The sequence below is a fragment of the Perognathus longimembris genome, chromosome 20 (assembly GCF_023159225.1).
Source record: "Perognathus longimembris pacificus isolate PPM17 chromosome 20, ASM2315922v1, whole genome shotgun sequence".
NCBI classification, from domain to species: Eukaryota; Metazoa; Chordata; class Mammalia; order Rodentia; family Heteromyidae; genus Perognathus; species Perognathus longimembris.
The window spans coordinates 42251675-42373570 of record NC_063180.1 but is presented as its reverse complement, the minus strand read 5'-3'; the positions used below and the strand labels follow the sequence as shown (position 1 = coordinate 42373570).

Here is a 121896-nt window from a genome sequence, read left to right as displayed (position 1 = left end):
AGGAGGCTGAGATATGAAGATCAAGGTTCAAATCCAGCCCAGGCAGGAAAGTCTGTGACTCCTTATTTGCAATTAACCATCAGAAAGCCAAAAGGGGAGCTGTGGCACAAGTGGTAAAGCACCAGCCTCAAGCAAAAGAAAAGCAACAAACAAAAAGCACCCAGGTCCTGTGTTCAAGCCCCAGGACCAGAACAAAAATAAATGAATGAATACAGATATTAAGCATTTCCATTTTTGAGTCTTTAACCCTCTGACAGCAGTAGTTTTTTCAGTTTCACTTGTAGTTTAGCTTTGGTTGCACTTGCACATTATATAAACAAGTCATAAACAGTAACTCAGCCTTGTCTGACTTCTTTCACTCTACTTCATGCTTCTGAAGTTTGTCTGTGTCATTCTGGGCACTTGTGGGCACCTGTTGCTTGCCAAGTAGTATTCCATTGTGTAGATAAGCCAGTTTATTTATCCATTAACTTATTAATGGATCTTTTGGGTTCTCTCCAGCTTTAGCACCATGTTGAACAAGTCTAAGAACACAAACTGTTTTGTGTGAAATTCTAGGTATGGAATTACTGATCCACAGGGCAATAATCTTTCCAAAAAGTGGTTGCACAACTTAACTTCTGTTCCAGTGTGGAACAGCTCTTCCACCCCCTCACAACACTAGCAAGTTACTTTTTTTTTTTTTTGCACATGAATATCATTTTAGCAAGTCTCCTTAAAAAATAACAATTGAAGTACAAGCAGAGGTTTAAAGAAAGCTCTAAGTGCTCACCCCAGGCCATTTTGGAACAAGCTGTCACCCTGGGACCCCCCCCCCCTGCTCCCTAGGTCTTTATGACCCCCGGTTTCGTACAATGCTGAGATCAGGGCAGCAGAGGGGAGCACTGAGCTGGCTGGTGTGGGCTTCCGCTGGACCATCCTGGCTGTCCACGGGGGGGGGGGGGGGCAGCATCCCGTTTCTGCACACTGTTCGTGTATGAAGCGTTTTCTGCGTGTGTTGGTCATGACAAACTCCTGCTGTCTTTATCCAAGAATCCTGACCAGCACAAGCAGCACAAATTCCAGTCACATCTACTTTCTATTAAAGACAACTGTTTTTCTGAGTGCAAAAACGACCTAACTGAAAACCTATAAAAATGCTGAACAGCGTAACACCCCACAAACAACACTAAAACCTATTCACTCCTACTGAATCACGGTCCAACCCTTCACTTTTAATCATGTCTCACTAACTTGGCTCAAGCTGGCCTCCAATTTCAGATCCTCTGCCTCCATTTTCCAGGGCTGGGATTACAGGGGTGTGTCACCACACCTGGAAAAAGCAATGGTCAGCCCTGTGTTCCCCGCCTCCCTGGCTTTCCACTGGGCCACGGGTATATGTTTTCTTTCTTTGGCTTTTATAAGGTGTCGGGGATACTGTTAGGTCCTCTCCCTGAGGGCTACATGCAGATGCCCCCACCTCATTAAGTCTCCACCCAGTTACCTGGGTAACCTGCAGACCTGGAGGCAGTTACCTCCCCTTTCCCTGAGGTCACCTCCTAATCCACCTGGCCACACCCCTTGCCCCTGCCCTAGATATAAGGCAGGGCTGCGTGGGGGTCGCTGTCTCTCTCTCCCTTCTCTCCAGCCATGGATCATCTTGGCCACAGGCCAGCAGTTCAGTAATAAACGTTCTCTCCTGCCTGAAGACCGCGTGGCGTTCTCCTTTACCAGCTACCTACTTTAAAAACCTAACAGATACCACTGGAAACATTTCCACACAACCTTCAACACTGTGTCCTGAGTTTGTCTGCTCTTACACTGCGTCTCTCCATGAATCCAGCCTACTGCCCGCATGGAATAAATATGTGTACAGTGATGTCATCCTCAAATACAAGGCAGTGTATAAAATGGTGCTCTGCCAGAAAGAGAGAGATGCCAGCGCCTACCATGGCTACTCATTTGCTCACATGCAAACTAACTCATATGTTTTACATTCAACTTATTGGGACCCAGAACTTTCAGAGAAGGTTAGGTGCACATACATTCTCCTGGGACAAACAACTAGAAATACAAACAAAGTTAACTGCCTCAGAAGACATTAAGTTGAAACCCAAATCAAGGATATATATATACATATTAAATTAATATATTCATAAATATTAAATACATATACATATATTTAAATAGATCATTAACTTCAAATACAAGTGATTATTGCCACCATAAATCAGAGACCGGGAGGACAACTTTATTGTGTATGCTAAAGATTAGGATAGTGTTTGTAAACAGTAAATACATCAAAATTCAAAGCAAGTAGGATTTGTATTTTTTCTTAATGTTCTCATTATATTTTTAAAATATTTTCTTGGTGCTGGTTCTGGGACTTGAACTCAGGGCTTGGGCACTGTTCCTGCGCTTTTTCACTCAAGGTTAGTGCTCTACCATTTGAAGCACAGCTCTACTTCTAGCTTTTTTGGTGATTAATTGAAGCTGGAGCTTCCAGCTTAGACCGACTTTGAACTGAGATCCTCAGATCTCAGCCTCCTGAATAGCTAGGATTCCCGGCTAGCGCCACCAGAACCCAGCTCCACCCTGTTTAAAGTCACATACAAGGATTGTTTCTATCTCACGGTGCTTTTTCTCCAGCATGGGTCCACAGACTGGTAACTTACCAGTCCTTAAAAAAAAAACATTTTTAAAACATCCCTTTATTTAGCAACAGAAAACTCAGAATTTTTAAGACCTCCTTTGTTATTCAAATCCAAATGCAGTAGTCTCCACATTTGTTTCGGTGGATTTCAAGAGAAGGAGCTACATTTGTAGAAAGCTATTTATATAGGAAGACAAAAGGGAGCGTAATTAAGCTGGAGTCTTTCCAAATCTTTGTCTCAGGGTAGGTGGAGGGCCTCGGCCAGGTCACAGCTTCAGGCTAGGGAACTAAAAGTTGCCGGGAGAACTCAAGAGCATCTGGATGAGCAAGGGCACATGAGCTAGGCTGGCAGCAGAGACATGGGTATTGGTAAAGCCGTGCTCCACGGACAGAGACTAAGGACACCCACTGCTCACATCTTGGAGGACAAAGCAGACTGCACAATTGTCGGAAGGATTCTTGATGGAAGACGGGGTGGAAGGCATCTTTGGTTGAGTCCTCTTTCTCTGTGAGGGTTCAAATCTTTGCAGCCCATCTCATTTATTCCCACTCGGGACCAAAACCAGTTGCAGAGCTAGGAGACTCTCCATCCTTGGTGATGGGATTCCTGTTGCGGAGCCCCTGGGCAGCGAGGGACTCCGCCTGTTCCCCTCGGATGGCCATCGGGCCGCAAGCACCACCCTTCCAGGGCTCCTTTCCTCATTCTTTCCTGAAATACGGGCCATGCAGAGCACTGGCTCACCACCGAAACGTGCAGTCGTATGTCATTTAAGAACAGTGCCCTTTTGGCATGTGTCATCTTCTAGGACAAACGGCTCAGCTATCCTGTTTCTTTCTCATCAAATAACCAAAATCAGATTTAAAACTGTCTTAGTAATAAACTCCAAGTAGGAGGGAATTTTTTTGATTGGGAAAAAAATTGGACAGTGCAAAAGAAAATGCTTTGGGCATTTCCTGTAAAGACTGAAGGCATCAGACATCGTTCAGTTTACCAACTCAAAAGCTGGGTTCTAAAACCAATAGGTGGCTGATGCTCTGGACTCTGAGAAGGCCGTGATCTCCCCCCAACAGTAACTTTACTTTGTTTCTAATACTCTGGGGTTCTTTCCTCTCCAGACTGTGGAGATCTTTCACCTCTGACAATGTTTGTACCTGCCCTACCAGGGCTGAGGGGAGGCGCCGCTGGACTGCACAGCTGGACGGGGCGGCCGCGCTGGATGGAAGGGGTTACGCTGGTGGAAAGGCACCGCCCCACGTCACGTGGCTAAGCAACATGCCTGCCACCCGGGCAGAAACTTTGGGAAGTTGCAAATGAGCATTTACCACCCGAGAACGTCAGGACTTGAGTTACAAGCGTTTTAACACTCCGTATTGACAAGGAACCCCGGAGGAAAGGATGCTTTTAAAACCACCTTCAATCCCAAGTCTAGAAATAACTGGATTCACTGGCAAAGGGGGGTAACTTGGGGTCCCTCGTGGTTTAAAAAAAGAACCCAATGCAACTAGGGTGGGGGAGAGGGGGGGTGGGGGGAAAGAGGGAGAAATTCCAGATACCCAAACAGCCTTCATCAGAATTGACAAAGAACTGATGGCCGGGGAAGATGTCCGCTAAATGAACAAATTACTTTACACAATTTAGACCCCGATTAAAGAAAACATTGTTGTTGTTTTAGATTTTTATTTCCCACGTCCCAGCAGCTACTGAGATGTCCTATTGGGTAGCCAAACTCCATTTATTGTTTTATTTGAAAGAATTTCTGGAGTAAAATGTGTGTGTCCAGGGCCTGAGTCGGGTAGGTCCTGGTGCTGCTGGCCTCTCCCGCCGGGCAAGCATCCCTTTCCCGTGAGTGTGTGAGTGTGTGTGTGTGTGCGTGCATTTGCGTTCTCTGTTCCGTAGCTTCTTAATCTTCTCCTAAACTTTCCTACCTAGCAGGATGAGACCGGTGTCAGGGTTGTGTAACCATAACCAGACTTTAGGTTCGCAGTAGGCACCACAGGTTTACCTTCCCTGTAACACAAAGTACCCCCCAGAAGAAAGGGGTGGGGGGGGCCCCGGGGTCTGGGGCTGTGTCTAGACGTGCAGAATCCACGCTGACACGGGGGTGGGCTGAGAGACAAGGGAGGCGCCACGGGGGGGCCTAAGGTTGACCGCGGCGGGGGAACCCGGGAGGGGCAGACAAGCCCCTTCCCCCCCCCCCCAATAAAACCCTGCGGGGAGCTGGGATCCGGAGCGCGGAGCCGGGGCCGCCGCGCGAGCGCGCGCGCGCGGGGCGGTGGATGGGAGCCGAGCCGAGCCCGCGCTGCGGTCCGGGACACAAAGGTGAGGCTCGGGGGGCCCCGATCTCCCCGCACCACCCTCCTCTCCCACCGCCTAACGGGCTGCGAGTGCCCGGTGCCGGGGTTGTCGGCCAAGCGCCCACCCCGCGGAGGCGGCGTCCGGGCCCCGCGACCCGGCCGAAGGGGGTGGGTGGGGAAGGAGGCGCACGGCCGCCCCGCGCCCCCAGTCTCCGGTCCCCGTGACCCCCAGGCCCTCCCCCCTCCCGCCCTCAGGCTCCTCATCCCCCGCGGACCCCGGGACCCCCAGGCCCTCCATCGCCGCGGTGGCTGCGTCCTCCCTCCAGGCTCGCCCCCCTCCCGTCCCCCTCCCCAGGCCCTCCATCGCCCACGGACCCCCGCGACACCCCCGGCTCCCATCCTCCGAGAGCCCCCCACCCTTACCCCCGGCCTCCCGCAGCCCGCCGGCGCGGACCCCGACCCGACCCCGCGGCCGCGCCCCTCCCCGCGCCCCACGCACCTGCGGCCCCGCCCCCGGCCAGACGCCGAGAAGGCGGCGACGGCGGCGGCGGGCTGGCGAGGTGCGGTCACCTTCCCTTCCCCCGCCATCCCGCCCACCCACCCCCTTCGCCCGGCCGCGGAGCAGCCGCCGCCGCGCTCCGCGGCCGCCCCGAAACCGAGAGGGTCCGTCTCCGGCGCCGCAACCAAATGGCCGAGCCTCCCCGTCCGGCGGCGCAGCCCGCCCATTGGGCCCTTCCCCCCCACGCCGCCGCCGCCGCCATTGGCTGGCGCCCGGAGACCCTCCGCGGCGATTGGCCGGCGCGGCCGCCACTCGCGCTCGGAGCCGCAGCTCCCGCCTCCCCGGGCGATCAGGTTCGTGTGCGCCGCGGTGCTGGGGGCTCGAGGACCGAGCGGAGCTGGTTGAGCCTTCAAAGTCCTAAAACGCGCGGCCGCGGGTTCGGGGTTTATTGATTGAATTCCGCTGGCGCGGGAGCCTCTGCAGAAAGAGAGAGAGAGAGAGAGAGAGAGTGAGAAATAGAGCGAGCGAGCGAGCGAGCGCGGAAGATGGAAGTGGACAAGCGGATTCATTTAGAGCTGCGGAACAGGACGCCCTCGGATGTGAGCATTTGCCAAAAATACCCCCGGCGGCCCATTCTCCGTACTTTGTGTGCGTGTGCGTCGCGGGCGGCACTTTCTTATTTCGGAGGGGGCGCCCGGGAGGTGTGGGGCTCGGGGGGGTCGGGCTGCAAATGAATTGCCAAGCAGCGGGGAGGTGGGGGGGGGGTGGCTGATCGCCGCGCCGCCGAGCGTGTTCGGCCGCCGCCGCCGCTGTCCTTGGTGTGCGGCTACCTGTGCGTGCGCTCCCGCGTGTGCGGGTGCGGGTGCGGTGCCGGTGCGGGGGGGGGCGGGCGGGCGTCCCCCCCCCACCCCGGGGGGCTCGCGGCGCACGCGTCCGGGCCCGGAGAGAATGGGGCGACCTCTCCCTCCCCCACCCCCCGGAGCTCGCGGCTCCCACGGCCCCGGGGAGGGAGGGGGGGAGGGAGGGGAGGGAGAGGATTACCGTGGTGGGGGGGGGGGACGGACAGAAAGGGGGTTTGCCTCCCTGGTTTCACAACAAAAGGGGGGGGGACTGCGTTCTAGAAACGCGCCCCCCGCCCCCTCCCCCGCCCGCCCGCCCGCGCACACAATAAGTTTTGGGCTCCGCGAGTCCGGCTTAGTTTCCGATCGATGCGGGCCGCGGCCCCCGGGGGGGAGGGGGGGCGGGCGCGTGGGGAGGGGGCGCCGCGCAGCCCGGCCCCGGGCCTCGGGTCTGAAGTGCGTCTCGGTTGCCGTGCGGAGAGGCGGCGAGGGACGGGGGAGCCATATTTGTAACTTTGTAGTGTTCGTGAACGCGCCCTTTCTCTCCCTCCTCCTCCTCCTCCTCCTCCTCCCTCCCCGCCACCCTCGTCCTCCCTCACTTTCCACCCCACCGGGGGCCACGCGCTGCCGTCTTGCCCTTCCCCGCCAGGGGAGGATAACGTGAGGAGGGAGGGGGGGGGGTCTCGAACATGCGAAGGCCCCGGTGCTCCCCGCGCCTCCCCACACCTCCGGCGACCGCCACCCCTTCAAGTTGCCCGAAAGGCCCGGCGCCCGCCCCGCGCGCCCTCCCCGGACGCCGGCCCCGGTGGACACCCCACCCCCCGGGGTGGGGGGGAGGCGCGCGCCCGGCCCCGCGGCCCCTCGGCGCCCGGTGGAGAACGCGGGGCTCGGGGAAACTTTGTCAGGACGCCGCGGACTGAGGGCCCGGAGCCGGGGCGCGGCGGGGCTCCGGGCCCGGGGCCTCCCGTCCCGGGCGGGCGCGGAGGACGCGCAGCCCCCCCCCCCCGGGGTGAGAGTTCGGCCCCGTCGCCGCCGTGGATCGGGCAGCGGCGGCGGGGGGCTCGGCCCGGAGGAGCCCGAGGCGGGGGAGCCCCGCGCGGGGAGCGGAGCGGCGACCCGGACGCCCTTGTTGATCTCTCGGTCGCCCCTCGCTTCCAGACACGAGTTGTGTTCCCGGCGAGTTGGCGCCGGGCCCGGGGCTCCGCGAGGGTCGCGGGGGGGGGGGGGCTCGGGCGGCCCCGGGGCGCGGACCGGTCGCCCTGCAGCCCGTTAGAGCCCAGGCCCCGCGCAGCCCGGCCTCGCGTCCCGGGTCCCCCGGCTCCTCCCCGAACCCCAGCGAAGACTCGGGAGATGGCGGGGGGGGGGGTCCGGCCTGCCGCGCCCCACCCCGCCCGCAGCCCGTCGACCCCCGCCGGGGCCTCCCCGCCGGCCCTTCCCGGGAAGCCGGGCTGGGGCTCTGGGGGAGGTGGGGCCGCGGCCCGCCCGGTGACTTTCGGGGGGGGGGACCCCGCGCGGAGGGGGCGCCGGTGCCGGTAGAAGCGGACCCGGGCGGGCCTCTTAAACTTCCCGGGCGTGGTGGGAGGGGGGGGGCGGCGCGCCGGGAGCGGCTTCTACCGCCGAGCCCGCGGTCCCCGCGACGGCCCGGCCGGCGGCGGGGCGCGGCGGGCGGGCGGGGGAGGGGAGGCCCGCGGAGAGGGACAAAAGGGGCGGGGGAGGAGGGACCGGAGCGCGCCCCGCCCGCCCGCCCGTCCGCCGCGCCCCGCGGGGTGGGGGGACCCCCCCCCCCGCGCACCCACCTTCGGCACCTCCCGACTCGGGTCCCGGCCGGCGGGTCCCCGCCGACGCCGCGCTCGGACGAGCAGCCATGTTTCCCGGGCTCGGCGGCCGCCCGCCCCTCCCCCACGGCGCGGGCCCGGGGCTGCTCGCGGGGCCCGGGGGGGCGCGCGGGATCGAGGGCGGGGACCGAGCCCAGCGCCCGCCGTTCTCATTTATTCTTCCGTCTCAGCGGCGAGGCCTCGGGGTGCGGGGGGGGGGGGGTGGGGAGAGGGGCCGAGCCCCGGGGCCGCCCGGGCGCTGCTGGGCGGGGGCCGTGCGCGCTGCTGGCACGGCTGCCGGGCTGCCATTTTGTCACCGCGGCCGCCGGCGCTGGGGGTGAGGGGGGGGGAGCGGCGTCTGCGCCATGGCCCCGACGGCCCGTGTGTGGTTCGGGGGGCGCCCGGCGGCCCGGACCGCGGGGAGGCGTCTCCCCCCCCCCCCCCCGGCTCTCCCCCCGCCCCCTCGGGGAGGGGTCCCCCTGCCCGGCTCGGGACGCGGCCCCGGGGCCGATCCCGGCGGCGGCGGAAGTGGCGGGGCGCGGGGACGCGGAGCGCGAGGCCTCCCTGGGTCCTTCCCGGCCGGCGGGCGGGCGGGCGGGCGGGGCTGGAGCCGGGACCTGAGGCCCCGGGCCGGGCCGAGGACGGCGGCGTCTGCCCGGGCCGGGCCGAGCGGCGGGCTTGCACCGGGGAGACGCCCTCCGGGGCCGGGCGCTCCCCGAAGGTAGGTCGGGCCTGCCGCCCCGCGGGTGGGTGTCGTGGCACCCGCGGCGGGCTTGGGGAGCCCCCGCCAACGGCGCCCCACTCCGCCGCCTTAGCGCGCCCCGAGCACCGCCGGCCCCGAGGGGTCCCCGCGCCCGGCCCCCCCCCCCCCCCGATCCTCAGGCCGGGCCTGGGTGCGGCGCTGGTCCGGGCCCGGGCAGCCCGGCCCGGGGGGGGGGGGGGCGGGGGGGGGGAGACCCGCGCGCACTCTGACCTTTGCTTCGCGCCCGGGGTTGGTTGCACCAGGTGGATGGACTCCGTGCCTGGTTGGGTTCAAACGGCCTGAGGACGCCCAGGACCCGGCCCTAAGTTTGGGGGTTGCCCTTGCTGTGTAGTTGGGGTTCTGGGGGCTCCGTGGGGGTGGGGAGGGGAGCGGCGGGAGGCCCCCCCTCCCCCCGGGCCTGGGTGTGAGGCCCCGCCGCCCGCTGGTATCCAGGCACTGCCTGCCCTGGCCGTCGGTGGCAGGTTACCTTAACTTACCTCACAGCTTTTTTTTTTTACTGTTTCCTGTAAAGTGGGGACAGTAATCCTGTTTAATCAGTCAGGGACAAAACTGGTTTGATCCGGCCCGGGTGGGTGCTCAGGATACCATCTCAGGACGGTATGGGGTGCGGGGCGGGGGGGCGGGGGGTGGGGATGGCTGGCCTTCCTGGCTTGGAATAACAAGGTGTCTGGCCCAGGCCGAGTGGGTTGCATCACTTACCGTTTTTTTGCCACACAACAGCACTTGTGACATCACAGGAAATTGAGACAGGGAAGGAGGCTGAGGGCATGGACCAGGAAGTGGCAGAAACCCCTGTGCAAACTCAGGTCTTAGCCCTTGGCCTCCCTCATGCACCTGCTTCTGTAAGCATGGCTGAACTTTCCCCCCTCCCCCTCGGGGTGATGTCATCTTCACCTCTTGAAGAGAAAGAGTTGCCTGTTAGTCACAGCATCCAAGGAAAGCCTGGATGGCCTCCTGGCGGGGCGGAACCCCTGGCACTGTGGATTGGCGTTTTAGGGGATAAACCATACCCCAGGCTCGGCAGGCAGAAATGAACCTGGCCCTTTGGGGCTGGGGGGGGGGGGAGGTGCCACATTTTAGGTAACCGGGACAAACAGGAACCATTCCTGGCCCAGGGTTTATGGGAAGTTGGTTTTTTGTTGTTTGTTTTTTTCCCTCTGTCTGCAGCCAGAACACTGGCATGTCTCTAGTACCGGGGACATAGTATATTAATAACACCTCCTGGGTCATCACCCTTAGTCCCCAACACCTCCAGGGGAGGCCAGGCAGTGCGTGCCGCAGCTTGAATCGGCCAGGGCCTGGCGAGACTGACCTCTGGTTCACAGTGGAGCTGGACTCTCCTGATGAAAACTGGAGATGTAGACAGTATAGACTGGCTGCCAGGGCTGGGCGGTCCGTTAGGGCCCTGAGACCTGGGGACCAGATTCTTGGGAGTCCACTGGTAGCCATAGGGTTAACACAGGGTCAGTCACCAAAGCACCATCAAGGAGGTGCCTTAATGTTAAATCCCAGTTAAGCAAACAGTTACCTAACCCCCCAACTTATCTCATTTGCAGATGCATTATAAAAAACACATTGTACTTATTATGTTTTGGAGTTCATCAATAAAAGGACTGTGGAAATTTGTTTTCACTTGTGTTTTTAAACAACCTGTGTGTAGTTTCAGTTTTGTGTATTGGTAAAGTTTTCTGCCTGGCCCTTTGCAGAAGAAAGTTTACTGAGCTTCGTTACGTTAAGGAGAAAAGGGGCCCTGGGATCTGTTGTTTCCTCTCCATAAGTAGGTGGCCACCCATACTCTGGTGTGCTGCAGATCTTCCCAGAGTGTTTTCTCTGTTCCCTTCCTCTAGTTCGAGACTAGCAGGGGTGGGCCTCAGCTCAAGAATATCTGTAGAAAGAAGTCCTTTTCGGAGGTGGAAGTTTAAGCTGCAAAGTTCAAGCTTAAAACCAGTTTAAATTTCAGTAGTTGTAAAGGGGGTTTCGTTTCAACATGTCAGTCAGTGTAAGAGCCCAGTTCCTCTCGACCAGTGTCACCTCTCCCGCTGAGACCTGAAGGCAGGGCACAGGAGGCCCACTTGCAAACGGCGGGCTCGGGGCACTGGAAGCTTTGGCTTTGCCTGCAGATTCTCCACTGACAACCACAAGTGGCTTTGGGCGGTTTGAGCCCTTGTTTTCCCTCCAGCCTCTTGTCTCTGAGCTACAGAAGAGAAGGAATGGGAGGAGGAAGAATGACCAGACTGAGGGAAGAATTAAGTTCTAGGGGACAAAGTCTAGGCCTGGCACACTCGGGCCTTCTCTTGGCCTGGGTCATCTGAACAGCCTCTTGAGGGTGCTTACTCTGGATTTGAAGTGAAATGGGAAGAAACCTTAGGGATTTAAGGGCTCCGGGTCCCAGATTCCACTGTCCCATGGAAGCAGAAAGCTGGGGGTATGAGAACTGTGTCAGTTTGGGAAGCAGCTGGGAGTGTTGGGAATGGGGCCTGATTGAATGAATTGGGACTCTCCCTTTGGCCTGACTTCAGTCCTGGTGTCCAGAAGTGGCCTTCCAGAGACGTTTGCCACAGCTCCCTGCGCCGCACCTCAGCCTGTCCCAGCTGGAGCTAGTCCTATAGTCCGGGGAGACCTAGGACTCACTCAGCACCCACAAACAGGTAGAGAAAACGGAGGCCTGACTCTGAATCTAATTGTATGTTGAAATGGAATTATATAATAGCAAATGCCAAACACCCAGCAATGATGTTTTCATTAAAGAACAGGAGTCTGGCAGGGATGGAGATTTATGAATCATTTGGTAAGACTGGTAGAGGAGCCAGGTGAATCAGGCACCCGTGACTGGACACCTCCTTCCCACCCCAACATGGACCTAGTGTCCTTGTCCAGAACCAGCTCCGCTGATTGCGCTTGTGAGTTGCCAGGCCCTCAGTCAGGTGGGTTGTACTGTGTGCCTGAGCCCTGCCCGCCCCCCCCCACCCCCGCTCAAGTTTATCCAAGCTCCATGCTGCTTTCTACCTCTCTTCACCATCCTTTTACCAGAACTTGCTGCAGGCAGCAGATCTAAAAACCCACTGGACTATTACTCTGACAGGATCAAAGTCCCTGTTTGTGTTTCCCAGGCATATTTAAGTGTTGAGATTCCAGTTTGGTGAGGAAATTATCAGAGCGCTATTAAAGGCACTATTCTTAGCCATTGCTATTAACTCAAGTTGGGCGAGTTGTTTTGGCCTCCGTCTTCTTATCTGCAGAGAGGATGTTGATTAGCTCTGTCCCTCGGACTCTCTGATCTTAATGAACAAGTACATTCCACGGTCATGCAGGTTCCTCTGTATGCAATTCAGGGGGAAAAAAAAAACCTGACCGCCTGTTCCTTTACGAGGTATAAAGAAGGTATAGGACACCTTTGGATGCATTCAAATGACACGTTGGACCCATGCATTGGTTCCCATTCTCAGTAATGATAGAGAGATACTGAACGATGGGAATTCAGGTTCTGCCGGGTTCAGGTGCTCGGCAGTAGGGCTTGGGAGCCCATGTGCCTTTCACAGCCTTGGGGGGGCGGGGGGGGAGTGATGGCCGGCTCTGGGCCTGGTCTCCAGCTGCTCTGCTTACTCTCAGCTCCCTCCACCCCGGACCCCCGCCTCGGTGTGCTCCCACGCCAGACGATTGCCAAAGCGGGGTGCCGTAGGTTGAACGCGCCGTAAGTGAGCGCGCAGCCGTCGTTGCTGTTGTGGTCTGTTTGGGGGAGAATATGGAAAAAAGGAAAAGATTGCATTATCAACAGACGTTACTTTTTGTTGTTTTTTTTTTTCAACGTAGCGTTTGTTTCCGTGGAAAATGAAGCTGGAAACTTGGGAGCCGCTCGGCCCCCCTGTGCTGTTTGTAGACCTGGGAACAGCTGTGGCAGCTGGCTTGACCAGCCCTGCCCTCCAGGTAGTGGACGGTGCCCTGCCTGGCCCTCCCTGCCCCGTGCCCTCCCTCCCCTCCCAAGGGCTGTCACACACGATCAGAGCCTGGTGTCCTGAGGAGTTCTTCCACCAAACCTCTTTGCTCTTTCTAGCTGAGCAGTCCCCTCGAGGTCCCCGGTCCCCCTGTCCATTGTCCTGTCTTCCCCGTGGGTGCTGACCCCTCCCGTGAGGGATTCCTCTCCCATCTGGAAGCTGGTGGGATTCCGGGCACGCAGGAGGCCGAGGCGGGAGATTCGCCGTCAGCCTGGGTTACGTAGTGAGACCCTGCCTCAAAACAAAATAGGAAACTCCCTTTGACCTCCACCTCCTGACTAGTCTCCACTCCTCCCTCCCTGCGTGCCTGACTTCCTCAGTGGCTCTGAGAAGGCCCAGGCCTCCCTTCTCAACTCAGCCGGATCAGCCCCGAATGAATCATGGGGTGGATTCTCCCTCCTGGATCTCTTAGGCCTATACCTGAGCCGCTCAGCTGCCGCTGGCCTTTTAAAATCCAGGTTCCCTTCCTAAGAAGCACCTTGTAGGTACTAAGTGCTAGGTGCTGTCTGGGAGGGGATGTTCGCCTCCCGGCTGGCCTGCCCCTGGGCGTCCCCAGAGCACCCTGCACCCAAGTCCGGAGGGAATGCAGGACCTCTTCTCCTGCCACGGTAGACCCGTCCGTTCCCAACGTTCACCTGCTGCCTTCCAGCCAGGCCCCAGGAAGCCACGCCTCCGTTTGCGGCCAGGTGTGACTGTGCGGCCACCGGTGAATCCGATCATTGCTCTCAAGATAAAAGTCCTTGTTCCCAGAAAGGTCCTGCGCGCCTCGCCTGCTTCCTCCCGTCTCCTGTGCGTATGCGTGCTATCTGTGTCTACACCATTGTGCCCGGCCATCAGTTCAAAGATGGACGGTCCACCTTTGAACTGATGGCCTTTGACAAACACACCACATAGGAACGTATGCGTTATACAAATGGAAATGGAAAAGATAAGTTTAAAAAGGTTCAAGGTAGTAGTGATGTCTTCTTCCGACACCCAGTGGGTTGCCCTGGGCCTTTCACCGGGGAGACCATGGTGTCTCTGGATAATTGGTTTGCTTTTCATTGGATTGAGAATCCATGCTGTAAGGGAGAGTCCCCCTACCACCCCAAACCCCATCTCCAGGGGAGGGCCCCGGCACAGGTGTGTCCGGTCCAGGCCTCCGTTGGCAAACCTGCCTATCTGTCCTGGGTGACCCCTGCAGGTGTGTGTGTGCAGACCCACAAAGCGCCGTTGGTTCATCAGCCGTTTCCTGGCTGTGGCCGGGTACCGGTGTCGGGATGTGGCGGGTAGTTAAGCCAGTGTATTTACGGGGCGAACTGAGCTGTGGCGCTGGGCCCTCCGGGGTGCCTGGCGGGGGGGGGGGGGGGAGGGGGAGTAAGGGAAGGGGAAGAGTGAAGACGGCAGGTGTGAGCTGCATGGGCTCTGCAGTGGAGTTGGGGCCACAGGGGGAGCTGTGGGGTTGGGGAAGCAGGTTTCAACCCCAGCTACGGGAGCCAACAGGAGAGCATGGAAGAACTGCCCAGGCTCCGCCGGGCCCAGGGCTGGTTGGTCTTGTGTCACAGCTGGCAGGAAGCAGTGTTCTGAGTCAAAGAAGAGGAAAGTGGAGGGCAAACCGCAGGAAACGGCAAAGAAGGCTCAAGAGTTCAACCCACTGGGGTTCAGGATTCGCTCCTCAGCCAGTACACGCACGCGCGCACACACACACGCCTGGGTGCAGGATCTACTCACAGCCTGTACACACACACACACACACACACACACACACACCGGGGTGGGAGATCCACTTTTTGTTTTTGTTGCCAGTCCTGGGGCTTGGACTCAGGGCCTGAGCACTGTCCCTGGCTTCTTTTTGCTCAAGGCTAGCACTCTGCCACTTGAGCCACAGCACCACTTCGGGCTTTTTTTCTATATATGTGGTGCTGAGGAATCGAACCCAGGGCTTCATATATATGAGGCGAGCACCTTACCACTAGGCCATATTCCCAGCGGGAGATCCACTTTTCAGCCTGTACACACACACACTTTTCCCTCCGACCCCCGCTCTGCTCCCCATGCCTGCCATTTTCTCTGTACCCCGTGTATCCCGAAGCTCTTGCCCGGAGAGAGGGTTAAGGCTGCGGGGGATCTTTTGGAACAAGGTGGGGGCCCAGGCCCGAGCCCTCCGTGTAGTGGGCGGGGCCTGGGGCAGCGGGACTTGAGGGCACAGAGTGGCAGCAGTGCGTCTCGGTCAGGACGGGAAATGAGGTCCGTGCCGGGCACGTTTGCAGACCGTCTCTGTAGCCCGGACTCTCACTAACCTGCTTGGAAGGGGGCCCAGCGCCTGCGGGCTGTGCCGGGAGCCCGGGAGGTGTGGGGGTGTACAGGGAGCTGGCCTCTGCTCTCGGGGAGCCTCCTGGGGGGTGAAAGTGGGAGACTCCGCCAAGGACAGAGCACTGCGGGGTTTGTTTCTGGTTTTTGAGGGGGGGAAGGATCTCAGACAAGCTGGGCCCCACCCCCCACCCCCCTTGGGGTGGAGCTCTGCTGGCCCTCAGTTCGTCTTTGGCCGCTCAGCTCGGGGCCGGTGGCTGTTGGGCCATTGCTCCTGTCTCCCGTTCCTTTGCTCACAGCTCCTGAGGGGCCACAGAGCCCTGTGGGACTCCCAATTAGGGCCACAGGAAGGGTGATGGTGACAGGCAGTTACTAGGCACCGTGCACGACTACTGTGGGAGGGGCTGTCCATCCCTGCACCGGGCTGGGACTGGCATCTCAACCCCCGGGAGCTCCTTCCACTTCCGCGGGTCTCCCCTGACCGTGGCGGCTGGATGGACCACGCTGTGTCCTGGGAAAGGTTAGGCATTTGGGGGCTGATGCCTACCAACTGTCTCTGGAGGCCCAGTGGAGCCTCTGCAGAGCCGGCCTCACCGCCACGCATGGTTCTGCTCTTATGAACCCCGTGGAGATGGCAGATCTTGAAGACACACCTGTGTGTGTCTGGGTGCGTGCCCCGGGCCTCCCCTAGATTCCGGAGCTCTCAGCCTGTTGGAGGAGGATAGCAGGGCCCTCTTCTTAAAAGCCGCAGGGCGGCAAGAGAGCTTGCCTTGTATACATGAGGCCCTGGGTTCGATTCCCCAGCACCACATCTACAGAAAATGGCCAGACGTGGCGCTGTGGCTCAAGTGGCAGAGTGCTAGCCTTGAGCAAAAGGAAGCCAGGGACAGTGCTCAGGCCCTGAGTCCAAGGCCCAGGACTGGCCAAAAAAAAAAAACAAAGCCGCAGGGCCCTTGCTTATTCGGGGCACTCAAGAACTGTCCTTAGCGCCGGTGGCTGTTGTGGTCACTCAAAGTGGCCACAAGTTCACATGTAGAATCGACAGTGCGCTTCTGAGTTTGACCAGGAGCCAAAGAGTCCAGCAAAGTATGGACGCAGGTCTGGGAGGTGCCCGCCACAGCAGGAAGCTACTTGTGCCCAGCAAATGCCCTGTTAGGGCTGGGAATGTGGCCCAGTGGCAAGAGCGCTCGCCTCGTATACATGAGGCCCTGGGTTCGGTTCCTCAGCACCACGTATGTAGAAAACGGCCAGAAGTGTCACTGTGACTCAAGTGGCAAAGTGCCAGCCTTGAGCAAACAGAAGCCAGGGACAGTGCTCAGGCTTTGAGTTCAAGGCCCAGGACTAGCAAGAGAAAGAAAATGCCGTTAGCCAGGCAAGCCATAGCCCGGAGGCCTTGATGGCGGGCAGCGCTTGGCCAGCTGTGTCTGCATTAAAAACAGGCTTGGGGGGTTCCGTTTCTGCAGATGGGAAACAGTCCAGAGGAGCTGCCTGGCTTGCCCAGAGGCCCCCAGATGAAGCCCGGGCTCTCTGAAAGGCCCGCGGGAGCTCAGATGCTCAGATGAGGCCGCTAGTAGGAGAGATGATGAATGAAGGGCCGAGGCCTGACCCCGGCCAGTGCCGCAGTTACTGTGGAAGCACGGCCGTGGATGCAGACCTCTGCCTGGTCGTCGCAGAGCGGCACTTCAGGGCCTCCCCTTCACTGAATTCTATCTGTGGACGATGTGGATGCATTTCCTGGGCCCACAGCTCCCACTTCAGGTGCTGCTTCTGGGGTACTGCTGCCAGCAGACCTGTGGCCTGGGGTGGGCTGGGAGACACCCCAGGGCTTCTGATGACAGTGTCCAGGGTAGGGCTTAGAAGCGTCCTGGGTTACTTCAGTGGGAGAGAAGTCGAGGTGACAGATGACAGCCGTTGACCCACTGTCAGGACAGGAGCCGTGATTAGGCACTCGTGGCTGACATACCGCTTCGTGCCGTTCCTCTCTCGCTGAGGACAACACCCAGGGCCGGGGGGCGCTGTCTGAACTGAGGCCTGCTGGTTGATCTTCCAAATGGAACGTGCTAGATTTCCATCTTTTTATTAAGAGAAAAAGGTAAACTTAGAATTGTTTCACTTTCAACTCTTCTGTACCTGCATGCCAGACACAATATACCTTTGTATTTCATTTGTACAGAAAACCAGGTGTGGTGGTGCACACACACACACACACACACACACACACACACACACACAGACGACACTTGGAAGGCTGTCTCACGAGGATCATGAAGTCAGAGCCACCCAGACTGCATATTGAGACATTATCTCAAAAATAAATAGCCAGGTGTGGTGGCCCACATCTGTAATCCTAACCACTCAGGAGAGTAGGGAATTGGGGAGGATTGAAGTTCAAAGCCAGCCCCAGCCCCCTCCCCCCCAAAAAAAGTACTACTCTATCTCAACAACAACAAAAAAAAGTACTACTCTATCTCAACAAACAAGCAGGGCATGCCTATAATCCCAGCTAAGAAGATCACAGCCCAAGGTCAGCTGGGGCAAAACACTCAAGACTCTTATCTGGAAAAATAACTAAAGCAAAAAGAACCAGGGCATTGGCTTGCTTGCATGGTAGAGCACTTGGCTAGCACAGACTCCAGCAGTACTGCGAAGTGATCTACAGGAGCAGCCACTGAAGGCCCTGGGCTATTCCCACTAACGCTGGAGGGCTAGGCTCAGGAAGGGGACACCCGCCCAAGGAAGCCAGGCACTTCCAGAGCTGTGCAAGCAACCTTCCAGCCGGCCTGTGACCTCAGCTCCGATCTTAGCTTCCTCCCAGATCCTGTGGGGTCCCTGGGAAACAGCTAGCCTAAGTCACAACCTGCAACATTGTTTCCTGGGACAAGGAGACAGATTGTACCCTTTATTTTTTTTTCTCTAATTTTGACACATCTTAGAAAAACCCATCTCATTGTGGAATGGAACACATGGAGTAAACAAAACCCATGAAGGGTGAGGAGGTTCATACTGGATGAACTACCTTCCGTGTGCTGGCTGGGGGCCATGTTTGGTTTTTGTTTGTTTTGAGAGAGGGTCTCACCTACCGTCTATCTCCAGCTGGCCTTGAACTCCTGACCCTCCTGCGGCACCCTGGCACCCTGCCTATTGTCTAGGACTATAGGTGTGGCCACCACACTCGGAATGCCAGGGCCTTAGGAAATGCCCAAGTTCCTCGTGGGGTTTCCCCTGAACCTCTGACATACTTAATCCCTGAGCTTTTTCTGCAAGCGAGAAACAACGTGCCTAGAGGTCCCTAATGGGTTGTCCAGTAGACCATGGCAAAATTAGGGGCTTTGTGCGCCCCTTCTCCCCCCGCCCCCCAGGAAAGGACCAGTCACCTCCCTACCTCATTCCCCTCGGGATAACCTCACAGCACCCACGTTGAGTTTTGTGGGGGACCCATGAGAGCACCCTGGGCACCCATTTTAGTACTCGTGGTGGGGGGTTGGGTGCCAGTAGCACACGCTAGCTTGTCTGTGCTGCAGGGTTATTTATTCTGGTAGATGGAAGTCCCCAGATGGATAGATAGCCACAGGGACTGAGTTAAGGCCACAGTAAGAAACAAGAAGGGGTCGTCTGCACCCTGGGACACGAACAAGGCGAGGGTGCTCCTTTTGAGTAAAAAGGAAGAGAAGGTGGCGAATCTGGTCACGATAAGGGGGGCAGAAACTGGACCGACAGGATGGATTGGGGGTGGGGGCTGACTGTCTCTGAACCACACTTTCTGGCTTTGAGGGGGCCGAGGTGGGGAAATCTCAGAGTCCTGAGTTCAAGTGCCAAGGTTGTCTTCCCCACCCCCAAAAAAAAAAACCAAAAAACAAATGATAATGTTTTTTATTCTTATTTTTTGCCAGTCTTGGGGCTTGAACTCAGCCCCGGTGCTGTCCCTGAGCCTCTCTGTGCTCAAGGCTAGCGCTCTACCATGGGAGCCACAGCGCCGCTTCTGGCCTTTTCTGGGTAGTTTATTGGAGATAAAGAGTCTCACGGACTTTCCTGCTCAGGCCGGCTTTGAACTGTGATCGTCAGATCTCAGCCTCCTGAGTAGCTAGGATGACAGGCGCGAGCCACCGACACCCAGCTTTCAAACCGTAGCATTTTAAGAGATGAGAGAAGCCAGAGCTCATCTTTATACAAGGCTGCATCATCCGGCATTATTAATTCATTCCATAATCACCACACTGTGGAGGCCCAAAGCTCTGGCGGACGGACGCAGGCAGCCTTGGGTTTGCCAGCCAGCTCCATGTGAGGCATGGCTACCAGAGAGATCCTCTTCACCCTGCCAGTGGAGAGGCCCCCAGAGCAGCACAGTGTAACCCAACGTCTGCTCAGCGCCAGGCTGCCCTTGCCGACGCTGGGGAGAGGCGGCTCTGTCTCTCCGCTTCCTGCGATTGTTCCCACGGTGCCCCGCCCTGCTGGCCGCCTTCTAGGGTGTCCTTCCTGCTTGGCTTTGGGATTTCAGGACTGGGCCTTGCTGGCGCAGTCCTTGGGGGCTCTGCCTGACCCCAGAACCGCCGCCTGCCTACTTGTTGCCTTCATTACGGCCTGGTGGGGCCTCCTTCAGAGGGCTGCCCGGGATTCAGCTTGCTTCCCTGCCCCCAGCCACCCAGGCCTCTTCCAGGGGCCTGGAAGTTGTTCGGCTTTAGTTTTCAGTATTTCGAGATTGGAGCAGGTGTAGACCTGTGAGCGGTTAACCTGTATTCTATTTTAAAAGCTAATTAAGTATAGGCAAAGTTGTATCATTGCCAGCTCCGGCTGTGAGGATGGACTCTGGATATTAAGCCGAACCTGCAGAGCCTGTCTTTTCTTCTCCTTTTCTCCACACCCCCCCCCCTTTTTTGACTCCCGCCTCTTTCTCTGTGTGTACCCCTGTCTCCACATCGCTTCCTGACTCCCCGTCAGTCCGTTGCTGCTATGTGTCCCTCTCTCCATTAGCAGAAACCCGCGAACTCTTCTACTTCTAGCATGTCTTGCCTTCTTCGCCAATAGCTGTACCAAAAACACTTTTCCTGACGGATGCAAGAGAAAGAACCTGAGATTGAATTGCATCCTACACCTCCGCCTGGGCGGGGTTGTGGGGGTCCTCTGTCCAGACCTGCGTTTTCCATGGTGGGTGGGCACCCAGCTTGGGTGGGCGTTGGTGCTCCTCTCGTCTGCAGGTTCGAGGCCGGGGTGGGGAAGGCGGAGTGTGAACTCGCCTCGGACTCGGTAGGCAGGCTCCGTACCACTGGAGCCTCCAGGACCGGCCAGGGCTGAGAGGAGTCGGGCTGGGGGCTGGGCTGGAGCCGCCCGGGGTTGAGTTGCCGGCTCGTGGGTCTCCCACGGGGCCACGTGCCGGGCTCTTCTGGTGGGATTTCTCAGCAGACTTGCCCCGAATCCACACGCGGCCCAGCCCCACTGAGCTTAAACTCCTGTCTGACATCAGCAGTCAGAATCCACTGCCTCAGTGGGCCGGGCGGGGGGGGGGTTTGGTGAGAGACCCAGGATCTTCTCCAGCACCAATGCTTACCTGCCCCTGCCCCTGCCCCTCCCCCACGTGGTCACTTGAGCAAAGCACTGGCTGAGACCTCAGGCCCAAGGCTGGGGGGAGCGGGGGGGGGAGAAGGGAGAGAGGGGGACCAGGCTGGTCACACAGCTGGCTTTGGAGGGTCTGGGGGGACAGGAGCAAGTTCCTGGGAGAGGGGAGAGGTAGAATTCCATGTCTGTGGGGGGGAGTGGGGAGGACGGGGAGCGGTTTCTGCAGGGTGGAGGTCGTAAGTCCTGCTGTGGATTCGCACTTCATCTTTGGCCATTGAAGGTTTGGGGAGCAGGCAGGAGTCCTGGAACGTGACGGGCTGTGGTCCGGATTCCTCACCTCACTCTGCTCTGTGGGCCTCCAGCCGTGTGTCGCGGTCGGTGTGGGGCTGGCTCTTTCGCAAGGTCACCCGGACAGCTGTGGGGTTCATTGTGGACCTCGTGGGCTGCAGAGCTTGGGGGCTGCTTGGTGCCCGGGGAGGCGGCAGATGTGCATGGGACACTGATGGACTCCCAGACCCCGGCCCGTGTCCCCGGGAAATCCACAGGGACTCCCAGACCCCGGACCGTGTCCCCGGGGTATCCACAGGGATTCCCAGACCCCGGCCTGTGTCCCAGGTTGTCCACAGGAACTCCCAGACCTCTGGCTTGTGGTCCTGGGGTGTTCACAGGGACTCACTGATCCATTCCAGGTCACTTCCCTTGTCCTAGATGGCCCCGCTGGCGTCCATCAGGGGGGCTCCTAGGTCTCCCCACTGTCTTCAGGGGTAGTGACTGAGCACAGACACGGAGTGGACCTTGGGGGGGTCCCGGGACGGGCAGGGTCCCAGAAGGAGGCAGCGTGAGATCCGTGCTGTGTGGGGAGGGAGCGGGCTGCCAGGCCCGTGGGAGGGCCCTCCCTTCCTCTCCCCCCCCCCCACGGTGCTGCGTGTGCCCCTTCCTGTACCCCCTCTCTTCCCACCAGCCGGTGCTCCCGTACTCTGGTTCCACATTTGCCTCTAGGACTGTCCAGCACCACGGGAAATTGGGCCCTGCCAGATTTTAACATGACGCGACTTCTGTCAGCTCCCGACCCCTCAAAACCAGACCCAAGACCTCCCCAGACCCCATGGCTCTCGGACCCACTCTGCCGTTCTTCAAATACTTCTCTGAGGATGGGGGCTGGGGTACGGGGTGTGGGCAGGGCAGCCGGGGAAGGCTGCCCGCGGGAGGGGGAAACTGAGGGTGGGTGGAGATAAGAAGGAGGCTGAAGGGGGCTCTGCCCGTCTCACAACTACACTTCCCATCCAGCAAGCCCCACTTCCCCTAACTGCCCATCCCCATGGACCCCGCTCCTCCCCTTGCCCTAGGGAAGAGGGGGAGTCTCTGTTGTGTTTCCGCAGCCAGCCTATGAGCCCGCGAGGCGGATAGCTTAATCAACCGCTGCGCCCTCCCTCTGCCCGCCCTCCCGGCTCTGAAAATAATCAGGATGGCGTCACCGCGGCAATGCCACGCGCTCCTCCAGCCCGTGTGCCTATTGTAGCCGCACACAAGGAATCAGATACACCATGCCTGCTTGCACAGACTGTTGGAGTTTCCCTTCCGAGTCAGGTGGGCCCTTGCCCCTAGTAGCTACAGTTGTGGATCCTGAACAGTTCGGGGGAGCCCCGAGGGAGGCTGAGGAATGGCCCTGTTCTCCGAGACCTGGAAGCCCCGTGGCTGGCCAGGCTGTGGGTTTCTCCACTGGAGACTGCGTTTCTGGCCCGGGGATGGCCACGTGTGGTGTGGCCAAAAGACTAGAGGGAAGAAAAAAAAAAAAAGGTAGCATGGGGGGAGGGGCTCCTGGCTCTCAGCCCAACTCTGGAGGTTGCTCCTTCCTCTGGAAAGAAGAAAAAGAGAGGGTTGAACTAGATCAGCGTTTTGCAACCCATGGCTCACATTGGGGGAAATTAAAAAAAAAAACCAGTAATAAGAAAGGAGTGGTATGGGGTGAGTTTTGTCTCGGATGTGAGTGATCACACTGAACGGTGCTGCAAACATCATTATGTGCTCATTAGAATGAGCGTGGATTGTGGCTTTGGTGGTCCCTAACGGCCTTGGGCTTTCAGAATGTCCTCACTTTTCTCCCAGAGCCTGGGCTCTTCCCCCTTGAAACCTGGCTGGGTTTGCTACACGGACGGATAATCACAACTGCAGATTACATGGCAAACACAGCAGTATCGCAAGCATATTATCTAAACACCCTGCCTAAAACCTGGGTGTCTCAAACAATTTGGCCTCCCAGTTAGAAATGGGATCTGCAACAGGGGATGGCCCATTTAAAAGCTGACCTATTTAAAACCCATGAGCACCAAAAAAACACAGGGTCAGTTGGATTCAAGTCTTTGCTTCTGTGTGAAAACGGGAAGCTGAAAACTAAATTGGTCGGGCACTGACAAGGTTGAGGCCCAAGCTCTAGAAATATTTATTGAATTCTTGCTCAGTGAAGGAAAAGAAGAATCGGGGTGGGGAGAGGTTGATGTCGAAAACCAGCCAAACAGTGGTGTAAAAGGCAGACAGTATGTGTGAAGCACGCCCGCCCTTGCAGGCGGTGTGGGGACTGGGGTCTGGCTGCGGATTAAACGACTTAGAGCTCCGGGTGACATTTCAGCCTAGGGAGCGGGCACTGCTGGCTTTAGGGAAGCCTGGAAGCCCCCGGAAATAGTGGGAGCCAGCGGGTACACGGCATGATGGCAGAGCCGGGATAATGAAGAGGACCGCTCCGGCCCCAGCTTCAGTCAGGGTGGTTTTAGGCCCAGGCTGTCCCTTCCGGTCAGGGCCAGCCATGAACCACGCACGCGTGCTGCTCTCAGCCTTCGATTCTCCACGCATCCTGGAGGCAGGTTCGTCGCCACACCAGTTCCTTTTGGATCCCTTCTGTCAGCCCTCACTGTCTGTCTTATCTGGCAGGCACCCTCTCCTGGGTCCTGCTGCCGGGCTTCCTGGGGGGGGGGGGGGGACAAGGACCCTGACCTCAGCTCCCGGTGGCCTGGGCTCCTGACCTCAGGAAGAGGCCCGCTTGGCGAGGATGGGAGCCCCGGGTCCCATCGGGAGGATCTGCCTCACCGGACACCTGTGTCAGCCTTGAGTCCACACCCAGTGTTGCTGCCCTTGACTAGAGGCGGGCTCCACGCGTCCCCCTGCCTCGAGCTAGGGCTTAACCTGAGCTAGCATTCTTGGGGCCCGGTGTGGTGCGTGGACGTTTGCTCAGCATTTGCTCCGGAGCCCCCCCCCTTCTCCCGCTAGGCTGATTATAGGGGACAGTGCCTGACCTCTAAGAGTGTCACGTAGCTTAGTATGAGATTAAAGGATTCCCTCAGCAGCTGCCCTCCTAGCCCGGGATGCTCAGAGCTGAGGCTGAAAGGCTTGGGGGAAGGGGAAAGGGGGGGGGGGGTGAACCCGATTTGCAGAGGGAAGGAAGGACGGTGAGCCTGGTAGGTCATGTGTAGAATCTCGACTGCTTAGAAATGTTCCAAAGCCCAGCGTCCTTTCTCATGGCTTCACTGTTGTCACCACCTCCATTCCCCAGAGGCAAAAGCCTGGGGTCCCAGTCACCCCGGGGCCCCTGACCTCCAGGGCGGAGGCTCCTCCTGATGTCTCCTCCCTGGGGCCGCCGAGACCTGGTTTCCAAGCCAGAGCAGGGCTTGCATGTAACTCGAGGTGACAGGCACCGGGCCACAGAGCGGGAAATGGAGGGGAGAGGTTAGACCAGAGGAGCTGGCGAAGACGAGGCTGCTTCACGGTGTTGGAAGAACCCGGCGAGTTGTTCCCCAGAGTGACGGGTGGAGGAGCCCAGCTCAAGAAATAGGGTGCCGGGCTAGGCTGGCTTGCGGGGTGCCTCCTTGCCTCCCGCGGGGCTCTGGGCGGGCCGAGCACTGTGACCCCGCGGTACAGTGACCTCTGCTGGATCTTTCGAAGCGGCCAGTGGAGTTGGGGGGCGGGGGGGGGGGGGGACGGACGGGGCGGGGAGCCTGAACCCAAAGTACAAATTTTCGGTTTAATTTTAACCTTGCCCTTCGCTCACACCCAGGCTTGGCAGGGGGAAACGGGCCTTCATTTTTGTTGTTGTTGTTTGTTTCCTTTTTTTGAGCAGGGTTCGTCTGGGAACGGGCTGTCCTGCCCGGGACACAGCGCGGAGGAAGTGGGGGGGCTGGAATGGTGCGCCCCCCGGCCTGACTGGGGGGGGGTGGGGAGAACAGGGTGACGTCACTGGGGGGTGTGGGCGAGGCGGTTATGGTCGGCGCCTCCTGTTTATTCCATGTCAGGCGGCTCTCCTTCGTGACACCGCTTGATGGGCGCTTTCTCACAGTCTCAGGACCTGTGTGCCCTGGCACCCTAAACCCCTAAGTGGTGCTGGCCACCCTCCCTCCCTGCCGTGAAGGGGGTGCAGAAGGAGTTGAGGGGGGGTGGGTTCTGGAGACCCCACCTGTCCCTTCAGAAATGCGGGCTTCCCACAAGTGGAGCCGTCTCTGCCAGCTGAGGAAGAGCTAAGTCGGGGTTCTGGGTCCCTGGGGGTCCCCTCAGGGCCCTCCGTGCCTCTGTGGTCTTGAAAGTGTGACTAGGCTAGGGACATGGGAGACCAGGGCCCCCACTCTGGAGGGCCCCCCTCCCCTTGAGGCCTGGCCAAGAGGGGCCCCAGTGGACCCCCGAGGGGCCCCAGCATCTGCGGCTTGGCTGAGGGGGGGTGGGGCTAGCCTGAGCAACTTTTCATTGATTAAGTGGCCCTGGAACGTGAACGGACGGACACACGGATTCGCATTCAGGCCCACGTGGAGCCAAGGAATAGAAACCCACACGGGGGAGGGGGGCAACGTCCTGAAATGTGGCCAGGGCGACCCCGGCCTTGTCTGCCTGCCGATGGCATCGATGTGGGCATGGGATGGAGGAGGCCCTGGTCCACGGCTCTGGTGGCTCTGGTGGCCGGCAGGGCTGAGTCACAGCGCATGCGGGACAACTCCCTGGGAGCCACAAGCAGCCCGCGGCCCCTGGGGAGGGAGAGGAAGGCGGGGCCTCGGGGGGGGGGTCTGTCTGGAGCCTTGAGGAGGGGGGTACCCCAGACCCAGAGGTTCCCAGCCTCAGGCAGAGGCTGCAGGGCCTGCCGGGCTGACCTCTGTGCAGGCGTAGCTGCTCTGTGGGTGCCTGGTGTGCCCCGCCCCTCCGCCCCCCCCCCCCAAAGGCTGGGGTGGGCGTTGTTGAGGAGGTGTCTCCTCACTTTCCCAGGAGCCTCCCGAGGCCTGTCCCCCGCAATCCCCTCAACGCCCCTCTCTGTTCCCAGGTGAAAGAGCTTGTCCTGGACAACTGCCGGGCGTCCGAAGGCAAAATCGAGGGCCTCACAGACGAGTTCAAAGAGCTGGAGTTCTTGAGTACCATCAACATCGGCCTCTCCTCCGTCGCAAACTTACCAAAGTTAAACAAACTTAAGAAGGTAAAGCGGGGCGGCAGCGAAATGTGCCTGGCTGCCCGGAGCTGCGGGGGGGGGGGGGGGGGGCGGGCGGGGGGCAGGGGGAGGCGGGAGGAGGCTTCTCTGTTGCGAGTATGATTAGGGACAGTTCTGGGGGGCCCCCCTCGCTGGCTGCCTGGGAGAGCCGGCAGCTCCATGCAAAAGCCCCCGTTGTGAGATCCTTCCTGCCTTTTGTCTCTCCCTGCTCGTCTAGCTTGAACTGAGCGATAACAGAATCACGGGGGGCCTGGAAGTATTGGCAGAAAAGTGTCCGAACCTTACGCATCTAAATTTAAGTGGCAACAAAATTAAAGACCTCAGCACGATAGAGCCACTGGTGAGTACCCGGGTGCCGCCCCCGCCCCCACCAGAAAGGGGGGGGCGAGGAATCAGCCCCCCCTTGTGTCTTCATTCCTTTGACTGCCGTGTGTTGTCTCTGCTGAGTCCGTAGAGAAACTGAGTCCCAGAGAAGAACGTGGCCAGGGCCGCGCGCGATAGACGGGCCTTCTTGGGGGGGATGGTGGGAGGAGCGGTTCCTAGTTTCTGCTCAGCGTCGGAAACCGGGCTTCTTCTGGCTGATGGCGTTGGGGTGTCGCCCTGTGATGGGGGGGGGATGGGTGCAGTCTCAAGATTAAGTAGATCCTGGACGTGGGGTACAGGTGCTGATACAACCCAGGTTTGGCAGCGCCCAGCATGGCCAGGCCTTCTTCGCCCGCGCACGTGGGAAGAGCAGCCCTGGCCCGCCGTGCGTGGCCGGCCCCACAGACACGGGGGCAGGGCGCCCAGCGGCCCGGCTGCCGTCGGGCACGCGCGCACTGCCCTGGTCTCCCCGCTGGAAAGAGAGCTGGGGGGTCACAGTCGGCGCACGAGCTCCCGTGTCACCGCGATGCGGACGGCTGCTTTCCTAGTCTGACGAAAGAGCAGCTCTGTGGAATAGGGAACCACGGAGCCCCAGGCCAGGTGTTGAGGGACGGGGCAGGAGGGGAGCCCCCACCCCCCCCGGGGGGGCTGTTTCTCTGCCCTGGGCACTGGGGGAGAGGCCGCGCGGGTTTGGTGTCCGCGCGGCTCTCACTCGCTTTCTTCTCCCTCCCTGTGCAGAAGAAGTTAGAGAACCTCAAGAGCTTAGACCTTTTCAACTGCGAGGTGACCAACCTGAACGACTACCGAGAAAGCGTGTTCGAGCTCCTCCCGCAGCTCACGTACCTGGACGGCTACGACCGGGACGACAAGGAGGCCCCCGACTCCGACGCCGAGGGCTACGTGGAAGGCCTGGACGACGACGACGAGGATGAGGATGGTGGGTGGCTGGGGGGGCCGCGCCCAGGCCCCCCCCCCCTTCACTCTCCTGGGTCGTCTGGCCTGAGAGAAAGGCAGTAACCCCCGAGAACCCCGAGACTCCCCAGGAGGAGGTGGGGGACCTTCGTTCCGTGCTCGAGAGGGTGGGGATCCCCCCCACCCGGTGGCCACAGCCTGCAGTACAGGGCCAGGGCGGGGTCCCCGAAAAGTGGAGGCTGCAGGCAGGGTCAAGCTGGCAAGGAGAAGAGTGGGGGAGCCCCCTTCCTCCGTCCTCCCCGCCGCCCCTCTCGCCCTGGGTCCCTTTGGGGTGGGAGGGCTGTGGGTCCCACCCCGAAGATGCCCCCACCACCACCACCACCACCAGCGCCGGCTCACCGGCCTCGTTCTCTCGTTCTGCCCCGCCCCCCCCCCCCAGAGGAGGAGTACGAGGAAGACGCCCAGGTGGTGGAAGACGACGAGGACGAGGACGAGGAGGAGGAAGGGGAGGAGGAGGACGTGAGCGGAGAGGAGGAGGTGAGCCCGCCCGAGGCGCGGGGTGGGGGGGAAGGGGGGGGCCCTGACCCGGCCGGCCCTCTGACACCCGCCGCCTCCCTCGCCCCCCAGGAGGATGAAGAAGGCTACAACGACGGCGAGGTGGACGAGGAGGAGGACGAGGAGGAGCTCGGGGGGTAGGGCGGCTGCTGTGCCCCCCTCCGGTGGTGGGGGTGGTGGGGGTGGTGGCCCCGGGCGCTGGCTGGGGGGGGGGGGGGGTTTGACTGTCTAAGCGCCTGTTCTTCACGCTTCCAGAAGAAGAGAAGGGCCAGAAGCGGAAACGAGAGCCGGAGGACGAGGGCGAGGAGGACGACTAGAGCGGAAGATAACCTATTTTGAAGAAGAGAAGAAGAAAAAAAAAAATCCCTCTTGTGATTTGACTGTTTTTACCCGCGTCCCCTCCCCCCCTCCAGGTCCTGCCCCCCGAAACTTATTTTTTTCTGATTGTAACGTTGCCGTGGGAACGAGAGGGGAATCGCGCGCTGGGGGCTGGGGAGGCCCGGGAGGGGGTGGAATAAAATACTATTTTTACTGCCGCTCTTCTTTTTTCCTTCCCTCCTTTTTCTTTGTGTGTGGTTTGGCCCCTGCCCACGCCGTAGCTGGGGGTACGCCCCGTGAGGTGTCTGTCCCCAGTCGGGGAGAGGGCGGCGTGGAGCAGGCCCCTGGGGTTCCCTTGGAACGGCCCTGGAGCTGGCTAGCAGGCCAGGGCTGATCCCCCCCACCCCCGCCCCCCAGACCCGTCCCCCTTGGCCCCGGTCGGGGCCGAGCGCTGGCCATGGCCTCCACCGCGCCTGATTTGGGTCCTGTGATGTCTGCGTTTCTCCCGCCCTGCTAGAGGCCCCGACGCCCTGGTTTGTAAATAGCAACCTATCAAGGCAGTTCTGGCCCTGGGTCCAGGACCCTTCCCACCTCTACACCCTTTGTCCCCCTCAAAGATGGTGGTGCCCCCCCATCCCCCACCCACTCCACGGAGGGATCCGAAACCCGCAACCTCAGAGCTACACGTCAGATGAGTGTGGCGGTCATGATTACGGGAAGAAACCAACTCTCAAGCTTCGGCCTCTTTGAAAAACAACAACTGTCCTAAATTGTATAGAATACTAGAATGCTTGTTTGACGAAAGCGACGGGAGGCTTCTTCCTCGTCTGTCTGTGCTTCGAAGGTTCTTACAAACCTAAGCGCTGGATGAGGCTGAATGTCGGCTGGGGGCTTTTGTTTTGTTTTTGTTTTCAGTTTGGGGATCTGGGGGGTGGTTTCTTTTGTTTTTGTTTTTTTTCATATACCGAGCACGGAAAAAAACTAACGCAAAATTGTATTTTCTTACCTAGTGGAAATCGGAACTGATCAAATCCCTAGTGAATGTACAGGTGGCTGCCCTGCCCTTCTTCCGGTTTGCTTCAGAAGTGTTACTTCCTAACCCGCCCCATCTGTATAAAGAGCGCCACACACCCATTCTCCCCCCCCCCCCCCCGCCGCCCCCCACCCCTCTGGAGAGCCAAACTTTGCGTTTTATGTCTGTTTGTCATTGATAAATTTCAATAAATCTTTTTATACAAATTTCGGGGGATGGCTTCTTTTGAGTCCCACGGGCTTGACCTCAACGAGACACAGGACCTTTCAATATATTAATTGAAAAACAAAAGCAGAACCAGGCACGGTGGTTCACCCCTGTAATCCTGGCACCCGGGAGGCCAACGGAAGCAGGAGGAGCACCGTGCAGACCCGGCCTGGATTAACCGTGAGTTCCAGACCATCCTGTGCTACATAGCAAGATGAGGGTCTCCAAACAACACCAAAAAGGAAAAGTACCAAAAAGTCAGGCCAGCCCACTCTTAGAACCTTGTTCGGAATACCTTCCTTTGTCTCATTTTTATAATGCAGGACGCACGCACGCTTGCCGGTGTGCATGAAGCATTTCGCAGATCCTGAGGTTTACACATGGTTTCCGGGTACTTCCAGGTGGTGGAACAGCAGTCAGATAACTTCTGATGTACTGAGTTAAAATCACAGTTGTTGTTTTTTTTTCTTTTTTGATGGAGTTCCTAGTACAAACACTTAGAAGTCACTGGGTCCAAAGTTTCCATAGTGCTTCTAAGGCTCGTGCTCCTCTAGGTTTGGTTATATTACTTTACCTGGTTACACATACGCATATTCGCCACCTTATGTCCTTGAACCCCACAAAGTCTGTGAGTCAGAGTGGGGTTCCAGCAATTCAGAATGCTCCCAACGGAGCGTGGGAATTGCCCGCCTGGCAGTGCCCTGGCACCTGCCCGGAGGTGCCACGGATAGGATGGAGAGGCAGTGTGATCTGGCCCGCCCTGGGGAGCCGGTACCCTGCTCTGGCCCCACCACGCCCTGGGTGGAGACGGAAGATGAAGTGACTCACCGGTAGGGAAATACTCACTGTGAGGTAAACGCATGAGCAGGTTCGTGTCAGCCGTGGGGGGACACCCTGATGGCCGAGCGTGCCTGTCAACCCCACGGCATGATCAAGCGCTGCTCCCCTTTTTTGCGGATGAGGAAGAACAGTCTGGGTAACGTGTAAGGAAGAGGTCAGTCCGTGCGGACGTTTCCACTTCATCACACTTAACATGAATGGCCCGGAGGACGGGAGCGGGGCGGGGCGGGGCTGCTCCGTGTCCTCAGATCTCAGCCTCCTGAGTAGCTGGGACCACAGCTGAGCCACCAGCGCCTGGCTCCGAGGACCCCGGGAGACCGGGCCCCCCGCCCCGGCCATTGATGGCAGAATCCAGCGGGTGCTGACTCCGCCCTGCCTTCCTGCTCTGCCGTGAAGAAGCGGGCTCCGTCCCCCGCGCCGGGGCCGGGGCTTTACTGGTCTACAGGATGCATGGAGGTCTTGCCTCCATTTTCAACGGCTGTGCAGCCCAAGCCGACTGTACCAAGACTCGTCTCGCCCGAATTCTGATTTCACACCTTTCCCCGGGATCCCGCGCTCCCTCCCCGCACGCCCGGCTCTCCCACGCGTGTGCAGTGCGCCAGCTTCCCACCGGCGACAGCACCAGGCTCTCCAGAGTCCCCGGGAACAGATGTCTTGCAAGGAAAAAATGTGCTGAACCTCAGGAACAAGGAGAAGGAGTCTGCTCCGCCAGGAGAGACCCCGGATTGTCTCCGAGGGCCAGCAGCACCCCTCCTAATGCGTCCAATGTCGGACCACGCGCCGGTCCTGAGCCAGAGCAAAGACACGTCGGGAGACCGGAGCACGCGTGCTGAGAGGGCCGATCGGGCCCAGGACGGAGCGTCCTGGAGAAAGCCGGGGGCACGGACGTCCCGCCTGAAGGCAGGAGACGCTGACAGCTGCAGGCAGATGTTCCAAGGAAAGCACCACTGGGGAGGGATGGCGTTCGCTCCTCTACAGTTAGGCCAGTTTACCTCCATCATCCATTCTGCAGGTCTGAGCGTCCATGTCAGATTTTGGAGCCTCGGGGCATTTGTCCCCATAACACCGTCCTATGGCTTTTCTAAAGTCACCCCGTCTCTGGATACGGCTCAGGTTCCCACTTGAGTGCTTCGTTTAATAAGCACGCTTGGCTTTTGCTTCTCAGGGGGGTTGAGGGACGCTCAGTGCGCCACACAACGCTTTCAACACGCAGGGCTCGAACCTCTGCAGCAACTGGGCGCGCCATGCAGGCGTGGGAACGGAGATGGGGCTTAACGTGGCGGAGTCAGTTCTGGCCCAGCTGTTGCAAGGTCCCGAGTTCAAGCCCTGGGACCACCACCACCACCAACAACAACAACAAAGTCTTAAAATGTTTGTTTTGAGGGCTGGGATTGTGGCTTAGCGGTAGAGTGCTTGCCCAGCATGCATGAAGCCCTGGGTTCGATTCCTCAGTACCACCGACACAGAAAAAGCTGGAAGTGGCGCTGTGGCTCAAGTGGCAGAGTGCTAGCCTTGAGCAAAAAAGAAGCCAGGGACAGTGCTCCAGGCCCTGAGTTCAAGGCCCAGGACTGGCAAATTTAAAAAAAAAAAGTGTTTTGAAAGCTTTCTTGATTTAAAAAGTATATCGCCAGTCTTTGTGGATGGCACTTGGTCCAAACCACATGTGACGAGTCTGCACGGGAGGCTGGCTGGCCAGAGACGCTCGGTCCTTGGAGACCGGGTGGCCTGGCGCCTCATAGCTCAGAGCAGTCAAGAGGAGAGGAAAAGGCGGCAGGCAGGCAGAGAGGCAGATCTGCTGGTGGGAAACAGGGACAAGGGGGTGCACGGCGGGGCACCCAGCAGAGTGAGGGACAGTGGAATCATGTCATTTGCAGGAAAGCCGAAGGCGAACAAGAGAAGCCAAGTTCAAAAGGCCAAATACTAAGTCAGGTACAGGCAGCTCCCACCTGTCACCCCAGCTACCCAGGAGGCCGAGATGTGACGAGCACAGTTCAAAGCCAGCCCAGGCAGGAAAAATCTGTGAGATTCTAATCTCCAATCAAGCACCAAAACGCTGGAAATAAAGTCAAATACTACATGTACTTGCTCACTCGTGGAATCTGAGTTTTAAAGAAATATAATTTTCCCGCCCCCTTATCTCTCGCATGCTTTACTATGGGTGTGCTTTTGAACACCACCTGCCCCTGATTTCATTCTCTGCTCTGTGGTCAGCTGAAAAAAATCTCTGAAATCAGAAGCCAAAACAAGACTTGCTTCTTTTTTCTTTTTTCTGGTCCTGGGGCTTGAACTCAGGGCCTGGGTGCTGTCCCTGAGCCTTTTTGTGCTCAAGGCTAGCACTCTATGAGTTGAGCCACAGCGCCACTTCTGGCTTTTTCTGAGTAGTTTATTGGAGAGAAGAGTCTCACGGACTTTTCTGCTCCAGCTGGCTTCAAACCATGATCCTCAGATCCCAGCCTCCTGAGTAGCTAGCATGACAGGTGTGAGCCACCATTGTCTAGCCCCAAACTCCTCCTCCTCCTCCTCCTCCTCCTCCTCCTCCTCCTCCTCCTCCTCCTCCTCCCCCCCCCTCCTCCTCCTCCTCCTCCTCCTCCTCCTCCTCCTCTCCTCCTCCAGCACTGTCCCTGGCTTCTTTTTGCTCAAGGCTACCACTGTACCTCTTGAGCCACAGCGCCACTTCTGGCATTTTCTGTGTATGTGGTGCTGAGGAATCGAACCCAGGGCTTCATGCATGCTAGGGAAGCTCTCTAACGCGGAGGCACATTCCCAGTCCTCAAACCTTTATTCTTTAACTTGCTGCACTCAGGTATTTGTCCAAGCAAGGAAAAGTCTGCCCAACAGGGGTGGTTTTTAGGAAGTTGCCACAATCTTAACTATAAGTTCTTTCGTTCTGTTTTGCCTTCACATTGTTATTTCATCGCGAAATCTCTCAGACAAGATGTGCAGAAAGCTTGAAAACACATTTAGATTCTATAATTACCATTTTGCTATCCTTACTTTATCACATGTGCATTAATCCATCTAATGTTCTATGCATTTTTAAGTAAATTCCAGAAATCAGTGTACTTTGTCTCTAAACACTTCCGCATACATATCATTAGCCATGGTTCAATATTTAATCATGATTCTGCAGATTTTCCAATCAAACAGTGAAATGCACAAACCTTTGAGTGTTTGATGAATTTCTGGTAATCCATATCCCAGTGAAGATATAAAATAATTCTACCACTTCCTAACACCACCTGGCTGAGTTTTCTTTGCTGAGCATTGTGTGTTGAGAAGCCTGTTTCAGTTCTTGCGTTTATCATTAATTTGTTTATGTTTACCGACGAGTAGTACTATTCCACTACACTTGTATTCACTTTTTTTTTTTTTTTTTTTTGCTGGTCCTGGGGCTTGGATTCAGGCCCTGAGCGCTGTCCCTGGCTTCCTTTTTGCTCAAGGCTAGCACTCTACCACTTGAGCCACAGCGCCACTCCTGGCTTTTTCTGCTTATGTGGTGCTGAGGAATCGAACCCAGGGCTTCGTGCATGCTAGGCGAGCTCTCTACCGCTAAGCCACCTTCTCAGCCCTACTTGTATTCGCTTTTGCCTCCTGGATTTTGCAGCTCTGTGGTTGTGGGGGGGCATAGAGGGTTCTGTGTTTTCTTCCTGTTGGAGAGGTCTGTTGCCATTATGCAGTGTCCTCATGATCTGTGATCAGAACCTTTGCCTTAAAGTCTGATGTTGCGTAAACATGCGGGAGAGTGCCCGCGGTATGCGCAAGGGGGCGGCCTTCCATCCACCGCTCTGGAAATAAGTAAAAAAAAAAACAAACAAGGCCACCCCTGCTTTATTCTGATTGGGATTTATCTGAGAGCAATATTTTCTAGAGAGCTTACTTAAAATGCGAGCTTGCCGAGAATTCGTTTAAAAGAGTGAACTATAGCTTACGAAAAAGCAAACTCTCAGTTTTACTAAAAACGCAAAGACCAGGTGACACAAACGAATGCATCCATTTCAATTCTCCTGTGCCTTCTAAGGGGGGAATCAGCACTAGAAATACATGGGTCCCAGTGAATTTAGTGTGGGTAGCCCTTTTTTCTTTTTTTTTTTTAATATTCTGCCAGTCGGTGAGCATGGTCTTCGCGTCATCTTCTGGGGTCTCCTTTAAATTTTTTTTGTTTTTAAGTTTTAGAGGCCTTGGTTAACTTTATTCTTAGGTATTTGGTGTGTTTTTTTCTCCTGGGGCTATTGCGAATGGAATTGCTTTGACTTCCTCCTCCCACTGTGTGTTGTTGGTGTGTAGTAAAGTCATGTTGGTTTTGTTTTGTGTTTGTTTTTTTTTTTTTTGCCAGTCCTGGGCCTTGAACTCAGGGCCCGAGCACTGTCCCTGGCTTCTTTTTGCTCAAGGCTAGCACTCTGCCACTTGAGCCACAGCGCCCCCTCTGGCCATTTTCTATATATGGGATGCCGGGGAATCGAACCCAGGGCTTCATGTATACGAGGCGAGCACGCTTGCCACTAGGCCACATCCCCAGCCCCAGTCACGGGGTTTTGTATGTTGATTTTGCATCGTCTGCATTGCCGAAGCCATTTCTCAGGTCGAGGAGATTTGGTGTAGGATTCTGCCATGGCAAAGAGAGACCCCCTGGGTGACACCCACCAGCTGTCCCCCTCCCTTCTCCCCAGTTCCTCTGTCTCCCACAGGGCGGCGAAGTCCCACTGAGACGGGTGGCTTCCTCCGGGGCAAGCGGGTGCTTGGCTTAAAGAGAGGCCCTGGCACCGCATCCCAGGCTGGGCTTCAGACGGCCAGGCACCTTCATGTCTGATGTCACTGCCTTCTGACGTCACTTCCGGAGTCCCCGGTGGAACCGACAGCTCTGGGTTTGACTTGGGACGTGGTCACGTGGATGGGGTCCCCCTTCATGGCTCCTTCACAGTCACTCAGACTTCGAGTAGCACTCAGAGTCCTCACCTCGATGGGGGTGGAGGGCTTTCCACCCCTTCTGGCCTGTTCTTCCCTCATTTGTCTGTACCTGCCCTCTCCCTCTGACTCTCCCTCCCCTCCACTCCCCCCCCCACACACACACCTGCCTGTCTCTTTGATTCCATACTGTATTAAAGAAAATCATTATAAAAAAATTTAGAATAGAGAAGCCTGCCAGCAGAACCTCTTTGCAATTCACACTCATAATCATCCACAATCCCACTCAGATAACACCGTTCTTAAGTTTCGTGTATTTTTCCCCCCTTTTCGGGTTTTAAGTGTGTGTCATAGATAACTGTAAAGATCAGAGAGCCATAACCCAGGTTGATATTTAGAAACTTTTTGATGTCTAGTAACGATTCTCTTTGTTTTGTTTTTGGTTTTTTTGCCAGTCCTGGGCCTTGTACTCAGGGCCTGAGCACTGTCCCTGGCTTCTTTTTGCTCAAGGCTAGCACTCTGCCACTTGAGCCACAGCGCCACTTCTGGCCGTTTTCTATATATGTGGTGCTGGGGAATCAAACCCAAGGCTTCATGTATACGAGGCAAGCACTCTTGCCACTAGGCCATATTCCCAGCCCCTAGTAAGGATTCTCCTGACTTCCCTTCCTTGCCCCTGCTTCCCTGCTCACAAGTCTACATGTTGTGAGGTTTCCTTCGGCATTGTAAGAAACGAAGCTCTGAGGGCTGGGAATGTAGCTCGGTGACAGGTGGAGTGCTTGCCTAGAAGCTGTGAGGCCCTGGGTTTGATCCTCAGCCCCCCTGCCCGCCCCCCAAAGTTGTTCTTACGCATACGTATGCTACCTAGCATACTGTTTAATAGTCTTTGGCTTTGAACTGGACAGGAGCTCATACTATACACATGTAAATAGCGTGGGCTCGTTTCCCCTCTCCCTCAACCCCGGTTTCGGTGCTTCTTTCAAGGAGTTACAGGTAGCTGTTTCTCACTTCGCTTCCCTGATGTGTGTGATGTACCATCCCATCCCATTCTTTGTCTCCATCTTCATTTTATTTATTTTCCTCATAGCAATCACTGCCCCCCGGGTCTTCTCTTGAGCCCGCGTCCTGATGCAAGCACGCACGCGTGTGGACGATCAGACTGGAGGGATGGCTGGGTGTAGCACGGATCTCTGGAAGGCCCGTGGAGAAGAGAAGAGCTGGGCTGCACGGTGGGGCCCACAGCCTGCCCTGGTTTTGATTCTCTTTCTAACGCAGGTTTCCTAGGTGATTCTGATTCACACCCAAGCACAAGAAGAACCACTGTGTGGTTTGCCAGTGTTGACTTGAGCTCAGAGTGATTCACCACCACTTGGTAAGCGATGGGACAGTTCCCACCCCACCCACCACGGACGTGGACAAGAGCGGCCATGCCACTGCATTCCTCGCCTCGTCTCTCCAACATATGTTACCGTAGTTGTCACCGGCTCCATGTGGCTATTCTTTGTGCCTCCATTTCCTCACGGCTCGCACGAGGAAACCGGGTTTCCTAGTTTGCAGGGCCATTTGAAGACTGGGTGCTGCAATCATAGATGATTATCATAAAGGTCTTCCACAGCTGCAACAGGTCCAGAACTGCCCCGGGGCCGCCGGGAAAGAAGCAAAAGGCGGATTGGTAAACCCTCGCCTCTCAGGCTGTCCCAAAGTTGTCGGGTGGTCCGTCACTTTTACATCTATCCGAGAATCGTCCCCAAGGTTGAACGCGCCCCTTCTCACCTCACACCCATTCACCTACCCCAAGGAACAAGAGCACAAACATTCGCCAGTTCTCACCGGAGAACTCGCGCAGGGTGGCCTTGAACTTGAGATCCTCCTGCTCTGTCTGGGATTACAGGCTTGCATCCCTGTTCTTCAAGAGCCCCTCCACGGTCCGTGCCTCCCTGGCCCCCTTTCTTTTTCTTCCTTTGTCTCAAACTCCAGCTGGCTTTGTTTCTTCCTCCGGCCTCAGTGGCCAGGACCTCCCTCACCTCCAGGCCCCCATGGGACTTATCAAGGTCTTTTTCTAAACAAAGGCGCTTCCTTCCCTGAAGGGGACTCCTCCGCCACCTGGTAAAATGCTGAGAGGCGGTGGGCGTGTGTGTGTGTGTGTGTGTGTGTGTGTGTGTGTGTGTGTGTGTGTGTGTGTGTGTAAATGTCCCTTGCTGGTCAAGAGAGTAGTGTGGAGGGTGAACTTGGTGTCCCCCATAGAGAAGGTTGGAAAAAACAAAACAAGGTTGTTAGTTTGGCTTTCCTGGGCTGAGGCTGAAATGTGGTCATCTCCTGGGGCTGTCAGTCAGGGGGGAGGGCGGTCTCCCTCCCTTGGCGTCCCCTCCCCCTCCTCCACCCTGCCCCCACCTCATTCTCCATCTGGGTGTCCCTTCATTCTTCCCTTTCTTCTCTCCTTCCTCTTCCTCCAGCTTACCTTCTCTTTCCCCCCCTCTCTGTTTCCCTCCTTCCCCCCCCTCCCTCCTCCTACATCTTCTTCCTCTCTCTCTCTTCTTTCTGTCCCTCTCTGTGTCTGTCTGTCTGTCTCTGTCTCTCTCTCTCTCTGGAGGATGTTGGATGTTTCAGATGCATTGCTCAGGCTGATGGAAACTTTAAAAACATCTCCAAGGTTTCTGTGCCTTCTGAGCCCGAGCACAAGGCCCGGTGCTCACTTGCTGCCCTCCCAAAGTCCCTGTGACCCCCATGGTGCCAACCATTGTCCCCTGGGACCTTGGACGTGCTGGGACCTTGCTTCCTCTCTGGGAGGAAGCTCGGGGTCTATCTGTGCCCTCTGCCCTGTAGACGGTTGATGTCTGCTGAGGACGACGCCTGCACCCCACCTACCATCTGCACCCCGTCCCCCAGGCCGGGAAGGGAGGACCCCGGTGGCTTTGCTGGCTCCTAACGCAGTGCTCTTGAACAGCAGCTGGGAAGTGGAAATTAGCCAAAGTTTCCTGTCATCTTGAAAATTCTCCCCTTCGCCCGTGGGCCGTTTGGGTGGTCCAGGGATGCACACGGCGGGGGGGGGGGGGAGGGCAGAGAGGCTGGGAGGGTGGGTTGGGGCACTTTGTGGTTCAGCGCTTAGCGCGGGCAAGGCACCCCCCCCCCGCCCCCAGCTCAGTTCCCAGCATGCACTGCTCCCGCCTCACCGCAATGCACAGCGAGACACTTTGTCTCAAGAAAATAAAATAAAATAAGGCCTGGCATGGGAGAGGGGGTCGTGCCTGTCGTCCTCGTGACTCAGAAAGTCAGCAGGGGGATTGCGGTTCAAGGCCAGCTGGGGCGAGAAGTCCTTAAGACTCCATCTCAAGCAGGAGCTGGGTGCGGTGGCTCCTGCCTGTCATCTGTGCTACCCGGCGTGAATGCAGGAATGAGGTCTCAGCCCACACAGGCCTGTGCGACCTGATTTGAAAAACAGCCAGAGGAAAAGGGTATGGGGCATGAGTAAAGATAGAGCACCTGAAGGTTTGGGAACCCCCCCCCCCCCAAATAAATGAAAACCTGCCTTCTCTTATGGAAAACAATCACGGCTGCAGAGAAACAGGTAGATGTGGGCAAACAATCGAATGAGTGAGCTCTCCCTCCACCCCGGCATCGCCCGGGGCTGGTCCCGAATCCCAGCCCTTCCAGACAGTTCTCTCTGTTCTGCAGACGCAGTTGAGCTACAAGTCAGACTGCAGCCTGAGCTGAACTGAGTTTCAGCATCCGGAACAACACCGGGTTGTTGGATGAATCCCTCTGGCCTGGTGAAGCAGCCGGAGAGTTGGGGGCGGGGGGGTGGGGAGGGCATGGAGGGGGAGGGAATGAACATCCCCACTTCAAGCCCTTTCTGGGCTCACAGTGTGGCCAGCTTCCCAGGGCACAGGTTCAAGCCTTTCCAAGCCAGTTCCCTGGGCCCCGGCCACACCCCTGCGTGGGGAGCAAACGTCTTGAGGACTGCTCTGTTTCTCTCATCAGACTTCCAGGAGACGCAGGGGCTGCTGGCTGGAGAGACCCAGGCTACCTCGCCCTTCTTTCTGGCATTTTCTTCTGCCACTTGCTCAGCCCCAAGCAACTGCAAAGCTCTGCAGGCAGGGAGGACCTCTCCCCATGAGAGTCCCTGTGGAAACCGCACTGGAAGCTAGCTCAGAGCAGCACAGCCTGGGAGGGAAGGAGAGGGGAGCGCCCCCCACTGGCCGCTGTCCAAAACAGCGACCCGTAGGGCAAGTGGGAGGCTTCGCGGCCGGCCCTCCTCCCTCTCCCCCGCGCTCCGCCCTCCTGTGCACCTGGGGCCTTTCAGAGCCGGCCTGGGCCTGGGCCTGCTCGACCACGAGGCCCTGGCGAATGTGGGCCGTCTCCTTGTTTCTGCAGCGAGGTGAGGGGCGGCAGAAGGGGACTCAGCTCAGGACGGATAGGTTGAATAGGAAGGCCATCATCTGCCACCTGCTGGCTAGACTCAAGTTTCTGGCAAATTCTTTCTGGTCTCTGACTCTTGCTGTGATCGCTATGACCTTCAAACGCAAGGTCTTCCTCCTCAGTGTCCCCAACCCCTGCCTTCCACCTCCACCCAGCGTGTTAACCCTACCCACGCCAGCACCCCGGCCCAGGGCGTGGTATAGGCGTATGATCAAAGGCAGTGCGTAGCAAAGGGGAGACCGTGGCGGGACCCCCACCCCCACCCCCAGGCAGTGTGAGTAGCCAGGAGTCTCGGGGTGGAGCCCCGAGACCCAAGCACCCTCCAGCCCTCCCCGCCTCTCTCTGTGTGCGAGGCTGGCCCATTTGTGCTTGCTACCAAATTGAAATTCCAAGGGAAGACAGGACAGCCTGCATGCTGTCCTCAAACTGGGAAGGAGAGAGGGCGAAGGGCTCTGCCAACATCCCACACGGGAGCCTCTTGCCTTCCCTGTCCCGCAGGCCCAGAGGCTCCGGGGGCCTCAGCTGTAGCAGACCTCAGCCCTTCCGAAGCTGGAAGACGGGGTGGGGGCGGGAGGGTGTTTTTTTCAGTCGGGGATGAAGTCATTTCCCGCAGCGAGGGAGCAGCCGCGTTCCGCACGCGCGGTCCACCGGCAGTCTGGGATGCTTGCCCAGTGCCAGGAGAGTCTAAAAATGTCTGAGCCCATCTTGGGGTCTCAGGAGGCTGGCTGCAAGAGAACCTGGGAGCCAGAAAACTCAAAACAGCTGTCCACGGCACCCCAAACCCCGGGCCAAGAGTGAGGCCCACCCGTGGCAGAGCTCCGTGTCCTGCTGAGGCTGCCCAAGGTCAGCCAGGGCGCAGGGATCCCGGCTTGGTCTGGGGCTGGCACAGGACCGACACGGGGGCGGGGTCCTCTCCATGGGAGAGGAGGGTCTGGAGGTGAGCTTCAGATATCCTTACCTGGGAAAAGAGGGGAGCCCCTGGCGGGAAGCCGGGCGAGCAGGGAGTCGCGAGGCTCCCATCCCCTCTCTAGGTAACGAACGCTTTGCAGTGGGCTGGGCCAGAATTCGCACAGAGTAGATCATAGCCCAGGAAGCATGGAGGGATGGACCACCAACCCAAGGGGGAAAGAAAGGATGAGTTATTTAGCAGATGCACCTGGGCGAAGGCGACAGGATGACCCCTGACCCGAGACGATTCCCCATCAGAAGTGGCAGTGAGATTTCTGGGCTGAGTTCAGACCTGAGCGTTGGGGAGGGGGGTGGGGGGGGCGGGCGCTGGACAGATCATCTCCTGTATCCACTCTCCCATTTCCCGGGGCTCAAGCACTGGGCGCCGTAGCCAGGCACCAGCTCCAGGCGAGTGAGAGGACCCAGCCCAGGTCATTGTCTGTACCCCAGGCCTTGTTGGAAGCCCTCCGCCACCGTTCCCGACTTGTGGTGCAAGACCGGAGGTGGTCGTGGGCATCGCCACCAGGATGGGAACCTCCTCACCACACGGATGAGAACACGTCTCTCAAAGAGGAAAAGGGGCCCCTGTGACTTTGCACAGACGATTCGGGCCGGCCCTGCCCAGTGTCCGGTCCCCCGCCCCCCACCTTTCCTCCGAGTCTCACGTCCCGCGCTGTCTACGATGAAGCTGTTGCTGTCCACTCTCTCCTGTCTTGACAGCCCTGAGGGCTCTGTCCACTGTCCCAAGAGTCCCGAGGGCTGCCCGCTGCCCCTGGTCCCCATAGTCCCTCGAAAGAACGGGCTTTGCCCAGCTTGGGCCTAGCTGGGGATAGGACTGGAGCCTGCTCTGGGCTTGGACCCAGACCTCTTCCCCCGGTCACTGACTCACGCAGGTCACCACAGAGCTTGACCCCCCCACCCCCACCTCGAGACAGGACAGAGCCCCCATGAAACACACTATATAGGTCACACACATGGACCCCGCCTTGAAACCAGATGCCCCAGCCCAGGGCTGAATACCTGCAGGTAGGCTCCTCCACTCTGCCATCTCCAGGGACACTTCTGCGGGTCACAAGGGGTGGGGGGGCCCTGGAATCTGGTGTATTTTTTTGGGGGGGGCGAGGAGCAGATCACTGCTGAGTTATCTGTCAAGTCCCAGGATGACCTGGGCGATCTGTGGAACAATTTGTGGGCAGGGAGCTGGCTACTCAGACGCCACCGTGCCTGAGGGTGCGACCCCGCCCACCCCCCCACCCCCCCACCCCCCCACCCCGCCCCACTGCCCGGGGAGGGCAAGATGACATAGCTAGGCCCGCGTGCGATCCGTTGAAAACATTTTAATTCTATCCTTGAGAGGCAGCATAAATAACCACAGAAGACCACGCAGGTCAATGGGGGAAGAAAAAAAAAAAAGCTACGTAGGTGTGTGTGAGCGCGTGTGAATGCGTGTGTACGTGTGTGTGAGAGAAGATGAATGTTGACGCTACCAAGCCAAGGAGACCCTGATCCTGCAGCCTGGAGAGCGGGGGGGTCTTCGAGAACGCCGAGGCTAGGCTGCCCCCGCCCCCCAGTCTTTGCAGGGTGGATGGGCAGGGCGACACGGCACAGGCAGGCGTGGGGTGTCCTGGGCTCCCCAGCCAGTGGGAGAGGAGAGAGGAGACCCCTTTCCTCACCCCTGCATCACCCGCCCTGCATGGTGTCTTTGGGCTCTGGTAGTGGGAAATGGAGAGGAGGAAGAGGAGGAGGAGGAAAGGAAACGTGGCCCCCTTGGGCTCCGATCCCGTGGGGACGCACGGAAGAGCCTGGGGGGGGGGGCCTGGAGGCGAGGAACCGTGTGAACCTTAAAGTGCTACGCGGATGCAGGGGCTGTGGTCGTTCTGGGCGCGGTAAGGCTGAACGTGGCTGAGACCCCCAGGCTGCCGGCCTCCACCCTTCTCAGCCTGGGCTTCCGGAAGAGGAGGCCTGGTTCCCGCCGGAGTCCCCGGGGGGAGGGCACGGGGGGGGGTGCAGGGGCGCTGAGCGGGAGGAGGGGCCCGGGCTGGGCAGTGTGGCACGCGGGCAGACTGCGGAGGGAGCTTCCAGTTCGTATCCCGGGGATGCCCACGCGGGCATTGGCTTGGATGCAGTGGGGAGAGTCTTGGAGCTTAGATCCCCCCTCCCCAAGTCCTGGGCCTCCGGGTGAGCCCCCCACCACCACCCCTGGGTCTCCTCGGTGACCTCAGTCCTGTCGGCTGCCAAACAGGACACAGAGCCCCCCCTCCCCCCCCGCCATGCCTGGCTCACAAAGCACTTGGGAAGAGGGTGGGCAAGAGCTTTGGAGAGCGACGGGGGGGGGGGGGGGGGAGGCAGGGGTCACGTGGGTCCCAGGACCCCCCTGGGCGGGAGGAGGCCGGGCAGTCCAGGCCCAGCGGGGCAGATGCGTGAGGTCTTAGTCCAGCAGGTGCCCTGTCCATGGAGTGTCCCCCGGGAGTCTGGCTGTTGGGTGGCAGGAGGGGGGGGCTGCCAGCGGGGACGGGGTTGGCATGAGGTCAGGGGTCCGTTGTTGAGGTGGCAGGTGGGCGCTCAGGGTGGCCCCTAGCTCCAGTCTGGGCTCGGTCCCTGGGGTCACCGGAGAAGAGGCAGTTAGAGATGGCTTCCACAAGGCCCAGGGAGGGCTAGCCGTTCCTGTGGCACATCCGGGGAGGGGGGTGGGCTAGCCGGTCCTGGGGTGTGGCCGGTAAGGGCGGGGGGCGGGGGGCTAGCAGTTCTTGGGACTGTTGCGCAGGTTGTTCAGTTCTAGCTGGAGCTGCCGAAGGCGGATGTCTTTCTGGGCCAGCTCCTCTTTCAGCCGCCGGATCTCGTCCTGCTGCCGGAAGAACATTCTGAGCAGCTGGGGGGACAAGAAGCGGCCAGGAGGCCGGGAACGCAGGTGAGGAGGGGCTGGCGGCTGGGTCTCCTGCAGCAGCGGGGGAGGGGGGCCCTAGCCTGCCCACTCCCCTCCAGGCTCATCCAACGGGAATCCAGCTGGCGCAGGCCCACGGCGGGGGGGGGGGGGGTCCCCCCGCCCAGCTTTCCACACAGCCCGGGCTCACCCCGCTAAGCACCCAGAGCCAACGCTCCCCTTTACCATCCAGGGAGAGAAAGCAGATGCTGGAGGTTTATTCTGACCCAAACACAACACACGCGTGTCTGAAACACTACAGGAAACCCTCGGGACAATTAATACACACTACAATGAATGAGCCAAGGAGCGAATGAATGATAGAAAAGGAAAGCAAGCTCTGGAGGAGGGGCATCGGCGGGCGGAGGCGGGGCTAACAGCTCCGGGCTGGCTTCTCTTCCGGGGTGGGGGATCGTGGCAGCCCAATGTTTTTTTTTTTTTTTGGCCAGTCCTGGGGCTTGGACTCAGGGCCTGAGCACTGTCCCTGGCTTCGTTTTGCTCAAGGCTAGCCCTCTGCCACTTGAGCCACAGTGCCATTTCTGGCCATTTTCTGTATATGTGGTGCTGGGGAATCGAACCCAGGGCCTCATGTATACGAGGCGAGCACTCTTGCCACTAGGCCATATCCCCAGCCCCAGCCCAATGGTCTTCTGGGAGACCTCATGCTCTGTGTTCTGCATGCTACAGGCAGGTCCACGGCTAACACCGACCCTGCCTCTCCAGACCCAGCCTGGGAACCGAGTCTGGGCCCTGCTGTGCACCTGGGCAGACAGTTATTTCTCGAGGAGCAACAAACTTTTTGTGTGTGTGTGCCAGTCCTGGGGCTTGAACCCAGGGCCTTAGCACTGTCCCTGAGCTTCATTTGTTCAAGGTTAGCACTCTTACCACTTGAGCCACAGCGCCACCTGCAGCTTTTTGTTTATGTGGCACTGAGGACTCGAACCCAAGGCTTCGTGCATGCTAGGCAAGCACTGCACCATTAAGCCACATCCCCAGCCCCCGCCCCCCCACAAACATTTTTATAACCAGAAAGTGTTACATATGTTACGTCAGGTCCCCATTCACTTGAGAAACGACATCATTCTCTGTTCATCAGAGACAGGCTCTCGATCTGCCCAGGCTGGCTTCAAATGTGTGACCCTCCTGCCTCCGCCTCTTAACTGCTGGGATGATGGGAATGCGTGACCACGCCTGGAACCCTGTGACCCTGCTCGCTTCACCTCCACTTCCCGCCGCTCGGGGATTATTTGGACGCAAACTCCGTGCTCGGCCCTGGTGGTCACCTCTCATGCCCTGGGTACTTCCCGTCCCCCTCCCCAAGGAGGGGAGGGAAAGGCCAGGGACCCCACTCAGCCTCCCTGGCATCGGGGGGGCCGGGGTTCCCCAGAGCCAGGGGGGAGGGGGACATTTACACCCCAAGGCACCACCACACAGCAGTGTGTGGATAAGGGGAGATGATACCCCAGCACTGGGCGTTATTTCCGGGCCTCCCAGCCGAGGGCAGCAACAGCAAGCCGGGTGTGGCGCTCATCCCCGAAAGAAAAGCACCCAACGGAGACGTGAGGGAGGGCCGGGCAGGGGGTCCTCACCTCGTTCTCGGTCCTGGGCGGCACGTTCTCCAGTAGGTCTATTCCGTTGACCACGACGCTCTTCTTGTCTCTGATGGGGGCTTTGAACACCGCTTTGGAGGTCTTCTTGTAGCCTTCCTTCAAAGACATCAACACAGGGTCTGCAGAGGGAGGCAGGGGAGGCTGGGCTGAACAGTGGGGTGTCCGCCGCATCCCAAGTGCCCTGGCGGCGGGGGGGGGGGCAGGCAGGCTCCACGGTGCCAGGGGAACCCAGCGGCGCTGGCCGGGCCACCACCAGAACCATACCTCGGTTCATGCCCCCCAGCCACTCATCCGGGGTCAGGGCTGGCTCGGTGCCCGGCGTCATGGGGTAAATGTCTTCCTGGTAGGAATCCGACTGCAGGGGAGGGGAAGGAAGAGGGGAAGGGCCTTGCTCGGGCCACACCGCCGGCTCCCCGGTTCCCAGCGTGGCCGCCCCCACCTTCACGAGCCTCGGGCGTGAATCCACGGTGGTCTCCTCTCCGCCCCAGGCCTCGTCCCCAGCCCCCCGCCTCGCCTGGGCCCTGCCAGGCTGTGGCGGGGAGGATTTGAGGCGGGGACCCCCCGCCGGCTCTACTCACCCTCCTGGGTACGATCATGGAGATGGGCTCGATCAGGCCCTTGAGGGTCACCAGCTTGTAGAAACGGAACACCTCGCAGGCCGACACGTCCAGTCCGTGTTTGGGCATGACCCCTGCGGAAAGGTGGGTGAGCCTGTGGCGTCCCTGCCTCAGCTTCTCAATGCCTGTGCCCACTTCCGGGCGACCCCAGGCGGGGCGGCCTGTGGTCTGCATCCTTGAGGTCTCTGCCTCTGACTGGCACTTCTCAAAGCCCTCACCCCCCACCCCATGGCTTCCCCACCACTGGGCGCAGGTCAGGGACGCTTGGTGGAGCACGCCTGTAATCCCAGCCGGTTGGGCCTCACTGTTTAAGGCCAGCCTGAACGTACACGTTCAAGAGACTCCATGCCAACCAACGGCTTGTCGTGTGCCTGTTGTCATGCGTGAGCAGCACAAGGCTTACACGTCACACACCCCAGGGCCGACCCCACTTCAAAAAGAACCAGCAGGAGAAAGGGCCGTGTCAGCCAGATCGGGGCTAGGCCTCGCTTTCTGCTGCCGGGCAGGGAGACGCAGGCTATGGCCGTACAGGATGGCAGCGGCCATGGTGGAATGACTGCGGTGGGCATCAAGGTGGGCACGAGGAGCCGGGGCGATCACGTGGCCCCCTAGGGAGGGCCGGTCCCCAGGCACGCACCCGCCCAGCCCCCTGCCCCCTGCGGAACGGCCACACGGCCCCCGGTTCCTCACCGAGGCCTTTCTGGGGGGCCGGGGAGCGGAACTCCATGAGGTAACTCAGGTAGGGCTTCTCCGTGCTGAGCTCGTAGTACCGGATGTTCCCATCGCCCTGGGAACAGGAGGCGGAAGGTAAGGAGGGTGGGGCGGATGGGGGGGGGCAGGCGGAGGGGGAGGGCGGGCAGCGGGGAGGCCGCAGAGCCGTCTCGGTGCCTCTGAGATGGTCCAGGAAGGCCAGGGACCACTGAGCTCCCTCGTGGTTCCAGCACGGGGGGCTTTCTAGTGGGATGGGGAGTCAGAGCATGGGTGCGTGCGTGTGCCCGGACACACGCAGGCGTGTGTACACACACGCAGGTGCACGGCCGAATGGCGCATCATGCCTGCGTCATCAAGTGCAGGCACACGCGCACACATGAACGTGTGTGTGAGCACGGTCTCTCATTATTATTATTTTTTTGGCCAGTCCTGGGCCTTGAACTCCGGGCCTGAGCGCTGTCCCTGGCTGCTTTCTGCTCAAGGCTAGCACTCTGCCACTTGAGCCACAGCGCCACCTCTGGCCATTTTCTATATATGTGGTGCTGGGGAATCGAACCCAGGGCTTCATGTATACAAGGCGAGCACTCTGCCACTATTCCCAGCCCCAACATCTCCTCGCGGGCGTCTCAAATTCCATCCGTGGCCGCTGTACTCGAGGCTCAGCTCTGGCTTCCCACGTCAGCCCCGCCCCACCACGCCCGCCATTCAATCAACTCCGTCACTCACACCCCAGTAAGAACCCAACCGACGACATCAGACTTGAAAGCAGGAGCCGACGGGGGGGGGGGGGGGGGGGGCGGCGGAAGGGAAGGGCAACACCCAGGGCCCTGGGTTGGTTCATGGCTGGCTTTTCCCAGGGGTGGGACAGAAGCCAGGGGGGAGGGGGGAGGATCTCCTCTGGTTTCCCCAGGCCCTCCCCCACCTTCTACTACCTTCCCAGCAAGGTAGAGCATGTGGGTGTCAGCATCATAGAAGGGGAACAGGAGGCCGGAGAGCCCGTCAATCTCCTCCTCGATCAGCGGCATGGAGAGGTCCTCCTGTGGAGTGAGGGGGGGCGGGGGGGCCGGGCCAGCGTTCAGAGGCGCGTCACCTGGCGAACCCCAGTGAGGCCCAGCTACGAGCTCCGATCACAGAGGTCGGGGGGAGGGGGGACTGCCCGCTCTCCCCCCCCCCGCCCTCCCCCCCGCCAGAGCTCAGATCTGGGCTGCCTGCCGAGGCTGACCTGGTCCCAGAGGGCGATCTGTCTGGTGTTCCACCTGGAGACCCCCGTGGTGAGCAGCCGCTTCATGTTCCCCAGGAAGACCACCCTGTTCACCCTGTGGTTCTTGCAGTTCGCCTCCTGGGGGTTGGGGGGGGGAGACAGGGGGTGTGGGTGAGCTGGGCCCCAGCCCCTGAGCACTGTCCTGGGCTGGACTGACGTCTGCATCCGGATCCCAGGGCAAAGATCCGGGCAGAGGTGACACAGGCAAAGATCCCACCGCGGAGAGATGGCCCTGGGTCACACCGGGGGGGGGGGGGTGGTCCCCAAAGGCCGCCACCAGCGTCCTCGTTACAGGAGGTCCTCATCTGTGAGCTGCAACACCACTTCTCCACTCTACCGTCCCTTCGAAAGCGCTGGGGGGAGCGGGGTTCAACTCTAGGTCCCCCCGAGACTGCGGGCTTTGAAACTCAGCCTCTCCACGGCTGGGGGACCCCGGCGGGCCGATGGCGACAGCCGCGCTGCAAGGCCCGAGGCAGCGTCCGTCGGCGCTGACGTGGGCAGCTAGGATCCTCCGGCGTCTTCCGAGGTGATCGCACCCGGCTCAGGCACGCGTCTGGCTCGCGTAGCAGACGGCCCCCCAACGCCGGGCACGTCTCCTCTTCTACCTAGCCCCGTGACTGGCAAATGCGGGTGCTGGTGGAATAGTGACTGGGAGGAGGTGGGGCCAACGTCCGTTACGAGACGCGAACGTTGAGGGCTGTGGAGGGAGGGCAAAGGTGGCCGGCGGCACTCCACAGGAGCCGCAGCCATCGTGGGGACTGTTGTCACAGAGACCTCATGGGGACAGTGGTCATGGGGACCCTCGGCATGGGACAGTCATCCCAGGGGTCATCGAGGGGACCCTCGGCATGGGGGGGGCCCTTCCTGCTTTCCTGGCCTCCCTGCATTGTAAAGCAGTGCCTTCTGAACAGAAGAACCTCTCAGAGACAGAAGCCAGCGCTCCACGACGGCGTGGGAACTAACGGGAGCCTCGTGCTGCGTGCGCTCTGAACGGTTCCCATGTCCCCCCCCGAGGGAGAGTCTGCGGGGTCTACACGCCGAGGATCCGCAGCAAAGAAGAGCAAAACTGTGACGTGTGCAAGAACACAGAGGGAACTGGGGGTGACCCATCACCTTAATAAGCCAGGTTCAGAAAGACAAAGAGCATGTTTTCCTCTCACTTGCAAGAAGCTAGGCCTAAAGTGTGTGTGTGTGTGTGTGTGTGTGTGTGTGTGTGCGTGCATACACATACACACAACTGTGGGGCTGTCTGGCAGAGAAGGGTGGAAGAGGGAATACGGATGAGAGGGATGGAGAATGTTTAGGGGCAAATGATGCTGAAGTCCATTGTGTCTGTGTATAAAGATGGAAGACGGAACCCCAGTTTATAAAAGAAAACTGTTATAAAAAAAAGAAAACAGGGGAGAGGGCAAACAAAAGAGCAATGGGAGGGAGGCTGGGAATAGGGCCTAGTGGTATACATGAAGCCCTGGGTTCGATTCCCCAGCACCACGTATATAGAAAATGGCCAGAAGTGGCGCTGTGGCTCAAGTGGCAGAGTGCTAGCCTTGAGCAAAAGGAAGCCAGGGACAGTGCTCAGGCCCTGAGTCCCAGCCCAATGACTGGCAAAACAAACAACAAAAAAGAGCAACAGGGGAGTCAATCAGTTCAAAGTACAATGTATGCACGCATTAGACACTATGGTGAAACGCCCTTGTACCATCAATGTACACTAATTAAAACCCTAAAACTCTTAAGAAGCGCAAATAAGTGCTCATGGGTTATTCCCAGCTTGGCACGTCATTCTTCCTCACAGCCAAGGGCCGGGAGATCCGGGCTCAAACTGAGCTCATTCCACACCCAGCCCCCCACCTGAAGCCGTCTGGTGGGGATGGCACCCCAACTCACTTCCCCAAGCCCGTTCCACACCAGGGGCCGGGCAGCGTCCAGTCCCCTCCGGGGCCGCCATGACCCCCCTCCCTCCGCCCCCCACGCTCTAGGGAGGGCTCTCCACCTGCAGGACGCGGCCGGAGCGGGGCTCGATCACGCGCAGCTTCTTGTCCTTGCAGGTGGTGGCGAGCAGGCTGCCGTCCGTGTTGAAGGACATGCACAGGACCACGTCCGTGTGGCAGTCGATCATCTTCACCGGCTCGCCCACGTCCAGGTTCCAGATGAGAACCTGTGGAGGAAAGCGTGTGTCTGTGTGTGTGTGTGTGTGTGTGTGTGCGTGCGTGCACGCGTGCGTGCGTGTGTGTGTGGCAGCGGCCGCCACTGTCTGACGATGCTACTGGGCCCTCTGGAGGAAGGCCCAGACGTCCTATTTCTCAAGCCCTTAGCAAAGGCCCTTTCCCAGGTCCTAGGCCCAGCCTGGCGTCCGCTTCTGCCACCAGCAAGGAGGAGCCGTGGCCCCTGGCTGGGGGCCCAGGGGGTGGCCCCTCTCTTGAGGGGCGTGCACGGGGACCGAGAGGGCTCCGTGTTCTTCTGATCACGTGAGCAGCGGAGGCTACGGGCAGGGAGTGGACATTCTCCCAAGCCCGTCCACCAGCGGAGAAGGCAGGAACGACGTCACCAGCGACCAGGGATCCCAGGAAGAAGAGTGGGGTGCATGGGGGTGCTTGCTTGGATGTGTGCAAGAGATGGAGACCACGGCAGTCTGTGCTTCTGGGCCCCACCCCCCACCCCGACCCCCGCGCCGTGCCCGGCGTCCCAGGGGTAACGCACCTTGTAGTCGTAGCCGGCGCTGAACAGGATGTTGTTGGTGGTGGGGTGCCACTCCACCAGCCCCACGCGCCGGCTGTGCCCGTGCAGCTCCAGCCGCGCCACGGTCATGTTGCGCTTCAAGCCGCCCTCGGGGATCTCCCAGATCCGCACCTGCCGGGGGAGGCGGATACACAGCTACCCAGACTGACACTCCACCTCCTAAGGCCGTCTGGGTGGCGCCCACAGGAGGGGCTGTGGAGGGCCCGGATGTGGGTGATGAAGGAGGGGGGCTGCCGCTCCCCCTTGCTTCTCTGAACGATGCCACGCCACGCGAACTAAGAGGCTGACTTCCAGGACGCCGGTCCTCCCGTGTGCGGGCCACGCTCGGGACCACCGTGAAGATGTCGCAAGGGGATTTCAGCCACCTCCCCTTGCCCCTCCACGCCCTGCTAGGCACTCTGTAGCGTCCCCAAGGCCGCGTGGCCCTGTCCCTCAGTCCGTCTCTCAGGGATGGACTCCGGAGGGGGCGGGGCCCGTGCGGAAGGGGCGGGGCCTGGAGGGAGCTGCTGTTTTCCTCTTGGGATGCAGCACACAGGGCAGCAGAGCAGGATGACGAAACGCCAGAAGGAGCGGGGAACAGACGACGAGGCCCAGAGTGGGCACCCAGCCATCTCTGCAGCCAAGGACCCCGTGAGGGCATTCGCCGAGGGCAGGGAGTCTGGAACTCGAGCCAGGGGATCTGCAGGCCCCACTGCGCCATCTGGGGGAGTGGGGGGGACACGTGTCCGGCCAGCGTCCTGGCAGCATAGAGTGAGAATGGTGGCGCAGTTTACAAACAAAAGACCTGCGGAATTAGAAGCCTGGTGTTGTCACCACTAATGGCATTTATTAGAGTCCCAACGGGGCGTCGGGGGCAAAGCACACGTGACGACCACTTAGAACGAAGGCCACCCTCAGGCAAAGCGGAATTCTACCCTTGTTAGTGATAAGGAAACAGGAAAACAGCTTTGTGATATCATTTACAATCTGCTAGAACAGCCAACCCAGGGGGGAGAGAAAGCCAGTGTTGGCAAGACTGCTTCTTCTTCCTTTTTTTTTTTTTTTGGCAATACCGGGATTTGAACTTAGGTCCTTAGGACTGCTGGGCAGGCAGGCATTTACTTCTTGAGCCATACCTTCAGGTAATAATTCCACTCTTAAACTCCATACAAGAAGCTGGGGGCATGGGCTAGGGATATGGCCTAGTGGCAAGAGTGCTTGCCTTGTATACGTGAGGCCCTGGGTTTGATTCCCCAGCACCACATATACAGAAAATGGCCAGAACTGGCGCTGTGGCTCAAGTGGTAGAGTGCTAGCCTTGAGCAAGAAGAAGCCAGGGACAGTGCTCAGGCCCTGAGTCCAAGCTCCAGGACTGGCCAAAAAAACAAACAAACAAAAACAAACAAACATACAAACAAAAGAAGCTGGGGGCAGGTGGCTCATTCCTATAAACCTGGCTACTCAGGAGGCTGACATTTGAGAATTACAGTGCAAAGCCAGTCCAGGCAGAAAAGTCTGTAAGACTCCATCTCCAATTAACCCGCAGAAAAAAAAGCCTGGACTGGAGGCATGATCCAAGCGGCAGAGCACCAACTGTAAGCAAGAAACTGAGCAAAGCTTGAGCCCCTGGGCTCAAACTCTGGTACTGGCACAAAATCAAAGATGTTCCATACCAGAACGTCTCGAGGCATGAAGATGTTTATTGCAGCATAAACAGAAAATGTAAGAATTCAACAAGTAACCAATGTTAGGGGAGCAATGCATATAGAAATAATAACTTTTAGGGGAACAAGACCACATGTACTGTCAATATGTCACGGTAGCCATTTGACTGGAACCCCAAAGGCTAGAATGACGATGGAGAACAGGATAGAAAAGGCAAAGGCAGAGCCAGGCCTAGGGAGTCCGGCTGAGAATCGGGGTGTCTGAAGAGAAACCTTCTCATGAGCATCCTGACCAAAGAAGACCAGAGAAATGAGTACTTCCCTTACTTGTGTCCCTGAGAGACCCCCCAAAGCCCATGTACCCACCAGCTGGGAGTTTGGGGTGTGAAACGCGGGTTCTAGTCTGCCAAGGATTTGTCTGTATCTATGTAAATGTATCTAAGTATCTATGTATCTATCATCTATCTCTATTTCTGCCCTATCTATCTATCTATCTATCTATCTATCTATCTATCTATCTATTATAATTTATCATCTCTAACTAGCTACCTACCTACCTACGATCTGTCTGTCTGTCTACCTACCTACCTACTGATCTATCTGTGTTGGTCATGGGCTTTGAACTCAGGGCCTGGGCACTGTCTCCGAGCTTATTTGTTCAAGCTCTACCACTTGAGCCACAGCTCCACTTGGGACTAAACATTTTGTCTAACCAACTGGAGATAAGAGTCTCACAAACTTTTCTGCCCAAACTGGCTTTGAACCTCAATCCTCAGATCTCAGCCTCCTGAGTAGCTAGGATGACGCGCGTGAGCCGTTGGTACCTGGCTACTTTATCTCGCTAAATGGCTGGAGAGCCATCTTGTTGTTGTCCAACTATCCCAAGATGAGCTTGACCCAGGTTCTGCCCATTTCTCTTTCAGGATTCCAGCTCATTCTGCGAAAATCCTCGCACAAGTGTGTGCTCTCGCAGGACAGAGGCTATGGGTGGCTCATTTTTAGATGTGGAAAGGCGAGGAGCAGAGCTCGGTGGTGGGTTGTTTACCTGGAACCTTAGCACTAAGAATACACACGTGCACACACACGCGCGTACCCCCCCCATCAGTCTTATCCCCCCCCCCCATTCCATATGTGATCAATGCCATTTCTCCAGCTAGGAGTTGAAGGCAGGATAGCACAGGGCAGCTGCGAGCAGAACTGGTACCCTACCGGGGTCTTCGGGGAGGAATCGCTCCATCTCTCTGGGGGGGAAGACAGCACAGCTTGGCAAAAGATGCTGGGCTTGGCCAACCTCCCTCCTTTCTCCTGGGTGTGTGAGCTGCCTCTGGCGGCGGAGGGGGGGGGGTGGTGTGCCTGCCCCCCTCGAGCCGCTGCTTTCCCTCCCCCACCTCCCCAAGACTTGGAGCACGAGGCTTGGAAAGAGATGCTGCCGGCTGCCCTCCCTGGCTGCGGCAGAAGCTATAAAAAGCGCAGCCCAGCAACAATAGGTGACATCACTGGGTGGGAAGGGCTGGACTCGGCCACCGGCCCAGGGAGAGTCACGGGGGGGGGGGGGGGGGGGGGGGGAGTGGGGAAAGGGGCTCCAGCTAGCCAGGCCGGGCGGGCGGGACTGGGGTCTGAACTGATCCCCTGGGGATAACATCGCCCAGGGTGGGGCCCCGGGGAGGTAGACACCTCAGTGTCTTCTGCAGTTCCCAAGGACTAGTGGGTTCCGTGGGGACTGGGGTTTCTCCTCTGGACCCCTTTGCTCTATGTCCCCCACCCCCCCAGCCTGGGTTTGGGGCGCGGTGCCTGGCGCATCTGCTTCTGGACATTGTGTGTTTACCGTCGGGGAAGCTGGACTGGGTTCCGGGAGGGAGGGAGTTCTTCAGGCCTGCGTCTCCAGGTCCTCAGCTGGGAGCCCAGAGGCCAGCAGAGGCTCCGCCCACTGCCTCCCAGGCCCGTCAGGGCAAGTCCTGAGAGAGGGATCTGGGCAGGCGGCACGGCTCTGGGCCTCAGTTTCCACGCCCCCGCCCCCCCCCCCTTGTGTCTGTATAACCAGGGCTGTTGGGGAGTTGCCTAAGTCACTCTCTCTCTGTGTGACTTCACCTCCCTTTCCAGAACAGCTGGGCTCCAGCCTTGGGGACTGCTGGCTTCAATGCCAAGGCCCTGGGACTCCTGGCTGGCGGGGGGGGGGGGGGGGGGGGAGGGGGTGGAGGGAGGGCTCGGAGGGGGTAAGACACCTGAGGCTCCGGTGGGGCTTTGGGCCAAGCTTCTGGAGCAGCTGGCCTGGCAGGTGTGGGGGGAGCTTAGCGCCTCTCTGAGCCAGCCTTAATCTCCTCTCAGGATCAAGCAGCTCCAGCCAGAAACACCCCACCTCCAGCCCTAAGCCTGTCCTTCCTCTTCCTTCCCACCCCCCAGCCACACCCTCCCCGGGGGGGCGGGGGGGCTGCCCCCTCCTCCCCGAGGAGGCGGATCCCCCGGTCCCTCTCCAGCTAGCTCTCCTTCCCTCTCCGCTGCAGGGATGGTGGCCACCACCGCACCATCCTCAGGGCTCCCCTGGACCTCAGCTTCTGCCCAGATGGCCAGCAAAGCCCAGGCTCCACTTCCAAGTCCAGCGCCCCCCACCCCTGCACCCCAGACTCCCTTCCCAGCCTCCGCCCTGCTCATTCTCTCGCCGATTTCCCCGGGGGGCACCCCTCCTGCAAGCACCCCCACCCCGACAGGCCCGGCCAGGGCAGGGTCTCTTTCTGGGATCCCTTTCACTCTCTTCCTGTGTAAGCCAACATCCTGCCTGTCCCGCGTCCAGCTCTCCCAAACTTCCTTTCCTCTCCCTGCTTGCGGGCCCCGGCGAGTCTGGTCTCTTATGCACATCTGCACGGTATTTCCTATTGCTTTGGTGCCTTTTCCAGGCACGGAGCAGGGCTGGGATGAGAGGCATTTTTGAGGTGCCAGGCATAGAGCTGAGGACAGGTCTCATTATGAGTGTTTCAGAGAGGGCAAAACCAAGGGCCAGAGAGGTTAGGTCACACGCCTTCGGCCCTCCAGCGGGTCAGCGAGGAAGCTGAGATGCCGTCTCTGCCAGATTCCGCGGCTGAGCTCCTTCCAGACCCCAGCAGCCGGGAGGGCAGCAAACACAGTGCATGCAACACAAGGGACGGGTGTGAGCACAGAGCACCTTCAACAGCTTGCTCATTCCCCCGGGGTCCCAGAGCTCAGGGCTCCCCTCAGGGAGAAGAAGGGTCCATCCAGAACCAGGTAAGTCCACGATGAGTTGCGACTTGAGAAGGAGACAGGGGAAGCAAGCCCAAGGGCCGTACCCTCACTTCTCCAAGAGGGACCTGCTCTTTCAAGGAGCCAGAGGCCTTGCTGACACTCTGCTGGGTGGGCGGAGCTTGGGGGCAGAGGGAGGAGGAGCAGAGATCCCAAGTCCACAGGAAACACATGCTCTTCTGGGGTTCAGCTGTGAGCCAGACCTGCCTCGAAGAAACCTTGGTGCAGGTTCCTGGTCACCAGTGGCCTAGAGGCCTAAAGACACGCATTTAGGCCGGCCCAAATAAGAGCAGGAGTCCTTCATTTCAAGGGTGTCTGCAAGTGACAGCACCCCACAGGTCCCTGAGCAGAATGGAGATAAGGGTGCTGCACCCCGGGGCTCCCTGACCCTGGGGGGAGGGGGGAAGGTGGGTAGTGCCTCCCCTCCCTTCTCTCCAGAAGCCCACCCCACTCGTCCGCCTCCTTCCATCATTTTTGCCTAGTGCCTGTTCTCCAACCACGATTCTCCTACCTGAACAGTTGGGATTACAGACATGAGCCACCATGTCTGGCTTACTTTTTGGGATAGAGTCATGATAAATTTTTTCCCAGGTTGGCCTTGAACCGCAATCCCCCCTACTTCCTCTTCCAGAGTACCTGGGCTAGCAGGCATTTGCCACCACACCCTGCCCTGATGGAGACTCTACTGTCTCTCTCTCTCTCAATAATTGATTCACTTGTTCTTTCATGTTGACCTTTCCACCATCCACCAATCCAACTAGTAACATAGCTAGTTATCTTTCCTTCTATTCCTCATCCAGCCATTCAACTCCTTCATTCATCAGTATAGTCATCCTTCTATCCACCAGCCATCTATCCATTAATTTATCCTCTAACCATCCATCCATCCATTCACTCATCCATCACCTATCCATCTGCCCACTACTCATCCATCCATCCATTAATCTACTCTCTACCCATTTATTCATCCATCCGCCCATCCACCTACACCTTCATCCATTCATTCATCCATCTACCCACATCCACCTATCCATCCACTCACTACTCATCCATCCATCCATCCATTAATCTACCCTCTATCCATTTATCCATCCATCCATCCATCCATCCATCCACACCTTCATCCATTCATTCATCCATCTACCCACCACTCATCCATCTACCCATCCATCCACCCATCCATCCACCCATCTTCCCACTACTCATCCATCCATCCATTCATTAATCTACTCTCTACCCATTTATTCATCCAGCCATACATGCACCCATCCATCCACACCTTCACCCATCTACCCACCACTCATCCATCCATCCATCCATCCATCCATCCACCCATCCATCCATCCATCCATCCATCCATCCATCCATCCATCCATCCACCAACACTTGGCCCTGTGCTAGATGCCAAACACGCCATGGTCTCTGCCTTCAGAAGCTCACTGTCCAGCCTAGAAAGACTACAGAACTGAACTCTGGGTTCCTTCAAGTGCCAGAATCCCGAGCATGTGGCCTGACGTAGGCTATGCCTGTGAGCACAGGTATACCCTGTAGCTTGGCTGGAAGTTTGACTAGAAATCTGATGACTGCAGCCTGGCTGACCTGGGACCCCTCCCTGAATACCCGTGACAGCCAGTAGTGCCCAAGGAAGGAACAGACACAAAGCAGCTTTGAGACAATGCCCTGGGGGGGGGGGGGGGCATTTACCAGGCCAGCCTGCCAAGCCCAGAGGCTGCCCTCGGCCCTGCATCATGGAGCACAGCCAGGACCGAACCACACACCTGAGGGGCTCTGGGTTCAATTCTCACCTACACTGATTGTCATCCTTCTAAACCCATGCAAGCCAAAAACACAGGGTCTGCCCAGTGCCGCGTGGGCCGGCTTCTCTTCCATCCCCCCCATGGGCTAGCTGGGAGGGCGAGGAGAGGAGGGGGGCACGGGTCCCCACTCACCGACGTGTCCTCGGAGCAGGAGGCGATGATGTTGTCAATGAAGGGGTTCCACTTGACATCCAGCACATTCCCCTGGTGGCCACAGACCTTGGGGTAGTTGGGCTCGATCCTGCCTGTCTGAGGAGACAAAGGAGAGGGGGCAGGGTTGATTAGCGGCCCTGCCAGGATAAACTTTTCCCTGGGATTATCAGCTGGGGGAGGGTCTCCCGTAGCCTCACTTTCTGTGTCGTGAAAAACCAATCCCAGCGTGCCCTGGGCGCGGCTGGACCCCGTCGGCTGGAGCCCCAGTGGGCCTTGAGCGTTGCCAGCCTCATAATCATGCTGAGGTCTTAGCGAAATACCAAAAGAAGCCAGTCCCAAGCCCAGCCACACACACACACATACACACCGCCCCATGACCCGTGTGCCCCCAGTGCACCGGCAGTTTCCTGCGGCCCAGCCCTCTCCATCCCTAGGGCCTCAGCTGCGGGAATCACGCTTCCAACCCCATGGCCTTGGACCACTGTTTCCTCAATGCTTAATGGTTAACAATGGGGTCTCCAGGGGAAGGACTTCGATTGGTGCATTAGCCGGTTTTTGAGGTGTCACTAGACGGTACAGATTTCAGGTTAAAGAAGGGACTCCACCCACCCCCAGACCAAGGAGCCCAGGGTCTGCCCACTACAAGCGACCAAGTGTCTTCACTTCCGAGAGTAACAGACAAAATCCAGCCTTGGGAACAGAGCAGCACCGTGGTTCAGCGTGACGGACGCTTCATAGTTAGGGTTGCTGTTCCTCCTCCAACTGGTTTGATTCTAAGTTAATGCAATCGCAGTGTTAATCAAGGCTGTGTTTGGTAATCAGTTTTCTGGATTCCTAAATACGCTCACCAACAAAACACATCAATTGTAGTGCTGGTAGGTGTGTGTGTGTGTGTGTGTGTGTGTGTGTGTGTCTCCTAGGGCTTAAACTCAGGGGCTAGGCCCTGTCCTGAAGCCTTTTCCTCTTTCCAAGGCTAGCATGCGAATTCTTGAGCCACAGCTCCACTTCTGGCTTTCCAGGTGTTAATTATAGATAAGAGTCTCACTGACATTCCTGCCCAGATTGGCTTTGAACTGCGGTCCTCAGATCTCAGTTTTCTGAAGAGCTAGGACTACAGGCGTGAACCAGGGGTGCCTGGCTGGCTATAATTATGCTAGCTGTAAAAATGAAAAGAACAAGCCGGGGGAAAAACACCCAAGTCAGATGTTCTCAAAGCAGCTTAGTAAAATATGCAGGGTCCAAGCGGAGGGAAAAGATCCGTGAAGGTGAAGGACATTGCATCATTGCAAGCAGGGTGGAGGCAAGGGGCCTAAGGGTGCAGCTCACCTGCAGGCTGCCCTGGGCGCGGTGCGGGGGGGGGGCTCTGAGCCCCGTCCAGGGTGTCTCTGAACCCCGCAGAACCTCTGGGAGGCAAAGCCTGTTGCAGAACCACCCGCACTGCGGCTTCTGCTTCCCAGGCTTCTCCCCTCGCTGCGGAACTGATTTTGTGCACGGAAGCAGAACCTCCTCTCACCTGGAGAGAAACAGCTTCGCACGGCAGAAAACACACGCCGAGCCGGAGGCAGAGTCCCCCGCGCGCTGGGCTGGGTGACCTTGAGCGGGGCCCCGGCCCCTCTGGGCTTCCCGGACCCCCTCAGAGCTGAGCCGACGCCCCTCGTGACCCACCCTGTGGGGCGCACATGGCACCCTGGAATGAAGTGCTTTCCCGGGCAGCACTCCCGGGACCCCCAGATCCCCTGAGGTATGGGTAGACAGGAGGGCCAGCCTGGCAGTCGCCAGGAAACGATGGAGACCGGAGCTGCTAGAGCTCACGACGCCCCACCGCTGTGCCAGGCAGTTGGGAGGTGGGTGGCACGATGCCACAATCTCAGCCTCCTCATGGATGACAGACGGGGCTGGGCAGCTTGGCCTCGGACCTGCCACCTGGAGACACCTCTGCCTTCTCTGCTGGCTTCTTCGGGAGGGGCGTGAGACCACAGGCAAACCCGGGGAGACCGAGTCTCGCATCCCGGGTAGGAGCTCCCGCGCCACCTCCCCTAACTTCCTGGAATCCTCTCCCTCGCCCCCTGCTCTCCCTTCTAGGCCAAGCCGTAAAGAGAAAGGGTGGGGGGGTGTCGGTGCGCTAACATACCCCCAGAACCTTCGCGGCCGGCCCCTCGCGAGTCCTGAGCTGCGCAGGTGGAAACCAAGGCCCCCCGGGGAAGTCTTGGGGTTTAGTGTGATGTCGCCAGGTGGAAAGCCACCGTCTCCACCCATCTGGCAGGGCTGGCAACCTTCCCGCGGCCCAATCTGCTCCCGCCGATGCCAGTCTCCCCCCCGCCCCGCCGCCAAGGGGGGCCTGCCCCACCTCACAGCGCTGCTCTGGGTGTCACACACACACCAGCTCCTGCCCAGCACCCCCCTCGCCCCCCCACTCCTGCACAACGCGGCTGCGGAGGACAAACGCGGCTGTCATGTGCGGCAGCCCGGGGCCAAGCGCTGTGAGTGCCGTTCTCCTCCGTGGCCACGGTCACGTGGTGGGGCGTGCAGTCCCCCCTCCTGCACACGTACACACGAAGCACCCCCCCCTCCCCCAGGTCAGTGAACCCAGCCATCTGGGGGAGTGGGGGGGACACTGCAGGAATGTGCTCGGGGAAGGGAGAGGGAAGGAGGGGCGGCCCGGCCTCCCGGGCGTCCCCAAGACCTGACCTCTGCCCCGGGAGGGCAGGAAGCCCGGCCCGGCCTCCTCGAGCACAGCTGAGCCAGGGGCCAGGCTCTGTCCCCACCCCCCACCCCCGGCCCCACCACGGAGGGGACAGGGACCTGGGTGAAGGAAAGGAGGGGCAAAATGGCAGCCAGGGGAGGCGGCAGGCACCCAGGGAACAGGACTGGGCGGGAAGAGGGCAGGCTCCCAGCCCCAAGCCACCCGCCATTTCCTTCCCGCCCCAAGACGTTCAAGTTGGCTCCCCAATGAGCTCTCCCCTCCAAGAACATCCCAGAGCATTCCTCCACCATCTGCCAGCTCCTCCTCTCCCCCCAGCTCCTCCTCCTCCACCTGCCAGCCCCTCCTCCACCCTCCAGCTCCTCCTCCTCCTCCCATGCCTCTTCACCCACCAGCTCCCCTTCTACCTTCCACCCTCCAGGTCCTCCTCCTCCCCCTCCCTCCCCCCAGCTCCTCCTCCACCAGCCAGCTTTCCCAGAATAGCTGCCTCCTGCCAGGGAGGAAATGCCTGCTCTGAGAAGCCACGGCAGGCCAGGCAGGGCTCAGCACCCCCTTACCATAAGGACTCAGCACCCCCTTACCATAGCGTCTCTCTCTTTGAGCCTCCCGGGCCCGCTGAGCCTCACGCCCGCACCCCCCTGAGCTTTGTGCTGGCGCCCTAAGCCCTGGCATCCTGGCAGTTGGCTAACTGGGGGCCGGCAGGGCCCCTCTAAGTGCAGCCATCTGCAGTGAAGGGGCTTTGTGCAGGAGAGGCAAAGAAGTGGGGGGACCCGCAGATGTCCCCCGGGGGAGGGTGTGGTCAGAGGGCTCCAAGCCTGGGGTCCCAGTCCTGTTTTAAACAGGCTCTGTTCATTTTTGTTTTTGTTGCCAGTCCTGAGGCTTGGACTCAGGGCCTGAGCACTGTCCCTGGCTTCTTTTTGCTCGAGGCTAGCACTCTACCTCTTGAGCCACAGCGCCACTTCCGGCTTTTTTGTATATATGGGGTGCTGAGGAATCGAACCCAGGGCTTCAAGTATACGAGGCGAGCACTCTACCACTAGGCCACATTCCCAGCCCAGGCTCTGTTAAAAACAGCGCTGTTAGGCCACGTCCAGGCCCACTGAATCGGAGTCTTGGGTGGCTCACAAGTGCCCCCGGCCAGCACAAGACAGCTGCCAGGGTCGGGGCCCCGCTTGCGAGTGTCAGGGGCCCGCGTTCCTGCCCTGCCTTGGTGACGCAGTGGCTGGCCCTGTGGCCATGAAAGCAGGCCTCTGCCACACCGTCGTGGACGGTGGTGACAGTGGAGGGAAGTGACCCTACAAAGCTGAAGGCCAAGAGGAGAAGCGGGAAGAGGAGGCAAAAAGGAGAGGCAAGGGGGAAGCCGCCCAGCTCCGAGTCAAGGCCCCTTGGTGGGTTCACGTAGCTCCCCACTGCTCCCCAGCCCCCCACTGACAAATGAAGCTGCCCTAGCCCTGGAAGCAAGACCCACTCTCAGCGCACACGCGCGCACGCGCACAAATACACACGCGCGCGCGCACGCACACGCGCACACAGCTGATTGGACCCGAAAAAGCATCTAACTCACGCTGAGCCAATCAGATTCCCAGATCTGTCCCTCCTCCACGTTCCTACACATAGGCACAGCTGATTGGACAGGGGCGTACAGGGAACTGAAACGGAGCCAATGGGATCCCTCATCACCCTATTTAAAGTTCTGACCCTCCCGTACCCTATGCGCTTCCCTGAGTTCTCTTCTCAGCATTAACTCACCTTCTAGTACGGCTGGAGGTGGCTGGATTTATTATTAGGATGTGGCCAGGGAAGGTTAGAATTTTGGCCTGGGGTCTCTTGTTTGGCGCTTTGTAAAAATGTAGGGAAGCTCAGTCTGGGGTTCTCCGTAGCAGGACGTGTAGCAGCTAACATTTATAGAGCATCTGCTAGGTGTTAGAATGTTGTATGTCGGCTCCTCACGTTTCTCTCTCTCTCTCTCTCTCTCTCTCTCTCTCTCTCTCTGCGTTTGAATTCAGACTAGCATTTGCTTGGCTTTCTTCCTCAGAGGTGCTCTACACTTAAGCCATACCTCCGCCCTGCTTTTTTGCTGGTTATTCTGAAGATGGAACCTCAAAGGCCGTTTCTGGCACAGCTGGCTTTGAACCCCAATCCTCTGGAACTCAGCCTCCTGAGTAGCTAGGATGGCAGGCGTGAGCCACCAGCACCCAGTTTCTTGTCCGTGCTATAGATGATGACTTGCCCACATTCAGGAGCAACAGGGAGAACTCAGAGCTGAAGTCACACAGGGTTGGGTGGGCCCTGGTTTATGGCTTATGACATACTTATTAGGTTAGATTGTCTGTGCCTCATATTCCCTCGGGTATTATTTGTTTATACTATTATTATTATTTCCATTTTAGACCTGAGACAGGCTCAGAAGAACAGTGGACTTGATCCACATCACACAGCGAATAAAAGGCAGAGCTAAGACGAGAACCCAGCTCCTTACAGATCCCAGAGATGGCAGACCAGTCTCTGTCCTGTCCTTGGAAGAGTCCTCTCCCTCGCAGGGCCTGGGGGGAAGGGCAGATCCAAGGCGGCTGACCTGGGGAGACAGGAAGTGAGCAGCGAGCGGCTCTTCCCTGCGCCCTGGCATGACTGTGACATCTCCACCAAGGGGACTGACAGCGAAGGAGAGGCGGCTGTGGCCCGGGGCACCCGGAGCTCGCTGGCAGGGGCACAGACACCGGTTCACGCTAGACTGGAGGCCCATCCACCCTGCCACCTCCCTCAGATTACCTTCTGCTCTATTTCCCAATTCGAGCGTGGCTCACAGAGCTCGGGACAGCGTTGTCCTTGCAGCCTGTGGGGGCGACGGCCCCAGAGGCACAGCCCCCCCCCCCACACCCCCACACCCCGGGCTGCTCTTAACATGCCAAGGGCAGACAGGAGAGCACTTGGAAAACGGGCTGGGCTGTTGTCAGTTATTCCCAGGAAGCTCCAGGGACTTTCACAAGGGCAGGTCTCGGCCTCAGCCAGGCGCCAGGGGCTGGCGTCTGCCATCCTCGCAACTCGGGAGGCTGAGATAGAAGTGTGTCAACCCGGCTCTGCGCCCCAGCATCCGGAGGCAGGCTGCACTGCCCATCTTCATCAGCAGAGGGCGGCAACGTGCCGGTCAGGGACAGCTGATTCTACAAGGAGGGAATTTCACAGCCAAACTTCCCAGGGCTGAGGGGCCAGGGGCTGGGGCTCAGGGGGGCCTGAGCACTCTGAGTTAACTGAGGTTCACAGCTGTGCCCAACTCACTCAGGGTTGTTTTGGATCTGTTTTTTTGTTTTGTTTTGTTTTTTTCCAGTTCTTAGAACACAGAGCCTCCAGGCTGATACCGGAGCCAAGCCTCCCGTCGTCCTTTTACTTTTCCCTTTGTTTTGAAGTCAGGGTCTCTTGCTAATCTCGTCCAGCGGCGTTGGACTACGATCCTCCTACCTCCACCTCCGGCCTGGCAGAGATATCAGGCCTGCGCTCCCTGGCCTGACGGGTGATTCTTTATATGGAGACGAAACCTCGCCTTCTGCAGCTTGGGTGACTAGCCCCATACACGGAGACCCCAGCCACCTTCCCCCCCTTAATGTTCTCTCTGCCTGTCCTCTGTTTCTGGGGTCCCGTGTGTTACCCCCCCGGCTCTTAGGAGTGGCTGGCCCTTCGGTGATGGGAGGTGGCTTTCCTTCTCACTGTTCCTGGGAGAATGGGAAGAAGGACCATGGCAAATTCGGTGGCTGACACTCCCAGCGACCCCCTCCTTTACAGCCACTGTGGAAGGCACATCTGTGGGGGGGGGGGGACCCTGCACCCCACCTCTGGCGGCATTTCTGGGATTCCCGGATCTCTTTCCTTAGAGGGTCACGTGACCACCCCGCGGTCACCCCGCCCTCCTTCCCCGCAGAGGCTTCAGGCCCCGGGTGGGGGGGGATGCGAGTGGACAGTCCAGTGTCCAGCAGCAGGCTTTTCCTGGCTCGCTGGCCCCCGGCCCCCAGGTGGCCCGCCTGGTCTGGGCCTCTTCCACGCACCACCCCACCCCCTGCCCTGCCCCGTGGGCCCCAGCCTGTGAAGGCAGGAAGGAGGCACAGATGGTAGGCGGGCAGCCAGCCCCCAGCCAGGCTCACCCAGCTGCCGTCTTGGAAAGTGCCCTGCACAGCGGCTCCCTGCTGCCTTGAAGACTGAGAGCCAGCCAGCCTGGTCCCAGCTGTTCCCCTCAGCCCCTGCCGGGCCGAGGAGCCTGCAGACAGACTGGGGGTGGGGGGCGCACAGACCCCAGAATGTCAGCACCTGGCAAGACCAGGCCGAGGGCTCCTTTCATAGATGGAGAAAGTGAGGCCCGGAAGAACAGAGGCACCTGCCCGAAGTCACCGTGGGGCTTACAATCTGGGGATGCCTCAGGCCAGCCGCACACACAGCCCGTCCTGCGGCTCTACGTGGCTGGCTAGTACCCACGGTTCTGCCCTGGACCTTGGATGTGGGGTCTTGACCCTGAGGCGGAGCCTCAGACCTCCACATGAAGGAGGAAATCTGCAACAATGTCACCAGTCCTAAGTGAAATCTCATGGAGGGGGCAGCACCTTCCTCAATACATCCTGGATGCTTCCAGATCTCTTCTGCACCCTCCAAGTACTGTGCATGCTCAGGAAATGGATTACTCCTGAGGGCTCCACTTGATCACGCTGCCCAATGCACCAACGCAAAGGCCCTTACCTTAGTACAACCCCAGTCCACTTCCTGATGGTTGAATTTCAACACCATCAGGGTCTTCTGGCCCGTCTATTTGATTTCTGTACTTAAGAACTTTTTGAAGGGGCCGGGCACATTGGGTCTCCCCTATAATCCTAGCTACGAGGGAGGGAGGCCCCAAGTAGGAGGGCTGTGGCCCAGACCAGCCTTGGACAAAAACGTAAGATGCTACCTAAAAATAACTAAAACGAAAAGGGGCAAAGGGTCTGGCTCAGGTGGTACAGTGCCTGTCTAACAAACAGGAGGCCCTGAGTTCGAATCCCAGTACTACGAGAAAGAGGAAGTACTACCAAAAGGGGGAAGATGGGTCCATGGGGCTTTCTAGACTGCCGAACAAGTCTAGGCCTGCTCCCACCGAAAAGTTAAGAGCTTGTTTTCTTTGAACAACGGTTTCTGGTGTGAAAGCCAAAGTCTGACCTCATAAAACGGAGAGAATTGTCACGATGGGAAGGAGCGGAGCATGCTGGGGCGGGGGGTAGGGAGGCTGGGCGGGGGGGGGGGGGGTGGTAGGTGAGGAGTCCGGAGGCCGGGCGGGGGGCCTGCTCGCTTCCTGTACCTCACTAACCGGCCTCAGTGCCCCCATCTGCAAATCTCCGCGTTCCGAGCGCTGCTTTCCCTCTCCGCCTGTACCTGACGGCCCACTTAGAAACTCGGGCACTGGTTGCTTAGCAACTAAAACCAGGGCTGAGCGTGGAGCACAGAGAGGCCTGGGATGCCACAGAGCAGCTCTTGTTTCCCGAGGCCGTGGAAGCTCTGAACAACCCCCCCCCCTTCCACCCCGGCAAGCGACCTTTAAGCGCCTTGGGGTGGGGCAGAGGCAGGGACAAGAGGAGGCCATCAGGAAATGGCAGCAGCCCTGGAGGACTGGACCAAGCCTGGGGTTTCTCAGGCCGGGCACACACAGGAAGCCATTGTTCTGGAAGCTGCTGGAAAAGGACCAGGGTAGGGGTCTTGGCCAAGGCCTCAGGCCCTATTGGGGCCGGAGAGATGCTCTGTTTCAGGACCGGCGCTCGAGTCCCCGTCTCGACGCCCCCACGTCACGCCTGTGCCTCGCAACCCTGGGGTCGTGGCCCAGGGAGGGCTGTGGATTCCTATTGCGCAGGCCCAGTGGAGGGGTCCAGGCCTGGGGGGGGGGGGCGGTGGGCCCCACCCTGCACTGGATTTCCAAGAGTGATGCAGGGACCTCTTCACTCCCGGCCGTGCCGCGGCACTTCCAGAGGGGCCAGCAAGGGCTCTGGCACCGGGAGGGATGGCCTCCTCCCAAGGCCGGGCGCTGGAGACGCAGCCGCGCCTCCCTGGTAACTAGGTTCCCAGCAAAGACTTCCCGGGAGCCACGTCGTCCCGGAACGTGGCTGGCTAGGTGAGGCCGGTTCCACAAGCCTGGGCCTCCGCCTGTGCCAGCGAGCCCCTCGGGCTCCCAGAGCCCCTCTCCGCAGCCTGGCTTCTCCCCACCTCCCCACCCCCCACCCCACATGCCTTCCGTCTAGGCTGGGGAGGCAGGTGCAGGACGGTGATAACACGGATGGCAGTGGAGAAGGCAAACACGAGTCTCCCCCGGGCTGGGTGCAGACGCTCGGCCCAGCCCAGCCCAGCCGGGGGTGGGGGGGGCACTGGGGTGCCCGGCGGAGCAGGAAGGGGTCGGCCGGCCATGAGGATTTGGCATGGCAGTGGCTCCTGGCTATTGAACACCTCCTGGGTGCCAGGCTACGGCTCAGTGCTTTAACAACAGCACCTGAGAGAACTCGGAGAGAAAGAAAGAAAGCACCCGGATGGTTTTTATAAGTGGGGAAACGGAGGCACCGGCTGGTTTCTGTCTGGGGGGAGGGCTCCAGACTTCAGAAGGAAAGAGGGGAGTAGGCAAAAGCGGGACTGGGAAAGGGCTGCGCGTCCAGGCTGGAGCCCCCGGGCGGCGTCGGGAGACAGTCCAGAGTTAGAGAGCTAAGCGTCCAGGCCGGCTTTTTCTCTGGAAGGGGAAGGGTGGAGTTGGGACGGCACCGCAGAGGGCCGGGGTGACTGTCCAGGTTCCCCTAGCACCCACCAGCCAACACTGGATCTCGACCCCCGGGATGCCCAAACCACGGGAAGCTGGACCCCAGGTGCTTGAAGTGAAACAAGGGAGCGACGCTGGGTTTCTGCTGAACCGTCTGCCTTTGCTTTTCTCAAAAAAAAAAAAAAAAAAAGAATATATATATATATATATAAGCAGCCATTCTTCCAAAAAAGGGAAAACCACAGAGCAAAGCTGTCAATCTCCTGCCTCCGACAAACTGAATAAAGTAGTCATGACTTTTTCTCCCCTCCCTCCCAGTCACTTACAGTACTGCCTGTCACAGGCTTTGAGATGCAAATTGCACCAAGCGGAAGGCAGTGCAGAACAAAGAGCAATTGAAGAAAGATCTGAAAAATGGATTTAGGAAAGACTCTGAATTCCCTCGGAGAGGGGAGATTTGGGGCTCTTTTTTTATGGGGGGTTGGGAGAGGGCAGAGAGGAGGCGTTCAAGATGGCTAGGGAGTGCTCCGGACCTGAATGGGGGTGAAGGTTCCGGACCCAAGGAAGTCCAGTTTGGTGACAGACCTTGGCATCTGGCTGGACCTTCGTTTTGATATCAGCCTCCACCATCCCGGGAGGTAGAGGCCACCAGCTTCCGGATGTGACTCCGCCACAGTGAGAAAAGCCGGCAGGACAGGCGATAATGACCCACTGGCTTGGGTGGGTGTGGCCAGCACACCCAAGGGTCAGGGAAGCCCGGCCCTCCCCACCCCTCTGGGAGGTGGGCAGGTGTACACGGTGGTGCGGCAGGGAGAGGGACCTGAATTCAAATTCTCCTCTGCTACTCATGTGCTGTGCAACCTCCAAGGAGCGGGGACTTCTCTGAGCCTCTGATTTCTTCATCTGTACTTCCTCCCCGATCTTGTCAGCCTGGCTCTGGGAGCCTCAAGCTGCAGGAATGGGGTAGAACACCCAGGGAGACCTGTGGGTAACAAGGCCTCTGGGCATGGTGCCTGGCCCTTCAGCTGCGCTAGGCAATCAGGGTGCTGATTGCACCCCATCTGCAACTTAATGTCCTCTCCAGAGAGGCAGAGCCAGGAGCTGAATGCTAACTAGGAAAAGCCAGGCTCCGGCCTGTACAGCGGCAGCCTGAACAAGAGCTGAAGACAAGCCTCCCCTCTGTGGGGGCCTGCGGGCAGCCAGACTGGAGCGCTGGCACGGAGAGCTCGAGGGGCCAGCTCCGGTACTGACCGGTGCGCCCACCTTAGGTCCAGCTTCTGCTTGCCTCTGTAGCCTCAGTTTCTCCCAGTAGAAGACGGGGATAGTGCTCCCTGCCTGATCGGAGGATGGGTGGGAGGCTGGACCAGGGGTGAGTGACCCCATCCCTCTGGGCAGGGCTGTGCCCTGGGAAGTTTTAAATCATAAAAGCTGTAGTCCTAGCAAGCTGGCTTTGAAGGAATCGGGAGGGAGGGGGGCAAAGAGGGGCTCCTGAAAAACTGTGGGGCTCCTGGAGTGTGGGATCTCGGGCAGAGGTGCTGGGGTCCTGCAAGCTCTCCCTTCCTCTGCCAGAGCCCCTCAGAGAAGCCAGAAAGGAAGAGAGGGGGCCCGTGACGGCGTGGGGAAGACTTCTGTGGTTGTCTTGTTTGTGCCAGTCCTGGGGCTCGAACTCAGGGCCTGAGCGCTGTCCCTGAGCTTCTTTTTGCTCAAGGCTAGCGCTCTGCCACTTGAGCCGCAGCACCACTTCTGGCCGTTTCCTATATATGGGGTGATGGGGAATCGAACCCAGGGCTTCATGGGTGCTCGGCCAAGAGCTCTACCGCCACATTCCCAGCATTTTTTTTTTCTTAAAGAATACCAAAAGAGACATTTTCTGTGGCCTGCCGGTTGCCGAGGGTGGAGTGTGAGGCCCGAGCGAATGATCACGTGTTCACTGCTCCTCACCCACGTGCAGAGCCCCATCGGGGACCGTGGCGAGTGCCTGGAGTCTCTGCAGTGCGTTCACGCCCGCACAGAGCTCTCTGAGGGAGAGTTCTGTCCGGCGGAGGGAAACTCAAGATAAACTAACCTCTCCTTCCCGCCACGGGGCCGCTCCTCCCCCTCCCGGTAAACGGGAAGCCGGAGCCCGCGGTGACATCAGCGGTGACATCAGCGGTGTCCTAGCCCTGCCCTTCACCCACCCCTCCGCGGGGCACAGGGGCACGCTGAGCTCCCCACACCAGGCTCCCCACACCTGGAGGAAGTCAGGTGGCGTTCCCCCCCCTCGCCCCCTCCCCCACTGGCCCTCCCCCTCCGCTGGTCCTCACGCACCCCCCACCCCCCACACCCCACGCCAGGCCCTGTCCTCAGGGTCAGCTACTGCTGCTCTGGTGGGTGCCGCCCCCCCCCGCCCCCCAGCGCCCCCAGGCCCCGAGGCCTCGGCCTGAAGATCCACAGCCTCCAAATCCCCGGGGCCCGAGGTGCGGAGCGCCCAGGCCACCTACCTGCTCCAGGGGGATGACCAGGAAGGAGCCGCCCCCCGCGCTCTCCGTGACGATGGCCAGGAAGCGGGCGTTGACGGCGCAGAAGTGGTTGTCGTGCACGTTCTTGGTGATGGGGACCCCGTCGAAGCAGTGCTCCCGGTTGGCCACCTTCCCGTAGACGTTCCGGAACTTGGAGCTGCGGTACTGCGGACGCCAGGACATCTGCGAGGGGCCGGGGGAGACATGGGGTCAGGCCGGCCACGGGTGGACACACGGGACACACGCAGGACACGTGGAGGACACGCAGGCACACAGAGAGGACAGCTGTGGGGGCAGCCCATCCCCCATCGCCACCCTCTCTTCAGACTCCTGCCACCGGGGCCGTGTCACATCAAGGCGGTGCCAGGTGACTTTCCCAGCACACCCCGGGGGGGGTGGGGGGCACGAAGCACCTGTAATGCAACCGCTCAGTGGGGTGGAGGACTTCAGTCTCCGATGTCACTTACAACAAACCTATCCAGGTTCCGGGGTCCCCGCCCAGGCCCACTGAGCCCTGAGTCCTGTGGACAGGACCCCACCATCAGCGAGGTGGTCCGGTAGCCCTGCACCCTCTCAGTGGGCACACTGAAGCCCCAGCCCCGTTCTGGAGCCTGAAGTTTGCCCTCCTGGTGTTTCCTTGTCCGGCATGGACAACAGCAGCCAGCAAGCCCCGCTCCCTGGCTGGGGCTGGGGTGGGGGGCAGGGGGGAGGGTGGGGGGGGTTGAGTCTAGCCTTGCTGCAGGTGGTACCCCAGGAGGAAAGCCTTAAGCGGCGCAGTCCTGCAGAGCGAGCCCGGAGCTCCGTAAGTGCTAAGGGACCCCAGACGCCCTCGATTATGATCTTCCCACTGCCAAGAGCAGGGTCCCCCCGTCCCCCCGGAACCATCTTAGGATAGACAGGGAGCAAATCTCCTCATGGAGTTTCCAGTGTGGAAAGGCAGATGGAAACAGCACCACAGGACCAAGAAACGAGCTGGGAGAATTCGAACCCCAGACTTGACGTTCGGTTGAAATACAGCCGGGGAGCTGGGCCACACAGAAGGAGGAAGGTCAGCCTCTTCCAGGAGACCCCACCTTCCGCAAATGCCTTCCCTTCCCTCCCTCCCCTGCTCCCTCCTCCCGTCCTCCAACCAGAGGGGCCGAGGGGGCGTGCCGCGATGGATGGGACGGCCTGGCTAGAGCATGGACAGAGGGGTCGGGTCCGAACCTCTCCCTGGCGCTGCCACAGAAGCCAGGACTCTACCGCCGTCCCCTCTCCCCCTGCGGGGAGAGGGCTGACCTCGGATAACCCAGGAGTTCTCTCCGGGAGAGGAGGAGGAGGAGGAGGAGAGCGCCGTGCTGGGCGCTGCTGGTTCCAAGGGCAGGAAGGGGCAGCCAGAGGCTCTGGCTCCTCTGCCGGGGGTGGGCAGAGCCCTTGGCATCTCCCTGGCTGGGGCCCTGGGCACGTGGGTCTCCCTCTGAGAGAGGAGGCCCGGAAGGAAGCAGCCACTGTTTTACAGCCGAGGGCCCTTGTGGCCTCTTGAGAAACGGAAGCTGGCCTTTTCCCTCCTCTGGGATCATCACTACGTCCGCCCCCGCCCCCCGCCCCCCCCATGGAATTGAACTGCGCCCTGTCCTCGGCTCTCAGAAATGGCTCACGCTATCCAGCCGGTGATGGCGAAACCTGCTTCTCTAGCTGGATCACAAAGGCGCACGGGCACTGCTGCGTTCCCATCTTGGGCTCAGGTGCGGGGAGCTCGTTTGTGGCCGTGGCCGCACACAGGGACTAGGAAGTCACCTCAGCTGCCTGGCAGGTGCGGGCACACGACCCAGGGGCAGGTGAAGCCGTCAGAGGGAGCCCAGCATGCCCCATTGCTTGGCGATGAGCTCTGGGCCCCGGGGCCGTGGGACGGTCACCGGCCTTCTCTAGGCTCAGGGACCGCTGACGGTGAAAGGTGGCTGTGCACCCCAGGTCTAGAACCCACAAGAGGGGAGGTCGGGAGGAGTAGGTGGCCCCGGGCCTGTGCACCAGAGGTGACAATGAATAAGCAGACGTGGCCACGGTGGAAACCCGGCTTCACCCCTGCGCCCGGGGGTGGGGCGCGGGGGAGGGGGTTCGCTCCCCTGTGTCTCCGTGTCCCCGCTCTGTGTCGCTGCTCCGGATCCAGCTCCTCTGGACCCTTGCTCCTGCAGCGCCGACCATCTTTTCTGTTTCCTGAAACCCCACCCCACTCCTGGGTCTGGTTCAAGGACCACTTGAACCGCGGGGCTCCTCTAAACCATAACAACTGGTCGGCCCTTGCTCTTTCCCCCCAGCTCCGGAACGGATATGCAGTACAGTAAGGGCGACTTTGAGACTTTCACAGGGGAGGACCACCTACCTCCTGGACCTGGCGGGTTATGAAGTCAGAGCTGGAGGCTGCCACACGCATTTAAAAAACAACAATAATAGCAAGAAGAAGAAAGGAGGAGGAGGAGGCCTAAAATATTGGAAGGCTTGGCATGACTTCTGACTTTTTTTTTCCTCGACAATCCTGGGGCTTGAACTCAGGGCCTGAGCACTGTCCCTGTCTTCTCTTTGCTCAAGGCTAGCACTCTACCACTTGAGCCACAGCACCACTTCCAGCTTTTTCTGTGTATGTGGTGCTGAGGAATCGAACCCAGGGCTTCATGCATGCCAGGCAAGCACTCTACCACTAAGCCACATTCGCAGCTGTGACTTGGTTTTATATACATTATACATATTGTGTGTGCACACAAGTGTACACTTGCTGGATTTAATGAATGATATTCCCTCCCTCCTTTTTCCCCCCCCATCTCTTCATTCCTCTGTTCCTCTCCCTCCCTCTTTTCTGTCCTTGTTCTCCACAACCCCCCACCCCTTCCCTTCTGCTACATCTCCGTCTGACCACCCCTGCGCCATTTTTCTAGGCCTCCTGGGTAACCAGGGCTGTTACTCTGCTTTTCATACACTGGGGGGGGGGGGGGGAGGGGGTTGAACTGCCACCAGGAAAGCTAAAGACCTAACGAGATTTTACAAGTGAGTTCCCCTTCCTTTTCCCTTTACAATCCTTTATTCTTCCTCAGCGACGTCTTCCAAGTAGAAATAAGAGCACCCCTTTCCGTGCCCTCGTCTCCTAACACCTCACACCTCCGGTACCCTGCACGGAGAGGGTGAGGACCAGATTCCTCAAGTGCTTCTTGGGCTGACCTGGCTCTGACACACATGCCGTGCACCAGAACCAAATGTAGTTAGGGATCCAGTGCACAGCTCCCCTCCTGCCTCCTCCTCCTCCTCCCCCCCACCCACCATGAGCCTGAACGCTTGGCAGACAAGAGCGGGGCCCTGGCTCCGGGCATACCAAGGCCTCGAATGCGAGACACGTAGCAGGTGATCGCTCCCAGGGCGTGCTGAGTACCACGGGCAGACACGAAGCACCCGGGGCCCGTCCGCCCGTGAAGCGGGGCCTGGGGAACACACGCGTGCCGTGGGCCCTTTGGGGTCTGCATCCAGGCAGCCAACAACCCAGCCCAGTGGGAATTCAGCAGGCCAGGCCTCGCGAGACCCCGGGGCGGGGGGGGGGGGCGCGCCGTGACCTTGAAGGGGGGGGCCCTTGTACCTTCTGTGGGAGGAGGCACAGTAGGATGTGGACATCTATAAATAAGACTGAGAAAGAAGGCTAGAACTTTCCAGAGAAGGAAGTAGGGCAGCTGGGGAGGACAGCGTCTTTGAGCCATCTGTATCCTGCCGGAGATTTCTGTTTTGATTTTTTTTCAGTGCTGGGGATTCAACCCCTGGCGCCCCCCGCCCTCCCCCCACGGGGCTGCAACCCTTATATTTAGTGTTCGTTTGAGGCAGAGGTGGCACTGTGAGGCTCCGGCTACGCCTCCTGCCTTGGGCTGGAGTGCAGGAATTACAGGTGTGTGCCACGGCACCTGGCACCCCTCAGATAGTGTGTGTGTGTCACCGGTCGGTCCACACTCAGGCCAACAGGCGGCCCTGGCCTTCTCTCTGTTCCAGTCCATTCCGTTGCTCTGATGAAGCACCACGGAGTTGGTGGGGGGCAGGCTTGGTACCTGGTGAGGGCCTGCTCGCTGGGCCTAGGTAGAACCTTCCAGAGACATCCTGACACCGAGGACGGGGCGCGGGCCCCCCACGGAGGCAGTGCCTTAGAAGGGCACCGACGCCACTCACAAAGGCTTCCCCCCCTCTGACACCATCACCTGGAGGGAGCTGTGTACCAGACGGCCCTGAACTTGAACCAAGCCATCCCCCCCCTCCACAGACAGGAGGGCCACGGCAGTGCCCACGACCCCCTCCCCCACGCCTCTCAGAGACACCCCCCCGCCCCCCCGCCCCGCCACCGCCTCCCCGTGCCTGGTAAACCGGCCTTTGTGGAGAGCCAGCCGCAGCTCCCCCCCCCCCCCTCCGGCTCGCACACACTGCGGCTTTGTCCCCGCAACGGCTGTGTGACACACTCGGGGCACAAGCCCGGGCCAGCCGCGGGCTCACACACGGGCGCAGGCCCATCGCGAAGAGGCTGTGAGGGGCACAGTCAGGACACAAAGTGCCCCAGTGACGGCGGCGAGCCCTCCCCCTCCCCCTCCCCCACCCCACCCCCAGGGCAGGGAAGGAGAAGAGGCCAGTTTCCAGAGCCCCCTCCACCCCCCCCACCCCCGGCGTCCCCAAGTCCTCCAGTCTCTCCCCAGCTCCAGTCCTTGGCACTTGCCCTTCTTGGCCAGTCGAGGGTCATTCGGATCTCCCCCACCCCCCCCCCGCCCCCCGCCCCCCGGGCTCGGCCCTCATTCCTTCTTTGGCAGGCAGGTGTCTTGGGTGTTGAAAGGTTTAACTCCGTCGCGAGCGTTAGACGTCGAGAAACGGAAGCCGCGTTCCGAGAGTGGGGAGGCCAAGATGGCGCCAGCTAGACCCACCCAGCCTCCCCGTTTCATGGGCGGTGGTTTCTGAGCCCCCGGGGCCCTCAGCCTCCTTGTGTACCCGCACCCACGCATCCGTGGAGAGAACAGAGCGGGGGCAAAGCGGAAGGGACACGGGACACCATCCTTTCTCTTGCAAGATGTTTAAGGAGCACAAAGCCCCACAGACGGGGAATCAAAGGGCCGTCTAGGGGGAGAGGGGAGGCCGGGCTGGAGGGCCAGGGTTGCTCTACGTTGATGAGCCTCGATTGGGTTTTTTTTAAAAAGAAAAACAACCTCTTTACTAAGCTTCTGCCGTCACCCAGCTGTTGGGAGGCCTTGATGTGCTGACTCGGGAGATTCAGGGTTTTGCTGAGACTGCTCGTTTCCCTCTCGATTCCGCCCCGTTCCCTCTCAGTGCGCTAAGAGTGGTTTAGGGTCACGTGACAACATTCTGACCAATCAGAGGTCAGTAGTAGTAAGCGGTGAGTGGCAGCCCCTCGCCCAATGATGAAAAGGGAGGGAGCCCTCCTCCTCTTCTCTTTCCCTTCCCCCAGGTGGGCAGGTGGTCATGCTGGGGGCGGTGTACCCCCCTCCCCTCCGGGGGCGGGGGGGGGGGGGAGGGAACATCTCACAACAGGAGAGAAGGAGCCAGGCCTGCAACCCTTTAGAAAAGGCGAGGCGCTTCAAGGGTTCATGCGCCCACAACTCGACTGCAACGGGAGCAGCGATGCAGGGCCTTCCGTTTCGTTTCTGCCACTCTGGGCCTTTATTAGAACAGACAGAATCATCATCATCATCATCATCATCATCGTCATCGTCATCATCATCATCATCATCATCGTGATGTTCCGAACCCCCGTCGAGCTTTTGTGACCCTGGTTTTGGGAGGAGCCAGCTGAGATATAAGTCTCCAAACTACAACCACACGCAAGCGTCCTCACCTGCCTGGGTGAGCAGGGGTCTCTGAGAGCCCCCGGGAGTCCGGGGGACATCAGACGGGGCATCTCAGGTCATGTACTGACCCGCCAGGGGCATCAAGCTCTGGGGGTTCCAGGTCTGGGTAAGGGGTTCACAAAGTTGTGCCAGGCACCACCAGTGAGGCAGAGGGGGTGAAGAAGCTCAAGTACAAGCCAGGTGCGCCACCATGTCCCCTACGTGCTAGGAAGGCCACGCCACACACCTCTGGAGCGTCCAGGAAAGGGAGGCCGAGAACGTGAAATCATGTGTTCCGGTTCAGCGAAGAGCACACGCACAATGACCAGGCCCAGGGTGGAACCCAGGTGCCCTTCCCCCACTGCCAGTTCAGTGCTCCTTCTAGGTCTTTAAGCTACTGCGATAGCCCTACTCCCAGGAACCCGGTGTGTGGGGGGGGTCCCCCAAACCTTACCAATCCCCTTCTCACCCTGCCGACAGCTCCCTGGTTCCCACCCAGCCCAGGCAGGCCTCAGCCTGCCCTCCACACTGCCGTTCCCAGGTTCCAAGGGACAGCTTCCATCCCTCACCCTTACGAAGAAGGGGACTTTCACCTCCACTTTGACTCCACGATGCAAGCCCGAGCACTGCCGAGAGCGTCACAGAGGACGCACGGACGACGTGGAAACGCCGTCCTTCCTGGTACTGTACACGCACGCGGTCGCCTTTGGTCCACCCTGCATGAGGCACGTGCTTTCTACCACGGGACCGACCACGAGAACAGACACACAGGCACGTTTCGGGTACAGGGCTGTTTCTTGAAAGTAGAAAGTTGGGAAGCCCAGCTCGGGCGGCTCACGCCTGTCATCCTAGCTACTCCGGAGGCTGACCTCTGAGCATCGCCTCTCCAAGCCAGTCCAGGCAGGAAAAGTCCACGAGACTCTTCTCTCCAGTGAGTCACCAAAAAGCTGGAAGTAGAGCTGTGGCTCAAGTGGTTGAGAGCGCTAGCCTCGAGCAAAAAAAGCAAAGGGATAGTACCCTGGCCCTGAGTTCAAGGAACACACACACACACACACACACACACACACACACACACACACACACAGTGGAAACCACTACATGTCTACCAATAGGAGTCTATGCCTGTGTCCACCTGATAAAGAATCACATCGGCATAAAAATTACGCTTTCGAGCCCATACTATAGTTCACCCGATCCAATCCAATCAGTTGTCAGACTTTCCATTATTTTATTCCCCTCTGGGAAAGGGGGAAAAAAAAAACCACATAAAAAGCAATTTACATGCCACCCGTGGACAACAGAGCCCAAGGTCAGAAATCACAAAATGTGAAGTATTACCGCTGACGAGCTGGGGAACAGATAATAATACCACGTTGCTGGCCTGGGTGCAGCACCCAGGCAGAGGTGATGGGCGATCGTGACGAAGCCACCACAGGAATTCTAAAGGCAGAGGCGGAGGTGTACTAAAAACCAACGCACGGCGGAAGGAAGAGGAAGACCCGAGGTCTCAAGGGTGGTGGTCTTTGGGGGGGAGCAGCATAAAGGGTGCGATTTCCATTTCATCTCCACACCTCCCTGATTTTCCAAGTTTTCTAGAACACACATATTATTGGCAACAAGTAGTATTTATTTCGCCCGTGCTGGGGGTCCAACTCGGGGCCTGGGCGCTGTTCCTCTTTGTGCTCAAGTCTAGCGCTCTACCACTTGAGCCGCAGTGCCACTTCGGGCTTTTCTGAGTCGTTTGTTGGAGATAAGGGTCTCACAGAGACTTTTCTGCCCAGGTTGGCTTCCATTGACGATCCCCAGATCTTTATTTTCATTTATTTATTTATTTATTTAGGCCGCTTGGACTCAGGACCTGAGCACCATCCCTGGCTTCTTTTTGCTCAAGGCTAGCACTCTGCCACTTGAGCCACAGCGCCACTTCTGGCCGTTTTCTATATACGTGGTGCTGGGGAATCGAACCCAGGGCTTCATGTATACGAGGCGAGCACTCTTGCCACTAGGCCATATTTCCAGCCCCCGATCGATCCCCAAATCTTAAGCCTCCTGAGCAGCTAGGGTTACAGGTGCGAGCCAACGGCACCCGACAAGACGTATTATTTTTTGTAACCTGAAAAAGACAAGATTATTTTTTTTAAACTGCGGCTACAGCCCCATAGTATAGCCTTTGCTTGGCCTGCATGGGCCCCTGGGCTCGACCCAGAGCGTCACAAAACGAAAACAAACCCCCATACACCGAGCAGGGAAGTGATGGCAATGGGCTGCTCTTCTTCCTCCGTTGTCTCCAAGGGACTGGGGCACACCGAGAGCCGTTCCCACGCGTGAGCCGGGTGATGGAACACAGTCCCTCCTGCCTGATTTGGCCGTTGGGAACATGGACAGCTTCCCAGCTCCTCACCGGTGCACACAGAGCTCGCACAAAAATGCCTCTTTTCTCTCCTCGCTGGTTTCCTTCCTCGGCTGCTTTCGGGGGTACAAAGAAGAGGGTACAACCTGGCATCTCTGGGTGTCAGGTGACGACGGCCTCTGAGTCGGGGGCCCCTTTCTACCCCAGCACCCCACATCGCTACATGGACACGCATGGGCTGGGTTGGCCTCCCAGGTCCACTCCACACACACTGAAATTCAAGCGGGCCTTGGGGACATTTTCATCCTATGAAGCCGTAAGCCATTTTACTAAGCGAGAGGAAACGCGGATTCCTCCAGAGATGCGGATGCACGCGCAGGAAACGGGCGGGATCCGGCGTGCTGGTCTGTGTTTCGTGACTGTGACCAAGTATCCGAGGCTTGGGTAACTTTGGGAAGGAAAGAGCGCCCCTTCACACCTCACACCGGGAACAGAATTCCAACACACAAACCCCAGGGAACACTCCACCCGTTCCCCAAGCCGCAGACATGCGCCCCACACCAGCTTTCCACAGACACAATTTGCTGGGATGAGGTGCTGGGCTAGGGGCCAGGGATGGAGAGGAGGGCGGGGGGGGGGGGCTGTGCACAAGGAAGGGTCCTGAGGAAGGATGGAAGGGCCTGTGGGCAGCCAGCAGGGAGAAGGAGCTGGGGGGATGGATGGGCCCAGACAGCAAGAGGCCTGTGAGGCCAGTGCAGACAGGCTCAAGGGTGTGCCCAGCCCCCTGAGCCCCTGAACTGTACAAGTCCTAGCTCCTCTGGGCGGGGCATGAGCTAGGGTTGCTGGCATGGTGGGGGGGGGTTGCGGGGTGCAGGGTCCCCAATGACAGAGCCCCCCAGGCTGTCTCTCCCGGCTCACTCAGAACGCGTAGGTCTCACCCTGGCCTGCTTTCTCTGTGCTGCCTCTGGCCAGCTCCACGCACGCAAACAGGGTGGACCGGCCCTGGGGAGGGCTCGCTGGCCGGCCTGGGCCATGGCCACGGCTTTCTGCCGTGCTTCTGCAGCTTGGCTGAAGCACAGGACGTCTGGGAACAGGACCGTGTAACGGTGACAGAGCCGAGGAAGACAAGCTGCCCGGGCCTGGTGTTGGAAAACACTGGGGGTGTCTACAGCAGTTAGAAAACCATCTCCCCCGACTCTTCCACAGCTACCCAGCATCCCACGGCTACCCACAATTCCATGGCTACCCAAAACTCCACAGCTACCCACAATTCCATGGCTACCCCAATCCCACAGCTACCCACAATTCCATGGCTACCCAAAACTCCACAGCTACCCACAATTCCATGGCTACCCCAATCCCACAGCTACCCACAATTCCATGGCTACCCAAAACTCCACAGCTACCCACAATTCCATGGCTACCCCAATCCCACAGCTACCCACACTTCCATGGCTACCCAAAACTCCACAGCTACCCACAATTCCATGGCTACCCCAATCCCGCAGCTACCCACAATTCCATGGCTACCCAAAACTCCACAACTACCACCAATTTCACAGCACACACACACACCCCTACACATACACACACACACACCTGCCTCTCACACCTACCCTGACTCCAGGGAAGACCCAGATGTGAGCGGCAAGGCCAGCCCCCTGCAGGGCAGATTCCCCCCACCCCACCCCTTCCCTCTCCATTCAGATCTTTGTGTTGTCACACACGTTGACCCTGTCCCAAAGCCTGCACGGCTCGAGGATGGAGTCTAGTGCATTTCTCTGCCTGGGCTGGCTCTGAACCTTGATCTTCCAGATCTCATTTTTCCAGAGTAGCTAGGATTATAGCCGTGAGCCACCAGCACCCAGCTGGTATTGCAATCTGGGGCAGTACCGGATTTGAACTCGGGGATTGGTGTTTACCAGGCCACTTAAGCCTCAGCTCCAGCCCTTGTTTTGGAACTGCGTTTATTAATGGCAGCAGAGTGCTTCCTGAATGCAGGCAGGCTGTCTTGCTGGCCAGTCACGTGCCTTAGCCCTCAGGGTGCTTCCGGTCTGTAGTGGCGTGGGGCACTTCCTGGTGCACAGAGCCTTCCTCTTCCTTGGGATTACTTCCTGTGGGCAGATTCCCAGAATCTGGGACTCCTGGGTCACGGCAGATGGGCATTTCTGTGCCTGTGAGACGCGTTTGCCAGCCTGTTCTCCACAGACGCGACACTGCTTTGCTTTGTGTCTTTGTTAACGGCTTTTACAATTCTGGACCACGGCTGCCTTAGAACCCAAGATGGTGTTGAACAGCTGGGAAATGGGACTTTTTGTTGTTGTTGTTTTTTGCTCTCTTTCTAGAGGGTTCTTAAAAGTTTGCTCAACTTTCTCCTAAGTATCAAAGCAATGAATGCACAATGCAGAACAGCAGATAGGAAAGCACAACCAGCTTCAAGAAAGGCAGCCACAATCCCTCCTTCAAAAGGTAGATTCCTGGCATTGAAATTTAAGGCTGGGGGGGGGGGGCGGGGGGACTCACCCAGAGGTAAGGAGTGTGTGTTTTTGCTGTATGTTTGAGGAGGTTCCGGTATTTGAACCCAAGTCCTCACACTTGGCACCCTACGGCTTGAGCCATGCCCCCTGCCCTACTTTTTGCTGGTTATTTTGGAGATCAGAGTCTCACCGGTTTTTCTGCCCCGTATGGCCTTCAACTGAGATCCTCCAGGTCTCAGCCTCCTGAGTTTCTAGGATTACAGATGTGAGCCAATAAGCTAATTTTTAAGCCAGCTTCTACACAGCCTTCTCCGGCCTTGCCAGATAGCCCCAGACACGACACTGTTTTGTTTTGTTTTTTTAACTTTTGTGACAGTGGGGCTTCCTAGGAAATCACTCTACCACTTGATCTGTATCCCCCAATCTTCTTGTTTTTATTTTTGAGACAAGATCTCACTGTCTTGGTTGGCCCCGGGATCATAGTTCGAGACCAGCGTAGGCAAAAAGTTACTGAGACCCTATCTCAACTGATACTGAAAAAAAAAACAGACAAAAGACCAACGAAACAATACTGGGCATAGTGGTAGTGCCTGTCACCTCACCTCAGGAGTTACAGGCAGGAGGACTCCAGTCTAAAGCCAGTCCCAGACAAAAGCTCAAGGCCCTGCCCGAGAAATAACTCAAGTGAGAAAGAGGCAGAGGAGATGGGGAAAGCTTGGCTCAAGAGGTCAAGCCCTGGGACTATGGCCTAGTGGCAAGAGAGCTCGCCTCGTATACATGAAGCCCTGGGTTCGATTCCTCAGCACCACGTACATAGAAAACGGCCAGAAGCGGCGCTGTGGCTCAAGTGGCAGAGTGCTAGCCTTGAGCAAAAAGAAGCCAGGGACAGTGCTCAGGCCCTGAGTTCAAACCCGAGGACTGGCAACAAAAACAGAGCGGTGGAGCCCTGCCTAGCCGGCTCTCTGTCTAGAGAAAGGGGCCAGGGTTTGGATGTGGTAGCCTAACCCTCGCGCCCAGCTCTTAAGTGGCGTCCAATCTCCTGGTGCGAAGCTCGGGGGGGGGGGGGGGAGCTACCTGCCACCTTCCACATTCTGCATGTTTACACCCTGCTGTCACCTTGGCCTCCCACCTCAGACTCCAGCTGCCAAGAGCACCCTGGGCTGGGCGCCTCCGCAGGGCCATCTGCCCGTGCTCCCTGGAGTCCCGCAGGGCTGGTTCTGGGGCAGCCTCCTTCCCTCCCTCCCTCCCTCCCTCAGCCCCCCGGCCGGCGAGGTCACCGTGTCCTCACCCCACCTCGCCTCCGTGGTGGCCAGGGCTCCACCCTCATGACCTCACTTAGCCCATGACCTCACGGGCCGCGTCGTCTCGGGGACAAGGGCTGGGCAGGGACCTTGGCGGCTCTGCCCCCGGCCGGCCCCTCGGGTCCAGGTCTGCAGCCTGTCATCCGGCCGACCGGACGGCTCTGTGTCCTGGGTTCTCACTGCTCCGTGACCGGGAGGAGGGTCCTGGGCAGCTTTGGCTCCTCCACCCGTGTCTTCTCATCCCCTCGTGCATGCGGCTCCAAGGAGCCAGCACCCCAAACCCCGATTCCGCCCAGCCAGCCCAGCCGCCTCTCTCTCTCTCTCTCTCTGCCTCTAGTCCTAACCCGGGCCGCCGGCAGATCACGCTGCTCACAGACCTGGGACGTCCTCGGTGGGCGGGGGCGGGGGGGGGGGGCTCCCACACTTCCTGCCCCCAGGAGACGAGGTGCCGGCTCCTTCTGCACAAGGGATTGCGAAGCCCTGGGAAAACAAGCTGACCCGGTGCCAGGAGGAGACGGCGCGTGCCTGCAGGATCGGATCCTCCTGGAACAGTCCTGCCTCACCCCCAGCCCGAAGGACAAGAGGACAGACGGGCAACACCACAGCTTCCTCCCCAGCCCCACACGGGGGGCCCCCCACCCCCCGGCAGACCGGAGCCTGGCATAGGATGGGAGGGCGGCTTAAAGCCCAGCCACAGTCCCCTTCTGCTCCTGTCTCTGAATCAGGACATCTTGATAAAAAAAAAAAAAAATGTGTGTTCAAGGCCAGCCTCTACTCTGCACAGATCCAAATACCCTAACTGCACAAAGACGATCGATCGACTCTCGGCCTGCCAGCGGTCGCATGCCCACGCACCCCCGAGGCCCCTTGATGGAGACACAAGCCCAAGGAAGGCCCCAGCTGCAAGGAAGCAGCTGGGAGGCGCCCCGTCCCCTCCAATGAAGGGCTAGACGGCCTCCTCCCTGCTCCTTCCTCTTGCCTGGCCATCTCCGAAGACCACGCATGAATCAGCAGGAGAGCAGGGAGGGAGGGGCGGAGGCGGTGGAGAAATGGCTGGGTTGGCATCTCTCCCTCCCTCCTCGCCCACACTGCGGGGGTCTTCCCTCAGTGAGGCCGCGGGGCCCGGGGAACCAGGAGCCGGGCTGGGGCAGCGTCCTGCCGATGTCCTTTCCCTGGTTTGGCTCCTCTTCTCCACTTCTTCCTCCGGGGCCCGGTCGAGGGCCCCCTTCTTCCCTCGTGGGCCATCCCCAAACACCACAACCATCGCAGAATGACGCCTCTGGAGCCACCACGGCCGGAGCAACGGCAGGCCCGGATGGGGGCGAGGTGCTGCTGACGAAGACCCCCTGCTCCTGAAGGCCAGAATGAGCCCCCCCAGGACCCGGGACTGGGCTCCTCCTGCAGGAAGAGGGCAGGGCAGGGTATGCCACGAAACACAAGCGAACCAAGTGCTGCCTCAGAACGTGCTGGAGACACACGGCCCGGGAAGCCCCCGGCAGTGCCCGGGACACGCGGGCGACACCCGCACGTTAAACCCCTGCCATCTGCCGTAGCGCGTGCACGTCTCCGCGTGCGTACGCGGGAGTGCCCCGTGTGGCACACGCGCGCGCGGCGGTGCATGGCGTGGAGGCGGCTGCCTGCGCGCGTGCGTGTGCGTGCTCCCCACAGGCGCGGGGCCCACGTGAAAATCCTCGGCTATGGGGTCATTTGTATCGGTGACTAGAATCTGCCTCCCTGCCCCCTCCCCAGCCCTAGGTCCCCCTGGCCCCGGGGCCTCGGGCTACCGCAGCGACGGGAACCCTTCAGAAGAGGCGGGGAGGGGACCCCCCTCCATCCCATCCTCCCCACCCCACCCCACCCCACCCCCCAAGCCAGTCTCCAAGGATTCAGGTCATTAGGACGCATCTTCCGTTGCCAGGGAGACGCCAGGCCCGCGGGGCCTGACTAATAGCTTCTGGATTCACTCAGGCCTACAGCACAATTAGCCAAGATGAATTTTTTTTTTTTTTTTTGAGTTGGAATTGGAGCATCACGAGACCCGGATGTCCGGAAAGCATAGGGCAGCCTCCCGAGGGAGACCGAGCTTGGGAGGGGACACTGCCGCCCAAGGGCCACTCGGCTGCTTGCTGCCCCTCCAGGGAGGGAGGTCTCAGAGGCCCTGGAGGATGTCAGGTGAGAAGAGGGAGAGGGGGCGTGGCCGCGGGTGGGGCGGGGCCTCGGGTGGGCGTGGCCGCAGGTGGGCAGCGGGCACCTGGACAGGAAGGGCCGCCAGGACCAGCCTCCCCAGCACCGGCCTCCCCTCCGCCGCCATTTACAACACGGGCCACCTCTCCGCAGAACGCTAAATTGCTGCCCTTAGATTGATTTTTCTGTTTTCCTAGGAGGCAGCTGTTAGCAAAAAGAAAAGGAAAAAAAAAAAAAAACCACTGACAAGGCAGGGCCAGGAAGATAAATGGCCTCACCTCTGGACTGCCGGGTACCACCCTGAAGCTCCGGTCCTGGCTGCTTCCCCGCCGGCGTGGGTCTCGCCTGGCCTACAAGGGCCCCGTCATGGAGCAGAGGCCCCCAGGCCCACCAAGAGCCCCGGAGAGGGGCGGGACGGGGCCACCGCCTACACCACCCTAAGCCAAGGAGGGGTTTGTTAGCCTCTCTCTCTCTCCTTCCCCCCCCCCCCCCCGCAATGGTTGGTGAAAGCATGACTTGTGAGAAGCAAGCACCAGGCAATGAAGGGGTACAGGCTCTGGAACACCTCCTCGGGGGACACCAACCTGGTCTGCTAGTTGTGTGACCTTGGGCTCGTTTCCTCCATCCTTCACCTTCACCCACCTCCTGTGCCCACAGGGTACACCAGGAGCCCTGGGCACAGGCCGCGGGGACCTGCTAAACACTGAGGACACGCCGGCAGGTCTCGATCGGTGATGGGCATTTCACATCGTTGCTGGATTTCAAATCCATGGCGTAGCCCTTCCCTCCCCCCCCGCCCCACCCCCCCAAACCAAGCCAGCCCAGAAAAGCTGTGCCCCACGGCCAGCCAAGCAGCAGCCCCTGCTCTGTGTCCTTTCTCCTTGACCGACAGGCTGTGTCTCTTAATTGCTCTTTGGTTTTACTCAATTTGAAATGAGCAGGGCTCCAATTCCCTGCAGGGAATAAAAAAAATATGCTTCTGCTCAAAATACTAATGAGGTAAGAAGACTGGCAGAGGTAGGGTATACCCAGGCTGTCCACCCAGCCGGGCGGGGCCCTGCAGGACCGTGGTGGCCCCGTTTGGAGCGTCTGCAAGGAGTCCCGCAGCCTGGGAGGTTCTGTGTTCACCCCAGGGGTTCCGGGTCAGGACGGGGTACAGGACCCCTGCAAAACAATGCCAAGCCCCCGTCCCTGCACATCTGTGGATCCCGCCCTCCAGGGAAAGGGGACACGGCTGTCCTGCCTGGGATCTCTCCTCCACTCAAGTGGGCTCAAGTGGTAGAGTGCTAGCCTTGAGCAAAAGAAGCTCAGGGTCAGCGTTCAGGCCCCGAGTCCAAGCCCCAGGACTGAACGACCCGATCCCATCTCTTTCTGATGGACATAAAGGAAGGCACCTGGTGGTGTATGGCCCCTACCCCACTAGCCTGGTCCCCGCTCGGTGGACAGCCTGGGGCCCGCAGTGGCTGCCTAGTCACCTCTGGGGTGGCTGAGCCTGAGGCTCAGCAGCTACTGCGGGGAAGGGGCACTGCCACGGCTCTCCAAAGTCAAGGTCAAACACAGCTGTCTCAGGCAGCCCAGCCCGGCCGGGTCCCGGGTCAGTCCCTGTGGCCATCAGGGCCGCGCTCAGCCCGTGTTCCTCCCAAGCGAAATTCAACCTCCTTGAAGGCTGGGGAAGCCGGCCCCTCCCCTGTCCCCCCAGCAGGGCGGTGCCGGGCCTGGGGCAGCCCTTGCTGTATAGTCACTGTTGAGGTCTGGTTGCTCTGGTGAAAGCCACTGTATCTGTTCCCCGTCTAAGGCTTACGGGGGTCAGGACCGGCCTCAGCCCTGGAGAGGCCCCTGTGCCCCGGCCTGGGACGGGACAGAAGGCGGTCCTCATCCTAGAGGGGACGACGGGCCAGCGGAGGCCTGACCTGGGGGGCACGGAGAACAGGCCGGGCCCGCCAGGAGGAAACGCTGCTGGGCTCTCGGTGCCTTGCGACTCCCGGGAGACGCAAAGTGGACGCCCAGTCCCTTCCTGGGAGGAAGCTGCTGGCGTGCAGAACAGGGGAGGAGGAAGGATGAAGGGGCACCCTGATCCAGCCCCGGGTCCACAGAACGCTCCCCAGCAGGACTCCAAGCCCCCCAACAGGGGCTCTGGCTGCCGCAGCCTCTTCTCCAGGCTTGAGCACCCTGTGTCAGGGCCCAGGGGTGGTGGCTTGTCACCAGATCCGCCATCTCATCGCCAACGTACTACCCAGCCTCCACCCACACCAGGGACCGCACCAAACGGGACTGGAATGACCACCAGAGAGGCTAGCACGTGCGCCTCTTGAAATGCGTTGTGGGGGACTGCAGGCCGGAGGGGCTCCCGGATCTCTCCAGAAACCCCACCTCCCCCCACCCCCTTCTTCAACCCACAGAACTCCTGTCTTCTCGCTGGCTCTGCAGCCGCTGGTCTCCAGCCGGGAAGCCGCCGGGAAGCTGGGAAGCCTTCCCATCCCGTCCCATCCGGTCCCGGCTTCGGGCTTCTTCCCTGGAGAATGGGCTGGATAAACAGCTCCTTCTCCTCTTCCTGTAAATACTTCAGGGGACACAAACAAGCCGAGCTGCTTTTGATCTGCGGCTGCCACCTCAGAAACCAGGCCCCCCCTCTCTCCCAGCGCTGTGGAGCCCACGGGGCGTGGGAGACGTGGGGAGACGCTGGATGTCAGGGTGGGGTCCTTCCTGAGGGGCTGGGGAGGGGAGCTGGGGCTCGAGGAGCCTCCAGGAGCAAGGGCAGGACGGAGCCTCTCCGATCCTCCTCTGTTTCCTCATTCAAACATTCACAGGGCCTGACATCCTGGGCTCCGGGAGCTTTCAAAGCCACCCCCCCCCCCACCCACCCACCCATGGCCAACAGGACTGTGATTCTCAGACAGTCATTTCCTGTGCTTCCTTGTGCTGCCCCACCCTTGCATCCAAGGGCTGACCTCACTTGCTGGAGCCTCGCTGTCTTCCTCCCCTGAAAGAACCCTTCCTTGTAGGAAGGAGTGCTCTGGCTTTGTCCTTCCTCCCCGGCCTGCCCAGGACAGGCCACAAGCCACCTCCTCCAGGAAGCTTTCCTGGGCTGCCTACTCTCCATGCTCCCCCTAACCTCCTACCCCCACCCCCAGCTATGATTTTTAAAAATAACTGGCAGAGTTTCAAAGCGGTGAGTGGAGAACACTAGATCAAGCACACGTAGGTGGCAGGACCTTACGCGGGCCCCGGAGGCGGGTGATCTGAATGAAGCCGGGGTGAACGCCGGGGTAGGAGCGGGGTTTTCAGACAGGTGAGGGAGTTCCTGGAATCACAGGGCAGGCTCCGGTGGCCGGCCTCGAACTCTGGACCTCTAGTCGCGTGAGCTTTTCCTGAGTGCGTGTGTGTGCGTGTGTGTGTCTGTGTGAGTGTGTGATTACTTCCTGAAGGATAAAACTCAGAAGGAGACACTACTGCCGGCAGGGCCCGGGGTTCAGGGGAGGGAAGGTGTTGGCAGACCTGTTCTCAGCTTCCAGCCAAGTGACGCGCTGCCTAGGATGCTGGGGAAACTGAGGCCAGGGCCGAGCCGGGGACGGACAACCCGAGGATCCGCCTGGACAGGGGCGTGAGGGCTGGTCTCACCCAGGGCAGCCCACCCTCTGGGCTTTCCGAAGCCGGGGTCCCCGCGGCCCCACGTGGTTGCGTGTGGCTCCTCAGCCTCCCCGCCCCCGCTCTTCCAGCCGCCCTCCTTCCTTCCCTTGTAAGACACAGTTCCAGGGAGGAAGAAGCACTTGGCCCCCGGAAGTCTGGTCGGAGGAAAGCTCTGGGCAACCCAGCCCCCCCCCCCCCAAGCCCCTCTGGGCCTCCTCGGGGGGCCTCAGCGATGAAAGGCGCACAGGCCACCCTGGCCCGGCGTGCCCGGAGGCCCGCTGCCGGGGGCAGAGCCAGCTCACGGGCCGGGCCACGGTGCCAGCCCGCACGTACGGGCGGCCGCTGCCAGATCTCAGCCATCACAGCCTAGTGGCTGAGAGGAAGAACCCGGAAGCCGCTCCCCCCACCCCCGGCCTCGGCTGATCCCCCTCCTCCAGCCTCTGCCATTCCCCACCCCCGCCCCCCCGCCCCAGCACCCTGGACAGGGCACGCCTGGCCAAGCCTCCCCACTCAGGGACTCCTCCCGTCCAGGAAAGCTCACAAGGTCTCCCTTCTAGAACATTCCCTCAGCCTCCCCTTTTCAGTCAGCCCTCGGCCTGCCAACATCAGGTGCGTACTAGAAGCCTAGAAAACTCACTGGCATGAGCCCCCCCAACAGAGCTTGGGGGCTGAGCTTCCACCTCCCGGTGCACTCGGGCGGAGCTCCGGGCCTCAGTTTCCCCGCTGGAGAATGGGAGCTCTGTCCTGCACATCTTCAGAGCCCCGTGGCTTACAGAAGTCACAGGTTTTGAGGAGTACGAGTACCTGCCTTGCTCAGCAGGACCCACGGGCGTTTCCAGTCCTGCCCGGCCGTGGATGTCTGCACACCGCACTCCAGAAAGAAAGCACCTTCACCGCGCACACAGAGCGGCGCTGGAGAAATCAGATGTAACCTCGGCCAGGGGCAGGCGCCAGGCCCCATCGGCTCACAGAGGCACCGGTGTTCCTGGAGCCTCTCTGGCTGAACCCTTCTTCTAGATCTGGGTGCCGAGGGGCGGGAGCCAGCCGCAGGTCAGGACCCCCTGGGCTCCCCCAGAAGAAGGGATGGGAACGGAGCAAAGGCAGTCCTGAGCAGGCCCAGGAGAGGAGGGCATCTCCTTCCTCAGAATTCCCCCCAGAACGGCACACTTCTGGGAACCCCGAAATTCCCCCACGGGCACGTTCCTACAAGCCGCCGCTCGGGGGGCTCCTGGAGGTCAGCGGGGCGTGGCCGGGAACTGAAACCTCCCGTCTCCTCCCGCTTGTACCTTTCACTCGGCCGGCTGTTCGTGGCCTGGAAATCCCACCAGATTCCGGGTCACACCGAGCCGGTTCCGGGTCACAAAGCCAACGCGGAGAGCTCTGAAGCCAAACTCGACGGAGGGCCCTGGGTGTCATCCATCACAGGCTGGCCGCCAGGTGTAAGGTCACCGGCCGGGGCCGCCTCTCCTCCCCAAGGAGCCGGGCTGGTCGGCTACACACACCAAGCTTCACGTGCTTTATGCAGCTCACTTCCCAAACAAGAGCAGGACACCGAATTTCTACAGCCTGATTATCTTTCCCGGCACATTATGACAGCCAAAATAAGCAGCAGGGATAAAAGGACACGGGCCGCTCATCCACACCAAACGACAGGGCTGCTTCTGGTCGGGGCTGCAGGCCCTGCGTTCTCTAACTGATCTGGTGTGGCAGAGGTGGCAGGGGGGTGGGGGTGCGGGGCGGGGGACACAGCAGCCCCTTGCCTCGGGGAAGGTGGGAGCGGGAAGGAGCTGGGATCTGAAGGGAAGGAGAATGGTCGGTTCTCCCGAGTCAAGTCGACAGCCTGGGTGCGAATCCTGCTCCCTGGTCCTGAGCCACAGCCTTCCTTCACTCCCACGGCTGCCAGCTTCTGCCCCGACTCTAAGGGGAAAGGTGGCATCGGTGCCGGCCTAACCGCCCTCAGTGCCAGGCTGGCGATCGGCCTCTGAGGACAACGGCTCCGGGTCAGAAGTGGGGGTGCATCCCGCCTGGGGGGGGGCCCACGCCGGCTCTGTGGCCAGGGCCTCACAGAGTCCCCGGCTTAGCCCTCACCAACAGTGGGGTGCGGAAGGGTCCACGTGCTAACCCGGAAAACCCAGACCTTCAGGGGCTTCCTTAATTAATTAGGAGGGTGCCAGCCAGAAAGCAATTACATCGTCCCTCCAGGGGCCTCGGGGAGCAGCTCCTCCCTCTCCCCCTCCTCTGCCCACCCTCTTGCAAGCGAGCCTCCCCCCCCACCCCACCCCCCAACCAGCAGATGTCCCCACACTCCAGGCCCACAAAGGAGAGCACCGGCTGAACAGCTTCTTTTCATGTGGAAGCCACTGGATTTGCATCCGTCCCTCCCTGGCAGGGACCGGGCTGTGCCGGCTGCTGCCAGCCGGGGCCTCCGGGGGCCACCGCGCAAGGAAGGGAGCCAGGGGACCCACCGTGAGAAGGGAGGAGAGCGGCGGGGCGCCGGGAATGGGCGCATTCTCTCACACCCTGGTCCCTGGACAAGCTCGGGGCGGGGGGGGGGGGGCCAGCCTCGCCTATCAGTCTCTGATCTCCTGGTGCCAGGCGTGGGGACTCCGCCACCACCGCTCCCGTGCTGGTAAAGGCCACGTCTGCTCCAGCTACTGGCCCGGGAGAAGTGGAAAATCTCACTCCACGGCGGGACCTTTTTGCCAGGCCTGCTGCGGCCGCTGGCGCCGGGTCCTGCCAAGCAGCCATGGTCCCTGCTGGACGCGCTCACGTCGGCCCGACGCACTTCACAGCTGTCCGCTCCCCCTCCCCCTCCCCCGTGGGGTACCGGGGACAATGTCTAGGAATAGGGAACGGGGCGGTGGGGGGGGGGGGGGGGCCTCTGGGAACAAGAGAAGCGGATGGCTTTCCTGGAGAGTTTCACAGCCTAGAGGCGGAGACGGCAAGGAGAAAGCAAGCCCGCGCTCCTTGCCCCCTGACGGTCCCTGCCAAGCCATCTCCTCTTAAGATCCGGGCTCCTGCATTCTGGGTCCCTAATGCCTCACACACGGCCTCCCCTAGAACGGAGATTCTGAGGACGCCGGCTGGACAGCGAGTCCCACAGCTTCCGGCAGCAGCAGGCCACGGCCGGAGCAGGTGTGGGGGGCGGGGGGGGGCGGAGAGCAGAGCCCAGCCCCTCCTCCAAGCGTGGGGACCTGGGTCTGCACTGTCCCTTGGGGCCCAGTGACCCGCAGGCTTTCCAGTTCCTGCTCAGTGAGGGAAGGAAGAGCTGGGCATGGAAGGGTCCTGGGCAGGGGAGACGTTGGGCTGAGGACATTGACGCCAGCATCCCTGGCAGGCTTGGCCGGGAGAAAATGGGGTACGTGCACGCGTTTAGTCACCACAACCAGGACAGATGCCACGGGGCCTGCAAGACACAGTCCAGACTCGCGCGGTAGTGGCCCAATAACGGCCAGGGCCCGAGTCCCTCCTGGAGCCTAGGAGAGGTCGAAGGTCACCAAGCCTAGGAGAGGTCAATTTAGGATCCGCCAGAGGCCAGGCCTTCACAGTCAGGGCCCGGAGCAGCCTCGTCCGGCAGGCCTGGGGGAGGCGTGACGGTCCCACACCTGGCCTGCGTCTCTCCCGCGCCCCTCGGTGCCCTGAAGGAACAGAGCTGGTCTGTGAGGGACCCGGGAGGGGTTAAAGTGGGGATTTGATTTAATCCTCTGGACTGGCTTAAGCTGAGGCCGCACGGGTCTGAGCAGGAGGAGGGGGACAGAGGGGTTTGCAAGGGCTGCACATGGCTGGGGGCGAATAATCCCTAGACACCGGTCAGTGGACTTCCAGCGAGCTGATCCAGAAGGCATCCACCTTCTTAGACCCCCGCCCCCCCCTCCATCATCCCCCCCCACAGCACGCAGATCTCCAAGCAGCGCCCCTCCCCCACGCAGGGCCCCCCCCCCCTTGCCACGGAGGTAGACAGACCTCAGTCCCGCCACACACTTGCGGTGTGACCCTAAGCCAGTCACCGCCTCTCTGGGCCTCCGTCCCCCCTCTCTCAAGTAAGAACTGGGTGCGTCTGGTCTCTGGGAACCGGGGCTGCAGGGATTGGGGACACAGAGGAGGCGGAGGGGAGGCCCTTCAGTCAGTCCTGCCCAAAGACTTCACACCTTTTCCTCTCCCCAACCAGACCCATCCGCGGGGCTCTGCGGTCCCGGCCTGCTTGTGTGTGTCTTTCCCATCAATCATCTTCATGATAAAGTCTCCCCCCCTCCCCCCCCAAGCAGGATATCATCTGAATCATTTCAAAACTCGAAGCTTTTGTGGGCCACAGCCCTCCTGCCGGAAGTGGCCAAGCTGAGGCAGCCCCCACCGGCCCTCCGGAGCGTGCGCTCCTACATCGCTCCCAAGCCCCAGGGCCAGGACAATGGCAGCCTCTCTGGAGTTGAGCCAGGGGGCCTGGAACGGGCACGCTGTCTCGTGATGGAGGCGCCGGCACTGCCCCGTGGCTACCACGGGCACCCCCCTGACCCTCCATCTGGCTCCCGGCTCTGACCACCTCTCAAGCCGTCTGCCGAACCTGCCTTAGCCTCCAAGTCCCCCACGGTGGCTGGGAAAAAAAAAAAGGAAAAGGAAAAAAGGAAAGTCTGGCCTTGGGGTGTCAAGATATAGTCAAGGCCAGGTGAGAGGGGGCACTGGGGAGAGTAGGCTCACCCTGGATCCTATTGGTTCCTCAACTGTACACCACCACCCCATCTTCACATCACCCAGGAGGAAACTGAGGCCCAAAGTAGAAGCCGCCCCCACAGATCGCTCGCCCAGGAGATCCGGGGGCAGAGCCCAGCCCGAGACCACCCCCCCTCCCCCTCCCCTGGTCCGTGGGAACTTTTTCTACTGCCTTGCCGATCTCCTAACTCTGTCCTGACCACCAGCAAGGCCGCCCTAGAAGTTCCTGGGTAAACCTAGGCCCCGGCTGCAAGTCTTGAGGACCCTCCTCTAGTAAGACAGCGCCATGTCACCCACCTGCCACCTGCCTGTCACACATTCCCCCTTCCCCTATATGCACCGGGTTCGGGCCAGCCGCGGTGGGGACCCCCGTAGCGCCTCCTCCAGCACCGGGGTGACTAGGAAATAGGGACGCGTGGTGGGGATGCGGCCGGCAGGTGGGTGGGTGGCGCTCCCCGCCGCGGGGCCTCCGTGCGCCCCAGGCCCCCACCGTGCTCCCCCCCCCCCCGGGAGCCCGCGGCGCGGCAGCCCGACCCGGCTCTCCAGGGGTTAAAAATGCAGCATCCCCCCCCCCCCCCGCACCACCACCACCGAGGTTTGAACCGCAGCCCGGGCTGGGCCGGGCCGGACTCCCCGGCCGATCCGGGGCGTAGCGGGGGGGGGGGGGGGCGCGCGCGCGCGCCCTTCCCTCCCTCCCTCCCGCGGGCCCCTCCTCCCCCGCCGCCCCGGGCCGGGGGCTGCAGCGCGGGCGGGTCGGGGTGCGGCGGGCGGCGGGCGGCGCTTACCTTTGTGACCGTCATGCAGAAAGTCGGCGGCGGCGGCGCGGGCGGGCGCGGGGGCCGGGGCGCGCGGGGGGCCGGGGCGCGGGGCGCCGGGGCCGGGCGCGGAGGTCGGGCCGAGCTGGGGCCGGGCCCCGCGCGCCTCCCGCAGCCCTGGGCGGAGCTGGAGCGGCGCTCCGGGGCGGGCCGCGCGCCGGGGCCGCTGGCGGGCGCTCGGGGGCCGCCGCCGCCGTCAGTGCGGACGGCGCCTCGAGAATGGATGAGCAGCCGGGGCGCCGCAGGAAGGCGAGGCAGGAAGAAAGGGAGCGCGGCGCGGGCCGGCGGGGGGCGGGGAGGAGGCGCCGGCGCGCGCTACAAAGGCGGAGGAGGGGGAGGGCGGGGGAGGGAGGGCGGCCCGCCCGCCCGCCCGCCGCGCCCGGCTCCGGCCACCCCGCGGCCCCCGCCCCGGCTCCGGCCACCCCGAGGCCCCCGGGTGGGGGGGGGGCGGGCGTCTGGCGGCCACGCCGCGCGCCCGGGCGAACTCGCGTCGCGGTACCTGCTGCCCCGGGGCGCGGGCCGCCGGGCCCCCGGGTGCCCAGAGGGCTGGGGACGCGCGCGCGCGGGGAAGGCACACGCTGGGCCCCGGGGCAGCGCGGGGCGGGCGCGGCGGGCGGGCGGGCGGGCGGAGGGGGCGTGGCGGCCCCCCGAGCCCGGGCGCGGAGCCGGCCCGAAGGGAGGGGGGGCGGGGCGGCCGCCGGGCGCGGGCGGCTGGCACGGGGCCTCCGCCCGCCCGCCCGCCCGGCCCGAGCGCGTCACCCCACGCTTCCCACGTGGCCACCGAGCCCCCAGGTGCCCGATTGCAGGGCCGGGGCGGCCCGGCCCGAGCCTCTGCCCCAGCGCAGGTGCGCGCGGCGGCGGCCCGCCAACCCCAACTTGGCCACTCGCGCACCTCGGGGGACCCCAGGGTGGCGGCGTCGCTAAGTCCTGGGAAAGGTCTCCTCCTCCTCCTGGGGAGGGAGGAGCGGGCCACGCCGGGCTCCCGCCTGGCCAGCTGGGCTAGAAGTGTACTTCTTGCTTTGCCGCCATTTACCGCGCCGTTAACCAGGACCCCCCACCTGTGAGCGCCTGCGAGGGAGAAGGGACGGCAGAGAGGGAGGGAGGGCAGCCGGCAGGGGGAGGGGGACAGCGGGGTGGTCTGCCTGCCATCAAGGGGACTTCCGACCCCTTCTGCGGTGACTGGACAGGGGGCCTGGCATCTGCGGTGCCCTGTGCACATCCCCGGGGTTTGGGTTTCCTTGGGCAGCCCTAAACGCAAGTCTCTGGAAGGATCTGACCATGTAGAGAGGGAGGCACTTGGACTCCCCAGCCCTCCCCCCCCCCCCAATCTAGCCCAGAGTTGTTCTGTAGGCCTGTGAACTCCGGAGCCTTCCATACTTGCAGGGCAGCCATTCACCAAATCCTTGGAGTAGCAAGCCCCAGTGCTGTGCCAGGCCTCTTTCCAAGTTGGAACTTATGCCTTTGATCACACTGCCCCCTGCCAGGGACGCTCCCCCTCTGCACCAAGCCTACGCCCCCCAACGCACCCCTGACGGTCCACTTCGCCTGACACCCCAGCCCCACAGCTCTGTGCTGTGACATATAACCCCGAGTGTCTGGTCTGGCCTCCGTGTGATTCTACCTGTCTACCAGCAGGTCCTCAGCAAGCACTTAATACCACCAAATCTACCGTGGGCCAGGGGTAGAGCACTTGCCCCTCAAGTACCAGGCGGGGGATTCCATTTCTAGCACCCCCCCCCACCCGTGAGGGGAGGAGCAGGCACACAAAAGGACACATCCAGCAAAATAAACCAATCAGCGGCAGAAATGTAAATGAAGCCCCTTGGCAACATTTCTCCACCCGCCTGCTGTCCGGCATGGGAAGTGGTCTGGCCAGGGTCTGGGTTGAGTTAGCCCCAGGTAGGTCAACTCAGGATGGGAGGAGGTGTTCAGGACCTGTCCCGGAGTCTCCCTGTCGTCCCAGGACCCCCATGGAAGACCATTGTGGGGTAGGGAGTGGGCCAGCCAAGAACACATATCCCCTGCACCCACTTTCATCTCTTGTGGGTACTTCCCATTCCAGATTGCCATCCGCAGTTACCCAGCATGCCTCTTGGCACTGTCCCCACCATCCGACATCCGCTGCTGTCACCGGCTTGGGGAATGAGACAAATACTTCATATCGGCTTGAGCCAAGAGTAATTAGGAACATCAATCTGCTGCCCCCACCACCCCCCCCAGGCCACGTGACAAGCTGCGGTAGCAGAGAAACTGCTTCAGGCTCCCTCCTGTTGGGTCTCGCCGGTCAGACGGGAGGCATGGACAGGTCCCGGCCCCCATCACACCCAGGTGAGGGCTTGGCCCCCAAGGATGGCCCCACAGTGGGTCTTTCCGTGGTGCCTCACCCACACGATGCCTCCTTCCTGGTTCCAGACATGGCCCATCACAGCTCAGAGTCCCCCAAACCAGAGCCTAAGAGAGGGAAAAAATGGACAAAGAGGCTCTAACCAGAAGATGTCCCCTGGAGGGGGGAAGCAGATGGGCCTGGACCGAGCACGAAAAGCCAACCGAACGCTGTGTTTCTGAATAACCCACTTGAAAACATGTCCAAGAAATCTATTTGGGGCCCGGTATTTCCGTCTCCCACACTCGAGCTGGCAAGTGTCACGATACTGTCCCCGTCTCAGCCCAGAGAGACCTGCTGCAGGGGACCAGCCCTGTGGGCACAGTGCCGCTCACGGCCAGCAGACTTCCACCTCCACTTCCTTTGGGACTGAAATTCTGTCAGCACCTAGATGGTTCTCAGAGCCGGAGCCCCGGCCCGCATCGGGTTGTCGGAAGTGCAAGCCCCCACAGGTCTACTGATCTGAAGCTCCTGGGTGGGGTGGGGGGCAGTGCTTCCCCTTCCCCTCCCCCCCTCGCCCCTGCTTTCATCATCAGGCGTGGGGCCAGCCCTACCCAGCAAGGCCATGCAAAGCAGGTCTGAAGAGCTGGTTTTGCTCTCCGTCCCCATCCCCCGCCCCCCCCCCCCCCCGGGCAGCAGGGCTGGATTTCAGCCTCGTTCAGTGTCCGGACATCTTCCCACGGAAGGCAAGGGGGCCACGAGGGTGGCGGGGATAGAGGCAGAGCGAGAATCGGGAGCCTCGTGGCTCCTGCAAGGAACGAGAATCGTGGCCAGTCCCTGCATGCGGACGGGGGCTGTAGGCGCCAAGTTGAAGGAGGGCTTCCCCTCCCCCTTCCTGGGGGGCTCCTGCCAGGAGACCTCCGCAGGCAGCCCTCCTAGGAAGGGACCCCCCGACCTCCACCCCAGCCCTCACTGACCTCAAGGCAGAAGAAGCTGACTTTTGCTGCCCAGATACCTGTTACTGCTGCGTTTCCAGCCCTTCCTTGTCAAGAGCAGGCTTTGGATCAGACTGAAGCCAAGACCTTGTCCTACTCTGAGATGGGCCAAAGTTTACCTCACAAGGCCGCCCACCCTAAGCATGGGCGTGGGGGTTGAGTATGGAACCTGTATCTAAACACTTAGAACACGTAGTCCTTGGTTCCCGTGAGGTTTTATGTCTGGTTGGTGCCGTTTCTGATAGCGGGGAAGAGAAGAGGCTTCTTCTGGTAGTTTATTGGGAATGAGTCTCAAGGGCCAGGCATCCGTGGCTCATGCCTGCAATCCTAGCCACTCAAAAGGCTGAGATCTGAGGACCACAGTTGGAAGCTCGAAGCCAGACTGGGCAGAAGAATCCCTGTGAGGCTCTTATCTCCAATTAACCACCCCAAAACGGGAAGTGGCTCTGTGGCTCGAAGTGGTAGAGGGTTGGCCTTGAGCAGAAGAGCTCAGGGATAATGCCCAGGCCCTAAGTTCAAGGCCTACGACCATCCCATACCCCCTCCCTGCCAGGAAAAGAGTCTCATGGACTTTTCTGTCTGGGCTGATCTCGAACCTCAATCCTCAAGTCTCAGCCTCTTGAGTAGCTAGGATTACAGGTGTGAGCCACGTGCATCAGCATGAATCTTCTTCCTGGGGGGGCTCAGCAGACCACCCCAAAGTATCCCTGTGGGGGACTAGACCATACCTTGTTGAAATATATTTTCTTGCCATATTTTGAGCTGGCTACTCCGAGACACTGCAGCCGCAGGGGAGGCTCTGGGAAAAGGCTCTTTGGAGAAGAGATTCGCATTGGTAAAGAGAACCTACTCTAGGAAATTATATCAGGATAGAGAGCCACAGCCCACGGCCTTGTCACCGAGAGGCTGGCCCTGCCCCACAAGGCCGCCTAGCTCACCGTGGGTCTCCTCCTCCCCCCCCCCGCCCCGGTGTGGCTTGTCCCAGCACCTCAGAAGCCAGAGCCCGGTCTAGCTCCGTGCCAGCTGTCTGACCCAGCATCGCGTGTCACGCGGGAGTCCCCGATAGGAGCGTAACTCAATACGCGTCGCTGCTGTTCAACGTATGTCAATCTAGTTCGTGTATCAGCCTAAGATCTTAGCACAGGGAGGGAGCCGTTTTCACTCCGTGTGCTGGGGGCCAGGGCCTGTGGCTGCTGCTTTTCTTCTCTGGAGGCAGCGTGGGTCCCCCCCCCTTCGGGGTCCCCCCTGGGGCTGCTTCTCCTGTGCTTTAGACAAACATGTCACTTTGCTGTCGGTGACGCCCAGAACACTGTACAGCTCTGTGCCGGTGGATAGGCAAAGGAACGGGCAGCGGCATCAGAAGCTCTGTGGGTTCGAGCTCATACACCGACTCGGTCACCTGTGGGTCTGGGGGTTTGAGCTCATACCCCGACTCGGTCACCCGAGGGTCTGGGGGTTCCAGTTCACACCCCAACTTGGTCACCTGAGAGTCTGCAGGTTAGGTTCATACCCTCTGACTCTCTCCTGAAGGTCTGGGGGTTCAAGTTCATCCCCTGACTCTGTCTCCCTCGGTAAGGCCTCACGTGCAGGTAACACATCAGAGTAAGATCTCTGCAATGTGAGACCCCCCCCCACCAAAGCCAACTGGAAAGGCTGCAAGACACCCCCTGCCCCAAATGGCCGGGCCACCGGAGCCCAAGACAGCCACCAGAAGAGCGGGGCAGGGCGGGCAGCGCCTGGAACAGCGTGGCAGAACTCGCAGCCGCTGGAACATCATGGCAGAGCCCCCTCCCCTTCCCATGTGGCCAGAAGCCGTGCCCCCTGGCGTTTCCTCGGGTGAGTGAAAAGCTGTGTCCACGATGTTTCCCGAGCCTTCTGCCGGGGAGTGCCGAGACTCCGCAGCCCGTGGCTCCGGTGGCAGAGCAAGCGTGAGCCGCGCTGGCGCCTGGGACCGGATGGGGGACGGAACGACAGGTGCGCGTGGCCAGCCGACGGTTATTCGCCGCTCACAGGAAATGAGCTGTCAAGCCACGAAAAGACACCGGGGAACGTCAAGTGCACATTGCACGGGGAGGGGAGCCAATCTGAACGCGCGATGCGCAGAGACAGCGATGCCAACCGTGGCGTTCCGGGAAGAGCGGAGCTAGGGGAACGGCAAAGAGAACAGTGGGTGCCCAGACCGGGGGAGGGGGGGGCAGGGGAAGAGCCGGGGGGGGGGGACTCTTGTGTCACCCGTGTCACTGTACATTGGCCACTGCCCGTGGAAGTTCCAGAAGGAGCAAGATGGACACGAGCATCTGACTCGCCTCTTGAGGGCAGTGGCATTCAAGTGGGACCATACAGAGGGAAGCTCTCCCCTAGGGGATAGTGGACTGTCCCCCACCTACACAGCGGCCCCCCCAGAGGGGGGGAGGGCTGTGCCTCTAGCCACACACCACCCAAGGGCCCCTCCTCTCTGCTCAGATGCCCGCAGCCGGCCAGCTACTCCAGACATGCACAGCAGCTGACCCGGGAAAGAAGAGACAGAAACCTTTGGAAGGAGGAAGGAGCCATTTTGTTGCGCTTCATACAGATTCAGACCGATACAAAGTTTAAGAATAACGACGCAGGAAAGGAAAGCGGGTATGGATGAATCAGTTTAAACCCGAGAAAAGCATCTCTCTGGGTGATTCTGTCACAAAAGCAAACGGTACAGTCTCTGCAAATCTGAATGACATCGACGTTCGTCTGGAATTCATGTTCAGGAAATACTAAAGTCACACTGGTCACCTGTCTTTCGCTCGTAATTAGGGAGAGAACACTTTTAAATTAATTTTGGCTTTGAACTTATTTTCACATGAACCAATCCATGGATAAACAAATGGGAATGGCAGCTATAAGGGTAAATTTGGTAGAGACTTTTTTTTATTGTGTTTAAGTAATTACATATATTTCACAGTATACATTCTAACCTTCACAGTGATGGAAATCATCATTTGGTAGAGCATTTCAAATCCCATTTTACAATAAATCCCAGACATTCCCATACTGTTTATGGCTGATTCTGCAAGGATAGTGCTTTCCAATTTTGAAATGAAGGTGTGGCTCAAGAGGCAGAGCGAGGGTGAACTCGGAGTTGAATCCCCAATGTTGCCCAAAACCAAACCAAGCTGGGCACCAGTGGCTCACGCCTGTCATCCTAGCTACTCAGGAGGCTGAGATCTGAGGATCAGAGTTCAAAGCCAGCCCAGGCAGGAAAGACCCGTGAGATTCTTATCTCCAATTAACCACTCAAAAAACTGGCTCAACGTGGTAGATCACTAGCCTGGAGCAAAAAGAGCTCAGAGTACAGCTCCCAGGCCCTGAGTTCAAGCTCCACCACCACCACCAACAACAGCAGCAAAAACCCAAGCCATTTGTTTTCACTAGATGAAAGTTCCACTGATTTTTTTTTTTTGAAACACGTTCTGACGTGTTCTTGAGAAAATGGCAGAGAGATGCGCAGTGGTGTACCTGGCCACTGTGGAGAAGAGGTAGCCGGGCTGGGCCCCTCGGATGGATTCCACCTCTCTGACCTTCACGGAGACTCTGCCGTCCTGATAACAGTGAGTCTACACAGATGCAAACGAAGAGGAGTTTCTGAATTATACTGCACTGCAGCTGGGCCTGCCGTTTTCCTAACGGACCCCCACGTGCACTATTATTAAAAAAGTATGACTAAGGAGGGCTAATTTGCAGTGTTTTGCCCTCCATTGTTCAACAAGAAGGATTCAATTATTTGGAATTCAGACCACCTAGCATTCATCATGGATATTTGCTCCTTGTTTCTTTTGATGGCATGCTAGGGGATTGAACCCACGTCCTCATGTGTACCGTGCAAGCATTCTAGCACTTGTACTATCATCTCAGACCTGCGCGTTTTCTTTTAATTTTTTTTTTTGGATTTGGCCTCAGGGTAGTAACTGTGAACTTGTAGAAGGCGTTAGGACACTCCCTCCGCGTCTGCGATTTGGAAGAATCTGAGAACACGCGTGTTGATTCTCCTTTACATGCCAGTTGGACGGGAGTCACGGTTGGAGCCATATGGTCCTGTGCATTTCCTTGTTGAGAGCTTTTTAAACGATTATTTGTTGAATCTCTTTCAGCCACGCATTCTCCCGTGTCATTTTTGGTAGTCTGTATCTTCCCAGGAACTTATTGATTTCACCTGGGTTGTTTTGGCTTAGACGCAGGCTCTTAGAATCTTTATTTATCTTTGCTCCTTTTTTTTTCTTTGTTTCCTAGTCCTGAGGCTTGAACTCTGGGTACTGGGTACCCCTGAGCCTAGCACAGTTGTGCAGTCCTGGGGGTCGGCCAGGTCATGGAAATAAATGGGCAGCCGGAGGACAACATAGCTCAGGCCTTTCTTCCGAATCCCTGAGCCCCGGTCTTCAGCGGGGTTTCCTGCACGCTCACTCACTTGCACACGTATGTGCATAGGCTTGGCAAGTGCTCCGTGCACAGAGACCTGACCGTGCACACCCCTTGCACTCTCTCAGCCCTGTCCACGTCAGCCCTGTCGCCCCACAAACCTTGCACACCTGCCTCTGTGTGTGTGTGTGTGTGTGTGTGTGTGTGTGTGTTCTCCGTATCAGGATGGCTGCGCCCTCCAGCCTGTTGCCTCTCCCAGCAAGGAGGCTGCAGGAAGCTGGTAGGCCTGGTCTCCATGACAACCAAGCACCCTGCACCCATCCCACTGGGCCCAGTTGGCAGGAAGCGGAAGGTGCTGGGGACGGCGTGAGTTTTGCTCAGTTCTTTGGCTGGGTGTGAGGGCAGCATGGGAAATGGGAAGGTGGGGTGGGGGGGTGGGGCGTGGGAACGGGAAGGAGAGGGGAGCCTCCCTCTGGTGGAAGGTAGGAAAGAGAAGTGCAGAGGTTTGAGGACAGGGCCACGGGACAGGGAGGAGGCTGAAGGTCTGAAGGACCCGGCATGGAGGTCAGATCTTGTCCGTGGGTCAGTACTGCAAGCTCGGTCCACGGTCTGCCCTACAGGCAGCTTCCTTTGACAAAATGCCGACCAGACCCTCACTGACACCCAGGGTGGCGCAGGCCTAAGCCACGGGGCCCCCAACCACAAGCGGAGGTGTGGGTGGGAATCCAGCCTCCTGCCCAGGGCCCAGGGTTGGAGGGATAGCTCAGCACGGCCGGGCGAGCGAGCGCGAGGTCCCGAGTTCAAGCCGCAGCTCGGCCTATATCAAGGATAAGCAAGTAAGAAGGGAGGAACCCCATTCCTCCTGTCTGTGCCCGCCTTCGCTGAGGCCACCGGGCCCCGAGGTGCTGCCTGGGAGCTCAGGAGGTCAGCCCCTCGCCCTCCTCCTGCTCCCCAAATACGGTCGACGGCGCCACCTACTGGCATGGCCGGCCTCGGCGTTACCTCGGGGTTGGCCCTGTGCCCCACCCCGGTCTAGTTAGAACCAGCCCAGCCCGGCTCCATCCTGCAGCCCCCCCCCCCCACCTCCCATCCACCTGCCAGCTGCTCCTGCACCTGTCCACTTTCCAACCTGCTACGGTGGCTTCCGTGGCTCGTAAGGCCCCGAGTGGCCTGGCCACGGCCCTCGGCCGACATCATCACCAAAATACTCACGGAGGGGCACCAGGGTGCCAGGGGCGGCTTGCTTTCTGGCTTTGGGCAAGCTGCTTCTTGTCTTTGAGTGCATTCAGACATCAGCCTCCTGTTTCCTGTGATTGCTCTAACCATTCACCCCCAGGTTTGGTTGATTTAAAAATAGGTTTCCTTTCAGCCTGGCAGGTCAGAATTCCAAAGCAAGCGGTAAGTCTAGCTCTGGGGCAACGATGGTAGCCATCATAGCCTCTCTGCCCCTAGGAGGCTCCAGGCCTCGGGTTGAGGGAATTGCTTGGGCCTAGGTCCAAAAGCAAGCCCAAGGATGTTATCTGAGACGCCGACCCTCAGGGTGGCTAAAGCATGCCGTTCTGCGATGAGGAGTAAGTGGAGACGGGGGGAATCGAGGCAGGAAAGGGTCTCGATCACATCTATGCAGGAGGCAAATCTGCTGCTCCAGACAGCTGGTGCAAGAGCCCGGAGCCCAGAGATTCACACACACACACACACACACACACACACACACACACACTCGCCAGGCAGGCAGGCAGGCAGCCTCCCTCTGATGGGGCTGTCACCGAGGCAACAGAGGAAGCTGGTTGCCAGGCAACGGGGCCCTGCCCCCTATCCCTCCTATGGCCATTTCTTCCCCCTTGGGAGCGGTGTGCCCTTCTGAGGTCGTGCCAGTGCTTGCACGGAACGAGACACCTCTGTGTCCAGATGCCAAGGGCAGCAGATGTGTCCGTGTGGCGGCGGTGGTCAGGGTCGTGGGTTAGGCATCAGAAAAAAAAAAAAAAAAGGAGGGCAGACGTGGCCAAGACCAGGAAAGGGGAAAGAAGTGTCTTGACCTCAATCTCCCTTGGCTATTTTTTGTAGCCTGGGAGGAGGGGGGGGGTGGACGGGCAGAGAACCATGTACAGACTTGCAGTGCGAACATTTTGCACAGGTCAGGATGGTCTTAGTCCATGTCCATGCTGGATGGTGCAGAGACGGCAAGCAGGATGGGAAAAGGCCAGGGTCCCGTCTGGGGGACCTGGCAGGGGGGCTGGGCTCCCCAGAGCCTCTTCCAGCAGAAACCCCTCCCCAGCAGCAGGGGATTTGTTCTGACACATCGCCACCTGCTGGCCGTTTGGGAGGAGGCCCGGCCCATCAGACCAAGAACCTTGGGCAGCTTCATACCCAGTTTCAGGTCCCGGGGTGTGTATGTGGTGGTGGGGGGGGGGGGCTTGCTTTGCACCTGGATTGTCTCACTAATTTTTAGAAATCCAACTGTTATTATAAAGGGTGATGTACCCAGGCGTTACAGTTACGTAAGTCAGGCAAAGAGTATCTTTCTTTGAGGACAATATCACCCTTCCTCGCTTTCTCCCAGTTTCACTAATTGATTTTTGTTGTTGTTGTTGTTGTTGTTTGGTGTTTGTTTTTTTTTTTTTGCCAGTCCTGGGCCTTGAACTCAGGGCCTGAGCACCGTCTCTGGCTTCTTTTTGCTCAAGGCTAGCACTCTGCCACTTGAGCCACAGCGCCACTTCTGGCAGTTTTCTGTATATGTGGTGCTGGGGAATTGAACCCAGGGCCTCATGTATACGAGACAAGCACTCTTGCCACTAGGCCATACCCCCAGCCCACTAACTGATTTTTTTAAGGGGAGAAAAAAAGCTATAAGAACTATGGTGTTCAATTGCAAGATCGAACCTGCTTAAGTTGGCTGAGGTGGAGCTAAGACTTGGTGCCCTCCCTGTGACCCCAGGACCCCTCAGAGAGCCAAGGCCTTGAGGACCAGGTGACCTTCGGCATAGCCAGCAGAAGCACTGCACACCAGTCCTCCCAGGCCTGGTTTGGGGTGGTCTGAGCCACTCCCCATGTTGTAAGGGGGCAGCCTCAGATCTGCTGGGGTTGAGAACTTCCAGCTTCAAGCCTCTCTCCTAGCCCTCGGGGGCTGGGGCCGTCTCCTCCGGGCTGGGTTAAATGAACACATACTCGTTCCACGCAGCTCAGATCAGTGCACGGCCCCGGAAAGTCGGGGAACCAAGGGGGGGTGCACGCGGGTGGCAGAGCCATTTGCCGCCATTTTGTGCCGGCCATTTGCCGCAAAGCCGCAAGGCGTCCCCGCCGGGAAACAGACAGGCCGTGGCCATCACACAAGAGAGTGGGTTCTATTCAGAAGAGAGCCCCGCTGCACTCTCCACTCGAAGAACCCGGGGTGAAAAGGACCGTCCACCATCGGCCTCTTTCCCTGGAGAAGGACTGCCTCCTGTTGACAAAGAGGAACAGCAGAGGGGGACCTGGGGACTCTGGGGGTGGGGGTGGGGAGGACCCAGGGCCTCATGGGAAATGCCATGTCTCCAGTGGCCGGAGCATGGCTCTCTGCCACTTGGTTACATCCGCACGGCAGGCTGGGATGGATGCTGGCCGGAGCCCTCTGGGGGGCTGGGGGCCTCCGGATGGGCCTTTGCCCAGCCTCTTCACCTCTCCTGAACTGGTGATGGCGCCTCCGCGTCTGCTGGAGTCTGGGAAGAAGAGATTCAATCCCCGACTTGACCCACTCAAGAGATCCAGGCCAACGCCATCAGAGTGTGGACGCGTTGAAATCCCCAGGCTTTCTGTACTGAGCCGGTGAGCGGCCACAGAGGAAGGTACAAGCGAGAGCGGTTCATTCGTCCATTTGCCAGGTCTCCCATTGTGTCAGGCAATCACTTCGACCAACCCTGACAAACCCCCGTGAAGAACCAACTATTCAAGCCGGGCACGGGGGCCATGACTGTAATCCCAGCACTTGGGAGCCTGAAGTAGAAAGAGGTTGAGTTTCTGGAAGCCAACATGGTCTACAAAAGAGAGGCCTAACCAAAACATCAACAACAACAAAATCAAAGCAAAACAAAAGCGTAAGTCCCTGGGTTTGAATAAAAGGACAAAAAGAAGAAATTATTAGTCCTACCACTTGATAGATGCAGAACATAGGCAAAGAAAGGTTATAAAACTCGTAGCCTGTCATCCTAGCTACTCAGGAGGCTGAGATCTGAGGATGACAGTTTGAAGCCAGCCTCGGCAGGAAACTATAGGAGACTCTTATCTCCAATGAACCAACAGAAAGCCAGAAGTGGTGCTGTGGCTCAAGTGGTAGAGCGCCAGCCTTGAGCAAGAGAAGCTCAGGGACAGCACCCAGGCCCCGCATTCAAGCCTCAAGATTAGCACACACACACACACACACACACACACACACACACACACACACACACACACACACACACACTTATTTAAGCTCCAGACTAGCACTAGAAGGGGGCACAGAGACATCTAGAGGCCTGCATGGAGTTGTGCCCAGCGGATATCCCTCTTTGACAGATGGGGAAACTGAGCCACAGAGTGATGAGGGCCCATTTGCTCAGGGGGAGGTAGAGCCAGGAGGTGGAGCCCCTGGACCTCCAGGATTAGACGTCTGCCCACAGAGCTTGGAGAAGAAGGGCTTGGTCACCAAGCTGGGGTCTGACCTGCGCTGCAGAGAAAGGGAGGGAGGACATTGTCGCTGAGAAAGCGTGGTCTGGACCAGCAGACAGTGACCTGACAGAGGGCCGAGGCCGAGGAGGAGGCCGCATGGAGGCCACCGTGGGAGCTGTGTCCTGGCACCTGTGCAGCCGCGGTGGAGCTGCGGGGCTGGCGATGGGCAGGCCGGGCTGGAAAGCCTCTTTTTTTTTTTTTTTTTTTTTTTTGCCAGTCCTGGGCCTTGGACTCAGGGCCTGAGCACTGTCCCTGGCTTCTTCCCGCTCAAGGCTAGCACTCTGCCACTTGAGCCACAGCGCCGCCGCTCTGGCCGTTTTCTGTATATGTGGTGCTGGGGAATCGAACCTAGGGCCTCGTGTATCCGAGGCAGGCACTCTTGCCGCTAGGCTATATCCTCAGCCCCTGGAAAGCCTCTTTGTCAGAGATGGGGTGGCCGAGGGTGGGGGGGTGGGGAGGGGGATAGATGGGGGAAAGAATGGAAGCCTGCACTCAGGCAGCACAGGCCTGGGAGGAGTGAGAGAGTTCCTTCCAGCCATTTCAAACAAAGGCCCTGGGGGAGCAGATAGGAGGGTCTCTGGGAAGCCAGTCTCCCTAGACATGGGGTCACCGTTTCAGGCTTTCCCACAGGCCCCTGGGGTTCTGGGAGGAAGGACGGAAGGATGGACAGGGGTGGTCCAGCCCTCAAACTCTTTGCCTGTGTGTGCAGAGTCAGGAATCCACGCAGACACCAAGACAAACAACTCTGTGACCCGGCTGGGCTGAGCGCGGATGCTGATAGAGCCTGTGACTCAGTCCCAGGCTCTGGTCCAGGAGCCAGAGAAACATTTCCCAGCCAGGGAAGAGAGTAAGCCAACCACTGTTCTGGAAATTTCCACTCACATCATCCATCTTTTAAAGGGAGGAAGAGGAGGGCTGCCCAGGGGGTACAGAGCGTGGTGGGGAGTGCAAGTCATGGCGGGGTGGTGGTTTCCAGCTTCCCAACGTCGCCCCCTGCTGGCCGCCCCCTGAGATCTCCCCATCCGTCCGGTGGGAAGCCACTCCCGTTAAGAGTTGCCTTGGCAATGATGTTCTTTCTTCTAGAATAAACTCCCGACACGGCAGGAGGCGTCTGGGGCAGAGCACCTCTTGTTAAATATGTTAGAAGATGAACCCCCACTCAACAGATAGACGGGGTTCGCCCTCTCTCCAAGAGGCCCACGACCTTTTGTTAGGAACATCCCCATTTCCCGGTCTTCTGCTCTCTTTGGAAGTAGGACTTGCTTGGCCTCTGAGATGATTATCCTTTTGGGTGGAAGCTTCCAGAGCCAGGCACTGTGGTGGAGGCCCCCTCCTGCTTGCAGCTATGAAAGCAGTGTTGAGGTGGAGCCCCTTGGCCCTGGGGTTCGCAATGGACAGGTAGGGGTGGCCTGGAGACTCTTGGGGTCTGGGGTTGCTGTTAGCACAACGTAGCCTAGATGTTTCCCCACTGAGACGTGGGGTCTGCACCCTGCTGGAGGGAGTCACCAGACCACGGAGCCCTGTGGGGGACCAGGAGCGGCTGGAGGAAGAGCTCAGCGATCCGCAACAAGGCAGAAGGAAAGGTTGACAGACTCAGTTTTGTCCTCAGACTTTGCAGAGGCCGAGGTTTTCTAAACCACATCACATCATCATGGAGGCCACGTCCCCTCCTTCTCCCTGCTCTGAAGCAAGTTCTGGAATGCTGGTGCACTGCCTAAGGTTCTCATGGCCATGGCTGAAGGAAAGAGTTGGGTGGGAGACAGAACTGACTTCGCGGTTCCATCCATCAGACCTGCAGAAACAATAGACAAGTGCTGGAGGGCCCAGCCGCTGCTCAGAAGTTCCTAGCGCGGTTGTGAGAGTAATTGCTTTGGACAGAGCCCAGCAAGTTTGCCCTGAGAGAGGACGGCTCTGTCTTGATTTGGGTGTTGTATATGAGTGCATGCATTTGTGAAAATACGGTGCCTTGTACTGTGTGCACACACATCGCACATCAGTAAAATTAACGAACTGGACTCCAGCAGTTTGGAAAAAGAATCCAGCAAAGTGAAGCTTGGTTTCTGCCCTGCAGCCCCTTCTGTAAACAATGCTGAGCAGTGTTGCCCGCCTTCGAGGCTCTGGTTTCTTGGTTGGAGACAGATGTGAATCTGACCTAGGAGTCTGAAGCGTTTGACTGAGTGGGAACTAGACGTTGCCTTTAAAATAACTTTCCCCGACCCTGCAGAAGCCTCGGCTCTGGGCTTATACAAAGCTATGGCCGAGTCCTCTCACGACCCAGATGGGGAAGTGATTTATTTCCAGTCCTGACAAGCTCACCAGTAATGTGCTTCAAAACATCTGTCGCCCTCCCGGAGCAATGTCCCAAAGTCAGCTGCCTTCTTTGCTCCCCCAAGTGCTTCCACTTGTCCCAAGGAAATGAAGGCTGTATCCCCCCCCACCCCCACCCCCAAAGTTGAGTGACTTGTTTCAGAAATGGCTTCAATTTACATGCCTATCATTTTAGAACACAATGGCTCCCGTTAACTGTGATGTCAGTTTGCTTTATTTTATTTTATTGGTTTGGAGGGTTGTTTTTTTAAAGCAGGGGTAACAAGGGTGGTTAAAGCTGCCTGTCTGAGGTGGGCAGACTTGTCTCATTTAGTTATACCCAGATGTGCCTAAATCCAAGACAGAGGAGAATTATCCTGAGTAAGAGGTTTAGTGCGTGTATGTTGCATTTCTCATCAATTCTGTGGGTTCCTTCTGGCACCAGAATTTGATTTATGATCCTCAGTCTCTTTTCTAAATAAAATCTGATGCAACACTGAAGGGCTGGGGTCAGGCTGGGAGCCTCCCACTCTAATCAACAACCTCAGCACAGCGAACCACAATTCAGCAAGCATTGCTCGAGCACCTACTGTATACGCAGGCCTTTGGCAAGTCCTGTGGAGTACTGAGAAGTTTCTGGCTCCGGGAGGTCACAATCCACTGGCGGGCTACCCTGAGAGCCAGAGGAAGGAAGGTTCCTTAGGATTCCTTAGTTTAATGATCAGCATTAGAATAATCGCTTTAAAAAGTGCTTTGTTGGGGCTGGGATATAGCCTAGTGGCAAGAGTGCCTGCCTTGGATACACGAGGCCCTAGGTTCGATTCCCAGCACCACATATACAGAAAACGGCCAGAAGTGGCGCTGTGGCTCAAGTGGCAGAGTGCTAGCCTTGAGCGGGAAGAAGCCAGGGACAGTGCTCAGGCCCTGAGTCCAAGGCCCAGGACTGGCCAAAAAAAACAAAAACAAAAAAAAGTGCTTTGTTATGTAAATTTAACTGCACTGGGTGAACTCTGCACCTGAGGCTCACCCAGCCAGTTCAACTGCCATTCCACTACTTGAGCCGCGCCCCCAGCCCAGCTTTTTGTTGGTTATCTTGGAGATGGAGTCTCCTGGACTTTTCTTCCCAGGCTTGCTTTGAAACATGATCCTCCCCATCTCGGTCTCCGTTTAAGGAAACATAAATGCAAGCTGGGCTCTGTGGTTCAGCCCTGTCATCCTAGCAGGCAATTTCTGAGGAGGAAACTTCATTTGACTTATTTCTTATTCTCTCATAGAAGAGCAAGCAGAGTTAGAGAGAGTGACGGGTTCCGGTTATCTTAAAAAAAAAAAAAAAACTCGGGCTGGGGATATGGCCTAGTGGCAAGAGTGCCTGCCTCGGATACACGAGGCTCTAGGTTCGATTCCCCAGCACCACATATACAGAAAACGGCCACAAGTGGCACTGTGGCTCAAGTGGCAGAGTGCTCGCCTTGAGCAGGAAAAAGCCAGGGACAGTGCTTAGGCCCTGAGTCCAAGGCCCAGGACTGGCCAAAAAAAAAAAAAAAACTCATTCTCTTAGAAGATAAGATTTGTTTAAAGACATTTGCTTTTGGCTATCAGGGAATAATGTATGTTGGATGAGAGAAGTCTGCTTTAAAAGTTAGGAGATTCGTTTTTTGGCTGTCCTGCATTTTGAACTCAGGGCTTTGTGCTTGGTAAGTAGGTGCTCTACCACTTGAGCTAGGTCTCTAGCCCTTTTTTATTGTATTTTATTTTTTGCAGTCCTGGGGCTTGAAGTCAGGGCCTGGGCACTGTCTCTGAGCCTCTTTTTGCTCAAGGCTAGCGCTCTACCACTTCAGCCACAGTGCCGCTTCCAGCTTTTTCTGAGTAGCTTTTGTTAGAAACAGGAGTCTCACAGACCTTCCTGCCTGGGCTGGCTTTGAACCACGATCCTCAGATCTCAGCCTCCTGAGTAGCTAGGATGACAGGTGTGAGCCACGACACCCAGTTCCCTTCTTCTTCTTCTTCTTCTTCTTCTCCTCCTCCTCCTCCTCCTCCTCCTCCTCCTCCTCCTCCTCCTCCCTCCTCCTCCTCCTCCTCCTCCTCCTCCTCCTCCTCCTCCTCCTCCTCCTCCTCCTCCTCCTCCTCGTAGGGTCTTGCATTTTTGTCCAGGCCAGCTTGGGCCATGGTCCTTCTGTCTGTGTATGCCTCAGGCCCAGCTAGGTAACAGGTGCACACCATTGCACTCAGCTGTTGTTTGAGACGGGGTCTGTGCTTTTTTGTCTGGGCTGACTTGAATATGATATTCCCAACCCCTGCCTCCTGACCATCTAGAATTGTAGACAGGAGCCACCACTCCTAGCTAACGCTGAAGAAAATGCCTTAGAAAAGAATCCTTAACAATAATCCTTACTAATAACCCTCTTAGGTGCTGGGGGCAGCCATGTTTTCAGGAGCCACCATGCTGGAGGAGGGAGAATCTGAAAGGTGACCTGTTTGGTCACCACTTTTGCCCTTCGGATGTCTGGCAGGGCGTCCAGGGGCCGGGGCACATTGTCTGCATGGAGGCAGAGGAGTGGCAGAGCATTAGGCCATCACTCGGGATAGAGACAATGAAGCACATGTCTGGATTTGCAGGAAGTCAGGGCCAGAGGAGGCAAGACCCAGGGGACTTGGGGACACAGGGCACTGGGAGTTACAGAAAACAACAGAGCTGATAAACGTGACGTAGTGCTCGCCTGTCATACTCAAGAGGCTGAGATCTGAAGATCATGGCTCAAAGCCAGACCAGGCAGGAAAGTCTGTGAGACTCTCAGCTCCAATCGGCACCTAGCAAACCAGAAATAGAGCTATGGCTCAAGGTGGTACAATGCTAGCCTTGAGCAAAAGAGCTTGGAGACAACACCCAGACCCTGAGTTCAAGCCCCCATGACCGACCCACCCCTCCCCACAAAGAAGACAAAAAAAGGGGCTGAAAATGGAAATATAATCTCAAGGAAAAAAAATAGCAAATTACACCCCTCAAAGTCTAGTGGGGAGGAATTAGTAGAAATAAAGACAAGTGTCCGTGAAGTAGAATATAATTAATGAAGAAAAACCAACAATGTTAAGAACAAAACAAGACGTGGTTGTTTGAAAGACTAATACCGTGGATAAGCCTCTAGAAAGACATTTGACATTCACAACAAAAATGACAAATATTCATAACGAAGTCACGTGGGCCATAAAGCTGAATGGTAAAAGTACTCTCTCAGATATCAGGTGGCTAAATCCTGGGGCTTTACACGTAAAATTTATAATACAGAATTAATCATGTGGAACTACGTGGCCAGATAATTTCAGTAAATTCTTGGCTGTTGCTTTCTCCAATCTGGCTTTTGTTCTTTTTCGTCTTTCCTCTACTCTGTTTCTGTTGTTGTTTATATGCTTTTTGCTGGTCCTGGGGCTTGAACTCAGGGCCTGAGCACTGTCCTTGAGCTTCTTTTCACTCACGGCTAGCACTCTACCTCTTGAGCCACAGCACCACTTCCGGCTCTTTCTGTGTATGTGGTTCTGAGGAATCGAACCCAGGGGCTTCCTGCATGCTGGGCAAGCACTCTAGCACTCAGCCACGTTCCCAGCCCTTTTCCTCTGCTCTGGGTCTCAGCCCCGCCCCCCCCCCCCCCGCAACAGGTGTGGGCAGGTGCTCTGTGTGTTCCCGAGCTGGAGTTCCTGGGGGTCTCAAGCCAAAGGTCTGGATGTCCATCTAGGCCATGGGGACCATGCATGGCGGACTTGCTCTGTGTTTTGCTCAGAGTTTTTGTCTCTATAAGGAGAAGAGTCTTTCCTCAACCTTTAGTTCATCCGAAAGGACCAAGAGGGGCCACAGGTCCGTCAGGAGCCTGGGTGGAGCCCAGCAGCCAGGTAGAGGCCAGGAGCCCAGGTAGAGCAGCCCCAGGCCCATCCCCTGGCCGTAGATGAGCCCGGGAATGATGGAGCTGTTCTAGCAGCAAGACTGCGGCGCTGGCTGGACTCACCTGGGGGAAAGACACAGATGCAACTCCTAGGGATGACAGGCAGTGCCAGAAGGAGAGGAGACAAGGACCCGGGGTGGGGGGGTGATGGAGAGGAAGTGATGAGGGAGAGGGCAGGGCAGACAGGAAGTAGGGAGTAGGGCAAAGAGGAGGAGAGGAAACTTCCTGCCCAGGGCTGTCCCCACCTTTCCTGTGCTGGCTAGAAACGATCGGTATTCTCCAGGATGGTGCCTAGCCTCTCCAAGCATGAGGTGCCTGAGGTGAGATCCCAGGCACGCTTGGGCAGCCCACAGCTGTATGGTTTCAGAGGAAAAAAACAACAAAACCCATCTGCTCTTTCAAACAACTTCTGCTCAATGAGAAACTGGAGGGCCAAAGCCGTTCCCCTGGGGTACGCTGCTCCCCGGCCCTGGCTCTCAACCCCAGGAGCTTTCTCTTTCTTCCCCTTTGTCCCCAGCTGGGCCTCCGCAGCTCCCCAGGACACAGGCAGCTGAAGAGATCAGTTCCAAGTCAGACAGCCACATCGATCATAAATCACCAGCCACGGTGTATGGTTTGGCTCGGGGGGGCACACTGGGAATGAGGATCAGGGCAAAGGAATCTGCGCTAATGGGTTTTCCAACCATCGCAGTCCTGTTTTCATGATTTCTTTTTTCTTATTTTTTTTAGGGTGTGTATGTGTGGGGATTGTTCCCAATATCACCTTTACCCGCTGGTGTCCAGGCCCCTGGTCTCCCTGTGCCCTTGGACGGTGGGGCGCAGGGCAGTTTGTGGGCTGAGAAGCTGGTCCTCCGCTGCCCACGAGCTGTTTGGAGGAGGGGCAGCGGACTCTGCCCAGCCAGGCCACCCGGCGGGCCGGCTTTCAAGGAGAAAGCAGTGAAAATGATGTTGGAAGCCGCCTGCAAGAGTCAAGGAGTTGTTTTTTTTTCTACTTCTTCTTCCTCGTCTTCAATATCCTTCTCAAACATACTTTGGAAAAATATTTAAAGGCAGGGGGAAATTAATTAGGGCTCTTTGTACCGAACTGCCTGCCACCGACTTCTTCCAATAAGAGAGGTAAAAATAGAACCGGTGAGGGTTTGAAAATCCGTGCAAACAAAGCTCATATTTAAGAGCCCCACGAGGCATCGCTGTCCAAAGAGGAGGATTGGAGCTAATTATTTCCATGGCCGCAGAGGGAAATGGTGACTACTGCTCTGAGTCCTTGGAACAGTCTAGAAAAGGGAAGGACCCCCCCCCAGGGGGCTGAGGGACAGACCCTGAAAATAATCAACACTCTGTCCTCGCCCTGTTGCTGAGGGGGAGCCCGGAAATGGGGAAGGGGGAAGTAGCGAAAAGCAAGGAGCGTTTGAGGCTTTGAAAAAAAAAAATCTCTTCCACTTACACAACAATTGGGCTTTTTCCGGTATATTCTTCCAGTCACTTGATCCTCATTTTCCCCGGGAAATAGGTTTGGTGGACCTGTCCATTTCTTTTCCCTTCCCTCCCTCCCTCCCTCCCTCCCTCCCTCCCTCCCTCCCTTCCTTCTTCTCTTCTTTCTCGTCCTCCTTCTCCAGCCTCCTTGCAGGCTTCCCTTCTTCACCTGAGGTTCCCCGGGCTCTGCCCAGAACCCCGTTCTCACTCCGCTCCGCATCGTTCTCTTGGGAGCATCTCCCCACACCTCCCTTTCTCTCCCGAGGCCGGATCCGAATCAGTAGCCTCGGCCCTCCAGAGCACCGGGCAGAGTGTCTCTGCTGATGTCACAGCCCGAACCGCCTGGCCGAGCAGGTGGGCCTCAGTGCCCTTCCAGCCTGCCATTGCTCCATCCTAAACTCACCGCTGTCTCCAGTCGCAGGCCCTCTGTCTCCTCCCTTCTTGCAGTGTCTCTTTGGAGCTCACAGCTCTGTGTCCCGTGTGGTAGGCCGGCCATACCCCATCAACCTGCATCCCCACGGAAACAGCTCAACAGCATCCATCGCCCTCCTGACTCCCACGATGCAGCCCTGTTCTTAATGGCTTGGGGGTAAGTGTTCCACATAAACCCCACAGGGCAGTGAGGCGGCATGGAAAGTGGCGGGCAGGCCTTTCTGTGGGCGGCAGGCACCTGTCTCGTAAGTGGGAGGGGACCCCAGCAGGCAGAGAGCTAGAAGCCAGGCTGCAGCCTGCAAATATCATTACCCCGAGGAGACGCGGCTGGCCGTCCAGAACTCCCGAGTCTGTGGATGAAAACCAACCTGTCCGCGCTGCAGGAATCTGCTGGCTGCTCCAGGCAGCCCCCTCGCCCTGCGGGGTCTCCCTGCCTCCCCGCGGGGGCCATTCCAGCGGGAGCTGGCCAGATGGGGGCCGGGAAGGTGGACAGCAAAGAGGCCAGGGTGGGGTGGGGACCGCCGAGGTCCGGGCGGGCTCAGAGGGGACCTTCATGTCCACCTGGACGAGACAGACTGAAATCCCACCAGAGAGCCAGGACCCAAGGCCGGCCGGGCTAAATGGAAGGATGGGTGCTGGGTGGCAGAGGGGCTGGAGGTCCTCACCCAGTCGTCCTCCCCAGCCTTCCTTCTACACTGCCGTCCTCACCGGCCCTGCGGCCCGAGCCCTGCCGCTTCCCTCCAGGCTCTGCTACCAAAGCCATGTGTGCAGAGCCGCCTCCACGCCCCACACCTGAATCAAGAGGATCAGCGTGTGAGCAGAAGAGGCGCTGGCCCACGTGTGGCCAGCCCTGGAGACCCCACACTGCAGTGATCAGCCCCCTAGAGACCCCACACTGCAGTGACCAGTCCCTAGAGACCCCACACTGCGGTGACCAGCCCCCTAGAGACCCTACACTACAGTGACCAGTCCCCTAGAGACCGCACACTGCAGTGACCAGCCCCCTAGAGATCCCACACTTCAGTGACCAGTCCCCTAGAGACCCCACACTGCAGTGACCAGTCCCATAGAGACCCCACACCGCAGTGACCAGCGCCCTAGAGACCCCACACCGCAGTGACAGCCCCCTAGAGACCCCACACTGCAGTGACCAGCCCCTAGAGACCCACACTGCAGTGACCAGCCCCCTAGAGACCCCACACTGCAGTGACCAGCCCCCTAGAGACCCCACACTGCAGTGGCCAGCCCACTAGAGATCCCACACTGCAGTAACCAGGCCCTAGAGACCCCCACACCGCAGTGACCAGTCTCCTAGAGACCCCACACCGCAGTGACCAGCCCCCTAGAGATCCCACACTTCAGTGACCAGCCCCCTAAAGACCCCACACTGCAGTGACCAGCCCCCTAGAGACCCCACACTACAGTGACCAGTCCCCTAGAGACCCCACACTACAGTGACCAGTCTCCTAGAGACCCCACACCGCAGTGACCAGTCTCCTAGAGACCCCACTCCGCAGTGACCAGTCTCCTAGAGACCCCCACACCGCAGTGACCAGCCCCCTAGAGACCCCACACCGCAGTGACCAGCCTCCTAGAGACCCACACTTCAGTGACCGGCCCCCTAGAGACCCCACACTGCAGTGACCAGCCCCCTAGAGACCCCACACTACAGTGACCAGTCCCCTAGAGACCCCACACTACAGTGACCAGTCTCCTAGAGACCCCACACCGCAGTGACCAGTCTCCTAGAGACCCCACACCGCAGTGACCAGTCTCCTAGAGACCCCACACTGCAGTGACCAGCCCCCTAGAGACCCCACACTGCAGTAACCAGTCTCCTAGAGACCCCACACTGCAGTGACCAGTCTCCTAGAGACCCCACACTGCAGTGACCAGCCCCCTAGAGATCCCACACTTCAGTGACCAGTCTCCTAGAGATCCACCCTGCATTGACCAGCCCCCTAGAGACTCACACTGCAGTGACCAGCCCCCTAGAGACCCCACACTACAGTGACCAGCCCCCTAGAGACCCCACACTACAGTGACCAGTCTCCTAGAGATCCACCCTGCATTGACCAGCCCCCTAGAGACCCCACACTGCAGTGACCAGTCTCCTAGAGACCCCACACCGCAGTGACCAGTCTCCTAGAGACCCCACACTGCAGTGACCAGTCTCCCTAGAGACCCCACACCGCAGTGACCAGCCCCCTAGAGATCCCACACTTCAGTGACCAGTCTCCTAGAGATCCACACTGCATTGACCAGCCCCCTAGAGACCCCACACTGCAGTGACCAGACACCTAGAGACCCCCACACTGCAGTGACCAGCCCCCTAGAGACCCCACACAGCAGTGACCATCCCCCTAGAGACCCCACACTGCAGTGACCAGCCCACACTGCAGTGACCAGTCTCCTAGAGACCCCACACTGCAGTGGCCATCCCACTAGAGATCCCACACTGCAGTAACCAGGCCCCTAGAGACCCCACACTGCAGTGACCGTCTCCTAGAGACCCCCACACCGCAGTGACCAGCCCCTAGAGATACCACACTTCAGTGACCAATCTCCTAGAGATCCACACTGCAGTGACCAGCCCCCTAGAGACCCCACACTGCAGTGACCAGCCCCCTAGAAACCCCACACTGCAGTGACCAGACACCTAGAGACCCCACACTGTAGTGACCAGTCCCCTAGACCCCACACTGCAGTGACCAGCCCCCTAGAGACCCCACACCACAGTGACCAGCCCACTAGAGACCACACACCACAGTGTCCAGTCCTCCTAGAGACCCCACACTGCAGTGACCAGCCCCACTAGAGACCACACACTGCAGTGACCAGCCCCCTAGAGACCCCACACTGCAGTGACCAGTCCCCTAGAGACCCCACACTGCAGTGACCAGTCTCCTAGAGACCCACACTGCAGTGACCATTCCCCTTGAGATCCCACACCGCAGTGACCAGCCCCCCTAGAGGACTCCACACTGCAGTGACCAGTCCCCTAGAGACCCCACACTGCAGTGACCAGTCCCCTAGAGACCCCACACTGCAGTGACCAGCCCCCTAGAGACCCCACACTGCAGTGACCAGTCCCCTAGAGACCCCACACTGCAGTGACCAGTCTCCTAGAGACCCACACGGCAGTGACTAGCCCTCTAGACACCCAGCCCCCCAGTGACCAGCCCCCTGAAACCCCGCCGTGTGATCATCTCTAGACACTCAGCCCTGCGAGTCCCCTGTAACCCAGGGACCCCTGCCACCTGCTCAGAGCAGAGCGGCCCTGGGCCCCCTGCCCCAGTGGCGTGCAGGGCACCGAGTCCCCTGCCACAGTTATGAGCTCATGTCGGTCTCCTCGTGAACGCAGCGGTCGCCACCGCTCCACTTTCTCCACTCTGACCCCCACGGGGCGGTGCAGCGGCCAGCCTCCAGCACCCCCAGTGTCCCCAGCAGCCCCAGCTCCTGCTGCTCCTGCGAACACCGGGATGGGGCACCGATGCAGGGGTGTCGTTTCCAGCCCACTCCCTCCACCCCATCGGAGAGAAATTCCAAGACAGACCCTGCTCAGGTAAGCCTGAGGCTGCGTGGATGATGAAGTGCTCCCCCCCTTCTCGGAGTGCTCAGGCCCCGGGGAGGGTCAAGTGTCTTCGGGGCGAGCTCCGTGGGTGGGCTGCACAGTCTGGCACAGGCTCCTGGTCTTCCTGCCCAGGCATTGCCCAGGAGGGAAAGTAATCACTGCTCCCAGGCTTCTACCCCTGCCAGCCACCCTCACCCCTCCCAGGCCACGCCCACCAGCGACCACGCCCACCACCCACCGTGCCCCTCTCAGGCCACGCCCCCTGAAACCACGCCCGCCCCAGACCTTGCCCCTGGCAGGCCAAGCCCCTAGTTGGCCACGCCCCCTAGGACACGCCCACCCAGGCCATGCCCCTCGCTGGCCACGCCCCTCCAGGCCACATGGCTCCAGGGCCCCCCTGTCCAGGCCCCTGCCCTGAACAAAGCCAGCATTTATGTAGCTTGGCTGGTGGGGGGCTCCCAGCTGCCCGGGCCTGGGCCTGGGGACAGAGGGTTTCCTGGAGAGCAGAAGCCCCTTTCCAGACAGCTGGAAAGTTCTGTGGAATAGGAGGGTCTGAAGGTGCCGTTTGCCTTCCAACATCCAGAGAGGTCTGGAAACTGGAAAGTCTCTCTCTCTCTCTCTCTCTCTCTCTCTCTCTGACCCAAGAAGACCCTCTAGCCAGGACAGAACTCTGGCTTCTGGGATTTAGGGTCCACCATTGAGCAGCAGGTTTACGTTCACCTTCCCACGGGTGAAGAATCAGCACCCAACACCAGGCCAGGCAGAGTGTGGGTGGGGGAGCCCCCCCCCAACTCTCCCACAAGTGCCCGAGGCCAGTTTCCACTGCCCTGGCCCAGTACCTTTGCAGAGAAGGAGCTGGGGATGAATAGCTTGGGCAAATACATCCCCGCTTCTTCCCAAACCTCTCAAGCCAACAGCAGATTGAGGAGGACGAGGGGCTCCAGAGGTCTCGAGAGCCGGTACCAACCTAGGAAAAGCAGGGAGCTCCCCGCACCCTGCACCGGCCATGATGGATACGCGGGACCATGACATCTGTGTGGGGCCTGGCACCTTCCAGGGTCCGGTGTGCTGCCGGACCAAGATGTGGGAAACCTAGCTTCCGTTCCTGCTATTTGATCTTGGGCAAAGTCTCTCCGGCGCTCCAAACCTCAGTTTCCCCACCTATACAAAGGAAACAGTGATTCTCACTCTCGACATCCCACTCTTCTGCATGTTGGATTGCCAGACACTTTGGGAACTGGAAGGCACTAGAGAAATCTGTGATTGCTTCCAGGTGGAAAGGAAGATGAAGAAGGCTGAGACACTTCTTCTGGCTGGCCAACGCAAGACCCCTTAGCTGGTGGGGTTCGAGTTCTGCGTTGGGGTCACAGGGACTTATCCCAGCTCTAGGACTAGCAACGGTTTGCCTGGGGGGAAAAAATGCTTGCAAAAATCCAGAGCACACCAAAGGGCAGCTTGTTAAAATCAACCTGGAGGAGACTGGGCTGCTGTTAATGAGGTGTGAGCCCCCAAAGCTGGGGGCTGGGGTGGGTTCTGCTCAAAGCCTGCTGGCTGGCATCTCCTCCTCCCGTAAAACATTAGCTCTGCTCTCGGCCCCTCGAATTCCTAGACGGACGAATCAGTCTGGGCTGCCCGTGGAATTTGCAAAGAATAAGATTTTAAAACCACACTGGGAACAATGGTTAGCAGAGTGTCTGGGTCTCAGAGGAAAAACAAGCACCCAACCCCAGCTTGCAAGGATTTCCAAGCACCCTCTACCTAAAGCCACCACCCAACAAAGCTTCGTCATTTAATGAGGAACTACTTAGCCCTGCGCTTCTGGGTAAATAAAATAAACCAGAGCAGACAGACCAGCTGAGTCAAAGCAGATGCCCTAGGGATCCTTAGCCTTAGGGACCCCTTCTTGGGGACCCCCACCCAAGTGTCCCACCCCAGGGACCGCAGAAGGCTTGCTCTACGGGGGGCAGGGCCCAGCTGCTGCTCTCCAATAGGAAAGAGGTGTAGAGATCAGATCTGTTATTTGGGAGACACATGTCCAACTTGTCTTTTATCTACCTTGGAGATTTCTAAATTGCCATTGTAATCACAGTAATATGGGTGCTTAAGAATGTCATCACAATGGCCGTCTCTGTGGTCAGAGACTTGGGTATATGTTTCCTACGTGTCTCTATTTCCAAGTTTCCATTTAGCCTCTTCCCCGATGAGTAGAAATTGTGTACCTTTATGGTTTTCAGTGTGCTGTGTATGTAGTATATACACACATTGTACAGGCTGGTCACACACATCACACACACACACACACACACACATCTCACATGCAGTAGATTCTTAGCACTTCCTGATGGTATGAACTCTGCAGCATTTTATTGTTGTTTGGTCAGTCCATGGGGCTTGAACTCAGGGCCTGGGGCGCTGTCCCTGATCACTTTTTTTTTTTTTAAACTCAAGGCTACTGCTCTACCACTTTGAGCCACAGCATATTTTCCGGTTTTCTGATAGTTCATTGGAGATAAGAGTCCCACAGACTTTCTCGCCCGGCCCTGGCTTGAAACCGTGATCCTCAGATCGCAGCCTCCTGAGTAGCTAGGATTACAGGCATGAGCCATCAGCCCCGGCTGTTCTCAACACATTTTAATACACAGTAATATTACACCGCGATGCACAGGGGGCCGCTGGGAATCAATTCCTCCCATGTCCTTGGACAACACCGCAACGTCCTCACCCCCATTAAAATGGTTTCATCTCTGCTTCTAGGAATCTATTGGTCTTGCTATGCCTGGATGCAGGTTTTGTGTGTCAGTCTGAACTGTCTGTAGACACAGCCAGTGACAGTTGGAATCGACGGGATAGCAAAGTGTGTTGTTCCCCCCACAGGGTGGACGACCACCGGGCACTATGTCGCGGGTCTGAATGGAGCAAAAATACCACCATGGAGAGAGGGATGGAGGCCTTTTGCTTCCTGCTTGCTTGGGGAGCGCTTCTCATCTGCTTGAGCTGGGATCCGTACACCTGCCCGCAGACCCTGGGCTGGGCGCGAGCCCACCCGCGGCTTCCAGGGCCTCCAGCTTGCAGCCTCGGTCACCACGCACGTCACCACGCCGTGCCGACGGTTCTACTGCTCCGGAGACTGTCGATGAGCCATCTCACTTACACCAGGAGGAAGCCATGGCTGCCGAGGGTTACAAGCTTGGGGACCGGGCGTGAGGGCCCTCAAGAATCGCCTGCCCCGCGGCAGTGTGATCTGCAGGAGAGACCGGGAGATGGTGGCGTCTCCGTGAGTCTCTGTGCCCCAAAGTCGGCTGGGAATGGTCGGCAGGTGGGAGTTCCTCCCGACCCCGGAAATCGGACAAGGCTTTCTTCCTAGCCCCCCCTCCTCCCCCCACCCCACCTCCATGAGCTGGGCCGTAGGTGGATTAACAACATTTCAGTAGACGGAGGGAGGGGTGTGAGTCTCCCTGCCCCCCCTCCTTCCCTTCAGCCCCTTCTCCTTGGTGCCTTAGGCTGAAGCCTGAAAAGGAGGTGGTCTCCAGCCCCATCTCCTACATCTCTGTAGCTTGGTTTCCACGTGGGAGAGAAAGAACTGGGGTGGGGAGGATGAAAACCAAGGCTGTCTCATTCTCCTGATGGACAGAGAACGCGTCGGCACCGAGCGATGGATCGATCGGCGGCTCGGTGATCGCCCTCTGCACTTGGCCTCCGCCTGCCTAGGCGCGGGCTGGTCTGTCTGGACGAGGGCCGGGCCTTCTGCTTTTGTTCTCGGCAGCTGCTACGTGCTGCCCTGGCTCACCTGACCCCCCCCCCCCCCCCCCCGGTCCTTGGACGGTACCTAGGGCTGCCTGCTCACTCCCTCTGAAGCCTGTAGCCAGTGCTAGGGCTGAGTCCTCCTGAGCACCCTTGCCCAGGTCTGGGCTGGTCCTGCCCTCTGCCTGCTCCAGCCAGGATCCTGTGGTGCACGGAGACGATGAAGTCAGCGCTGGCCAAGGCTTCTCCAGGCCCCTCCCTCCACGTTCTAGCCGCCACCTAATGTCACCCAGGATTCTGGGGAATAAGCCTGAAGAAGAGCTCGAGAGGAGAACCCTCAACAAGGGTGCGACGCCGAAGCCAGCGAAATAAGTCACGGGGACGGTGGCGTTCAGGCAGTGGCGGGAGAGGGATTCCTCAGCTAGGATCCTGGGCTCAGCCTGTCTGCCTCCGTCTGCCACGCTGGCCGCAGCATCCTCGAGGGCGGCCACCCCCCCCCCCGGGGGGACAACCACCGGGGTGACAACTGTCTCTAGGGTGAGGTCACCCAGCCGACGCACACGTGGGCCTTGGGGACAGACACAGGGCAGACGCAGCAGCAGGATTTCCAACCACAGGGGCCACGCCGCTGCCCCGTTAGTCACCGCGCACAGTGGGGCTTAGAGGTCACCCCCGGTGACGGACGCGGAGAGCGGGGGGCGGGTGGGGAGCAGGGGGCGTTGCCGTCGTCGTCGGCTGGCCCTCCTTTGCCCCTTGACCCGCTACTTCATGGCCGGGGCGGGGGTGGGGGTGGGGGTGGGGGGGCTTCTTCTCTCTCTGAGCTGGGTTCCCCGGCTTTTGGAGACCGGCTAACCGACGGGACCCCACACTCCCTGCGCGCGTGAGGAGAGACGCAGCCCGGCTCTGGGCGTGGTTCCCTGACTTACCCAGACGCCTTACCCCGGAGGCAGGGGGCTGTGGGAAGCCCGGGCGTGGCTCTGGCTAACCCACGGGGGAGGCTCATGTCCCCACGGGCGCCCAGAACACTGTGTCCTCCTGGCTCATTGGCCCAATGGTTCCCTCTCCCTACCACCCGCCCCCCAGCCCGTCTCTCGCTCCCCCGTGTCCCATTTCATCCACCACTAAAATGCCCAGCGTGTATGAGGCGCTCAATAAATAGTTCCCAAGTGAATGAAGGGACTCGATACACTCAAAGATCACAAAGCAAGGGCTGGGAATGTGGCTTAGCCGTAGAGTGCTTGCCTGGCATGCACAAGGCCCTGGGTTCAATTCCTTAGTAACACATAAACAGAGTACTACTACTACTACTACTACTATTACTACTAATAATAAAATTTTAAAAATCACAAAACAAATGCTGGCGCTGGCAGCCATGGGCCTGGAGAGGCCGCGCCGGTGGCCTTGTCCTTCCTGCCGCTCGGGTGTGGGTAGTTCAGATCTCAGGCCCAACTGGAACTGACAGCTTTCCAATGGCC

The 121896-nt window shown here is 59.0% G+C and overlaps 2 protein-coding genes across 3 annotated transcripts; one reads left to right on the top strand and one right to left on the bottom strand.

Annotated features, from left to right (window-relative positions):
* Positions 1-5775: 5775 nt before the first annotated feature.
* Positions 5776-28293, top strand: Anp32a (acidic nuclear phosphoprotein 32 family member A). 2 transcript variants are annotated; one of them, XM_048369482.1, is made up of 7 exons: positions 5776-6025; positions 25964-26113; positions 26343-26465; positions 27227-27425; positions 27840-27937; positions 28028-28091; positions 28211-28293. In XM_048369482.1, the coding sequence occupies exons 1-7, from the start codon at positions 5972-5974 to the stop codon at positions 28270-28272; spliced, it is 750 nt and encodes a 249-aa protein (XP_048225439.1). In that variant the 5' UTR covers positions 5776-5971; the 3' UTR covers positions 28273-28293. The 2 variants fall into 2 exon arrangements, with proteins under 2 accessions (XP_048225439.1, XP_048225440.1); XM_048369483.1 differs by having other exon boundaries at positions 5777-6025; positions 28028-28097; positions 28217-28293.
* Positions 28294-42884: 14591 nt separating this feature from the next.
* On the bottom strand, positions 42885-92645 carry Coro2b (coronin 2B). Its single transcript, XM_048329690.1, has 13 exons — positions 92543-92645; positions 69269-69469; positions 57322-57438; positions 50439-50588; positions 49732-49896; positions 47700-47816; positions 47410-47514; positions 46457-46553; positions 45728-45840; positions 45414-45504; positions 45129-45268; positions 43343-43488; positions 42885-43295 (listed from the first exon to the last, which is right to left on the bottom strand). The coding sequence occupies exons 1-12, from the start codon at positions 92555-92557 to the stop codon at positions 43357-43359; spliced, it is 1443 nt and encodes a 480-aa protein (XP_048185647.1). The 5' UTR covers positions 92558-92645; the 3' UTR covers positions 42885-43295; positions 43343-43356.
* Positions 92646-121896: the final 29251 nt, after the last annotated feature.

Excerpts from the sequence above, each read along its gene's own strand:
- Anp32a (XM_048369482.1), top strand. The coding sequence starts at position 5,972 with ATGGAAGTGGACAAGCGGATTCATTTAGAGCTGCGGAACAGGACGCCC. Across the intron at positions 26,114-26,342 it reads AGTTAAACAAACTTAAGAAG|CTTGAACTGAGCGATAACAG; the intron begins GTAAAGCGGGGC and ends CTGCTCGTCTAG. Across the intron at positions 26,466-27,226 it reads TCAGCACGATAGAGCCACTG|AAGAAGTTAGAGAACCTCAA; the intron begins GTGAGTACCCGG and ends CTCCCTGTGCAG.
- Coro2b (XM_048329690.1), bottom strand. Across the intron at positions 49,897-50,438 it reads GCGCCGGCTACGACTACAAG|GTTCTCATCTGGAACCTGGA; the intron begins GTGCGTTACCCC and ends TTTCCTCCACAG. Across the intron at positions 43,489-45,128 it reads CGCCCAGGACCGAGAACGAG|CTGCTCAGAATGTTCTTCCG; the intron begins GTGAGGACCCCC and ends TTGTCCCCCCAG.